Genomic DNA, 143,728 nt, shown 5'->3' on the forward strand with positions numbered 1-143,728 from the left:
TCCTTTCTGTCCACCTTCCACCTTTTCAATCCAGGGAATGAGAGAAGAAGTAGGAGCAGTGAAGGCAAGTAGGCGGACAGAGATGGGCACTCCCACTGCTTCAGTTGGCCTCGCAGATGGGCTGGCCCTGATGGGCATCCAGGCTACTAAAACATTTGTGAGCTCATTTGGAAGACTGGCCTGCTCCAGTCAATAAGTTATTCCTAGGTTGTATCCATTAGCAAAATAGAAAATACTTAGGCCTTCTTCATATGTGGGGAAGGGGGGGGGGTTGAACCAATATCTCATTATTCGAGCTTTGTAGTTTGAAGCAAGGTGCCATGCCATTGGTCAAATCCAAAGACATTATCTTGCCTTAATTTCCTGCCAATTTTTCAAAGATGCAATTAAAAAGCTAGATAACCTGAAACATTTCTGCTGTTTTTATGTGGAGATGGATTATAATCCTAATTTGAAAATGCTTCTTAATGGACCATTAGCCACCCTTGGCTTCTCCTCAGGTCAGCGAAACACCTCCCACCATTGTCAGGCGGTTGGCAGCAAAGAGATAACAGCCCTCACCTCATTAGATATTATTGCTTCAGCAGCAGTGTTTGGGAAGAAAGAAAATGGACAGAAAAATAAAATAAAATAAGGATGATAGACAACAACACTCCACTCTCATAAGGAAGTGGAAGTTTGATGATAGCAAATTCTTGGCCAGTTTCAGGATGTGTAGGTGGAGTGATGAGGTAAAGCAGGTGAGAGAGAGAGGTTCGGAGACCCAGGTTTGAAAATCAAGTTCTTCCCTGGATCCCAAGCGTCTTATTTCTGTACCATTGCAAGATTTTCAGTATTGGGGGGAAAAGTGGAAGTTTGTTCAAGGGGAAAATTGGTCTCCAGGATAAAATAAGTTCCATTGGAGGGTTGACAACATTTTTAGTAGCCTAAGGCTGCACATTTACTTAGGAGTAAGCCCCACTGACTATAAATGAACTTACTTCTGAGTAGATATGCATAGCTTTGGGCTCTTACTTCTGTACCTAAAAAGCAATTTGACAAGCAAAAATAAAATGGAATAGAGAAGGCGAAACTTTTCCTAATTTGCAGATCGGCCGTGGGAAACCATCACTTTCAATATTTCAGGATCAGGCTGCTGCTAAGAATGCAATAAGGGTCCTACTGATCAGGTCATCTCGTCCAGCATCCTCATTCTCAAATGTGGCCAACTAAATACAGTGAGCCCTCCTTCTCTGTGAGCTTGGCATCCATGGATTTGAACATCCACAGGTGCCAAGTCCATGCCACAGCCCTCAGAAGGCCTCGCTGAGCTTCAGAACACCTCCCAGACATGACTGGAAGTTGCCAGCACAAACTGAAAGCTTCTGGTCATGTCTGGGAGGCCTTCTGAGGAGGTTGGGTGATCGGCCAACCTCCGGAGGGCCAGACACAGCCTCAAGTTGAGTAACTGTTGCGCTGCACCCCCCACTGCAGATTCCAGTATCCATGGATTTTTGTATCCATGGGGGATCCTGAGATGGATCCCCCACAGATACTGAGTGCCTACTGTACTTCCCCAAAGCCTCTCGCTCTCCCTGAGTGGCTTCTTTGCAACTGGTCTTCAGATGCACACCACCTCTGAAGAGGGAAGCAGTCGTGACCAGTAGTCACTGATAAACCTGTCCTCTGTGTTTAATTCTCTTTTTCAAGCTAGTGGCCATCGCCACATCTTGCAGCAGCCATTTCCATAGATCAATAATGTGCTGTGTTAAAGGGACAGGAGGTGCAATAACAGAAAAAGTGAAAAAATCAGTTCCCAAAATACTAGACCTTGCGACCCAATCCTATGCTGGTGGACCCTGTCAACATATCACACAGTCCGCCATTGTGGCTGCCTTTCCAGTGGCCTGTGGAGTGCAGCCTCTGGTGCAAAGGCTGGGAGGCCACACACCAACAGCAGTGTTGTGTAGGCAGGGCATCAGCACGGTCATGATGGCGGTAAGGGGGGATTGGGGGCAGATAAGGGTGGGGATCAGTCCAGGGCATAGGCAAATCAGGGGCAGAAAAGGGCAGATCACAGTAGATCACACAACATTCACTAGATCCAGAGCCCCCATCTCAGGCCTGACATATTCCCTTCAACCTAACAGAACTTGCCAGCAAAGAAGCTGGCATAGGTCTGGGTAGGCCCATAAGGTGTTGTGGAGTGGCCAGAGAAGTAAATAACATTTTTTATTACCTCTCTCGGTTGTTCTGGTCCCCAGCCGGCCCACTGGATGTAGTGGAAAGATAGGACTGGGCTTTAAAAAAATGCAGACAAAAAGTGAACATTATATGTTAAAGGGGACATTATATGTCCCCCTGCCCCACATATAATGATTCTCCTTCCCAATATCTGTTTGTGCATATAGGAGGATGGGATGGGTTTTATGAATCCAAGTCCTGTTAATAGGTCATCTTTTCCCTTTTGGTGTTCCCCAAAAGGATTTCAAAAGAAAGGTCTGCTTAAATCGCAGTAGCTCCATCTGGCCCAATAGAAGATTTTAATTTTTTAAAAAGCCTTGTTATGAGACACAGAAATAAGAGGAAGGAAGAGAGTGGCAACAGACGGAGCGGGGGAGGAAGGACGAGTGGCCGCTTGTGGCCATTTCTATTCTGTCAGACTTGTGCAGGCTTGGAAAGAGAGAAGAGTGTTTATCAGCCACCATTCGTGACAACTGCGCCCTAGAAGTTTTGCAGCAGCAGCCTATGATGCCTAAGGCATGGATGCCAAGATCCCTTGCAACAGTGCAGATCAGGGGTGCAGCTGTTGTGCTCAGAAGACCAGAGGACAGTCAGATCAGTTGGCACCCTTTCTCTTCTCTGGACTTTGGGGATCCTATTTAAAAAACAACAACAAACCCTCATACTTGAAACGGCATCAACTATGCAACAAATTTAAAAGTCTACTTTCAAAGCAATTCCAGGGTAGGACAAATCACCAAACTGGGTTAGCTGCTGCTTCCTTTCTGGCCAGCAGTGTCCCAGGGCCTAATGGCATGTAGGGCAGGACAATGTGGTTCTCTCCTGCTTTTACACAGAGTATTGCCAGTGGTCTGATGCTTCTAAAAATTGAAGATTTCTGAGATCTTTAGGATTTCTGAGATCTGCTGGAGATGTCACAAGGTTGCCAACTCTTGAAAAACTGGGGAAGGTGAGAAATAAGGCCCTGGGGCTGTGTCCAGCAAAGGGGAAGCTTCAGTGGTAAATGGGTACATAAGAACATAAGAACAGCTCCCCTGGATCAGGCCAAAGGCCCATCTAGTCCAACTTCCTGTATCTCACAGCAGCCCACCAGATGCCTCAGGGAAAATGGTCGGCAACCTTCAGTCTTGAAAGATTATGGTATAAGCCTACAGCACCTGGTATTCCCAGGTGGTCGCCCATCCAAGTACTAACCAGGCCTGACCCTGCTTAGCTTCCGAGATCAGACAAGATCGGGCATGGAAAGACTATGGTATAAGCCTACAGCACCTGGTATTCCCAGGCGGTCTCCCATCCAAGTACTAACCAGGCCTGACCCTGCTTAGCTTCCGAGATCAGACAAGATCGGGCATGGAAAGACTATGGTATAAGCCTACAGCACCTGGTATTCCCAGGCGGTCTCCCATCCAAGTACTAACCAGGCCTGACCCTGCTTAGCTTCCGAGATCAGACAAGATCGGGCATGGAAAGACTATGGTATAAGCCTACAGCACCTGGTATTCCCAGGCGGTCTCCCATCCAAGTACTAACCAGGCCTGACCCTGCTTAGCTCCCAAGATCAGATGAGATCGGGCATGTACAGGGTAACTGTTGCTGCCAACAGGCATAGTGCTCTGAGCTATGCCTCAGGGAGCACACAGGACGACAAGAAGCCTGCATCCTGTCGCCACTCCCTTGCATCTGGCATTCTGAGGTAGCCGACTTCTAAAACCAGGAGATTGCACATACCCATCCTAGGTTACAAGCCATGAAATCTGTCCAATCTCCTTTGAAAGGCATCTAAGCCAGGCACCACCCTCACATCCTGTGGCAAGGAGTTCCACAGCTTAATTACCTGCTGAGAAAAAGAAATATTTTCATTCGTATGTTCTAATTCTGCTGACACTCAATTTTAGTGGATGTCCCGAACATTTCTCTATCCATTCCATCCACCCCCTGCGTAATTTTGTATGTCTCAATCATATCATCCCTCCGGCTTCTTTTTTCTTAGACTGAAGAACTCCAAATGCTGTAGCCTTTCCTCATAAGGAAGGTGCCCCAGCCTAGCAATCATTTGGGCTGCTCTCTTTTGCACCTTTCCCAGTTTCACTATATTCTTTTTGACATGTAGAATTTAGAACTTTAGAATTTAGCAGCAGCCTCAAATAGTCTGAGATCAGACTTTGCCAGCCCCCACCCCACCCCCAAACACAAAAGTCTGGAGAAACAGGGTCTGTTTGCCCAAACTGGCAGCGCTGACTGGCAATGCTTCTCTGGCCCTCTAATGCTGCTTCCTCCAAGATCTGGAAAGAGGCTTTAATTCAGAAATGCCATTCCAAGCAAGCTGAACTTTTCACTGTGGGCCTGCACTTTTCAAGTGAGCCTGAAGTTCAGTTACTTTTTTTTTTGCTGTCTCAGGCTTCTCATTGCTCGAAGGATTGAGCCTTAAATCAACTTTATGGGCGCCCACTGTCAATGATAGCTCCAAAGTGTCACGGCGTTTTTTTCTTTTCCTGGGCAAGTGCAATAAAGATATCGACCAATCTTTTAAAATTTGGGGGGAGGCTGTGCCTCTGGGCATCCGCCGAGTTTTGAGAATTACTAACTATAATAGAGTATGCGTCTCCGTTGGAGGGAGTCAAATAAAAGATATCGCAGGCGGAGAGAGGTGCTACCCATCAAATGGAGAGGCTTCTCTCTTTGAGATGATTCACAAGAGCAGGTCATTAATAATTTTGAACTGTTTCGTGGGGAGGACCAAAAATCCCACCCAGAGCTAATATGGTTAGCTGCAAGATTCTGCTGGTCGAAGGGAACACTTGGCTTGCGGATTCTGCAGCTGCAGGCATTTTTTGGTTTTTTTGTGGCATTTTGCACAAAGAAAAGATCAGTGACATAGCAGACCATAAGGGCAGAGCCCATCAGAAGGATGGGCTTCGGTTCAGTGCTAAAGGGTATGTGCAGGAGATTCTGTCCAGTCCCTGACATTGCCAGACCAAGTGGGAAAAGGACCCTAAACAGAGGAAGATGTTGTCTGCTGAGTCAGAGCCTAGCTCAGCACTCTCAACACAGACTGGAAGCAGCTCTCCAGGGTTGCAGGCAAGGGATCTTCTTGGCCCTACATAGAGATGCCCGGGATTGAAGGGGCAAAATTTTATAGGCAAAGCAGGTGCTCTGAGCTATGAGGACCCTTCCCAAGAGGTTCCAGCCCTGGAGAGCCACTACTGATCACCCTCAGACAATGTGTCCTTCAGTCTCAGAAGACTATGGTATCGCGCTCTGAATAGTGGTTCTGGAACAGAGTGTCCTCTCCAGTGCGCAAAGCCTGGGTAAAGTAGATATGGAGGATAGACTGTGTCCAATGCAGCAAATCCCCCCACTCCACGTCGCTGAAATGGTCCAATGGAAAGGCAGAAGCCAATACGGTTGGTTCCAGCGGCGTTGCAGGAGTTGCCATAACGTGACTGTGTTCAGCCATGTACTGCCTCAGGGACTCCGGCTCCAGATTTTGCCTCGAGGTTGACACCTGAAGCCTTTTCCAGAACTGGATGTAGCCACAAGGCAGTGGAGCTTTGGGATCAGAGTTTTCCTTCTCTCAGATGAGCTGCCTTCCCAGGCTAACGAGTCTCATCTGCCTCAGACAATACTGCAATGCAATACAATACTATAAAATGCAATATTTCCGCTAGTTGCCACAGACAGACCAATGATTTGTCTGTGCAAAAGGCAGTTTCCTGCATTTTGAGAAATTCTGTGGGCAACTCAAGTTGTAGTACAAAGTGTGATTTAGATTGACTAGAGAAGAGCCAGAGGTTTAGCTGGAATTTTGCTTTGCGGGATAGCCAAAGTTTGCATCATTAATGCCTTATTGTCTTTCTGAAATCTGAATTCCCCCACCAGTAATGCATTTGGCACTTCTGCGCCCTCTCAAATATTTTTTCTACTGATGCAGTTATTGAAGTTAAATGAGAAACAGCTGGCGCAGATCCAAGGAGCTCTTTAGGGCAGGTTGGGGCTTTACCTGGCGTAAGGGGAAATATATCCCCTTACCCCAAGTGGACCTCCAGCTTCTTCTTAACCAGCACTGGATACAGCGCAAACCATGCACCCTGGCTGTACCAGCACAGGTTAGGATTGGGCTGTTTTATTTTAACAGCTCTCTATTTTGGGTGTCTTTCATCCAAAGGCTTCCAAGATTGCTTAATGGTTTCCAAAAAAAAAAAAAAAATCCATTAAATAATACAAATCAACCCGAACACAACAGACAACTGCAATAAAAATGGTCAAAGAGTTGCCTTTCAATCACTTCTGGAAAGGTCCTGCCTCAGTTGCCCCTCTGCAATGGCAAGCATGACCCCCAATCAGGATCTGCGATCCTGATCTTAATGAATGGCCCGGTCAATATGAGAGCTCTCCACTGCTACATAATTCTTTTCCATTTCCAGTAATAATTATTTTTAAATCTCAGTTGAAATTACCATATTTATTTGTTTGCACCGTATTTGAACTTTAATTTGTGGGCAAAGTGGGAAGGAAAGTATGTCCTTCAGTAGCTGGTGGAGGAAATAGCGGTAGTCATTTTATATTAAGTGCAAGAGGGATTTGTTGTGTGATGGTAATTAAGTCCAAATACATTGCCCTACACTTCATAAAGCACACGTTGACATTTTAAAAGTATAGAAGTGTCTGGGTTTTTTTGCAACATAAAACCACACTCTCAAGCATTTAAATGTTCAGCATTCCAAAACTCAGGGCAGCCTAGCAGTCTTGTGAGATTTGGGCTGCAATTCCATCCACACTTATGTGGGAGTAAGCTCAATTGACTATAATTGGGCTTACTTCTGAGTAGACATGCACAGGCTTGGGCTCAGTTTCAGAAGCCCTGTGCAGATGTTTGAAATGTATGTACAGTCAACACAGGGTTGTTCTATACAGGATGCCCACTGAAGAAGTTGCACCTGTCTACATCCACCCTCCACCTACCTCTATCGCTCCTGCTCCCTGGATTCCAAGGGGAACAGAATGGAGGATGAATTGTGGAGAAGGAGAGTGGCAGGCCAGAGTGTCTCATCTCCTCCACACTTCCTCTCCCACTGCCTGCTCTCCTAACTCCCAACTGCCCTGTCATCCCTGGCCTCCAGGTTTATGTAGGGCAGACCCCTCCCCTTTGGCCCCTCCCCTTCCCTCACAGGGATGGTACAAAAAGGGCGTGCCTCTGGGACTGCCCTCCCCTGGGATGACCACAACTCCTCCCCTTCCTCTCTCTGTTTCCCTCCCACCTCCTCTCACCTGGAGCTGCCAGGGTTGTTCCTGAGATGGCTGGGAAGGCTGCTGCCTCTGCTCTGGTCTCTGCCTTTGGGGGGTGGGCTGGCCTGGCCCTGCCCACCTGGGTCCTGTAGCTCTGCAGACGACGTCGGGAGGTCCAGCTGTGGGCTCCCAATGTCATAGCCAGGTGCCCTGCCTGGCAAGGCAGGTCCCGGCTGGCTGGGCAAGGGAATGCTCCCCTTCTCCCCCGAGGCGGGGGAGGGGCGGCTGCCCAGCAGCCGAATGGCCTGCATCCTGTCTCCCCCCTCCCTCCTCCAAGGCAGAGGGAGAAGCAGGGGGTTCGGAGCGCAGTGTTCCTCTGCTGCGCTTTGCCACCCACAGGGGTGCCCTGGCAGCATATGGGGAGGTGGCCCTATGTTCCACCAGCTTCCTCCCTGATCCTCTGGCCCAGAAGTCTTCTCCCTGGTTAAGTTGGGGATCTGTGGGAGGAGGGGAACCCCTACAGATATATATATCCTCTTATCCGCCTTTCTGCTGACTACATAGATCAGCCTCTATGTAAAAGAGTAAATGGATACACATGTGACTTCAGGTACAACATCACTGAGAAACCAACAGGGGAATATTTCAGTCTCCCAGGGCATTCTCCCGCAGACCTTAATGTGACAATTCTTCAACCAAAAATCTTCAAAGGGAAATTCGACTGAGAAAAAGCTGAATTAAATTGATAATGAAACTGAGCACCATTGCAGAAGGAGGGTCTTAATCGAGACTGGGTGGTGGTTTTTTTTTTAATCACATTCCAGAATTAATTAAGTTAGCATCGCTAGGAGGTCGTTATTGCCGATTGTGAATTGTGACTGTGCTGATCTGTTTGCAATTAATTCTGCTGTCTTTTTAATAAAAGAATGCTACCCCCACATAAAATCTCCATGCCTGCCTCCCGAAGCTTTTACTTCCTGCCGCTGATGGACTGTAGACTGCACCGGCTGCTGCTGAAATAAATTGGTAAGTTTTCCAGGTGCTACAGGTCTCTTTGTCATTTTTCCATGCTAACACAAGGCACCCCTCCCCCAGAGAAGGCAAAAATAAAATTGGGACAGTGATTTTGACAGGGCTCCCCTAGACGTTTGGTGCATATGAGTTTGAATGTCTGGAACAGGTGTCCCCAGACCCTGGTCTGGAGGCCATTTGCAGCCCTCAGGGACCCCCAATCTGGCCTGCAGGGAGCCCCCAGTCTCCAACGAGCCTCTTTCCTGCCAGAGGCTTGCTGGAGCCCATGCTGGCCCAACTCGACTACTCTCAGCGTGAGTGCCAACTGTTTGACCTCTTGCGTGAGCTGTGGGCCAAGGTCTCCCTCCACTGCTTGTTGCTTCGTGTCTGTGAAACAGCAGTAGTAGCAAAAGAAAGGCCGGTCTTGTTTTGCGCAAGGTCTTTTACAGACCTTATAGACTTTGCACAAGACCTTCATTCATTCAGAAAAGTTCCATCTCTAATATATTGATTTATGTAAATTTATGTATATCTATTCAAATTTTAAATGTAAATTAATTATTTTTTCCTGGCCCCCAACACAGTGTCAGAGAGATGATGTGGCCCTTCTGCCAAAAAGTTTGGACACCCCTGATTTAGAGGGCAGTGTTACATAAAATCTGACCCCATGCACATGGTTGGGTGGCAGCAAGGCCGGCCAGCAGATGCTCGCAAGCTAACAAGGCTTCATCTTTCGCTGAGGGCTGTGAAGGAACAGGTCACTGAGTCCTGACACTGCAAATGCAAAGCTTTGACATCGCCTCCTTGATACTGCACCAAGTCTACCTCCTGTAAATCACAGGGATATTATTCAGCCAGTGAGACAGATGGAGAAGATTTTCTGAGCAAGACCTAGCCAGATTGCTATCAGTACAGCATGTCAGCCTGACAAATATCATCCAAGGAATAACTTGGAGAGACCCCTTTTCTCCCTCCCTAGTCAGGATGCCTTTTGAAGGGTTTTTTTTTGGGGGGGGGGAGGGGTAATGATTTATAATCATTCTCCTCTGAGCTGAGCTTGGAATATAGTGGAGAGCTCCATGTCTTGTAAATCAGAACAATAGGATGGTCCAAACATGCTCATTATTATTCTGCAAGAGCAAGGGAAGACAAGGAGCTATAAAACTGTCTTCCGTGCTAAGTTGTTTCAGCTGGATTTGGTACCAGACCAAAAGAAAATATATATATAGAAGGACTTTGGAGACTGTATAATTAGAATAGGATGGATCAGCATGAGCAAACATTAAACTTACATCTTGATGTCCGAGCCATATCATTCTCGGCGATGGAAAAGGAAAGGAGAGCGCAACATGATTTGAAATCAAAGCATGGCACAATCCCATTCTAGACTAGTACCAGTGCAGCAACCACTGCGCTAGCCAAAGCTGTTGCAAAAGTGCCATAATGTATTCTGAGACACCCAATGAGTAAGCAACACTAGCAGGAAGGCCTGTGCCATCCAGCCAGTGCAGGATCCAAAAGGAGAGCTCAGCAGAAGTGGTAAATTCCTGTTGGGCAGCACTGGGTGGGCGGAAGGCAGGGGAAGACAGAGGCAGGGTTTGATTGGGCCTAGGAGGGGAATGGGATCAGTGGCACAGTACATGCGGAATCCTAATCCCCTTCCCAGGCTTGAAAACCTTTTACGGGGCTTCTCAGACTTGCATCGGCCACTTGGCAGGCACATATCTGAGAAGCCCCATTGCACAGACAGGGGCTTAACCCAGAGTAAGGGGATGAATGTTGCCTTAGCTGGAGGAGATCTCCAGCCTGCTCCTTCCCAGCTGATCTGGTCCTACTGGTCTGGCATTGGTTAGGATTGGACTGGCAATGACGGAACGTTTTGCAGGACCCAAACATGACATGACAGCAGCATGGACTGGAAGTCCTGATCTTGCCTCTGAGATTCTGATCTGTCCTCGAGCAGCTGCCTTGGTGGAGAGGAGAGTCTGCAGAACTCTGGAGAGCTCTGAGTGCAAAAACTGAAGATCTTGGCCACCTTCAGGCCCAAACTACCCGGTCCAGTCTCCATCTCTCTATGCAGATAGTAGAGAGCTTTTAAAGGGGCAGCCCTGGTTGGTATCTTACATTCTGCCTTTCCTCCTGTCCCATTGCTGGTACTGATGCGCAGACACAAAGAAATGTGACATTCTGAGCATGAGGAGCTATGGTACTGGGTGTGCTGCTTCTGAGGTCTTCCATTCTGGGGTCTATAGCTCCAGTGTCTCTTGCTTGGAGTCTCTTGCAGGGGGGCAGGGGGAGGGAATGCAGGACCAAGCTCCAGGGTTGGGCTTGAGATCTAGGACAAGCTAGGAGAAGCTAGTCCTTCTCATCTCACTGCCCCCCCCCCACCCTGAGCTTGGCTTAGGAGGCCAGGGCACCTGATAAACTAAAAGCCCTTTCCTTGCAAACATTATTTGGAGCAAAGAAATCTCAAGCAGGGGGTCCTCCACCACACTCCTCCTAGTCACCCCTCTGGCTTCAGCAAAACCTTTTAATCTTGTGTAAAGAGCATGTTTGGGGGGGAGGGGTTCAAATTCGGACACAGCAGGAGGGATTAAGTTCCCTCCATCCTTTGCAACAATCCCTAATCCATATCAGGATACTCTAGTCTTCCTTGTCTACTCCAGTTTCCTCCTCCTTTTGAGATGTAAGGGAGTGTAGGAGGACATGAGAGAGAGAGAGAGAGAGAGAGAGAGAGAGAGAGAGAGAGTCTAGCCCAAGTCCCCCAAACACACGAAGTGGCATGCCCCCACTTACCCAATGATGTGCCATCTTCCATTCTTGCTCCCTGGATTGGAAAAGGAAGAAGGGGCTGGAGAGGAATAGGAAGTGGGGAGGAAAGGAGAAGAGATTGGTGGACTAGAGCGTCTCCCACCACTCTTCTCTCCTCCACACTTCATCCTTCCTCCCCTCTTCCTTTTCCGATCCAGAGACGAGGAGGAGAAGTGGGGGTGATGGGCAGAGTTGCTGCCTGATCGCCAACCTGTTGCCTGAAGCATCTGCCTCAGTTAGCCTCATTGGGTGGGCCAGCCCTGGTCATGGTCACCCACCAGCCTATAAGCTGCCATGTCCCCTCTCCCAGCACTCTGCCAAGTTGGGTCCCTCTCCCCAATAAGGGTTTAATTCTGAGAACACTTCTGTTTCTCCCGCCCTCTCTACACGAGAACACATTCCTGTGAAAATATAATTACCGTGCGCTAAGAATTCGTTATTGAAGGAACCGTTTAATAACTATCGTTGTGGCGACACAAAGAAGAAGGAAAAAAGTTTACCAGAAGTTTAATAAAATATTAAACACTCTACAAGGGAACTGGCACCTATAATTTGTAATATTTACACTTTTACATAACAGGCTTAAGGGAGAAAACAAATGACATAAAAATCCATTGAGTTTGATTGTAAAGTCATTTCACTACTTTTTTCCCCCCCATGAATAATTAAATCCTGTTTACAAGATGATATTATTGCTGGCGTGCAATTTCTCGACGAGAAGTTTGTCAGGTTGCAAGGGGAAATTAATGCTTACAGGTTTACGGGTATGCGGACAGAGAAAATCTTGTTAAATATACATAAGATTGAAGAGGGGTAAATTATTCAACAATATCTGCTGCAAACAGCACTGTTTTTCTCTGCTAGGGGTGTTGGTGCTGGGAGCCCTGCAAAGGACGAAAATCTGGATTTTGCACTTCCAATCAAAATAAGATTTTTATACCTATGAGTGAATTGACTCCATCAAACCTTGGATGTCTATGTGGTTCCTCGAGAGTAAGTTGCTTTTGGCTCATGGGCTGTGTTTCAGATCAAATTATTGGGAGGTCAACAGGAAATGAGGATGGGCTGCACTTACTTTTTGTTTCATTAAAACAGGTCATGTCAATGTGTAAGCACCCAAAGAATGATAAACTTATTCTTAATTCTGAAGCTTCTAAAAAAATGTGTGAAAGAAGAACTTCAGCTTTGTTGTCATAAAGCCGCCGCCCCCCCGCCCCCACCCCATCAAGGATAGTGGGCAGTTTTGTAACATTTTGAATCCTCTGGTTAATTCAGTTCTGTGATTTTTAGCAATCTGATCCTGTCACTAGCCTAAGGTAGATGACTGAAGGTCCAGTCCTAACCAACTTTCCAGCGCTGATGCAGCTGTGCCAATGGGGTGTGTGCTGCACCCAGTGTCATGGAAGCCTCCTCAAGGTAAGGGAATGTTTGTTGCATTGCTGTTGAAAAGTTGGATGGAATTGGGCCCTGAGGCTGCAATTATATACAAGTTTACCTGGGAGGAAATTCCATTACTCCGCCGCATCCCATCCTCCATGTCGGGCTGCAAAGCCTGACACTGAGGCTCTCAGGTCTGTACCGGCAAAATAACCAGCACAGACTTGAGAAGCCCCATAGCAGGACTTCTTTTTACTTCTGTAGTGGTCCATTTCTGGGCTGTATTTCCTCCTAATCAGAAAGCCTCTGTGGTACCAATGGTTGGCAACCTTCAGTCTCAAAAGACTATGGTATAAGCCTACAGCACCCGGTATTCCCAGGCGGTCTCCCATCCAAGTACTAACCAGGCCTGACCCTGCTTAGCTTCCAAGATCAGACAAGATCGGGAGATAGTGTTCAGTATAGGGAGATGGTTGGCAACCTTCAGTCTCAAAAGACTATGGTATAAGCCTACAGCACCTGGTATTCCCTGGCGGTCTCCCATCCAAGTACTAACCAGGCCTGACCCTGCTTAGCTTCCAAGATCAGACAAGATCAGGAGATAGTGTTCAGTATAGGGAGATGGTTGGCAACCTTCAGTCTCAAAAGACTATGGTATAAGCCTACAGCACCTGGTATTCCCTGGCGGTCTCCCATCCAAGTACTAACCATGCCTGACCCTGCTTAGCTTCCAAGATCAGACGAGCTCAGGCACGTGCAGGGTAACAGATGTTGCTTTAAATCCTCATTAGCATGATAGTTCCCTGGCTCAGAAAGCAAAGTTACACTCTTTAAAGGATGTCACCCTCAAAAGCAGAGGAAAAAAAAATTCATGGAGAGCAAACAGGAGTTGTGTGCCTGCAACCATTTATGTGAGACAGTTCACTTTCTAACTGTCAGTCAGGGATAAAAAAGCATCAAAATATTTAATTCTGTCTCTGGCAAGAAACAGAGTTTCCTGGTTATCAGCGTGAAAATTACGCTGCAGATAGATGCCCTTAAAGAAGGTTCTTCATAACAAGCCCTTAAAACAGCAGCATCCTTACCATTAAACATGAATTGTGGTCCGGAATATGGGGACCGCAACTGCTGATCCCCTTGTCGAAAAGAGGTGGACTAGCAGTGCACATTGCAAGCAGTTTCACTGAAAACGTCTCTTCAGATGGTCAAACGGATAGCCGTGGACAGGCTCCCATTTCCATGTCCAGAAATGCCATGTTATCTTGGGATTCTTTTACAGTAATATCTCCTATGATGTTGTGGATATGTTCCTGGAAACAGATCTGGCTTTAAGCCAATTGGACCAATTGCTCCTAGTTGGTCCTTGCGCCTAAGGGCCGCCTGCGCTACTACTTTAGTCTTGTACGCAATGTTATATTAAAATGCGCTTAGATCCATTTGGTCCATTAACTCACATGCACTTCTTAAGCACACGTTTTGATTGCTTTCCATTCTACCATAGAGATACAAAGTCTATCTAAGTGTCTACCGACCTTGACTGTGAACCTGGGCCCCTGCAAAAAAATGTTTCCAATTGGGCCCCACAGCTCTTATGGCCAGCCCTGCCTGGAACACAGAGCGCTGTGAGAAATGGATCTATAGGGGGCAATGAGAACACTGTTCTAACGTAGATGTGCTCACAGTATTGTACTCCTGTACTCGCAACGGTGTGAGGTCAGAGGCAGCTGCTCAATCATTCGCTCCTCGTACATGGCAGCTGTGGAAGGTGATGGGAGTAGCTGGGGGGGGCCCAAGATCTCCTGGAACCTGTAGCAGCATATACAGTGTTACACCCTCTTCCCTCCTGATGTGCCAGCCTCTTCTCCTCCCACTCCCTAGATTGCGAGAGGAAGAGAAGAATGGCTCAGAAGAGGAAGTGTGAATGAGAGGGTGGTGATGTCATGACACAGGACCTGGTGATGTCACAAGACCAGGACTGGCTTTAGGAGCTGCAGGGCCCAATTGGAAACATGTTTTTGTGAGGACCCAGGTTCACAGTCACGGTCTGTAGACTCATATATAAAGTTTTATTTATAGACTTCACATCTCTGTGGTAGAATGGAAAGCAATCAAAATGTGCACTTAAAAAGTTAATGGACCAAATGGATCTAAGTGCATTTTAATCTAAAACTGCATACAAGATTAGATGACCCTACCACAGGGTCCCTTAGGTGTGGGACCCAATTGGGAACAGTTAACCCAATTGGCTTAAAGCTGGCCCTGCACAAGTCTGCTACCAACGTTTTAAAAATGCATATGGGGAAAAGGTGGTATTCCTTTTTTGGAGAATATTGGAGAATGATGCAGTGGTAACAGGACAGGGCCTAGAAGTGGCCCCCAAATGACCCCTCATTGCCCATCCACCTGAGAGGAGAAAAAGAAGAAACCACATCATTTGGGGGCAGACTGGCATCCTGAGATGTGAACCAAAGAGCCAGTTCTTGGGCTTCAGACTTCTGGTATATAGCTGCAGCTCCTATAAATCTGATTAATTCTCCAGCAGTAAATGGCATTTGACTCCAGTTGAGTCAATATTTTTTCCCCATTGATTCTTCCATTCTCACAGTCACCCTTGGACCTTCTTGCAGAATGCTGCCCCCGTATAGCACCTGTTCAAAAGGTAATCAGGCAGGACTCCAAAGCCAAACGACCCGTCCTGCCTCCGATATAACTGGGAAGGCAGAAACCTAGAGGTGGTCACAACTCTTTAAAGATGCAAATTGAGAATCAGCCATCATAACAAGAGAGTTCTGTTAATTCTCTTATGAGTATGCAGATTTCGGGACTCACTTCTTCCTAGGCTTATTTGTTTTATTTAGCAATCAATTTAATACAGGCTCCCTGAAGCAAGGAGACAGATGGACTGTAAACTGTATTTTTAGGAGCTTTTGTAACTAGGTTAGTGGGAAAAAAAATTATCCTTGCTTAAATTATATCGATGCAAGTTTATAGTGACTGAAATCTGGCTCCTTATTTTTTAGAAGACTTCTGATGTGTACGATATATCCCTTTGCCTATGAATCAGGAGGAATTCATCTGATCATCTGCAATGATTTATCTGATAATTGCCCATCATTCTTGGCAGAGGTTGACTGGGTGCATGTAGTCAGGTGCTGTCTACCAAGTCAGACCATTGGTCCATCTTTCTCAGTATTGTCTGCACTGGTCGCAGCAGCTGTCTAAGATTCCACAGAGGAACCCAAATTTGTACACCACTCTGAACCCCTTGGCAGAAGAATTCACATAAAATGTGAATGTCAGGGAAAAGAACCCTAAAACAGAGCCCTAAAACCCTAAAACAGAGTCATGAGACCAGATAGGTTATAGTGAGGACCCTCAGTATCCATAGGGATCCATTCCAGGACCCCCCCACGGATACAGTTAAATCCGTGATGGGGCATTCCAAAGTGTGCCTCTCCAAAATGTCCAGGAGACCTTCTGAGGCACAAAGAGGCCGTGTGCGACCTCTTCACGCCTGAGAAGGTCTTCCGGATGCTTTTGGAAAGGCGCAGTTTTTTGGTAAACCAGAAGTGCCTTTCTGAAGTGTCCAGGAGGCCCTCTGAGGTGCAGGGAGGCTGTATGCAAACTCCCCGTGCTGCAGAATGCCACCTGGACAACACCAGAAAGCACATCTGGGAGGTTTTTGAGGCCCTCCAGGTGCTGGCTTGGCACCCGAGTCACCTCCGTGGGTGCTGAACCCACTGATAAGGAAGGCCCACTATACTGAATGCACAGAGTAGGACAGTAAAGACAGGACCTCTCTAGCCTACCACTCTCCTCTGTTCTTCCTTTTGGGATCCAGGAAGTGGAAGAAGTGGCAGTGGAGGCAGAGAACAGTTGACCCCTGGTCATCTGCTACCCGTTACACTTGCCTCTGTCACAGCAGGATCTTGAGCATGTCTGCTCAAAAGTAAGTCCCATTGTATTCAATGTAGCAATTCCCAGGAAAGGATTGTCACTTTTTGTCTCGCAGACAGGCCAGCCCCTGCTTTGGGGGGGGGGGGGCACACTCGCGTACGCTCTCTGCCTCCTGATCCAGTTCCTGAGCTTTATTACAAACGGACCTGGGGAACATAGCCAACTCTTTCCAATAAGTGGGCATTAGCTAATGCTGAACTGCAATAGAATTACTATGGATTAACATATTACAGGCCTATTAAAATCTAATGAGTACGTCGTGATTAATGTCATTATGAGGAATACCAAAGGAACTAATGATGATTACCCACTTTACAGTTAAGTATTTGAGTTTCATTATCAGCAACTGGATGGCTTCTTTTTGAAGCTCGGCATGGACGCCATCTGACGGCATTTGCCATGTGTTTGGGGCACGGTATTTGCTCCGCAGCCTGGAATATCTCTCTGCTTTATCATCGCCGTGGAAGTAAGAGAGAGAAAGAACATTTGCAACCCAGCTGTGTTGAAGCTGACTGAGCTTTGCCAGGAAAGAACATGGGCAGCAAAGATATTTGATGCTCCAATGTATTAAAAACAAAAAAAACATGCACAGTTCCCTGCACATAACCCACTTAATTTATGTCAATAGCCTTTAAGTGAGTGAAGTCATCGGGCCAGCCAGGTATTTATTTTTTATTGTCCACATTTTTATCTTCCTCCAAGGAGCTCAGGGTGGTGTACAGGGTTCCTTCCTTCCTTTTGTCCTCACAACAACCCTGTGAGGTAGGTGAGGCTGAGAGAAAGTGACTGGCCCAAGGTCACCCAGGAAGCTTTGTAGAAGAACCTGGATCTTCCAGGTCTAATACCAGATATTGCTTTTATGTATTCATCAGAGATTTTGATCCCACCTTTCCATTCCCAAAGATGGCTTACAACTTATCAAAGGAAAAAAAATATGCAAAATGTCTATAACAAATACATATGTTAAATGTGTATATAAAACAATATAACTGGTCCTGAGGCTAATTACAGGGTGATTATCTGTAAGGGGCAGGAGGTCTGGTCTAGAGGGTTTATTATCAGGGCAGGAGGTCTGGTTTAGAGGGTAGAGCCTCCATTTGCCTGAAGATAATATCCACAAGGTCACCAGTTCAAGGCCACCGGCACCGTGCAACCTTGAAGCAGCTGACAAGCTGAGCCGAGTTATTCCATCTGCTCTGAGCGTGGGAGGACAGAGGCCAGAACGTGAAACCAGATCAAGAAAGAAACGTCTTGAATGTTGTGGTTCTTGAAAGATAGAACCTTCTTTCAATTGTAAAAATCCCTATGGGGATTTAAATCGCCTGCCTATGTAAACCGCCTTGAATAAAGTCTTGAACAAAGACCACGAAAGGCGGTATATAAATACTTGTATTATTATTATTATTATTATTATTATTATTATTATATCCTCTGCTCTTTATACAAGGCATGTCTGATTCAGGGAGGTAGCAGTAAGGGCTGCGGAGATCTAGTCTCATTGGAGTGTTGTCCTGAAGATGGCTCCAGGGCGAGGCAACCATAAGGACCATGGTAAGTGTCTTGCTCCCACAAAACTCAATACTTAACTCAGTCCTTTAGTGTCTGGAGGTCTAGTTCCCCCTCCCAGGCTCCACCTCTGCTGTCTGGAAGGAGAAGTGTTTGAAAGGGGAAGCCCTGTGACCTGATGCTCTCCTTCTTTTCCAGGAAATCCCTTCTGGCTCACTGCTGATTTTGGCAAGCAGACACAAGGGAGTGGAACATTCCTGGCATGGATGGGGCTAGTCCTCCAGAGGATTTGGTGGTTCTAAAACTAATCTGGGCCAGGACGCCCCCACAGTCTCTTCTTCCTGGCTCAGGTGGGTGCCGCTATCTTGGATCTCAGAAAATATCACAAGATCCAAGGTGGCAGTGCCCAAATTTCATGAGATTTTGTGAGATCCAAGATGGTGGCACCAAAATCTTGTGAGATTTGGGTGCTGTCATCTTGGATGTTACAGGATTTCATGAGATCCAAGATGGGAGCACCTGGGAGAACAGGTAGGACGGGACACTGCAGACATCCCATGGCACCCCTGTGAGTACACTACAATACCTTAAGTCATTGCGACACACATTTGGGAACCCTACTTGAGGACGGTAGAATCTGTGGGTTCTTGTTCCTTAGGTTGTTGGCTGACAGGCCCTATTTTCAGCCCAGTGTCAGTGCTTGGGTTCTGGTTCATCACCGGTCCAAGTGCCCTTCCTCCTTGGGTTCTGAATCCAAGCTCCTGCTTGGAGCATGTGCGTATCTGTCTTTGTTTGTATCCATGTGTTATTTCATGATGAGTATTCTGGACTGAATTTTCAACTGCTATTTTTAAAAGCAAATCTTCAGGCCCTTTTCTCTGGCAAGTTGCAAGGACAAGCATTTAGGTAGCATTTTATCCACTTCCTCACAAAGGAATGCAATTAACTCACTTTCAGCAAATTAGGCTATCTGCATTTATGCCCGGGCTCTTCTGCACTGATTCCTCAAGCCCTTAGGCCTTTTCACCCTGACATTTCCGGGTGACATGCACTCTCCCCGTGTACCAGGAGGCTGGTACAATAAAAACCAGCAGGCATAAGTAAAGTACCTCTGCTTAAGAACAGGCAGCAAATAGGAGAGTGGTACCTGCTTCCACTGCTCCTTCTGCTCCCTGGATCCCCAGATTCAGCACAAAAAGGGGGAAAGGAGTGAAAGAGGAAGTTTGGAGGAGAGTGGTGGGCTAGAGATGCCCATGGGTACTGGTGAGCGGTAGAGTGCTCTAGCCCACTACTTTCCTTTTCCCCATGTGTCAAGTTCTGCTCCATTCCTCTCTGAATCCAGGGCGCAGCATGAAGAGGAGGATGGAAGTGGTAGATGGTGCACCAAGATAAGGCTGGTGACGGTATCAGGCACATTGCTTCAGGTTTCAGAGGGTCTTGTCCCAGCCCTGCCTACTTGTAACTGGGTGGTCCCAAAGAAAGATACTCCATCTCTACCATGTGGAGGTTATGGGAACAAAGGCAGCATTAGGGATTAGCAGTTGGCCCTCCAAGGGTTCTGGACCCTTGTCAGTCACCCATTTGATGTTAATGTCTGGTGCCAACCTTGTTGAGGATTCTATTTTCCAGGGAAAGTTCCCACTCACTGTGTTTCAGAGTCTCATGAGCCAGCATTTTAAGACCCAGATTTGGAAATGAATGAACCACAATATTCAGCCCCCCACCCACCAAATCTTTTCTTTTATAGCAACCTTAATTTGAAAAATTTGCCATGTTTGTCTTGTACGACTGGCAAGAGGACTCCAAAATGCCAAACAGTGGGTCTAGTTATATTTCTTGATAGATGTAGATGAAGATATATTTTCCCCACAATGGAGAATTATTGTCTGCACGATACAACAAAGCCTCCAATTTACATTTGCCACCTTCAACTTCACCTTTCTTCATATTTTTAGCTGTGTGCTGTTTAAGTATATAAAATTCTCACTAAGCTGTTAGAGCGACTTTTAACACATTAGGCAAAGGGGTGTTTGGATCTTTCTAGAAAGTTGTTCGCTTGAAAAGACCAGATTTTTTTAAACCTTAAAAATGACTTCATATCTCATTTTATTATTTCTGAACCTTGCAGGATTTGTTATATTTGAAGTTTTACATCCTCATTTCCTGTCAGTTCTATTAAAATTGATTTCCGCCATGAGCTAGAGGAAGATAATACAAAATGGGTTCTGTGAGGGGGAAAAAAATAGATATCCCACAGGAGCCATTACAACCCCTTATATTATTTGAACTTTGTTTTCCTTGTTGTTCTCCTCAGAAGAAGGCAAGTTAGCCTTTGCTGATTACAGAACAAACATATCTCTCAAGGAAACCAGTGAGAACTGCTTAGCGCCTTGGCCATTTCCACTGCAGAAAACAAATATGGTGGGATCTCTGTCCGTCGTGACGAGGAACAGAGAACCAATGTTATGTTGTTTACATTACATACCACATTTGAGCCTTAGCAGGGCATGGGTTGTGGGGTTATTTGTGGGGTTTAACAAAATTGAAGAACAACTGTGCAGCTGTGGCACCAGTTCTTTGGAAGCACTAGAAGTCACCAAGGCAACTTTATGATCTCTGAAGTAATTTCTGTGGTAAGTAATTCTCCTGTGAGCAGGCATGGGCGTGGGTTTGTGGCAAAGCCCTCTGGAAGTTGTGGCAAAACATGGCAGCCACTGTGAGCTCTGGGTCACCTTCAATTTTAAAATTCTTTGCTATGCTCTTGGAGGACCAGCTCCTCCTGCAGTTTCTCCAGCAATGTTCTGAAGGCCATTCTTAAGAACCTCACAGCGCAATCCTAACTCGCACTGGGACAGGGAGGCTGGCAGGCCTGCCCCATATTCAACACAAGTTTCGGGCTGAAAGCAGCTTGGCCTGGGGTAAGGGGAATTGCTGCCCTTACCCCGGGGAGAGCTGCTGCAGCCCCAGTGGGTCTACTTAGATCTGTGCCACCTAAAGAGGTGGCACAGATTGGAGCAGCCCGGAGCTGGCCTGGGCTGCCTGGGAACGGGGTCAGGATCTGGCACCATTGCCAGGTTCTGGGCCCTGCCTCCAGCTTCCCTGCCCACCCGTCCACAGGCCCAGCTGCCACTCTCCCTCTCCTCACCCCAAAATGCCTCCCTTCTGCCCTTCCCACACACCCCCTAGACCCCCACACCAACCTAGAAAGGCATACTTGCCCACCCACCAGTGCAGTGGGTCCTGATTCAGGCTCCAGATGGTGGTGCATGTCCACGTGCCAGCCTTCCTCTGGCAGCACTATGATGAACTGGCGCAAGGGATTTGCATCGGCCCAGGGCACCTTTTGAATTGCACCTTCAATGTTCTGAAGGTTCACAGAGTACTGTAATTCTGAAGGATGGGCAAATAGTACAGAGTTTGTTGGGCATTCCTCCATAAAGGCCAATCTAGGACCTCTTGAAGCCTGAGGTGGTGTGTCGGATGCCCCTATGGAGAAAAGAGAGGGGTGGGCTAGTATCTCTACCCTTCCTGTTCTACTCTTCCTTTCTGAATCCAGGGGGGGAGGGGAGCAGGAGCAGATTGGTGGATGAAGACACTCACACACCCACAACCAATTCATCGCCTGAATCAACTGCCTCAGTCAACCTCCTGGATGGGCCGGCCCTGCTCTCAATGAGCATGAAGATTGGCAGATGCACTCTGGAAAAGGCAGGGGGTAAACTGGGGAAAATATAGGGAAAATAGAGGAGATTCGTGTTTATAATTCATGCCTGATTAAAGACTTCATTTGCAGAAAGAGATCTCCAGCTTGCCCTCTATCAGAGCCATTCCCTTCCAAGGCAGGTGCCAGGTACACAGCAAGAGTCTGGCTTGAAGACAGCTCCCTGCCACCTAGCGGCATCTCGTGGTGACAAAGTTTTGTTTGCCTTTTGCAAGAGAATAATTTAACGCTACTTCCCACTTAAGCACTATATCTACAGGGCGTGAAATTAGTTCCAGCAAGCAGCTAATAAAAATATTTAGCAATTCACTAGTCTTTAAATCGACAGCGGAGTAGTTCTCTACTTGCCTCAGTGCTTGTTTCTTCCTGTTCTGATATTGGATCATCAAGCCAGAGTTGGCTCTGCTAAACCTATGAAACTCCCAGTTCTGTTCCTGGGCAGAAAAGTTTACAGTGGCTTTCCACGGCCACCATGCATTTCGACTCCATGACGTTGGTGAAATGCCAGGCCAGGTCCAAACAGGCTGATTGTTTCGAATTATCTTTTGCAGTGACATGCAGTGAGGTCCAAAGACTGGAGAGGCAGACCTGGAAGTACGGGGGTGATGTGATGATGTCACAGTAGATTCGGGGGCTACCTAGTGCTTATGCAATCACAACAGAGGCTGAGCTCCGGGCAGGAGGTCTGGTCTAGAGGGTTGAGCCTCCATTTGCCTGAAGATAACATCCGAAGGTTGCCAGTTCGAGGCCACTGGCACCGTGCGACCTTGAAGCAGCTGACAAGCTGAGCCGAGCTATTCCATCTGCTCTGAGTGTGGGACGATGGAGGCCAGATCAAGAAAGAAACATCTGAATGTTGTGGTTTCTTGAAAGATAGAAACCTTCTTTCAAATTGTAAAAATCCCTACGGGGATTTAAATTTGCCTGCCTATGTAAACCGCCTTGAATAAAGTCTAAGGAGAAATCTGAGGGCCAAGAATACCTGTATTATTATTATTATTATTATTATTATTATTATTATTATTATTATTATTATTATTATATTGAGCTGTCATTGCAACAAGCTCTATTCTCTCCCTGTATGTGAGGTTATTTTCTTTGGATGCACGTGAGTCTCTGAGGGTCATCCAACTTTCCAGCACCTGTGCAACAGCAATGCAGCCCCAAGGTAAGGGAACAAATGTTCCTACAAATACCTCTGTGACTGCCTCTCCAACACAGGTAGCAGTGCATACCCCATTGGCATAGCAGCACTGGCACTGAAAGATTGGATAGGATTGGGCCTTCAGGCTATTTTCATTGGAGCAGGACAGGATTGGGGAGGCTCTGCCTCTCCTGTCTCCCTGACTACGCATCCCTGTCTTTTGCCAGGGACAGTCCCAGTTTTCTGTTACTGGTCTCTGGCTGCTGGGTCATATGCCTTCAAACGAGGGGTGATGTTAGGGATCATAGGTTCACAGAACGTTAGAGCTGGAAGGGATCTTGGAGGTCATCTAGTCCAACCCTCTGCTCAGTGCAAGCATCCCTATAATTGATAACAGTATTTATATTCCACTTTTCAACAAAAATTTCACAAGAGGTTTACAGAGAAAATCAGATATCTAATGGCTCCCTGTCCCAAAACGGCTCACTATGTAAACAGTTGCAAAAGAACGCCAGCAGACAGCCACTAGAAAAGACACTGTTGAGGTGAGGAGGCCCAGTGAGGAGGCCCTGCTAAATAAAAGAGGAGCACCTACTTGAAAAAGTGCCTCTTGCCCAGTTAGGAAGGGTGATAGGTGGCCATCTAGCCTCTGCTTGAAAGTCACCAGCAAGGGACAGCCTTTAACTACATAAGCAGATATCTTCCACGACTCCAATACATCTGCTTACTAATGCTGGGTGGCAGGTACGGTCAAGAAATTCTCACGCCTAGTCTAAATCTATGTCCCTGTAGTTTCAACCCACTGGTTCTAGTCTTGCCCTCAGGAGACACTGAGAGTAAGAACTCTCCTTCTTCTGAGTGATGGCCCTTCAGATACTTGAAAGTGGCTAACATAATCCTCTTCTACTCTCTCCCTCTTGTTTGAATCTGAGGAGTGGAAAGAGCTAACTCATCACCAGGTAATGTGTAAGAGAGCCAGGATAGTGTAGTAGTTCAGGAGTTAGATCTGGAAGATCAAGGTTCAAATCCCTGCTCAGTCATGAAGCTTTCTGGGTGACCTTGGCCCAGTCACTCTCTCTCAGGCTCACCTACCTCACAGGGAGGTTGTGAGGGACAAAAGGAAGGGAGGAACTATGTATACAACTCTGAGCTTCTTAGAGGTAGTGTAAAAAATAAATAAGGGGAGCAACATATGGTGTGCTGCCAAGGTGCTGGAAACCAGCTCTCACTGGATGCCCTATAAAGTACACTGGAACCCTGAAATGTCAGTTGGATCTTAAGAACTAGCCATCCTATATCTGCCATGTGCTTGATTAACCCCATTTGGTATTATTTCTTCACTGCCTCAGGCTAACTGGTAGAAACAAAGGGTTTTGCGAGACCTGGTAGGTGATAATACAGGTTACCATACTATGGATGACCTGGAGGCTGCAAACTATCCAGGTCTGATCTAGAAAGTTCTTTGGAGCTTGATTTGTCCTTCTAAGCTTTGCTGCCAAGCACATGAAAACCCAGACAATATTTCTCTTCCAACTTAATGTTTTTGTCAGTCTTCAAGATCTACCCATAGCTGGCAAGAACAAAGCAAAGTAGACTTGGAGGAGTAGCAAAGAACTTTTTTTGCTGGACTTCAAAGTCTCCCAACGGCCCCTCCCTTCCCAATATTAAGATTGTGGAGACAGGGCAGCTTTCATAAAACACAATGAGAGCGGAGGGAAGGTTCGGTGGTTTGATTTCCGGCCACTTTGCTTCATTTTCTCAGCCACACATCACGGAAAACTCCCAATTCTGGAAAAAAAAAGAAAAGGTTGATTAAAATGAAAAGGCACAAGAATGGAGACTTCCAGCTTCATACAATGGCATTTTCTCCCCCTTCACCTTCCTGTTGCTGCATCAAAAGCAGCTCCCCCGAATGCACCAGCCACTCAGACAGTAACAATGCAATTTGCTATTTTTGTCTGCCTTACTTTCTCGGTATACAATCCCCATTAATTAAAGCATCCTTCACAGGGTATGAAACCAGCACTCTGATCTCCTTGCACTGATTGTGATTATATGTTTGCACAGCACCACCACCGAGTGGGAGCAGAAACAAAAGGTAGGCAGGTGAGTGTTCAGGATTCTGCAAAGGAGATTCTCCTCGAGCTCACAAATTGCCATTCCAAGACCTTTTGCTGTCCTTTGATGTGTGGGTGGAGAAAATACACAGCGCCTGGGTGGGTCAGCCTAAGGAGGTGGCAACATGTCCTGCCTTCTTCCTTGTTTTCCTCTGTCCTTTCACAGTGCTGTTGTCAGGTTGCCATCCACTTACGGTATACACTGTAGTTTCACAGCAATGGAAGGTGCAGTGCTGGCCCATCCACGAGGCCAACTGAAGCCATCGCCTGGGCAAAGAGGCACTTTTAAAAGTTGTGCCCCTCGTATCTTTAGCAACGGGAGAGCAACTGTTCCAATAAACCCCAGTGTAGAATATTTTCTATTGGCTGTCGGCCAGTAATTTTTCCGTAAATGTTTTGGATTATGAGCTCTTTGGTGACAGAGAACCATTTATTAATTTATTTGGCTGTGTAAACTTTGTGAATGTGTTTACTCATTATTGTTCTGAATAAGAATATTTATATATGTTCTTATCAATAACAATAATGTACACCTTTAAAGGTGTTGACCTTTAAAGCCCTATACTGCTCTGGACCAGGGTATCTTAGAGATCGCCTGCTCCCGTACAATCCGGCTCGTCCTCTTAGGTCATCAGAGAAGGCCTTTTTACAAGTGCCGCCGCCTAGGGAGGTACGTGGGGCGGCTGCAAGAAATAGGGCCTTCTCAGTAGTGGCACCAACGCTATGGAACTCCCTTCCCCTTGACTTAAGAATGGCTCCCTCTCTTGAGACCTTTCGGCGAGGCCTGAAGACCCTTCTGTTTAAACAGGCCTTCTGAGTTCTCGGCCTTTTAACATCTTTTTAACATCTTTTAATATTTTTACAGGCCGGATTCTTTTATGACTTGCTGCTGCTCTATGCTCTTTTTACCTATTTTTTACTCTGACTGCTGTTTTTTATGATGTGTTAATATGTTTTTATTTGTTTTTAAATTATGTTTTTATATGTTGTAAGCCGCCTTGAGTCCCTTTGGGGAGAAAGGCGGGATAAAAATAAAGTTATTATTATTATTATTATTATTACACCGATTATGATAACTATGCAGAGGGAAAATAATATAAATGTTGAGAATTCTTCACTGCTGGAAAACAAACCCTATGAGGAAAGGTTAAGGGAACTTTGAATGTTTAGCATAGAGAAGACGGCATATAAGGGGATAAGGGGAGGGGATATAATAGCACTCTTCAAATACCTGAAGGGCTGTCATATGCAAGAAGGAACTAGATCCAATGGGCACAAAGTGCAAGAGAAGAGATTTTGAATGGACATCAGGAAGACATTCTTAATGGTAGGGATGGTTTAGCTGTGGAGCAGATTGCAAAGGCAGCTGGAGGATTCTCCCTCCCTGGATTTCTTCAAGCAGAGGCTTGACACCCGCTTGACACCCCAGAGGCACCCGCTAGAGATGCTGCTACAGGCAGGGGGTTGAACTAGATGATGATGATGATGATGATATAGGTATTTCTATACCGCCTTTCTTGGTCCTCAGATTTCTCCTTAGACTTTATTCAAGGCGGTTTACATAGGCAGGCAAATTTAAATCCCCGTAGGGATTTTTACAATTTGAAAGAAGGTTTCTATCTTTCAAGAAACCACAACATTCAGATGTTTCTTTCTTGATCTGGCCTCCATCGTCCCACACTCAGAGCAGATGGAATAGCTCGGCTCAGCTTGTCAGCTGCTTCAAGGTCGCACGGTGCCGGTGGCCTCGCTGGCGACCTTCGGATGTTATCTTCAGGCAAATGGAGGCTCTACCCTCTAGACCAGACGACCAGATGACCTTGTGGGTGCCTTCCAGCTCTATGATCCTACTCTTTAATAGGTAAATTACTGTGCAATTTAGCTGGGAAGATTCTATGGGGGGAAAGTAGGCCTCGATCACAGTTCAATAGAAATAAATGCAATGTTATTTCATTGGTCCCAGGGTTACTGACCATTCAGAGTCTCAGAAAACACCAGAAAAGACGTAACGTTAGGCAATCAAAGATGCTTCATTTAAGAACTCATCTTAAACGGAAAAAAAAGTGAGGAGGTGTCCAATAGGAAAATTCACTGCCTGTGTCAACTTGAAAAAGGTCAAAATAATCTTTCATTTCCACAAAGTAAAGCCTTATTCTAGAAGCTGTCGTAATGTTAGCATTTACTGAGAATGAGATACCTCCGGGCATTTCTTATGAAGTCCTGGTAGATCCACCCAGCAGGGACTATAAATTGTTCCCAGCTAATGGATGCTTGGCAGTTGAAATGGATTTCATAGAGCTGGAAGGAACCTGCTCCAGCTCCAGTGCACTGAAGCAAAATCCAGAGTCTGATGGCATGTGGGGTAAGCTAAGCCTTCCTGGGCCTAATCAGTGCTTCCACAGAACGCTTCCTAGAAAGTACTATACATAGAACCTTATGTATATTGTTTTGGCTCTCTGGTGCAAAGGTAGGTTATGAATGTAATTAGCATTGTGTCTGGACCACAAACAGAGGGCAATGTAGATGAGACTGAGCAGTTGCATATGGGGAAGGAAGAATGTCAATACCTTGGACAGCTCCATGGGAAGATGTTGCTCTGAGAAAGTTCTGGGGTAGGCTGACGACATGACTATGGTTGATAGCCTATGCATTGCTGTTCAATGGAGCTTACTCCCAGAAAAGTGTGAGACTGCAGTCTGCAGCCTTAAATTTTTCCTTGCAGACTCCTAGATTCTGCTTTCCTACTTGGGAAGTGGAGACCTCAAAGGGGCATCCTTCTGATTTAATACCTTGCATTTCACCTCCTCTCAGTCAAGTCCTGCCTTGCTTTGGTATGCAGAAAAATGCATAGTTGGTTTTGTTTTTTAATTAACTAGGGATCTAATCATGAGAAGGCAGAGATGCTGGGTAGAGTTGATCAGCCTACAATCCTCTGAGTAGCCAATAATCCTGATCACATAAACTAATATTGGGGAAAGAACATTCTGGGGAAAGAGCCTTATTTCTCAATGGTCAACTGGGAACTGTGACTGATTCTTTCCCATCCTCGGCTGAGATGTTCTCCCAAATGTCTGAGATGCTATTCTTCTCAATGCCCTGCTTTATTGTTATTTGGTAAAAAGGGCAACTGTTTGACCTTTTTTTTAACCATTTGGGTCATGGCAAAGTCAGGATGAGGCTGGGTTTCAAGGTTTGATTAAATTTTCTCCCACTATATTCCCTGTCGTACTGGGGAATGGACTGCACATACCCCTCCCTTCTTGTGCTACGCTTGCTGGCGCACTGGGTTGCATTCATTGATTTATAGACAGGGAGGCTATGAGTCTATTATTCAAGTTCCCTGCCTTCCATCTCTGGGCTTTCATGACCTTTCCCATATGTATGCTATCAGACAAGTTATTGGTGTTTCGGAAAGGTCAGGCAGCTGTAATTTGCCCTAGCCAATTTCTTCACTTTGGTTTCATTACCTCCTCCTCCTCCAATCCCCTATCCTCCAAACCCTGTTTAAATCTAGAAAACCGAACACACAAAATTTATTTTCCTGGTTTGGAAAATCTGCCACTATGGAATCCTAGGCAATGTTGGATTTTAGAGGGGCATAAATTGAATCTCCCCATATGTCACAGGACAGTTTACCTGAAATTACCGTTTCATCCCATTTTTTTCCAGGTGGGATGGGTGGCAATAGGTAATTTCAGGACATTTGGGGGTTGCTGTACCAGATTCCCCCACCACACTTTCAAGGGTCGGCAGCTCTGTGACATCACTAGACCCATCTGACATCACTGGGTCCCATCTTGTGACATTACTAAACCCTGCACCCCAGGAATCTCAGATTTGGGGCTGCTTCCAACCTGGCAACCTTATCTCACAACTTGGCTTCCTTCTGAACACATATGGTCTCTATTTACCAGAGATGGTCCTTATTGTCTTATAAATCACTGATCTTAATTTTGTCCCTATTTTTGCATTTTGGGAGTGCTCTGCTCAAATGTTGCCAGTATGTGTTGCTAGAGCTGTCATTCTTCAGGGTTCTGCTCCCTCTCTGAGCTTTGTAGAAATGGGCAGCCCAATCCAATGTTGGATTTAGGTGGCAGATTGTGAGATCCACTGCTGTAAATCCTGGTCTCCCCACAACAATAGTACCATGCTTCTAGTTGCTGAACTCCAAACTGCATGAAGCTTAACTTCAGTACATCAGTACAAAATACATGCAGGCAGAAACAGCCTTTAAAATAAGTTTACTTAAGTTTTCTTGAGATTACTTAAAGGTGATATAAAGGTATATCATGTATAAAATTAAAGAATAGTCTTTGTACTTGACTAGGCGTAGCTTTATTTAACTAAGCTCAGCTTTGCTCTCTTCTCTAAACTTAGAGAATCAGCTTGGGTCCTGACATGACGTAACTTCAAAGTAACAATTATGCAAAATACAAGTAAACGGTACCATCAACTTGTTAAACAAGACTTGACATGGGTTGACATAGTGACTCTTAACATAGGTTGACATAACTTCACATAGCAAATCTTAATATAGCTTGACATAGCAACTCTTGACATAGTTTGACAAGTCTTGACATAGCATCTGTTGATATAGCTTCACATAGCAACTGTTATCATAGCTTGACATCAGTAGATCAGCACAAAATACACACAGGCAGAAATGGGCTTAAAAATACTAAGTTCACTTAAGTTTACTTAAGGGTGCTATATAGGCTCATCCTGTATAAAATTAGGGTGCAATCCTAACCCCTTATGTCAGTGCTTTCTGGCACTGACATAAGGGCAGTGCAGCTCTGAGGTAAGGGAACAAACATTCCCTTACTTTGAAGAGGCCTCCGTGAGTGACACCCAACTGCAGGATGCAGCACACATCCCATTGGCACCGCTATGCCAGTGATGGAAAGCACTGACATCAGGGGTTAGGACTGCGCCCCTAGAGAATAAACTTTGTACTTGACTAGGCTTAGCTTTAATTGTCTAAGTTCAGTTTTGCTTTCTTCTTTAAACTTAGGGAATCAACTTGGGACTTGACTTGAGTTGATGTGACCCCATGGTAACAATTATAGAAATTACATGCAAAATTTAGCCATCAGTTGGCTTGACATGGCTTGACTTGGCTTGACAGTGACACTCTAAGTAACAATTATACAAAATACAAGCAAACTGTACGATCAAGTGGATCAATACCACTGTTAACATAGGTTGACGTAACTTGACGTAGCTTGACAAAGCAGCAGTTAGCATAGCTTAACTTCAGTACAAAATACATGCAGGCAGAAACTGGCTGAAGCTATACCATCAACAGGCTAAACAAAACTTGCCATAGCTTTCCTTAGCAAGTGTGAACATAGTTTGACATAGCTTGACAAGGCAGCTGTTAACATAGCTTAACTTCAGGACATCAGAACATTAAAAAAAACATGCATGCAGAAATGGTCTTAACAAAGCTAAGTTTACACAAGGGTTCTGTATAGGTATATCATGTATAAAATTTGACAATAAACATTGTACTTGAAAAGCCTTAGTTTTATGTGTCTAAGCTCAACTTTGCTTTTCACATCTGTCCTATATTTTGACCTTCACTCCCCACATTCGTTCCTACGTTGCTGCCTGAATGCACTAAAGATCAACAGATTGTGCCGCGGTTTAAAGGAATGTAGCACCCAAGGAAACTTTAGGACATCCACAAAGATACGTGGGACAAGATGAGGACAGTCAAGGGAAAATTTCGGACAGCTGTGTAAAATGGAAGAAAAACCGATGACCCCAGGGTCATCAGATATCGAGCAAATTTTGTTCTCCAGAGCCACATCTGGCACATGCAGGAGAAGTGAGGAACACCCAAGGAAACTGTAGCACTCCTCCTACATGTCCCAGAAGTGCCTCGGGAGAACAAAATATTTTCAACATCTGCTGCCCACGGGGTCATCGATTACCACCCCTATACTACATTTTTCCTCCATCGCCTTGATCCTGTCCCATGAATCTCTGTGGATGCTCTACAGTTTCCATGTGTGACCTGCACGTCTCCTGCAAGCCAAAAATGAGCATCGGGGGGAAAAAATTTTTTGACCTATTATTTTCAATGATTCCGGGATCAATCGTGTTTCAGGCCTCAACCCCATTTTTCCTCAATTGCCCCCATCCATTCCCAAGCATCTCTGTGGATGTTCCACACTTATCTTGCATGTCCCAGATGTGCCTCGGGGAAAAATTTGGTTTCGAAGACCCCGGGTTCATCATTTTTCAGGCCTGATCCCTATTTTTCCTCGATCACCCTCATCCTGTTGCAAGCATCTCTGTGGATACTCTATAGTTTCCCTGGGTGACCGCAGTTTTCTTGCATGTCCCAGAGGGGTTTTGGGAAAAAATTTATTTCGACCTATATTTTTCTATGACCCCAGGGTCATCATTTTTCCGGCCTGAAACCCATTTTTCCTTGATTGCCCTCATCCTGTCCCAATCATCTCTGGGACAATGCTCTACATTTTCCTTGGGTGACCCACACTTCCCCTGGAAGTTGCACAGGGGCTCTGTGAAAATTTTTTTTTCAACTTATTTTATTCTATGACCCCGGGGTCATCGATTTTCAGGCCTGACCCCCATTATTCTTCGATTGCCCTCATCCTGTCCCAAGCATCTTTGTGGATGCTCTATGGTTTCCTTGGGTGACCTGCAGTTCTCCTGAATGTCCCAGAGGGGTTTTGGGTTAAAATATTTTTTGACCTATTTTTTCTATGACCCCGGGGTCATCGTTTTTCAGGCCTGACCCCCATTATTCCTCGATCGCACTCATCCTGTCCCAGGCATCTCTGTGGTTGCTCTACAGTTTCCTTGGGTGGCCTGCAGTTCTCCTGGATGTCCCACAGGTACCTCTGGAAAAATTTTTATTCTACCTATTTTTTTGATGATTTTTTTGGTCATCGTTTTTCAGGCCTGACCCCCATTTTTCCTCGATCACCCTCATCCTGTCCCAAGCATCTCTGTGGATGCTCTACAGTTTCCTTGGGTGACCTACACTTCTCCTGGATGTCCCACAGGGGCTTCAGGAAAAACTTGTTTTGACCTATTTTTTTCGATGACCCCAGTGTCATCGTTTTTCAGGTCTGACCCCCAGTTTAACTCGATTGCCTTCACCCTATCCCAAGCATCTCGCTGGATGCTCAATAGTTTCCTTGGGTGAACCACACTTCTCCTGCATGTCCCACAGGTGCCTTGGGAAAAACATTTTTTCGACCTATTTTTTTCAGTGACTCCGGGGTCATCATTTTTCAGGCTGGATCCCCATTTGTCCTTGATCGCCCTCATCTTGTCCCATGTTTTTCTGCAGATGCTCTATATTTTCCTTGGGTCTCCCACACTTCTGCTTTTCCCACATGTACCTTGGGAGGTCTAGAATTTTTTGACCTATTTTTTCGATGACCCCTGGGTCATCAATTTCCACCCCTGAACTACATTTTTCCTCCATTTCCCTCATTTTACCCCAGGTATCTCTATGTATTTCCTACAGTTTCCTTGGGTGTCCTGCACTTCTCCTGCATGTTGCACATGTGCCTTGGGAGAACAAAATTTTTTTGACTTCTGCTGACCCCTGGGTCATCATTTTCCACCCCGTAGTTCATTTTTCCTCAATCTCCCTCATTTTGTCCCATGTATCTCTGTGAATGCGCTACAGTTACTTTGGATGTCCTGCAGTTCTCCTGCATGTTCCCCTTGTTCCTTGGGAGAAAAATTCAGTAGAGGTGTGGAAAACAATGCCCTGGGGTCATCAAATGCTGAAAAAATTTTGTTGTTTGGAGGCACATGTGGGACGTGCAGCAGAAGTGCGGGACACCCAAGGAAACTGTAAGATGCACAGAGAGATACGTGGGACAAGATGAGGGCGATTGTGGAAAAATGTAGGACATGCCCCTAAAATGTAGGACAAAATGTAGGGCAGCTCTGAGCGTGATGGGGCATGCCTGAAAATGTGGCACAACGTATTAAACTTTAGTGCATTCAGGGAGAAACAGGATTGGATTGGGGCGTCAGTGGAAAAATGTAGGACAAGCTGCACTGATGGCATCTGGTCATCTGCTTGTTTATTGGCTGAATCATTTTCAATTTTTTTTTTTTTTTTAAAACAGCTTGGCCCCATAGCTGGGTTAGAATTGACAGCCTGAAATTTGCATACATTTAAATGAATTCACAGAGGCTTTTTTGTTTTTTACTTTTCCCTGGCAAGAGGTGCTAAAGCTGCTGAGTAGGGCAAAGCAAGGTGCCTTTGCTTGTACACAAAATCCTTTGCAAAAGGATCAGAAGAAGTAACTCCATTGGCTTGCATGGAGCTTACAGAAGAACCCCTTTGCAGCCCATCCTGCAACAAGAGCCAAGGCAGGAGAGGGGAAGAGGAGGGGAACCTAGCAACTGATGACACACTCCTGGGACGCATGCGATTGGTTCGGGGCAGCAACCTATCCGAGGTCCCCTTCCCCGAAGAGGCTGTGCTTGCACTCTTTCTGCGTTGCTGACAGTGACTTCCAATCCAGCGTAGGAAAGGCTGTGAAAGAGCAGCTCCTATTGGTCACGACGCAGCGTGCCTCACCAGCACCTGTGCTGTGATTGGTCGTGACGCTTGCTGCTGAGACCAGGTTACAACTTTCCAGGGACCTGCTAGAGAGGTGGGTTTGCAGCTTTTGGGGGGCTTCCCTGCCTGACTGCAGGCAGTGCTGCAGAGCAGGCTGGCAGCCCCCCTGCTCTCCTGCCATTGCCACCAGTGGGCAGCGAAATGTTAGCTGCATTTTGACTGGCAAAGTTTCCTGACATTCCTTTGTTTGGAGGGCTCTCAGCTTTTTCTCCCCAAGACTTGGCAGGGTCACTGTGCCTTGAAGAGCTTCAGCCAAGGTAGCAATTCCACAGGTGCAGTTGTGCACACCTCCCACCACACACCAAGGGGTTGTCCTTGTTGGGACAAGCTGCAACTGAATCTTTTTCCCTCCCTCTCTCTCTTGCAGCTGTGGAAGCAGCTCACAAGCACTGCCTTGGGGGGGGGGGGCTTGTTTTTTTGCCTCCAGTGTGACCTGTGCCTTGAAGAGCTGCAGGCAAGGTAGCAATTCCACAGGTACAGTTGTGCACCCCTCCACCATGCAACTTTTTGTTGGGAGAAACTTCGATTGCATCTCTCTTGCTGTCTCTCTCCTGCAGCTGTAAAAGCACTTAACAAGCATTGCCTTTTTTGGTCTTGTTTTTGTCTCCAGTGTGACCTGTGCCTTGAAGAGCTGCATTCAAGGTAGAAATTCCACAGGTGAAATTGTGCACCCCTCTTCATCATGCATCTCCTTGCTGGGAGAAGCTGTAGTTGCATGTCTCTCTCTCATGCAACTGTAAAAGCATTTAGCAAGCATTGTCTTTTGTGTGTGTGTTGTTTTCTGCCTCCAGTGTGCCAAGAATACTGTGCCTTTAAGAGCTGCATGCAATTTAGAAATTCCACAGGTGCAGTTGTGCACCCCCCAGCATGCATGTCCTTGTTGGAGAAGCTGCAGTTGCATGTCTCTCTCTCTCTCTCTCTCTCTCTCTCATCAGCTGTGAAAGCACCTAACAAGCATTGTCCTTTTTTATTGTCTTGTTTTCTTCTTCCAGTGTTGTGAGTGATGTAGCTTCATCTGTTGAATGTCTTCATTGTCTTGTCAGGCAGCTCTGAAGCGTGCGGGCAGGAGAACAGTGGCAAGACTACTGAGAGGTAAGTTGGTGTTAGTCTTGTTTTAAAGTCATGCAACCATACCTTTAAAACAAATGAAGAGATGTGGATCAAACATATCAGTTTGCATCCTGTAGATCAGTATTCTTCAATCTTGGGGTAGAAACCCCACTAGGGTCACGAAGCTTCAGTTGTGTGTTCATAGCAACTTACAGGAATGAAAAAGGTTGACTACCACTGGACTAGAGCACCTCAAGGTAAAGGGAAAAGCTTCTGATGTTCCCCTTCAGGTGCCAGGAGATTGTGTCCCAGTCCTGCTGGAGTTCTTAGCAATTGTGCTAAAACCGCTTTCACTGGTGCCAAGCTTCAAGATAACTTTTTTTGTTCTCTCTAATAAGAATATTTGGTTAGAGTCAACAGTGCTGGGAGGGTGTTATGGGGGAGAGCAGTGGGCAGCAACTGGGATGGGGTGGACAGATTGGCTTCTGGGAAAGGGCCGGGATCTATGGTGTGGTCCCCATTCTCATACTTTTTAGACATATAGGGCTTGTGCTATGGAAAAGATTGAAGACCACTGCTGTAGATTTTATAGACAATTTTTGTGTACTGCTTCTCTAGCTTCAGAAAGGTAATCAAGGAGGTTTACAACAAAGCCAGCAGAAGAAGAGGCATTGTAGTAAATATAGAATGTGCAGGCGCTGAGCTTTGAGATGTCTTTGCATATTTGGCAACCTGGCAGGCACACCTGCAACTGCGCAAACACTTTGTTATCTGTGTTTAGTGTTGAAAAGCCAGTGCCCTGGAAAATAGTAGAAAGTAGTAGAAAGAGCTAGCCTTGAAGATGTTATGAAGAATCATATCTATGGAATGTGTTTGCGGTTAAGCTTTAGAGCCGGCTGGTTACAGCCAGTATGACTCTCTACATCCTCTTGGAAATTTCCCTATTACGTAGCCTTATATAATGTGTTTTGAGACTTAATAAAAAGCTGGGTCAGGAGCTGGGAGACACTTCACTTCTCCCTTGATTTCATTCCTGCTCCTGCTTCCAGCACTTTCAACCTCTCTGAAACCTGTGTCTGTTGTCTAATTCTTGCCATGGCTTCTCTGCCACACCAAAGCAGCATCTTAAGCCGCTCCTCATGTAGCACTGAATTGCTACAAGGCATGTTGGATCAGGCCAAAGGCCCATCTAGTGCAGGGTCCTGTGTCCCACAGTGACTTGCCCACTGCCTTGTGGGTAGCCCACAAACAGGATGTGAAGACTTACCCAGCTCCCACTGTTGATCCGCTGCAGCTGGTGCCAGGAGTAGCACATAGCCACGGATAGACTTATTGTTTATCCCCTTTTAAATGGGTCACCATGTTAAAATCACAGAAGAAACTTAGATAAAATCGGCCTAGCAAATGCTTGCCAGGTGCTTTGTAGATTTGCATACATCTCTCCTGCATTTGCCCCCAGCAGCTGGTATTCCAAAACATACTCCCTTGGGACATGCTTTGTCCTCTCATACTTCATTTTAGGACTCTTGCAGACCACAGACTTGGGGATTTCACATAGCGTCCTTCCCCCTTTGCTTATTCTCCACGTTGAGTTCTGTGGAACTTTGAAAGCTTGCTGCAGATTTTGTCTTTATTTGGTTGGTTCCAATCAAACTATTTCCGAATTGTGACTTTTGTGAACTTGAAGGATCCACCTAGCTATCCTGGCCTAGCTATCCTTTGATCCTAGGATAGATCCCTAGGATCCACCTAGCTATCCTTTGATGGATGATCAGTCTAATCCTGTGCTTGTCTAATCCTGTTGCAAAGCCAACTAAACCAATGGCTATTGCCCACTGCATTTTGTGGCAGTGAAGTCCTTTAGTTTTCTTATTTAAAAGTTTGCCCAAGATGCCCATTTCTGTCATTTCTGGGGCAATGTTGCTTGTTGGAGAGGTATCTGCAAAGGTGGTACATGCAAAAATAAAAGTTCTAAAATGCTGGATTTGGATGGAAGAGGTCATCCTGTGCCAATGAAATTGATTCTTTTGTTTGTCTTTGCAGAATGCCTGGGACATTGCTTGGAGTGGGGCCAGGAGTCTTCATCTTAGCCCTCCTCTGGGTACTCACCTTGCTGCTCTGTGTATTGTTATCCAGAGCTTCTGGACTCGCTAGGTAAGGTGATCTCTCCTGCTGGGAAATAATTGGAAGAGAAACCGCTTGCTTGTTTTAGTCATGTGGGTCTCTGCACTTCTGAGTAGTAAGTAGTGCACTTTTAAGTAGTAGTCCATTGAAAAAGGCACTTAATCTTTCCAACATTTCAATAGTTGGGCAGCCGAATCCTGAGCTACTCGGCGCACAGGGCTGCAACGGCGCTGAAAATGGCTGCCGCCGCACCCTGCTCACTCCAGACAGCCGCCGCCACCTCCTCAGGGGAAGGGGACTTTCGTCCCCTTCCTCTGGGTAAAGCAAGTAGCCCTGCAATGGGGCCTACTCAATTCTACGGTGACCCAAAGGTCTGCGTAGACTCAAGAGCCTCTCTGTTGGGCTGCCGATTTGACTTGGAGGCTCTGGATCCGGTGGAGCTAGGCTCCACTGATCCTGCCCTCTTCCTGCCCTCTTCCTGCCCTTCCTCTGCCTCGCCCCGCCCTGGAACGCTTCCTCCCCGCCTCCCCCATGCTTCCGCCGACCTCTCCGCTGCTTGGTGGTCTGCGTGACCGTCAGGTGGTCGACCTCCAGCGCTCCACCGGCGCTGGGCCAGCACTGGTGCTGGAGCCCGCAAATGTGCCTTGTGACACTTTTGCCACAGTGCATGCCAGCGGTGAGCCAGCACGCACTCCATAGAATTGAGCCCTGAGTCTTTTAGCTACGATACGGACGCATAGAGTCCATTTCCATTGTCCTTAAAATAAATAATAACAGCGCAGGTCAGATTGTGCAAATGCTTTTAGGATTTTAGTTTTCCAGTAAGCAATATTGTCAAGTCTTTCTTCCTTTTGCTGTACTTTTTTATTTGGCGAAGGTAGCAAATAATAAACGGTATCAAATGAAAATTGGCAGAGATGTGTCCTCTATTTAATCTAATAAGACCTTTAAATGCATTCTCTGGCTTCTCTGCATATTTTGATGGTTATTAAGCAGCTTTTGGCTATTTTATTTGAAAAAAAAATTGACCTGGCATCAAATTAATGCAGATTGCGGAATGCATTTACTCTTCCGCCACTACTTGCCATTTCCTTTCAAGCCTCAGTCCTTCAGTAGGAAGGGACAACCGCGACTGTAAATTGACAGAGCTCTTTTGTTGGTGTACGCACCTTGATTTCGGAAAAGTGCATCTTGCCGTTGCAGTTGTCACACGCTTTTGTGACAGGGTAGTCCACATGCAGTCTATGGTAGGCTGCCTAGGTACCAAGAGGCTTTCTGACACCAGAGGTTGGCATTCTTGCAGCCTTAGCCCAATGCATGTGCAGGACTCCCGCTTGCAACACAATGCTCAGCAGTGGTGCCACTAGGGTTTGTGTCACCTGGTGCAGAAGGCCAGCTCATCATCCTGTGATGGACCTCCTCCCATGCAGTGGGTGGGGCAATGTCGCAGGCAGTGGGTGTAATGCACCATTGCCTTGCCCCGCATTTTTTGGCTATAACATTTGATAGAATAGAGATATTTCACCATGGTTAGTTTCATTGCACTCTGCATAAAATTACGCATTGAATGACATATAACATGATGGTATTATTCCTGTTTGCCCACGCTTTCCATGGCACACCTGGATTCCTGCTTGCCGCAGGGGTTGAGGATGTGATCAGGGAGAGAACGGGGGAGTTGCCAGGAGTGTCTTTTCAAGGATGAGTCCATAGCTCAGTGGCAGAGCATCTGTTTTGGATGGAGATGGTCCCAGGTTCAATCCCGGGCATTTCCAGGTACGGCAGGGTAAAAACCCTTGTCCGAAACCCTGGAGAGTGGCAGCTGAGCTCTCCAGCTAAGGAGTCGGAGATGGTGGTGAGCTAGTAGCATGATTCATTATAAGGTAGCTTACCAATGAGTTTGGGAGATTTGTGTCTGAAAAGTGTGGCCAGAATTGCAGCTGTAGTGTTTGTCCCTGTGATTCTACCTCTCCAGGTTTTCTGTCATTCTGGTTTTCCTGGCTGCTGTAATCATCACACTGGTGCTGTGGCTTTTCCCTCGGGCCAGTGAGTTCCCAGGACCTGCTGCAGAAATTAAGGTAAACTGGGATGCCTTAAGGTGCCCTGAGTTGTTGGCATCCTTCAGTCTCGGAAGACTATGGTATTGCGCTCTGAATGGTGGTTCTGGGACAGACTGTCCTCTCCAGTGCGCGAAGCCTGGGTAGGGTAGATATGGAGGATAGACTGTTATCCATGCAGCAAATCCCCCCTCTCCACGTCGCTGAAATGGTCCAATGGAAAGGCAGAGGCCAATACAGTTGGTTCCAGTGGTGTCACAGGAGTTGCCAGAACATGACTGTGTTCAGCCATGAACTGCCTCGGGGACTCTGGCTCCAGATTTTGCCTTGAGGTTGACTCCTGAAGCCTCTTCCATAACTGGATGTAGCCACAAGGCAGTGGAATTTTGGGATCAGAGTTTTCCTTCTCTCAGATGAGCTGCCTTCCAAGGCTAACGAGTCCCATCTACCCCGTGGCTGTTTAGTCACCTCAAGTACAGCCAAACTGAAGGCCTATTCTTATCCCTCAGCCCCCAGGGTATAAAGGTAAAAGGTGTAAAGTTTCTATAATGTGTATAGTTTATATCTGTTGCCCAAGCCTGGGGTTTCTGGTCGCAGATTTGAAGTCTTTTGCTCCTTAGTAGAAATCCCTCAGTAGAAAGCAACACAGCTAACCAAATGAAAATGAAAGCTCACCCCTGGCCAAGCAAGAACCTGCCCCCCCATCACTAGGCCACATTAGTGTCAGAGTGCCTTGAAAGGGTGCCCTGAGTAATGTCCCTGTAAGACAATGTGATGGCTTTCAAGGCATAGCCTCTTTTACCTTGACCACCACCTCTCACCTTGCTGTTTTATGACATAATGATATTGCAAAGCAGTGGGAGAGGGGTCTCCAGCCTGGTAAGCATGATGTAACCAAGGATGCACAGTGTACCCCTTCCCTCCTCCTGGCTGATGCCACTAGGTAGTTGGGAGGGGTGAGGGACCAAATTATTTCTGGTATTGCTTCTCACTGCCCGACCATCCCTTGGTAGGAAGGCAGACTGTACGTACAGCAAGGCACATGCTTAACATGTGTAGAACAGTGTTGGCATGTATAGAACATTGTGAACAACACAGCAGGAAAACACAGAGGAGGTAGCTGCGCAGAAGTAATTGCGGTGACGATGACGTCACTGCAGTGACTTCTGGGTCAGTGGCAGGGGGGCGGAGAAGAGGGTGGGGGCACAAACAGGGGATGAGGGGCGGAAAGCAGGGCGTTGCCCCGGGTGCGGGGACCCCCCAGGAGTGCCACTGGAGCTGGAAAGGAAAGGACTGAAAAGAATGCTTTATTAACCTGCAAAAGTCACCCTGCTAGGTGTGTAGTAGCAACCGCAGAGGTGAAATGCTTTTACACTGAGGACCGTTTGCAAAGGGATTCTGCCTCCGCACTAAGCCATTCGTAAGGGAAAAAATTTGTTCCCTTAGAACTTAGTTTCCTTAGTTGGGAAAACGTATTTCTTTATCACAAGGTTCCCCCACCTTCTCCAAGTAGTTCAAGTTGGCATTAATGGTTCTCCCTCCCCATCTTATCCCCCCAAAAACCATGTGAGGTAGGTTATGGTGTGTCTGGCCCAAAGTCACAAATCAGACTTCAGGACTGAGAAGAAATTTGAACCTGGCTCTTCCCAGTCCTAGTTTGGCAGTCTAACCACTATGCCACTCTCTACACTATCGTGCAGCATACAGAAGTCCAGACCCTTTGATCTGAATGGTTTCTAGATTCTTCCTCTGCCTTTTTTTTCATAAAAATAAAATAAATGCACCCCTTTTAATCCATTGCTCTCTTCACTTTTTGAAAAGAGCTGTGGGTGTTCCTTTGCACACTGTGGGGTTTTTTCATAGACTCCAGTTCAGGTCTTTGGGAGCTGGGAACATCTCCTGCAGTCTCTCAAGAGTACTGCATAAATGGCTGGTAATAAAGATATGAATGTTAATTGCAATGATCACATCTCCTTTGATCCTGGGACCCTGTTTATATTTCTCTCCATGCTGACGCTTGGCTGCTATTACTGTATGACAGCACTCCTTTCCTCCTTCCTGCCCAGTTCCTCCCACCTGCCCTCCCTCCAGGGGCAACTGTAATCCTATCCCCCCTTCCAGAAAAGACAGTTTCACTAACACATCTGCTGCCTCCAGCAGATTTAACTGATAATCAAACGTTCCTCCTCAAGTCTTCTCCCTGCTGCTAGATTAACCCTCCAAAACAGGGCTGAATTTCAATTACTAGCAGCTTGGCTCCCTTGTAGATCAGGTTCACAGGAAATTTGCTCTCTTCCCAGAGGTTTCCCAGTCCTAATTATTTAAACTTCCCATTCATTACACAATCTGTCTCCCATCTCTCCCCGTTGTCGGCTGTCCTGGCCCCCTGAAACTTCAGGCCCTCTGGCGCAAGGCGTCTTCCTGATTCTGGTCATCCTCCCCTCCCCTCCACTCTACTGTCACCGCAGCACCAGCAGCAAGAGAAATAACATCAGGCTTTTTAGGACAGCTGTGCCTCTCTTCCAAAAAACTTCCTTTGGATCCATCGAACCAGTCATGTGCATCTGCTTTGCATGCAGAAGGACCACTCTGGCTTCTCCAGGGGGCAGGTTAGGAAAGATCCATGTGTGAAATCCTGGAGAACCACTGCCAGTCTGTGTGGACAGACCAACCATTTCAACTTGGCACTTGCCAGCTTCCTAAGTACCCAAGAAGGCTGCAGGACTTAATGGACAAAAAGGAGTTTTTAATGAGTGCTACTGATTATCTGCTGGGGTTGGGTTCCTGGAAAACCCAGAGGATTCTGAATCAGCAAATACTGATTCATTGATCCTATGGGAAAATGAGGTTAGGGGAAAAATTAAACTGACCCCCCTTTTTGTCATGATGGCCGCAGCCTCAGGAAATGATCAGGACTCTGATGCTGTACAGGGGGAGGGGTAGCTAAACTGACCAGGAGTTGCCAGCAGCAGATAGCTTCATAATGGCCACCACAGGTAGCTTCAAGATGTCAGCAGATCCTGTGGATAGCATTGGAATGCCCTTGGATAGCTGAGAACGGTCAAGGGGCCGACGTAAGTTACACTTTTATTCCTGCAGATAAGCAAATCCACAAGAGCAAAGTGCACAGTTTCCAATGATTTACTGTATTCCCAGTAAATGAATGGTTGGCAACCTTCAGTCTCGAAAGACTATGGTATAAGCCTACAGCACCCAGCATTCCCAGGCGGTCTCCCATCCAAGTACTAACCAGGCCTGGCCCTGCTTAGCGTCTGAGATCAGATGAGATCAGGCATGTGCAGGGTAACAGTTGCTACTAGGTCAGTAAATGAATACAGCCCCCTCTTCTGGGGGAATCCAGAAGTGACTGCCTTGTGCCACAAGTGGTGCCAATTACTTCCGGCTTCTCCTTGGAAGAGGGGGCGCTAGCGGCTTCGTGCCCCCTATTTCTTCTCCCGTGGAGGCTCCCAGTCTCCATGGGAGAAGGAATGGGAGTACCTGAAGCAGCTGCAACGCGCACCCCCTCCTCCGGGGAGAATCCGAAAGTGATGTCACAACATCATGGGACTTCATGACGTCACTGCCCTGAGCAACAGGGCAGTATGTTGCAGTTCTGCTTTTGGACTAGAAGTGTAGTTAAATTCCCTGGTTCAAGTCCTCATGCCCCTGAAGTTTGGATTCGGGTTATGTTTTTCTCTTGCTCCGTCTCTGCCTCCCTGCCATTTGTCTTCCCGTCACAGAATCCAACACCACAGAAACAGGGCCAAGGTTTGGCGTGCAGACGTGCGGCTTTGAGAGGCAAGGCCTGCAGAACAGCAGAGTTCATTCTGTGGCTCTCGAGCACTCGCCCCAGCGAGCAGCCAGGCACCACCCAGTATCAATAATACATGCCCTGAGCATTTGGCACCCAACGCCTGCTAATTAGCTAATTAAAAAGTGCAGCGTGTTGAACGAGCAAACATGTTGCCCACAGGAGGCTTGTTCTGCGGCGCAGCGGAGGTCAAGCTTGTGTTAGCGTCGTTTCAAGAAGCTCACCTCTGCTGTAAGATGAGTGTCGGGTGATCCCAGGAGTCGGAAAGATGGGTTTGGAATCCAAGTCTTATTGTCGGGGTCAGGGCAGATGGGACGTCTTGCTATCGCATTCTTCTGTTTTTAAAAATGTTCCTTGTTTATCCCCATCTGGCTGTTCTGAGCTTGTATTTCCTTGTAATCATGCAGAAGTTTCACTCCACCTCATGATCCCCATATGCATCTCTGTACATATCCACCTGCAGGATGCTTCTAGAGCTGACTCTTCACCTTCAGGGCCTGGTACAGCTGCAGGGCATTCAAAGCACAAACCTTTCGACCCACAACCAGACCCGAGGCTTTTTGCACACAATTCAAGCCTTAATGAGCATGGAAGGAAAGTCTGAAAAATTAAATTGTTAATAGGTATTAATTCTGGGAGCCTTTATGACAAGCGAGAACTGGAGATCCCTTTGCGGGAGAACAAATGTGGTACGGATTGCTCTTGGGTAATTCATTCAATCAGAGTCTAAAACCATATGGCTTCCTTGGGTCCCATGAGTAATGCCAGTTGGGCCCCCAGAGCAAAAGCTTTCAGGTTCAGATCCTGGTTTGTTTTGAAACCATGGTTAGAATAAACCAGAATCAGTTGATTCAAATGAGCAGCCAGTACTTGCTTCTTCTAAACCAGGAGTCTCCAAACCTTTTGGTCCCAGGGCTGTATCGTATATCATAACATGATGTTGGGGGCGAATGTGGCCTAAGGACAGGGGTTGGAGACCCCTGTTCTAAAGCGCAATCAAAAGTATAATTATTCCCCACCCTGCATAGATAGAAGGGGGAGTGCACATTCTTCAGCACAAAGTAGGGCTTTGAATGACACGTCAACCAGCTCATAGATCCATACCCCTCTCCTGCTATTACTTCTCAGCAACAGGTATTCAGAGACATGATGCTTTGAACTTAGAGGTAGCATATAGCATGACTACTAGCCACTGATAGATCTATCTTCCATAAATTGGTCTAATCCCCTTCTGAACCCATTACCACACCTTGTGGCAGTGAATTCCACAGTCTAATTATAGACTATGTGGACAAGTATATCCTGTTGTTCATCTTAATTCTCTGACCAATTGGCTAAATTTGATGATCCCTGATTCCAGTGTTGAGAGATCAGGAATGTGCTTTCTGTTCACCAGGTGTAATTTTGTACATTTCTCATGTTCCATCCTTCCTATTCAGTCATCTTTTTTCCCATCTAAATGAAAAAAAACTCAAATGCTGTAGCCTTTCCTAACAAAGAGGCCGCTTTAGGCACCTCATAATTTTTGGTTGCCCTCTCCTACACCTTTTCTAGCTCCACTGTGTGCTGATGTGTCCACCAGAACTGCACAAAGAATTCCAAATGTGGCTGCATGGTAAATGGGGCATTGAATAGATTAAATCAGTGGTTCCCAAACTGTCCGTCGGGACCCACTGGTGGGTCACAACATAATTTTTGGTGGTTTGCCAAAAGGTGATGGAAAGACCAGATAACTAATTGCCTCAAGCCCTGAGGCTATTCAAAAATCAGATACTGTAGCTGCTACCCTACTAGGAGCTGAGCTCTTGCAGTTTGTAAGCACGTGCAAATATAGGGAGAGAAATGTTTGAGGGTCTTTTCCTGGTTGTCGTTACTTGTAAATAAATAAAAAAATTATTTCTTTCTAGATCTCTTTTTTAAAAAGTCTGGTAAACCTAGATGGGTCCCGAGAGAGTGTCATTTTAGAAAGTGGATCCTGATACTACAAAGTTTGGGAACCACTGAATTAAATAGTAGATAGGGCTTTAAAATATTGGCAGTTTTGCTTCTTGATCTGTTTCTTAATGATCCCTTAGCATGGAATTTGCCTTCTGTACACCTCCCTCACAGGGCCGATGTTTCATTGTTTCATCACGACCTCAAGATCTCTCTTCTGGGGTTAATGCTTGCCAGTTTCAACACCATCTCTCCTTGTTTCTGTCCTAAACAGTGTTGTTTTTTTTTCCTTCCTGCATTAAAGCTACTATTTCTTGGTTGGTGAAGTTGCCTCCTCCAGAACTGTAGATCCTTCACCGTGTGCCTTGCAACACTGTTAGTGAATGAAGCCCGACATCATTGGGAGAGACCTTTTGCCACCTATAACATGAACATTTCTCTTTTTCAGATAGTGGACACGTTTTTCATCGGCCGTTACGTTCTCCTCTCCATTTCTAGTGTGATTTTCCTGGGATGTTTATTCCTCATTTTGGTGCACCATCTCCTGCAGCCGGTGTACGCCAAACCAATAAGAGTGAACTCCTGAGCGAACCGGATACCAACTGCTGGAGCATCTCTGGCACAGAGACAGTGTTTGCCCACGAAAATGGGGGGGGAAATGAATGTTTGTTCAAATCAAGATGTATTTTTTGAAAATCTCATCTTTTGATTGTGTCTCCTATCATGCTGTTTCTGCAACAATTTTCAGGATAAACAGGGTTACAAATGCTACTAAACTAATACCATCCAAGAGGAGTTTGACTGTTGCTTTGTGGGTTCTGTTCTCCTTTCCTCTCCTTGAAAGAGATGTCAGTAGGAGAGTGTGTTTGTGTTGCCGCAGGCTTAGGTTTGTATTTTCAGGTGCCAAGTTCACTGTTTGTGTTGGTCTTATGACCACAGCCTTATGACCACAGTGTTTTCACTTTGCTAAATTAAACAGGTTTTCACACATTAAAAAGGCCGATTTGATTTGTAACTCATTTCTGTTTTCCTCCCCTCGCCACCAAAGAGAATAGCCTGTGTATTTCTTTGTCGTGCCTTCTGTATTTAGTCGATGTAATTTAATGGATCCCCAAGGGCTTATTTATTGTCTCCTCCTCTTCCCCAACACAGGTGAGAGATGCTAATGAGTCCCACTGAGAAGTCACTTGGCTGACTTGTTCTGAGAGGACAAAACAGAAACCAGAGATAATTTTTCTTAGTCACCGGACGATTGTTGTCCACTCTTAAAAGTAGAGAACAGCTCCTCTATGACTTAATTTTTCTCTTGGGACCCAATGTCATGATGCATTTGCGCAGCTTTCCAAATCAATATTGTATCTGTGTGCATAGGAGATAATGTAATGTCTGAAGGGGCAAGACACAGATTTGACCTGTAGCCATGAGGTCTGGAACTCCAAATTGAATTTTGGATTTCACTGGTCTGTCCATGGATATGATGATGGTGGTGGTGGTGATAAATTCTTTAGCATTTATGTCATAGTTTTTGAGCATGCGAAGTGTTGGCTTTGAGCTTCACATACGTTGGCTTCAATGTAACCCGTAGGACAAACCTGTAAGGTAATTATCCCCATTTTATAGGTGAGGAAAACTGAAGTTGAGAGGAAATGGCTTACCTAAGGCCACCTAGAGCCCAATCCTGAGCACTTACCGCTGGTCCTCCACTGGCACCGAGTGTCACAAACGTGCCGTAAGGCACGTCTTCAGCCCTCAGTGCCAATCCAGTGCCAGTTCTAGCTCAACGCAGGTGAACCACCGCTACTCTGCCGTTTCACAGCTGCCCAAACCACCCAAAGGCAGAGAGGTAAGTGGAGGTGTGGGGGGAGGTGGGGAGGAGGTGTTCCAGGGCTGGGGGAGGCAGGAGAGGGCAGGGAGCAGGTGTGCCAGTGGCCGGGAGCGGGGCAGGAGGGAGGCAGGACTGGAGGAGCTGTGCTCCTCCACATCGAGAGCCTTTGTGTCAGGCCACGGGCCCAACATGGAGGCTCTTGATTCTACGGCAACCCAAGGGCGCATGCCATGCCCACAGAAGATAAGGCCTCAGTTGAGAACCGGAGTGTATGGCAGGGCACACAAATTCCTTGGTTGCCCGGTGCAGTCTAAAATGCGCAATCCTCATAGTCCATGGCATAGTAATTCCATTATGATAACTAACAAAGCAAGGCAAGTTGGAAAACTATCCCAACTGTCTTGCAGAGGATGCCTCCGTGCTAATGCCGACGTCTACCTTTCTGTGTGATGTGACTATTGCTAGGACTAAGTCCTGCAAAAAGCAGATTCTTTTATCCCATCCCTTTTACTTACATTTTTTTGGGGTCAGTGGTTCTTTAATTTCTGCCTATTATTCTTTGCTTTTGACTTATCCTCCAGGTTCCAGCTCAGTCGTCTTCCTCGGGTGATTCTAATTTTCCCTGGACTGAGGTCTTCCATTTTGCTAGCAGAATAATTTTTTCATTTGGCCTAAAAATTTAACTTGAAATGGGAGAACGGCCCCTTTTTTTTCCTAACGAAAGAGTTGTAGGAAGTAGCAAAGGGCTCTTTCTAACAAGCTCCGAGATTCATTTTCTAACTTCATTAAAGTTACTTGCCCTGAGTGAATATGTTAAAAAAAAAAAAAAAAGATTCCATGGAATCATTCTAAAATAGCAGAAGCTCCTTTTCCACAAGAGGAATAAGTAGGAAGGTAATTGGCCGGCTAAGGAATTCTAAAGCATCTTGAAATGGGTTGTCACTGTTGCCGTATCACATATCCATTGGCAGCAGCCATTTAGAAAGCCGTTAAGAAAAAAAACAAAAGTCCCAGGACAGTGGCAGAAATGAACCAACTGCAGAGTTTGCACTCTAGTTATAGACTGAAATCATGAGACGTCAACAAGAGCATGATTTCATGTTGGCAAAGGTGGAAGTGTATGCGTTTGGTGCAGAAAAAAACCAACGAACCAGCAGCAGCACTAAACAACCTGTTTGTTAAAGTCCATTAGTCGCTATTTGGCATCAAGGTTGTTGTGATTTCAACACACTGAGATCTGAACCAGCCCTTTGAAATGGGAAATGAGGGGGTGATGAGCTAGAGCAGTATTTTTCAAACTGTGAGCATGAGCCAATTTCATGTGGGTCCCAGGAGCGTAGCACCCAGCTCAGCCATTTTTGAAAAAAATAAAAATGGTTGGCAACCTTCAGTCTCGAAAGACTATGGTAGAAGCCTACAGCACCCAGTATTCCCAGGCAGTCTCCCATCCAAGTACTAACCAGGCCTGACCCTGCTTAGCTTCTGAGAGTAGGCATGTGCAGGGTAACAGCTCAAAATACAGGGCTGCTGGACAGGGTGGTCTACCGTTGGGAAAGAGGCCTGGTGCTTTGTCCTGAATAGGTGGGAAGATGGGATGCTGGAAAGGGGGGGGGAGAGGGCTGTGTGGTTAGAGAAGGGTCCAAGTCTGCATTCTGCTTTGACTTCCTAGCTGGAATATTTGAATTCAGAGCTCTGCAAAATATCAGCATGACACATTGTGTAATGGGACCTTTGGTCGATCTTGGCTTAAGTTTGAAACCTAAAGTGATTGCGTCACTTCTGGCCAGGACGTCACTTCCAGCTTAATGACCACTTCCGGTGGGCCCTGACAGATTATCATCCTAAAAAGTGGGTCCTAGTGCTAAAATGTTTGAGAACCACTGAGCTAGAGCATCCAAAGTCTTTCCCAGCTCTAACCAGGATTGAACCTGGAACCTTTCACATGTAAAACAGGTGCTGAATCTCTGAGCTGTAACTCCTGCTCTTTAGACCATGGGCTATCTCTCAGCCTAACCTACAACCACACAAGGTTCTTGTGAGGTTAAATTGCAGAAAGGAAAACCATATCGCTTCCTCATCTCCTTAAGGCTAAAAACCAAAGTGGAATAAATAAAATGATGTGGCGGAGCAGGAGAAAACCGAGAAAAGAGGTTGAAAATACTGGGAATGGGTAGCATTAAAATCCACCTGGGCACCCTCCCGCTACATATTCCCAGGACTGGTGCAGATGTTTCTCCATATGCTAGATTGAGAACAGGGACCTCCATCTTTCTTTTCCCCTTTGCTCAAAGGGCCAAGGTCCCACATTCCTGATTTCTAGCTGTCCAGCTGTTTCTATGTTTAATAAAACTGCAGTCTCTTTCCACCATCCACGTCAGCTCCCTTTTTCTCCCTCCCCATTTTAACTGCAGGCGCAAGTGTGAGAACCACATACAATTCTCGTGTGAGCCCCCGAGAGACTTAATTAAACGTGTTAATTCTGCAACCTCCCGCTGTAATTTGTCAAGTAGCTCTGTTTAAGTCTCACAACCCCAAGGTCAGAGACGGAGTGCCCAGGGGGACCAAAATGCTCTCTTGCCTTGATTTCTGGAGCTTTCCACCTGATTTGTTTGTCTCGGTTTTCTTATCCGGGGCTGGCCCACTAGGCCAATGTGAAGTACAACTGGGTCATTATTGGAAAGAGGTGGCATATGCCAGGAGGGGTCAAGAACCAGGATGGTTTGGGAGTTGAACTTAGACCTGGAAAAACCAGGTTCAAATCCCCGCTCAGCCATGAAGCTTCCTGGGTGACAGTCACTCTGGGCTTCTCCTACCTCCGAAGGTTGTAGTGTAGACAAAAGGAGGGAAGGAACCATGTAAGGTTCCTTCATGGTCCTGAACTCCTTGGAGGAACAGTGATCTAAAAATGTGATAAACAAGCAAGTCAACAACTACTACTACTACTACATCTGCCACACCAGATGGATCTGCTCAGAGCCTGCAGGTTCCTGACCCACTGCATCTAAATTTAAAGAAAGCAATTGTTTAGAAGTTTCCCACGTGACCTTTATTTTACCTTTCCCCACCCTGAGAGATTTTGGAAAGATGATGGGGAGCAGAGATCCAGACCAGTGGGAGCCCTGCTAGAACAGAAAGGGAATTATGTTTGTTAAAGTCACTTCTCTGGCTCCACCTAGTGGCAGATTCAAGGGGAAGCTCACAACAGTGTATTTGCTGGGCCTCTCCGGAATACACGTCTAAGGGCGCAACCAACTTCCCAGTGCTGGCATAGCTGTGCCAATGTGGTGTGCGCTGTGTCCTGCAGTGGGGAGGCAGTCGAGGGGGCCTCTCCAAGGTAAGGGCATTCTTTGTTACCTTGCGGCTGCATTGCGGCTAGGTCAGTGCTGGAAAGTTGGTTAGGATTGCTTGACAAGGAGGAACAGGCAGTAGTGTAGCAAGCGAAGGATGGAGGGCGATTTGCCCCGGATGACATGCCCTGGGGAGGTGATGAGCATTCCCGTGCCACATTTGGCCCCTCCTGCCCTTCCCAAGGATCCAAAGGGCCAGAAATGTCCATTCAGCAGACTCAATGATGTCATCACCATCACTGCCCAAACTCTTCCAGGTGCCCTGCAGCGCTCGGGTATGTACAGGGCGGGGGGGGGGGAGTGTCATGCAACATAAGGGGGTGACAGCCACCCCGGGCAGTACCTGCTCTGGTGACACCGCTGGGAATAGGTGCTGTTGGAGACTGGCACAAGGCTGTTGAGTGAAGCCCTGCTGGTTTTCCCCCACTCCTAGTGCTGAGTCAAGCACAGCAGCCCAGTTTGGTCAAGGGAGTGGTAGGGACCATGCATCTCTAGGTTAAAAGAGAAGATGTTTCAGACCTCATTGATAAATTAAAGATCAATAAGTCACCGGGCCCTGATGGCATCCACCCAAGAGTTATTAAGGAATTGAAGAATGAAGTTGCAGATCTCTTGACTAAGGTATGCAACTTGTCCCTCAAAACGGCCACGGTGCCAGAAGACTGGAGGATAGCAAATGTCACGCCTATTTTTAAAAAGGGAAAGAGGGGGGACCCGGGAAACTATAGGCCGGTCAGCCTAACATCCATACCGGGTAAGATGGTGGAATGCCTCATCAAAGATAGGATCTCAAAACACATAGACGAACAGGCCTTGCTGAGGGAAAGTCAGCATGGCTTCTGTAAGGGTAAGTCTTGCCTCAGGAACCTTATAGAATTCTTTGAAAAGGTCAACAGGCATGTGGATGTGGGAGAACCCCTGGACATTATATATCTGGACTTTCAGAAGGCGTTTGACACGGTCCCTCACCAAAGGCTACTGAAAAAACTCCACATTCAGGGAATTAGAGGACAGGTCCTCTCATGGATTGAGAACTGGTTGGAGGCCAGGAAGCAGAGAGTGGGTGTCAATGGGCAATTTTCACAATGGAGAGAGGTGAAAAGCGGTGTGCCCCAAGGATCTGTCCTGGGACCGGTGCTTTTCAACCTCTTCATAAATGACCTGGAGACAGGGTTGAGCAGTGAGGTTGCAAAGTTTGCGGATGACACCAAACTTTTCCGAGTGGTGAAGACCAGAAGTGATTGTGAGGAGCTCCAGAAGGATCTCTCCAGATTGGCAGAATGGGCAGCAAAATGGCAGATGCGCTTCAATGTCAGTACGTGTAAAGTCATGCACATTGGGGCAAAAAATCAAAACTTTAGATATAGGCTGATGGGTTCTGAGCTGTCTGTGACAGATCAGGAGAGAGATCTTGGGGTGGTGGTGGACAGGTCGATGAAAGTGTCGACCCAATGTGTGGCGGCGGTGAAGAAGGCCAATTCTATGCTTGGGATCATTAGGAAGGGTACTGAGAACAAAACGGCTAATATTATAATGCCGTTGTACAAATCTATGGTAAGGCCACACCTGGAGTATTGTGTCCAGTTCTGGTCGCCGCATCTCAAAAAAGACATAGTGGAAATGGAAAAGGTGCAAAAGAGAGCGACTAAGATGATTACGGGGCTGGGGCACCTTCCTTATGAAGAAAGGCTATGGAGTTTGGGCCTCTTCAGCCTAGAAAAGAGATGCCTGAGGGGAGACATGATTGAGACATACAAAATTATGCAGGGGATGGACAGAGTGGATAGGGAGATGCTCTTTACACTCTCACATAACACCAGAACCAGGGGACATCCACTAAAATTGAGTGTTGGGAGAGTTAGAACAGACAAAAGAAAATATTTCTTTACTCAGCGTGTGGTCGGTCTGTGGAACTCCTTGCCACAGGATGTGGTGATGGCGTCTAGCCTGGACGCCTTTAAAGGGGGATTGGACAAGTTTCTGGAGGAAAAATCCATTATGGGGTACAAGCCATGTTGTGTATGCGCAACCTCCTGATTTTAGAAATGGGCTATGTCAGAATGCCAGATGCAAGGGAGGGCACCAGGCTGAGGTCTTTTGTTATCTGGTGTGCTCCCTGGGGCATTTGGTGGGCCGCTGTGAGATACAGGAAGCTGGACTAGATGGGCCTATGGCCTGATCCAGTGGGGCTGTTCTTATGTTCTTATGACTGGACAAGGCCACGATCCTCAAGCGCTTTTCACCTAGCTCTCGTTTGTAGGTTGTCTTCCTCCTAAAGTGGCACTCAAAAGCTGGATCAATGATGCGACTCCGGATAAGGCCACTTCAATATGTTGATGCTGAGAAAAGCTTTGCCAGTTGAATTTCTGTCTGTCCTGCAATGGTCAATGATACAGGAACCTGACTGGGGAAAAAAAGAAGCAACCTTATTGACAAAGCTTGACTTTTTTCCTCTCCTAGAGTCCTGATTCTGTCCCCCTTGGTCTAGAAGTGTAAGTGTGTGTTGGGGGGGGGGGTAATATCAGCTGCTGGAAGAGACACAACAGCAGCCCCAGATTTTCACTGGCAGCCTTCACCTTTGGCTTTAAAGAATGGGCTGTTCTGTTTTCCTACAGCCCTGAGCGGAGGTGGGGCTGATGGGGGGGGATTAACTTGTACAGGAAACCCTGGCTCAAAAGAAGCCCATGAGCTAGTAGTGCACAAAGCACCTGAAGTCATTAGTGCTAAAGTCAGCCAGGTCTCCAAAATGCCAGACCGAGGTGTTAATCTGCCTGAGCCCTTTCCTGCCCTTCAACAGGGCTGTGCTTGCAAGGTTAACCTGGGAGGCAGGGCATTTTCACTGGAAAGGAACCATGCGCGACCCGTTACTGCAAAAGAGCCGCTAGCAAAGGGGCCAAGTGACTGCGGGGAGTCAGCCAGTCACTACAGGATTGTGACCTCCCCTTTGAAACAGCTTTGTGGTTCCTTCCAGTGAGATGCAGGGGAATGGCAGCCTGCTGGAAGCACTGCTAGCATACAGGTTGAACCTGGAGGTGGAGATTTTTCACCTTGACACATGTGCAGGGTCCACTGCCCACGCTGAACCAGTGAGCCATCATATCATCATGCAACTTGGGCATGTGAATTGGCCCTTCAGTTTTCAGTGAACAGGAGTGTAAAGATTTGGGCTTGATCCAGAGATAGCAATTTGCAAAAGGGTGCATGTCAAGAGCCGCCTTGAGTGTCCTCATGGGATAGAAAGGCGGGGTATAAATCTTTTAAAGAAATAAATTAAATTAAATGCATTATTTGCAGCGACTAGGCTACAGATTGGGATGTTCCCTGGTTTGAATCTTGTCTCTGCTATGAACTCACAAGGAGGTTAAAGGCAAGCCACTCCCTCTCAGCCTCAGTCTTTCCCATCTGCAATATGGGAATAATACTTACAGCTCAATCCTGGGCTGTTCGGTCCATGTTGCATCCAGCACAGGAAAGGAGCAGGATGGAGGTCTTCTTGTAGTAAGGGGATTTTCTCTTCTTACCCCAAGTAACGCTCCAGCCTGCCCAATGGGGCTACTTCGATCTGCACTACCTAAATAACTGGCGCAAGTCTGAGCAGCTCCATGTAGGGCTTTCAGGCCCGGGAGGGAGGATAGGATGCAGTGGAGACCTCCTCCACCAACCCCGCCCCTCCTGGGCCTGATTCGCCCCATTTCAATCTCCCCTGCCCCAAAACACTTCCTTTCTGCCCTCCCCAAGCCCCTGCACCACTCAGTGCTTTTCTTACCTCTACCGGCAATGTTATTCCTGTTGTCCAGTGTTCAAAGCACATTATCATGATGTGATCTGAATAACCACATGCATCTCTTTCCCATAAGACAGTGGTTCTCAAATGAAAATGAAACCCGGGACTCACTTTTTAGAATGACAATCTGTTGGGACCCACCAGAAGTGATGTCAGGAACCTTGAAGTGATGTCATGGCCAGAAGTGACATCATCAAGCAGGAGATTTTTTAACATCCCCATATGACAAAATCAAATCTAATTGATTTAGTAAATTGGAAGTTTACAGTTATAAGTTTAAAAATTTATTTAAAATAAAGAACCCTCCTAAGCCTCCCAAAAAGTTGCTGATCTTTTTTAAAAAAAAATCCCAAACATCTCAAAAGCTGCAATCCTATTCACACTTACCTGGGAGTAAGCCCCATTGACTATCATTGTTAAAAGCATCGTCATAGGAGGCTGTTCAAAGTACAGATCTGAAACATTTCCCCAAATGCAGTCACGTACCATGGTAGCATTAAGTCTAATATGTTGAAAGTAAAACAGACATTGAAATGAATGGGGACCTATCTGAAATAGGCTTGCGACCCACCTAGTGGGTTCTGACCCACAGTTTGAGAAACACTGCCATAGGAATATGGTTAGAAGCAAGTAAATTCACTACATACAGAGAAACATGGGACCTCAGCATAGTAACGTATTTGATGTTTGCGCAGATATTACCCTACAGAAACTGGGATTGGAGAGGCATCTGCTCCTGGACATGTCCAGTTGGAAATAAGTCCAGAGTCCCAGTCCTGTGATCCCAACTGCTGCTCAAGATTTCTGCCCATCCAGGAAATGCCATCTGACAAGATATGGATGCTGGAGCTGGTAAGAGCACTGAAGAAGCCAGCAAAAATGAAAACAAACTTCCTGCTGGTCAGGAATAGTCCTAAGGAGGGCAAAGTCAAGGGGAAAAGGATATGAACCGTCCACGTTGAAGGATCTGAGCTGCTGCACACACGAGCAGCTGAGAGCTGAGCATCGCCATTTACCTGGCAAGCTTAATCTGCAAAGATTTTAATTAAAGATTTTAAGAAATTGGTTTTATGCAAATGAGAGTATGGAAGCTTCACCACCACTCACTTTGAAGAGAGATCTGGAACTCCTGAGAGGAGGAAGCCTGGAGGGGCCTCCAGCTTGATGCAGGCGACATTAACGATTTTATCACAAGTCTCATGATATTCGGTGGTATTTTTAAGCTGCTGCTGCTGCTGGGGACAAGTGATTAGATGAAAAAAATGCAACTTTCTGTCTTTTAAAAAAGGGGGAAGAATTTAGCACTTTTTTTTAAACAAAAAAATGAAGAGACTCAGCTCAAAATTCAAAATGGTTGGCAACCTTCAGTCTCGAAAGACCATGGTATAAGCCTACAGCACCTGGTATTCCCAGGCAGTCTCCCATCCAAGTACTAACCAGGCTTGGCCTTGCTTAGCTTCCAAGATCAGATGAGATCAGGCATGTGCAGGGTAACAAGCAAAACAATGAAAAAGGAATCACAAACATTACAGGGTTCTGTGGCATCTAGTGGATAGCTTGACTTTTGGTCTTGGGGTGACCCAACAATGCGGCCAACTGAGCTGGATGCCTAAGGGAGGCAAATTAGTGAGAGTGCCCACTTTCCCCAGCCTCTGTCCTTCTCTTCCTCCTCCCAGAAAGGAAGAGGGGAATGGAAGGGAAGAAGTACAGAGGAGAGGAGAATGATGGATGCGTGCATTAAGAACCACGATTCTCTTCTCCTTCCTTCACTCCATTCCCCTCTTTTGGAATTTGGGGAGCAGGAAGGAGGTGTTGGAGTGGCAGAGGCTGTAGTTGACTTGCCACCGGTAGCAGAGCATGGCTAGTGTGACATGTCTTCTCAGGTGCCAGAAGGCCTTGGAACAGTCCTGATCTTTGGGTATCCTTGGGCTGGTCTCCATTACTTTTGCTTGTCTTTGTTCACCCATCTGTGAAATGGGCAATACTCCAACAGACTTCACAAGGCTATTTTGAAGATGCAATGAATAGTTAAATTCAGGGAAGATGCATGCAAAGTAGGAAATTCACAATGATGTTGTGGAAAATATGCTGGGCTTAGATCTAAGAGATGCTGGATTAATGCTCCTATTCACTTGGGTGGTTTAAATAGTCATAATAAACTGGTTTCCTATCAAGAAGAAAGGAAATAATCGAGTTACCACTTTGTTCTTCTGCTATCTACCGTAGTTTGCTTCTGCTTTTCCTTCACCTGGTAGTAAACACATTTCCTATTACTCAACGATTTGGCGTTTAATTGGTGATGTGGCTTCTCTTTGTCAAAGGCTATATTGCAATAGATCTGGAGTCATAGCTACCTGCCAGTGTGGGATCTGCACTGAGTTTTTGCCTGGACTAAGAGAAGGCAAAGGATACCTGTGAGAAATCCTCAATTTGGATCAAAGGGAAGGGTTTTGTTTTTTTAAAAACATCTAGAACGGGGTGCCCAAACCCCGGCCCTGGGGCCACTTGCGGCCCTTGAGGACTCCCAATGCAGCCCTCAGGGAGCCCCCAGTCTCCAATGAGCCTCTGGCCCTCAGGAGATTTGTTGGAGCCCGCACTGGCCCGACACAACTGCTTTCAGCATGAGGAAAACTGTTTGACCTCTCGCGTTAGCTGTGGGATGAGAGCACCCTCCACTGCTTGCTGTTTCATGTCTGTGATGCAGCAGTGGCAGCAAAGGAAAGGCTGGCTTTGCTTTGTGCCAGGCCGTTTATAGGCCTTGAGCTATTGCAAGACCTTCATTCATTCATATAAGTTCATCTTTAATATATTCATTTATGTAAACTTATGTAAATTTATTCAAATTTTAAATGTAAATTAATTCTTTTTATCCCCAGCCCCCGACACAGTGTCAGAGAGATGACGTGGCCCTCCTGCCAAAAACTTTGGACACCCCTGCTCTAGAAGAAGGATTCACAATGCAAAATGGATGGGGGTGTGTGGGTCAGTGGATGGAAAGGAAGTCACCTTGTGGTGACCTCAGCATTTAACCATTCAGCATTTATCACATTTAAATAGGAACATTGTTGGGTTTCTTGTCATTTCGTGTCAGTCACTGCAGTTCAGAATTCACAGATCTCCTGGGATCCACTCCCAGCCACCTCTGTGAGTTTGTGGGAAATGGACCAAGCTGCCTCCTGTTTAACCAGGTCAGGTTCCAACCAGCTCAGTGTTGTCTCCCCTGGCTGGTATGGGTTCCCCCTAAGCAGGTATAGGAGGACTTGAATCTGGGACCTTCGGCATGGTTAGTAGGTGATGCACCACTGGGCTGCGGCCCCAACATGTGCACAACATTGAAACTTTTTCCAGTGCAGAGAAACAGTGCAGTGTGTGGGAGTTCCGTGCCCATTGCGCATTGCCTCCAACAGGAATGGTTCAGGTAGCTGTCAATATAACTGAAAATCCACACTGGGGAATCCAGAGGAGACACCTCTACTGTACAGTGAGATGAAGAGGACAAACAGCCCAGAGGAAGAGCCCAACAGGCCAAAAGGCCAAGGTGCAAATGCGCATGAAATGCAGCTAACAACATAAGGGATTGTGCAGAAGCTGTCATAAGCCGCCCGTAAAGAATAGCAGACGAAGACAAAGAGCCCTTTGATGACTTTAACAGGCAGCTGCATTCCTGCTTGCAGGAAAATCTCGCTCCTCTGAGGATGCACCCGCTTCAGTGTCTTCAGAATGTAAAGGCTCATCCGGAGAGCCTGTAAATCAAATCTGGAAAATGATTCCAGAGCCCCAGCGTGGCACTCTGGGAGATTTGGCAGCCTTGCCGAAGGAAAGAACCAGTCACTGCATACTGTTGGCAACCTTCAGTCTCGAGAGACTTTGCTATCGTGCTCTGAATGGTGATTCTGGAACAGCGTCTAGTGAGGCTGAAAAGGCCAATTCGGGAGTGACAATCCCTTCCACACCGGGAGCAAGTGCAGTCTGTCCCTGGTCTGTCTCCCTGGCCAAGGGCCTTCCTTCTTTGCCTCTTAGCCTCAGACTGTTGGCCAAGTGTCTCTTCAAACTGGGAAAGGCCATGCTGCACAGCCTGCCTCCAAGCGGGCCGCTCAGAGGCCAGGGTTTCCCACTTGTTGAGGTCCATCCCTAAGGCCTTCAGATCCCTCTTGCAGATGTCCTTGTATCACAGCTGTCGTCTACCTGTAGGGCGCTTTCCCTGCACAAGTTCTCCATAGAGGAGATCCTTTGGGATCCACCCATCATCCATTCTCACAACATGACCGAGCCAACGCAGGCGTCTCTGTTTCAGCAGTGCATACATGCTAGGGATTCCAGCTTGTTCCAGGACTGTGTTGTTTGGAACTTTGTCCTGCCAGGTGATGCCGAGGATGCGCCGGAGGCAGCGCATGTGGAAAGTGTTCAGTTTCCTCTCCTGTTGTGAGCGAAGAGTCCATGACTTGCTGCAGTACAGAAGTGTACTCAGGACGCAAGCTCTGTAGACCTGGATCTTGGTATGTTCCGTCAGCTTCTTGTTGGACCAGAATCTCTTTGTGAGTCTGGAAAACGTGGTAGCTGCTTTACCGATGCGTTTGTTTAGCTCGGTATCGAGAGAAAGAGTGTCGGAGATCGTTGAGCCCTGGATAGAGCCCTGCCAAAAAGAGGAGACCAATTTGCCAAACTAGAATTCCACAGACTGTAGCCTTGCTCTGCAGTCTCCTCACTTTCTGTGAACCTGGAGGGAAGGGCAGTGGGGTTGTGCTGGCTGGCCATGTCCTCCGCATTGGCACACTCACTGGCCATGCCCCTGGACTTCTGTGCATGCAGCACTTGTCTGCAAAGGTAAGAATCAGATACAGGGAAGGTTCTTCCTTCCTGATGTGGGACAGGTGATGGTGAACTGAAAGACAATATGCTTCTCAGTGTATACAGAGGGGTTCCCTTCACCATCAGGGAAGCCTCCTTCCCTCCTCATCTGCTTCTTAATCACTGGAAGTTGGCCAGAGGAGAGGAAGGGGAAGCAGTGGTGGCTGCTGATGGACTGGGGAAAGGAGCAGGGTGGTGGTGGTGCCATTGGAGGCAGATCAGGGTGAACCTGGGGCCCAGGTAAGTGCTGCTTTCCATCAATCCACCACCTGACATGGCCATTTGACCTTGCCTTATCAGCAGGCCAGCTGTGAGTCTCCCTTTTCCACCATCACATTTTACAGAGAATCTAGCTCGGCGATTTTCAACCGGTGCGCCACACCACATTGGTATTCCACAAACGGTCCACATTTACACTGCGGGAGTTTAGGGAAGGGTCATTTATTAGTAAGTCCATTGGGGGATGTGAAACCCCCTCCCACTGGCAGTGCAGTGTGCCTTGTCAATTGGCAAAAAACCAAAAGTGTAATTTTAGCTCCTTTTCAATGTGCCATGAGATGAGGCGTTTCCTAAAATGTGCAATGAAACACAATAGCAACACCTGAGTTCAGTGCACGGTGTGCTCCTACCGCTTCACATGTGTTCTGAGTTAATGGCTCCCAGTCATTCAGGTGACACATTCATTTGGCAGGGGCCAGAACCCACAATATTGTTTGTTCCACTCTGACCGTGGCCATGTCATGAAGGTCAATCCTCAGAGTTCCACGGCTTGTTAGGAATTTCATGGATACCTCCAGAACTAATAAAACAGGATTGCCCTGGTTACCACACACAATGAGATCTCCAGCAAGGGAGCCCTAAAGAACTCCATTAATGTTTATAGGTGCTGAATTAAAAGCACAGATTCAATTAGGAGACACAGCTATGAAGTTGTAGTGGTTGGTCAACAGCACAAGACAGGAGGGGTCTGACATTTCTGCTGTTTATTTATTTAGCGTATGGCAAATAATGCATGGACTTATACATCAATTAGACCAGATCAAATGGCAATGTCCAGTTCATCCAACCGTTCAAGGACAAGGGTTACCATTTTTGAAAAAGTCAGACCATGGGCCAGTATACGCCCTCAGTTTGCAGCCGGACACAATGTGGTATATGGTTTGGCGGGAGAACCCGCAATCACACTGAGGGGTAGATACTAGCCCCCATTTAAACATTGAGTCCTGGCAAACACCATGTAGGGTATGGATCCTGTTCAAAGTTCTCCAGTGCTGGTGAGGTAAGTTGAAACCTGGCACCTTAAGTGTAGGATCGTCTGTATATCTACCCATTTCTGGGCATTCGACTGCCCATTTAACTTTCCATTGGGCATTGATGTTAAAATTGCGATGTACTAAGGGAGGATGGGAGGATCCTGTTCTGTAGGGATCACATCCATACAGGCCATGCCACACACCACCGGATTTAAGTCTGATTTTATTTAAAATTTGTAACTCACTTTCCACTCCCAATGAAGACCTAAAGAGGCTAGAAATAAGGGCAGTAACAAACAGTAATCAAGATAACAAAAACACAATGCAAACATCACAGAAGCCCTGCTGGACCAAACCTAGGTCCCAAGATAAGGCCCAAACAGTAATCAAGATAACAAAAACACAATGCAAACATCACAGAAGCCCTGCTGGACCAAACCTAGGTCCCAAGATAAGGCCCAAACAGTAATCAAGATAACAAAAACACAATGTAAACATCACAGAAGCCCTGCTGGACTAAGCCTAAGGCCCATCGAATCCAGCCAGTGGCATCCCTAGGTTTGGTGTCACCCAGTGTGCCAATGATGTCACCCCAATGCCACACCCCTTCTGGTCTTGCTCCAGCCCTTTCCTCTCATGAGAGTGTGGCCTGCTTTGCAGACCAATCGCTCACCGTGATGCCTCCAGAGTGGCCAGCTCGGTGCAAACCAGCCACCCTCTGCAACTCTTCCGGTGTCACCCCTTCTGGAGGTGTCAACCGGTGAAGTTTGCACCCTCCACACTCAACTAGGGATGCCACTGAGTCCAGCACCCTGTTTTCCAAGATGGCCACCCGCCAGGCACTTCTGGGCAGCCCATGAGCAGCTAGTAAAGGCTGATCCCTCTTGCCTGCAAAGGATCCCCTGCAACTGATATGTAGGGAAATTACTGCCTCTGAACCCAGATAGTTATCAGGTGTTTCAGAAATAGAAAGATGTGTTCTCCATGAATCTGTCTAATCCCTAAAGTAGGTTTTGTCATCACATCTTGTGGCAGCCAATTCCATAGAATCCCAAACTTTGGTAATTGTATGATAAGCCATCTTGGGCTGCCTTAAAGGCGAAGAATTCGGGGTAGAAGAGTTGCTGAAGAAAAGAAGTACATTTATGGTGGTGTAGTGGTTAGGGAGTTGGAAGTAGACCTAGAAGATCTGGGTTCAAATCCCTGCTCAGCCTATTTTCTTTTAATCAGAATGTATAATGGCTAAATTTCCAGCTATTTTCAAGAAGAACAAATGTGACTAAGGACACAGCAAGCAGAAATTCTAAGGCTGTGACACCGCATGGGCGCTCAGACCTAACCCAGAGGTTTTTAGACATCTTGCAACTTCTGTTATAGAAAGTGAGGAATGGAAACAGCAAGGCACGCCCCCTGCTGCGTCCAGAACCACAGAGGTTGTTCAGCTAAATTAAAAGTTGTTCACGGTCATGATTAAGGTCAGGGAACAGATGAAATGGTCTGACCATCACCAGGTATTTCATCAGGGGCTAGAAGCTGCAGCAGAAGACAAGAGGTGCAAATCGAATCCTTTATAAGAGGGTTGTGAATTGCATTTTTTTTTAATGAAATCTTATTTCATTTTGTTTTATTGTTCTTAAGAATATTCCTTGGGGGTTTAAAAGAGGGTATAGAAGTGGTGCTCAGTGATCGCATCTCCTCTGCGCACTTTTTTCCCTGCTTCCTTGATTTCTGCGACTTTCAAATGACGGACAGGTGGAGGCAGAAGGAGACAGAAGGTTGGGATAAAGTGCCTGAGCCCAAGAAATCCTAGCATCGTGACTGAGAAGGTACAAAGTCCTGTTTTTCAGGAGTGTCGGTCACATTGAAAACATTTCACCTGACAATGCAGAGGACCCTAGAGACGTTATCAAGAGGTTTCATATAGCAGCAGTGCCACCTGCTGAATCCAAATGATTCCGTACCCTTTGGTACACCACTTTTTCAATCACATGGGAAATCACAAATGTAAATGTGGGAATAACAAATAGCTTTTGCAGTAATTGACCAACAAAGGTCAAACAAAATGTTCATTGCGGGTTTCATACCATATGCACCACTTTGGAAATGTATGTTGGAAGGCAGTGTTTTTTGTTTTTTTAAACATCTCTTAAAGGAGCAAATAGCACTTTAAAAATCCACATCTTGTTTCCCCCAAAATCAAATGCTCTCTCCCTTAAAGGATGTTGGCTGTCCATGTAGTGCTACTCCATCCCCACACAGATCCCTTTTTTATTTTTCTGTGTTATAGCACAACCCTATGCATATCTAATTAGAACTAACTCCTGTTGAATTCAATGGGACTTACTCCCAGGAAAGTGTGCATAGGATAGCAGCCATAGTGGAGGACATGAGTGGAACGGGAAACTGATAACATAATCTGGCTGAAGTTTGTGGGGGAAATATGCTAAACTCAGCACACTTTGGTCAACATGTAAATGGCAGTTACAATCCACACCTATGTGTGGCTACTCTGAAGTAAGTCCCAATTTCTTTGATAAGGCTGACTGCCAAGTCAATGTGCATAGGACTGCTGTTTGACTGAGCATTGTGGTATTCATATACTCACGCATTAGATCCTCCAAAGGTCCATGGGACTTACTCTTGAGGAAATGCGCATAGGAGTGTAGCACATCATGCAGCATCCAGAATCATACATAGCTGTGGTTCCTTTCTGCAATCTTTATTAGTGGAATCAGTACTTAATAAAATAACTTCAAGCACAGATGTTCTTTGGTGTGTAAAGTTCCAAGGAGTTGAAGTCAATTAGACTTCAGGTTTATACTGTACATAAACACCACATTTGGCACCAATGTATTAATACCAATGGAAAGATCTGCTGGAGAATTAATCCAACCGCCACCTTTGCACGCGTGTTTTTTTTCTCCCTGATGGAGAAAAAAATGGACTTGTTTTCAGCTGAAAGGACCCCTTAAAAGATTAATTTATTTCCAGTGACCATCACTTTTTTGAGAGGGGGTGTGTGGACAATGTTGTGGCTCACATATGGAGAACAGTTTGGCTATTGCACATCTGGTTACAATGTACCTACTAATTAACAGCCATGGCTCTGCTGCTCTCTTAACCATGTAACGCGATCCCTTCCAAGGCCTCCGTTGTAGCCAGTTGAGAAGGTGAATTTGCTTGGGATCCAGATTCTGTTGAACAAGGACCTCTCCAAACAGAGAGGCTGCCTGGCGAGTGGATCCAGTTCTTGCACTACAGTCATACACCTTGGGGGTGAGGGGGGACTCATGGGGTGTTCTCAGACCCTCCCTCGGTTGGAAACTACCATGCAGAAACCATGAGTCAACCTTAGGGTACTGACTGGATTGTGTGATTGGTCCCCTAACACCTGCTGTTATGTTGTTGTTGTTGTTGTTTGTTATTATTATTAACAGTATTTATATACCGCTTTTCAACTAAAGTTCACAAAGTGGTTTACAGAGAAAAATCAAATAACTAAATGGCTCCCTGTCCCAAAAGGGCTCACAATCTAAAAAGATGCAAAAGAATACCAGCAGACAGCCACTAGAACAGACAGTGCTGGGGTGAGGTGGGCCAGTTACTCTCCCCCTGCTAAAAGAAGGAGCACCCACTTGAAAAAGTGCCTCTTACCCAGTCAGCAGGGGTTATACAATATGTAGTGTGTGCAGGAAACTTTCAACACTTTCTAGGGTATTCCCCTGGTGGTTATATCTTATACTACGAGTCCAGGATTCAGAGTGAAAGAAAGTCAGGAGGGGAAGGAACAATAATTATAAAGGAATACATTAGTGGTAATTACGCCCCTGTTAATTAAAGATAATATTTTCTGGAAGAAATGATATTTGTTGAGAAAGGGGGGTGTCTTCACCATGAACGCTGCTCCTGTGATGAGTGGGGATCCAGGCTGTTCTCATATCATACTGTAGATCAGAGGTGTCCAAACCCCGGCCCGGGGGCCACTTGCGGCCCTCGAGGACTCCCAATGTGGCCCTCAGGAAGTCCTCAGTCTCCAATGAGCCTCTGGCCCTCCAGAGACTTGCTGGAGCCCATACTGGCCCAACGCAACTGCTCTCAGTGTGAGGGCGACTGTTTGACCTCTTGAGTGAGCTGTGGGATGAGGGCTCCCTCCACTGCTTGCTGTTTCACATCTGTGATGCAGCAGCGGCAGCAAAGGAAAGGCCAGCCTTGCTTTGTGCAAGGCCTTTTATAGGCCTTGAGCTATTGCAAGACCTTCATGCATTCATATAAGTTCATCTTTAATATATTCATTTAGGTAAACTTATGTAAATTTATTCAAATTTTAAATGTAAATTAATTCTTTTTTTCCCCCGGCCCCCGACACAGTGTCAGAGAGATGATGTGGCCCTCCTGCCAAAAACTTTGGACACCCCTGCTGTAGATATATGACCGTGAGATAGCCATTTTTCTTCCTCCATTTCTCCTTGCTTCCCCTTCCTTGGCTATCTCCCGAAAGGCATATCTAGGGAAAATAGTGCCCATGGCAAGCACTGAAATTGTGCCCCTGTCCAAACAGAGAAGGGGAGATCATGGGGCAGGAAGCCAGCTCTGTGCATCCCACTAAGTGAATTTATTCAGCAGCCTACACAGATGTCCCCACTTGCCACACTGTAGATAGTCCATTTCCGACGGACTAAGGCAAGTTTGCCTACTTGCGAGTAAACGCGGCCACATGGCTTCATTTCAATAGACTTGCAGCTGGGAGGGAGGCAGGGACCTCCTTCTTGTGTTAATGGGGGCTGCCTTCATTGGATCGGAACCATTCTGGTGTCGTTGGATTCCTCTCAGCCTGCCCTTTCCGATGGACTATGGCAAGTACACCTACTTGCGAGTAAACGCATGATATGACTCACTTTCACTTTCCATAGGGCTCCATGCATTTTTTATTTCCTTTTTTTGGCCATAACTTTTGAAGGAAAGGAGCTATTTCACTCGGTTTTTTCGCCTTGCATTCCGCTGGACATTCCACATCCAACGGTGTATGGCATGATGGGGTAGCTCCTAATGCCGCAATTTTAGCACGTCATCCCCCCTGGGTGCGTCACACACCCCCTGCGCGTCACATCCCCCTGCGCATCACATCCCCCTGCGCGTCACCCAGTGTGGCCCGCACCCCCGCACCCTCCTAGCGATGCCACTGGGGAAGGGGGAGAAACCAATTGCCAAGGGCTTCAGGGGTTAGTTCATGAGCCCCTAAGTGGCCGTGGACCCTTGGCTGTTGCCCACCCTGGCAGGCCACGTACCACCTCAGCCAGTGAACATCTGAGTCTTTCCATAGTGGCATTCTGCCAGAAGCAAGTCCCTTGGAATGGCCTTCTGATCAATGAATGACTATTTCAATGGCTTAGGCAAGGCAAGGCATGCCCCCAGGGCTGAATCTATGGGCTGAACTGGGCTCCAGGATGGCTTATGAGAGTATTGAGTCAAGCTGCAAAGTTTTACGGCATTAATCGGTTACATGACTCTATTAAAAATGTTCTATTAATTGCACTGAAATAAATTTAATCTTGACCCCCCTGTCTGCCTGAGGAGAAAGAAAAAGTTGAAGAAACAGGGGCCAACTGATAGGGTTCCCAGCCCTCCCATTGTTCTCATGGGCGATGTCTTGCTTGGAAATTATCCTCCCCCACTCCGTGCCACATGCACATGAAATTGGTGCTAGAACACAAGCTGCTTGCCTCAAGACAAATGGAAGGGGGGGGGAAGAGAGTGACATTATCTGGGCTTATTGCATTTGTTGAAAAGCGACACCGTCCCGTTTTGTGAGCTGCGAAGGAAAGAGCTGAAACGGGCAGTTCGGGCCTGGCGCTTTGACGGTGGGTGGCTTGTACTCCCACTTGCCTGAATGAGATCCCAGTGCACAAAGAGCTCTTCACTAGAGCTGTAATTGCAAGCAGGTGACTGTGCCGCTTTCATGTTTCTTTTTATTCCCCCCCCCCCCAACTTTTCACCAGGAAGAAATAGCTGAGTGTGCCTCACAGGGCTCTAGTTTCCCTGTGGACACACCTTCCTGCTGGAGACATTTCAGAGGATGTGCTAGGCAGGGAGGCATGCAAGGGGAATGCCCCTGGGCCCTGAAATGGTCTTTTTGCTGGCACAACCCTGGGGTGGATCAGTGGCGTAGTTAGAAGGGGTGCAAAGCACTATGTTTCACAGGTAGCCTCGCTGTGGCATGCAAGGGCCCCCTGTAATGGAAGATCAGAAGATCATCAGGTGGATGATGTGGTGTTGACAGCGATTCCATGTTTTGACAGCTGGTTGACAGCTCTGGGAAGGGCAGGGCTGGCTCCACAGCTGTAATCAATCAAGGCCAATCTCCATTGTAATCAATCCAGGCCAATCAAGGTGACCTGGATGGACACCTGAGCTTCATTTGACCTTGATGGGACTTTGAATGGACATGGACTGAAGAGATGGCTCAGCTGAGCCTAATTTGGACTTAACAAGGTAGCTCACAGCTGAGCTGCATTTTGGATTATGAGACATCCAAGGATAAAAGGCAGCTTCAGAAGGACCAAAGGCTACCCTGACCCAGAGGAGACCTGACCTGACCTGACCTGACCTGACCTGACCTGACCTGGCTTACCTGGACTTTGACCTTGGACTGTGACCTGGCATATTGACTTTGAACTGTGAGTTGGCAATCTGCATTTATTGGACTGGGACCTGACTCTGACTTTTGCTTGCTGCACTTGTGAGTTTAACAAGGGAAACTAATCAGCCTTAAGCGGGCACAAGGCCCAGTGGGGAGGAGCTGTGGCACAACACCCCCGCCTCTGCAAGGGCTTACACCTCTGTTTTGCTCCCCCTGCCTGGAATGGCTCCGAAGGGGAGAGGGAAGGACTACGTGCACACTGTGGTGAGGCTCCCTGCAAAACTTAGTGCTTTGACCCCCTCTGGCTACACCACTGGGATGGATAGATGTAGGCAGGCTCAGCCCACCTAGCCGTTCTCACCTTGGGGGCTCCATATTTAACTTTTGGTTTAGGTTCGGTCTGCTGAAAACAACCGAACCATTTAGAAAAATAAATAATTGCATTTTTTAAAAAAAGATTATATGGCTCAAAAGACAAGTGGGCATGTATAGTATCATGTAGTGTCGTGCTGTTAGTCAGGGTTGGCAACCTTCAGTCTCAAAAGACTATGGTATAAGCCTGCAGCACCCGGTATTCCCTAGCAGTCTCCCATCCAAGTACTAACCAGGCCTGACCCTGCTTAGCTTCAGAGATCAGACAAGATCAGGAGATAGTGTTCAGTACAGAGAGATGGCTGACAACCTTCAGTCTCGAAAGACTATGGTATAAGCCTACAGCACCCGGTATTCCCAGGCGGTCTCCCATCCAAGTACTAACCAGGCCTGACCCTGCTTAGCTTCCAAGGTCATACGAGATCAGGAATGTGCAGGGTAACAGTTGCTATGATAAAGATGAGCAGATGAATGGATGTCTCCAAATGCAAAATATTGCCTGGCCAGCTTCCTGTATGCAGTGGGCTGGCTGGAAGCTCAAGAAATCACAGATTTTACGGGTGCAGTTCCAAGTAGTCCCACAGCAGCAGCTGGGGCTATCCCTGGGCAAGGGGACCAATGTGCCCTTACCTTGAGGAGACCACTAGCGTGCTACTTGCCAGCACTGGATACAGAATGGCTCATTGCCGACGTTAGGTTTGGGCTGCCCATCACAAAAGGATCCAAACAAAACTATAGACAAGTGGATCCCTGAATAATACTACTGAATAGGTTGGGATAGAAATGACCCACACTGCACCGGTTTGGCACCATTTTTAATAACAATAAAAAAGAGCATCAACACCAACAGAAACGCAACTAGCAATCGATACAAAACAGAGGCCTTGAGATGTGGCACGGATCCCAAATGCGCCACTTCCTTTTGTCCCGGGTCCTACTGTATCATTCCCACTGGTCTCTTTCAACAGTTTTTTCTTCCTTTGTCTTTGAATGCAGTGGATTCCAAGCTGGGCTGTTTGCCTGTTCTATTTTTTGAGAGTCCTACTTGTTTCTGGAGCACATTCCGGTTTTCCACGCCAGCTTCATTAATTCCTCCCTCTGTGAACCGGGGGGTGGGGGAGGGCGATGAAACCGACCCTCTCTGCAAAGCTCATCCCCATCGGAGTCCTCTGAATATGTGAGTCACATCAGAATTCTTTGAAGCTGCAAGGCCAAAGAGAATGGTTAGAAGGAAGATCACTGAGCACCATATACATCGATGATTGAAGCCAAGGTCTATAGATGCAGAGGTCTGAAAATCTTGCAAGCTGAGTTAGGGCACAATCCTATCCCAGCCACAATGCAGCCCCAACGTAAGGGAACAAATGTTCCCATACCTTGAGGAGGCTCTGTGTGACTGCCTCCCCACCATAGAATGCAGTACAGACCCTATTAGCACAGCTGCATCAGTGCTGGAAAATTGGATAGGATTGGGGCCTTAGAGCCCAATCCTAAGCATGTCTACTCAGAAGTAAGTCCTGTTGTAGTCAATGGGCTTACTCCCAGGAAAGTGTGGATAGGATTGTAGCCACAGTCACTTAATATTTGCACATCGATTTTTGAGAATGCAAAGCATTTTTCATGTATTATATTCGTTTAAGCCTTACACCAACTCTGTAAGGTAAGGAAATTTTCAAATCTCCCTATTGCAGCTGTAGCTGAGAAGGAACAATTTGTTTAAGGTCAGTTATTGGGTTCATAGCAGAGGAGAGATTCAAACCAGGACAGTCCTGACTCCTGACTCTCAGCTATCAGCTTAGAGTTGCTTCCTACAAATCTCAGATAAAGCTTTGAGCACATTTGCAAGTGACTTGCAAGTGTTTGTCACTCAAATAAAAGAGCCAGTATAATGTCCTTGACCAGCGGTTCCCAAAATTTTTTGACTGGCGGCTCCCTTGACCTACTGGCCCATCGGCCACAGCTGCCCATTAGGGCTACAATCCTATACATTGTATAGAATGGCATGTTTTTGCGAGGATTCTGCAGCTCCCCTGGCTGGTTTCCATGGCTCTCTGGGGAGCCACAGCTCAGTTTGGGAACCACTGTCCTAGATGCTTATGCATCCCTGAACAGGAGCAGTGGCGTCACTAGGATTTGCATCACCCGGTGCGGGAGGCCTGCGCGTCACCCCATGTAGTGGGTGGGGCAGCGCCCCAGGTGGTGGGCATGGAGATGTACCATCGCCCTGCCCCCACTGGTTTTTTGGCTGTACCTTTTGATAGAACACAGATATTTCAATCTGGTTTGTTTCATTGCATTCTACATGAAATTACGCATTGATTGATATATAACATAATGATATTATTCTTCCAAATTCTGATTTTCATGGTTTTGATAACTTGTAGAGTCACACACACCCACCCACCCACCCACACACCTGTGTCAACTTACTAACAACTTATTGCAGCAGTTCTCAAACTTTTAGTACTGGGATCCACTTTTTAGAATGACAGTCTTTCGGGGACACATTGGAAGTGATGTCATGGGCAGAAGTGACATCATCAAGCAAATTAAAATAATTATAAATAATTAAATTAAAATAAAAGAAATAATTAAATAAGGGGGAGCCAGTCCTGTTCCACCAAGTGAATCTACTCTGAAGTAAGTCCTATTGTGGTCAATGGGGCTTACTCTCAGGAAAGTGTGGGTAGGATTGCAGCCTGTGAGCCCAATCCTAGGCATGTCTACTCTGAAGTAAGTCACATAGTGGTCAATCGGGCTTACTCTATGGAAAGTGTTGGTAGGATTGCAGCCTGTGAGCCCAATCCTAGGCATGTCTACTCAGGAGTAAGTCCCATAGTGGTCAATGGAGCTTACTCTGTAGCCTGCCTGCAATAACAACCCCCCAAAAAAGAACCAATGAGATTTCCAGCCCTCCCCAGTGCCCAGTTTAAAGTTCTTCTATTTCAAGCATATCAAGATCAAGACCCTCCTGGCTTTGCAAGTGCAAAATAGAAAACATTCCCCTTACCAGTTCAAGCCTCTTTTTTTTGTCCTTTTTAGTGGGGGGGGGGGGGGAAGGCTGCCTTCTGGAGCATTTGTTGCACTCCAGCTCCATTGGATCAGGACCATTCTGGTGTCCTCTTATTCCCCTTTGCCTGGCCTGACCACAAGCCAAGGAATGTCTGCCTACTTGTGAGTAATCGTGGCCATGTGGCTTTCTATGTTTTGGGCTCAATAGACTCGAGGGAGGGACCTTCTCAGGTGTTTTTTGGGGGGGCTGCATTCATTGGATCAGGACCATTCTGGTGTCAGTGGATTCCTCTCAGCCTGCCCTTTCCAATGGACTATGGCAAGTACACCTACTTGCGAGTAAACGCGTGATACGGCTCACTTTCCATAGGGCTCTATGCATTTTTTATTTCCTTTTTTTGGCCATAACTTTTGAAGGAAAGGAGCTACTTCACTCCGTTTTTTCGCATTGCATTCCGCTGGACATTCCGCATCCAACGGTGTATGGCATGATGGAGTAGCTCCTAATGCCGCAATTTTAGCACGTCATCCCCCAGGGTGCGTCACCCCCCTCCGCACGTTGTGCGGCCCACACCCCCCACATCTCCTAGCAATGCCACTGAACAGGAGTCTTTCCCATCCTTACCTGGGGATACCAGGGATTGATTACTGCATCTTCTCATGGAAAGCAGGTACTCTTAAAAGCTTGGGAATGGGGTAAACAAGACTGAAATCCCTGTTTGACCAGGAAGCTTGTTTGAAATGTGAATCTAGAAGTCTTGGGTTGCAATCCTTGGTGGTCTTAACAGAGGCTGAATGGTACTGCCCCATCCTCCCTGCTCTAGAGGAACCCCTATATTGCAAGGTAAGAATTCAAGAAGGCAGGAGGAGAAATTGGTGAGCTGCTTAGATGCCCCTGAGCTGACCATGGAAATGCAGATGTACAAATGACCAAGCAACAGAAAAGTCCAAACCGGCCAAACTCTCCAATACTAACTTCGCCACCAGAGATTCAAGCACAATCCAACTTTTTCCACCCAGGCTTATAGAGGACCGAGAAAGAAAGATGACGCCTTTGACCATGAGTACCAAAGACACCCCAAAAGCAGGAAACCTCTCAAGTGGCACCAGGGGGCAGAGATGTGGACTTACCGTGACTTATGGCCCAGAACGTGCCTACTCAAGAGAGATGTTAAACCTGCAAATACAATCAACATACGGTGTACCGGGATTCTTGGGGTGTCTGTGATGGGAGGGTTTAGGTGAAAATGCCTTTCCTTTAAAAGTGCAGCCTTTTAAAACAGTGGTTCTCAAGGTCCAATGAGACATTCTGGGGGACAACAGCCCCCTTGTGCCTCCCCAGGAATGCCCAGTTTAAAAAGCATGATGTGATAGCAATGTTCTCTTGCTTCTTACTCCAAATCATTAGCTGATGACTGCAGGGAGCACTCAGCCCATAAATGAGGAGGTGGTCTATCCAATGCAGAAGAGCTCAATGGAGTCAATAGCCTTATGGGCAGTATTAACGGGATGGTTTCACATTCAGTTTGTCATTCTAAGTCCTAATCCAATCAGGAATAAATCATGCAGAAGTGAATGTCTCCCCCAAAGACTCTCTTGGGTGAACCATTTTGAGAACCACTGCTTCAAAACAAATTTGTAAGGTACTTACAGCCCAATCCTATGCATGTCTACTCAGAAGTAAATCCCATTATAGTCAATGGTGTTTGCTCCCAGGAAAGTGAGGATAGGATTGGGTTGTTAATCACAAAAATCAAAATGCTTAGCAGATGATTTGTTAAGCTTTCAAACTGGTTATAATCTTCCAGATCAGGACCACTGATGTACAGGGTAAGATTATAGAGGTAAATATTCCACAACTCAACTGATTCATCCCCAAGATATGATTGCCATGTCATTTCTTCAATTGGGAAGGATTTTGGATTGGTTGATTTTCATGTATTTATTCCATGGCTGCCAGCATGAAGTCACAGAATCACAGAATGTTGGAAGGGACCTCAGAGATCATCTAGATGAACACCTTGCACAATGCAGGCAGCAGGGAGTATCTATAGGAGAGGACACCTGGGGGGTGCTGTAACACAACTGAGGTGAGGAGAAACTTTGGGATCTATTTCAGCCAGGGCTTGCAAAATATCTACTAATTTCACTAATGGTTTTGAAAGTTGTGCTTAGGACGCAGACAATGAAATCATTGAAAAAAGGCTCATGTTGTTGAACATCCACATTGCTTCAGTGTGATATTCAACATCCTTTCACTTCCTTGTCTACTGCTGCTTTATAGTTTCATGTATTGTTTTCCTTCGCCCCACTGCAGTGTAATCCAAATGGCCGGGACGATCCACACGATTTTATTTACAGGCATTTTGACATCATTATAATGTCATCATAAGGACTGTCACATCCCCAATAAAAAACAAGTGTGTTTGGCTCACTCCCTGCTCTAGAGGGAAGCAGCTTATGGCTCCTGAACCCTAAACACAGCCATGCAATGAACATGACTAATTCAAATGGACTCTGATGTATCTATTTCTCATTTTCCTTCCACTGAGAGCCTTTTCTTCACAAGAACTTAGTGTCATGCTATGAGCCTCTCCCAGGCTCCTTCAACAACCTCAAAGATGTCATGGGGGAGGAAAATCAGGAAACAAAAAATCACACAGAAAATTTGAATATTGGAAAGGGGGAAAGGTAAGTCACAGACATACTCACAACGCAAACTATTTTGTATCCAACACTACTGGTTCTGTTAATGCCATACAACAGCTAGGAAGGCACATGGAGGAGAAGTTTGCTGTTAGTACTGGTTAAGGAGACACTGCGGGGTTTGAGTGTGATGGTGAGGCTGGAGATATAAGCTCTTGTTTGGATGTTGGCTAACTGTGGAGAGTTTGTTAAAATGTGTATCCTCTTTGATAAACCCAGTGGGACTCTTAAGGTATATCACAAAATATTCACATTTCAATACTATGCATTCTAAAAACTTAGAAAAACAGTAAGGTATAGTGGTTAGAGGGTTGGAGATGCACTGGAAGAGTAAGAAACATTCCAAGACTGAATTGGCAATTTAAAGCTTGAGCAAGATTGCCTTGTAAGTCCCTGGTTTATATGACCATAATTTGCTAACTACAGTTTGCTAAGCACAAACTTGGGGAATTGTAGGTTGTTAACTAACTAGAGCTAGAACAAACCAGGATTAAACCACTATTCAAACGTGGTTTGCTATCCTTGATTGTTCTAACCTTAGTTAGTGAACAACCCTCAGTTCCTTGAGTTTTGTATACAGTGAGGTACCGTGGTTTGTTCTAAGAGCATAAGGAGAAGTTTTCACTCTCCATCTGGTGTATGAGATGGGAGGGAGGGCTGTGAGACCCTGTGGCTTCTTTAACCTTGTTCACAAAGTGCTAAATGATTGAGGTTATGTCTGAAGCAGGGCAGGGAACCTCGGTGTAGATGGTGTTGTCATTTTGAGATGAGTTCTGTCATCTTGCTTTTCTGGACGCGTGGTTGGTAAGGAGACCAAGGACACCGCAGGTGGCAGCACCCACCCCGGGGAGTCTGACAAGGACTTGTTGACAGACTGATAAACTTGGGATCCTGGGGCATTTGAGGCTCACAGCTATTCAATCTTAAAGCACAGGTTGCAAACAATACCTAGAACTCTACAGGCAAATGCAATGGATTCTACGAATACATACCCCCTCTTTCTTGTGTAGCGGCCACACCATCCTCGCATTTCTTTGTACACCACCCGTGAAAGGAGCTGGAAGAGGGAGACGCATTCCGAATTAGCCTTCGTGGTAGCTGTGTGTGTGTGGTTACGTCAGGATAATTGAATGCCATCTTCAGATGCAATCTCCTTGTCACTTGCAAGGGAGAGGCATCAGGATACAAGCAGGGGTTCCCAATGGGACGCTGCAGGATGTCCCTGGTTGTTCCTCCTACTTGTTCCTTCCATTCATGAGATTTGGGTTCTACTATCTTGGATCTCGCAAGATTTGGTGAGATTCAATATGGCGGCACCAAATCTCACAAGACTGGGGTGCTTCCATCTTTGGTCTCACCAAATCTCAAGAGGTTGGGGGGGCACCAATTTGGATCTTGTGAGATTTCATGAGATCCAAGATAGCAGTGCCTGGCTCAACCAGGAAAAAGAGTCTGCAGGGGTTTCATGTCCCAGGTAAGTTTGGGAACCATGGGGATACAGGTATCTTGTGAGCTCCCAGAGGCATCTGGAGGGCTTCTGTGAGATATAGGAAGCTGGAATTAGGCCAGCCATCAACCTGGGACCTTAAGCTTGCAAAGCACCCACTGTTTCATGCAGCATGGACCTTCCCCAGGTTCTGTCAGGGCTAGAGTAGATTTTAACCTCTCTCTAGAATCTACCTTCCCAATTTAACTGGGCTGGGATTTCTCTTTTAGTTTGCAAAGTCAAAGGCTACCACAGACACAATCCACCAGAAGGCGAAAACCACCTGCCATTGTACACAAACCGTTTTTAAAGCAGATTTGGAATACAGAATGTTCTGCAGGAGAAACTCACCAGGCAAGCCAATATGTCAGCTGTTATCAACATGTAGAAGACGTTGGTCCAGCTGCTGCTAGAGATCAGACCGGCTAGCAAGGGCCCAAGAGCAGCACCTTCAGGAGGAAAAGAATGGGGTCAAAAGGTTGCCACCAAGGGTATGGTCCAGCTCAAGGCAGTTTGTAGGCAGTTCCAGCCTTCCTACACAAATGGAAAAGGGGGTCCATGCTCCCAAATCCTTCATGCCTATGTGTGCCCAGCTATGGGATGTGATCTGGCTATTTGGTCCTTAGTGTCTACTTTGGGAAGTGAACTCTGATCCCCAAACTGACCAATTGGCACTAGCTGGGTTTGGACTGGATGTGAATCTCAGGTATGGGACCAGCTCTTTTCATATCCCCTGAAGTCCTCTTTTGGGGACAGGAAGAACCTCTGACCCATTGAGATCACACAGATTTCCTCCAAATTAAACAATGCATTCGCCCAACAGGAGCTCCAAGGAGTTCTAGCTACTCACCGATAGATCCAGTTCCATCGATGATTGCTGTAACAGTGGAAAGAGCCTTTGCATTTCCTTTGAGACTCTCGTGAGTGCCCTGTAGCAGAAGAAAAGCAAACAGGGCAATTTAATAAAATGGAAATAACGTTATTTTTCCATTTATAAGGTGCTTATTACTCCACACTGATGGAGCTTGGAGGAAAACATTTCCAGAATGCCTCGTGGATGTGTAACTGCTTTGTGCCAGAGGATAGAAAAGACTTTCCAAGTTGTCAATGCCTTGTGTTCTAGCCCTCACTCTCTCACAGCCAAGGTGTCACATCTACACTTCACAGAAAGAACGCATTTCCTAAATGTGCCTAATGAAAGCAAACCATTGTGCTGTGGGTATGTGCACAATCCCATTCCAGGAATTAGCTCAAGTCCCAGAGAGGAAGAGAGTTGGGAAAGGAAACCACTGACATCACAGGAGGTGTGTTCATCAGTGAAAATGCAAGGGCTGCAGGAAGCGACTCCGAGAAGAGACATTCTCTTGTTATCTGGTGTGCTGCCTGGGGCATTTGGTGGGCCGCTGTGAGATACAGGAAGCTGGACTAGATGGGCCTATGGCCTGATCCAGTGGGGCTGTTCTTATGTTCTTATTGAACTATCTCTGTACCCATTTTAGGCTGCCTGTAAAAAAAAAAAAAGCCCCAGAAATGCATCTGTCAAATGCCAGGGGTGCAATTCTTACCAAGTCAGCTGACACTGCCGTTGTGATGAGAGCATAAGGCCCGTTCACCAGGGCTCCGCAGATAAGTAACATGACTGTAGAGCAAAAGAGAAGACATCAGCGATGCAATGGGACCTGCTGCTTGATAGCCCACATGCACAGGGAGGAGCTGCATCTAAGTGGAGGTTCATGTGCTTCATATGCAGAAAGCACAAAGTTCAATCCATGGCATCTCCGGCTGGGATTAGGGAAGACACCCCCCCTCCTGAAACCCTGGAGAACTGCTGCTAGTCATGGAAGATGGGACTGAACTGGACGCACCGTGGGCCTGACTCAGTAAAAGGTAGCTTTTCACACTATCAGGAATTGTGCTTCAAGGAGGCAGGTGACCAGAACAGGTTGAATATCCCTTATCCAGAATTCCAAAATACAGAATATTTTGAGCAGCAACATAACTTTTTTTTTTTACTTTTTTTGCCTAAAGCAATAAAATCATGAACTGTGCTTCATGCACAAGCCTTGTTTCATGCACAAAATTATTAAAAAAAAAAATTATAAAATTACCTTCAGGCTATGTGTATAAGGAGTCTTTGAAACATACGTGAATATGTATGGATGTGTAACTGCCTTTGTGCCAGAGGACAGAATAGCCTTTCCAAGTTGTCAATGCCTTGTGTTCTAGCCTCCTATTCAAGTTTAGATTTGGGCCCCATCACCAAGATCTCTCACTATGTATATACAAGTATATAAGATCTCTCACTATGTATATACTCGTACAAGTATTCCGAAATACAGAAAAATCCAAAACGGTTCTTATCCCAAGTACTTTGGAAAAGGGATGCCCAACCTGTACTACTAATAGTTTTATCAAGAGGACACCTTGGCAGCTGTCACTTTTCATGAGGAAGGCAGAGATGCGACTCGCTAATCAGGGCCAAATTAAGCCATGCTGGGTCCATAAAAGAAATCAAGCCTGAGAGAGTCCGTCCTATAACATTACCCCCCAAAAGGATACTATTCTTTTATTTTACCAGATAAATGGCTTTGGGAATGACTCTTGTTGAAAAGTATTCTTCATAATACTATTCCACCAGAAAAAGATGGACTAGTAGTAGTGGAGGGCTGTTACATTAGCTGTGACATGTTGCCTTCTAAAGACCTACTTGGCAGGTTTAGAAATGCCCCGAAGGAAGAACGAGTCTGTAACTCTGGCCTTAAAGAGGTAGACTATCTTTTACACATTGTTTTGCACTGTGTTAGCAATCAAGTGCCCAGAGACCCGTACCTTCTCCCATGATTAAGAACTAAAAAAGGTCTTCCTGAGAATGTTTTCCTACAATTTTTGTTGGCGGGAGATTCTGAACTCGTGACCCTTCCAGTTGCGAAATTTTTACACCTGAGTAACTTGAAGAGGGCTAATCTCTTGGTCCTAAGCAACCTGGAGTTACCTCGCAAGTAAATTGTTGTGTTTTAACCTTTATCTTTATTTTTCTTTTTAACATATATTTATATATTGGATTGTTTAGAGATATTATGTGTTAATTTTTTATGCCTAATAAAGGTTTGATTGATTGATTGACTAGAAATAGTAATGCTATATATTTGCATATATTCCTAGGTCAGGATGCAATGAAAAACACATTGCACGTAAATATTTTGTACTATGTCTTGTGAAGTGCCTTCAAATTAAAATATTCCTGAATATAATATAAAATTGGGGCCTGTCCATGACAGCAATTGAAACAACGGCCTCACAGCCCAATTCGAAAGCTCCAGGTGGCTAGTGGCCTTCGTTGGGTTCAGCACAGACGCACTGGACAAGGGCTGACTGGGCACATGGTGTCACAGGTGTGTCTTACAGCATGTTTGTGTCACTCAGCACTGACGCTGACCCAACTCAAGATTGGGACCTCAGGCAGCAGATTTGTGGGCAGTGCCCATCTCTGTCATAAGTACATAAGAACATAAGAACAACCCCACTGGATCAGGCCATAGGCCCATCTAGTCCAGCTTCCTGTATCTCACAGCAGCCCCACCAAATGCCCCAGGGAGCACACCTGATAACAAGAGACCTGCATCCTGGTGCCCTCCCTTGCATCTGACATAGCCCATTTCTAAAATCAGGAGGTTGCACATACACATCATGGCTTGTAACCCGTAATGGATTTTTCCTCCGGAAACATTTCCAATCCCCTTTTAAAGGCATCTAAGCCAGATGCCGCCACCACATCCTGTGGCAAGGAGTTCCACAGACCAACCACACGCTGAGTGAAGAAATATTTTCTTTTGTCTGTCCTAACTCTCCCAATACTCAATTTTAGTGGATGTCCCCTGGTTCTGGTGTTATGTGAGAGTGTAAAGAGCATCTCTCTATCCACTTTATCCTTCCCACTTTGTCCTCCCTCTTGCCTCAACTGCTCCTCCATCTGCTTCCAATCCCTGGAGTGGAAAAGGAAGAGGGGGAGAGAGAGGAAGAGGAAGTGTAGAGGGGAAACGACTGCTGAGCCAGTACATTGGAGAGTGGGAGAAGCAGAGAGCTGGCACAACGCCAGGAAAGCAGGCAGCATTTGGCATGCCGTTTCAGGCATCCGGAGATCTTGGGCCCAGCCCTGGCGAGACTTGCATTCTGCACCATTGCTGGAAAGTTCCCAGGAGGGATGCATATTTAACAGACTTCTGACTTTTTGTATTTTATGTCTTTTATGATCTTTTGTAAGTTGCTTTGGATCCCCAGATGGGGAGAAAAGCAGGACAAAAATACAGTGAATGAATGAATTGAATGAATGAATGAATAAATACCTATTGTAATGCCTAGTCCACTGTGGCCCACAGAGTTGTAGATGAACAACTGAAAGGGAAAGCAACACAATAAATTAGAACTTCCAACTCTGAACAATTCCTTCTTCCATGAAGCAAAGTCTCTTAATTTTTTTCTGTTATGACATATACTGCCCTTCGTCCATGGAGGTCAGGGTGGTCGAAAATTGGTTAGGATTTGGGCCTCCTAATAATGTGGTAAAATAATGTGGTAAAAGCCCATATCTTGCTTAAGGCCTCCTTTTGCAGCTGTGTTGAGTCTCGTTAAACATTCTGTCCCAGCTGGTTATCATTCTAATTTCCCTTTTATAATAATAATAATAATAATAATAATAATAATAATAATAATAATAATACAGGTATTTATATACCGCCTTTCTTGGTCGTCAGATTTTTCCTCAGACTTTAATTCGAGGCGGTTTACATAGGCAGGCAATACTAAATCCCAATAGGGATTTTTACAATTGAAGAAGGTTCTGTCTTTCAAGAACCACAACATTTCAGATGGATCTTTAATGATCTGGTATCACATTCTGGCCTCCATTTCCTTCCACGCAGGCTGACAGCGGCCAAAGAGCAGGTGGAATAACTCAGCATAGCTCGGCTTGTCAGCTGCTTCAAGGTCTCGCCATTCACGATGCCGGTGGCCTCGAACTGGCGACCTTCGAATGTTATCTTCAGGCAAACGGAGGCTCCAGACCTCCTGCCTTTTGTGTTTGAAATGGTCACTTTAGGTATGCAGCGGAATGTGCAAAGAACTGAGACATTTGTGTTCTGTTCAGGAGAGGCTGGGATGAGAGCCAGGATGGTGCAGTGGTTCACCACTGGAAGTGGAGTCTGACCTGGAAGATCTAGTCTCAAATCCCCATTCAACCACAAAACTTCCTGGGTGACCTTGAGTCAGTCCTTATGTCTCAGCCTCTCCTACCTTACAAGGTTGTTGTGAGGACAAAAGGAGGGAAGGAACATACACCACCCCGAGTTTCTTGGAGGGAGGGTGGTATATAACGGTGTGAAAAATAAAAAAATGCATTTTCCTTCTACCAGGTCCTCCCATGGAAGGAGACATATGCAGAAGGGGGAGGATGTGTGGGGAAAATTGAGTTGCTTTCCAACTGGGGGCCCATTTTGTCCTCTCCATTATCTGAGCTGTTTGTACTCCAGTCTGCTTCAGATCCTTCCATATCTAGACATAGGTTGGGCATCTCTTATCTGAAGTGCTTGGGACCAGAAGAATTTTGGATATTGTATTTTTCCACATTTTGGAATACTTGTATATACATAATGAGAGATCTTGCAGATGGGTTCCAAGTCTAAACACAAAATTCATGTATGTTTCATAGACCCCTTGTATACATAGCCTGAAGGCAATTTTATACAATTTTTAAAAAATAATTTTGTGCATGAAACAAGGTTTGTGCATGAAACAGTTTGTGAGTTTAATTTCTTTAGGCATTTTTTTTAAAAGTTATGTTGGCACTGAAACAAGTTCTGTATTTTGGAATACTTCGTATTTCAGAATTCCAGATGAGGGATGCCCAACTTGTACAGGCTGTCAGTCATGCCAGATCTGACAGACAAAAAAAAAGCCAGTCTCTGAATATTTGGAACAGACCCAAGAGAAGTTCAGCACAGTCATAATGGAGATGGATTGGGGAGGGGCGCTATGAGTGGAAAAGCACAAGAGAGAGCTCCCATTTCGATTGGGTGAATCTGGGATATGGAACACTCTGCAAGGAGAAGACTCACCATGGGGGCAGCCAAAATCAGCATCACACAGCAGGTCGTGCCTCGGCCGCCAGAGTAGTCGGAGACGAGACCGGCTGTGATGCCTCCTACACGACAAAAGTCCTAGTTTACAATCAGACATTAGGTAAAATCAACCAAGATCATAAGACCTGCCTTGCTCAACCAGGTCAAAGTCTAAAAAGCCTAGTATCCTGTTTCCGCTGGTGGACAGTCACTGATTTCCCCAAAGTCTGGTTCAGACAATCACCTGTGCTCACTTGTTAGCAGAATTCAGGAGAAACCCAAGTATACTGCCTTAATCCAGCCCTGAGTCAGTTTGTTTCTGGCTCTGTTGGGTCTGAAAAAAGATCCACATGGATCCCACAAGCCTGAAGCCTGCCCAGCCCTGTTCTAGCCTGTCCACACAGACTCCCCCCAGGTAGCCACTTCTGCATTCCAGACAGAGTTTGCTCTTGCCTCTTGGGGTCTGGCAGTCACACGCAAGGAAAGGACCAATCAAAATGACCGCAACTAACCGATGATGCCGCCAACGTCAAAGAGAGTGGATATGTCTCCGGCCTTCTGGGGGCTGAAATGAGCTGCAAAGGAAAAGCAGAAGGGGTGACTGAGGTGGTCTCGCTGTCACTCAATGCCGAAGCAGGTGTTTCCTGTGCAAAAGGTCCCATGTTCAATCCCTGGCATTTCTCATGAAAAGGATTTAAGGGGGCAGGGATAGAACCAATGGAATCATTGGAAAGGCCCAGCCAGGAGAATTGGGATAGACTCAGTGGCGTCACTAGTGGGGGGTGCAGACCACAACAGTGACACCCTCAGAGTGAGACTGATTGTTCCAAGAGCCAATGAAGTGTTATTACGACACAGCAGGGAACCAATAAGTTGTTAGTATGAGCCAGTTCTCATTTCTATGTATCGCAGCTCTTACTAGAACTGTTATTCAGTTGTGCGAGTGTCATCAAGTTGGCCACTGGGTTTTTGTTGGTTGCTGATTTGTTGGGTGACCTTTCCTGTGATATATTAAAATTAAATAAATCAATAAAGTTAATGGGGATTACACCAACCCTAGGGATGCCTCTCTATTTAGCTGTGCGTACGATATTGCCATTTATTCTGCATGGTCTGGTCAGAGCTTCTTGACTCACAGATCAAGTTCTAAGTACTCACCCACATTCATGATATAGAGGGGGAGCCAGAAGAGGAACGTGTAACTGACAAGTTTGGCGAAGAGAAGGCAAAAGGAAAACTCTAGCACTCCCTGCAGAGATGAGAGAGAGAGAATGAAATCCCATCAGGTGTACGCAAAACCATTTCAAATATAACAAGGGTCTGGTCCATGATCACATCTGTAATCAGTCTTCACTTATCTAAATCGCATCCATCCCCACCACACTTATCTGCTGCTAAACCCACAGTGCTAAAAAAACAACAAGCATCTTTCAGCAAAAAAGGAATTCGGTGACATCCCTACTGAGACTCCTATTAGACATCTCAGCAGGGAGGTTGCCGAACTCTTGTTGATATTGAGCATAACATTCCCCTTTTGCTCCCAGCAGATCAGATTTTATAAGATGGTATCTACAGATTCAATGCATTTTCTACATTTGTGGAAAAATATATATTTAAATATGCAGCATCTTATCACACTAGCCATTTGGGTAGCAAGTACATGCAAATACTTTTGCAGTTAAGTATGTATTTAAATAGAAGTTTGTTTTTTTCAGCGATGGGAAAAAATCTGGGGATTTTTAGTAGAAAGGGCTGGAGTGGAAAAAAAGGCAGCTGCACAAATTTTTGATGGAATGGAAATGGGGAGAGCTGTCAGAGGATGTTACAGTTGAACAGGACCTTAGAGGTCATCTAGTCCAACCTCCTGTTCAGTGCAGTTTTTAAGTTTAAAACAATCGGTCGTCCTGCATCACATCTGTTTGTTCTTCAGTAAACCATTTATGACAGCTGCCACTCACAGGTATCCTGAGGGCAGCAAGGAAACTGATGGCTTCCCGTTCCTCTGTCGGTTCTTTGACGCTTTCGGCTACATCAATGATGTTTTCTTGGCTGTTGCTGGAAACGTTGAGGCTTCCGTCGCCGATGGAAAGTCCCCCATCAAGATCTTTCTCCTCTGAGCCAGTCTGAGAGAAAAACAAATAAGGTTTAGATTTGGCCCATTGACAGGCCCACTGCATCCTGGATAACTGTATCCCTTCCCAGTACTGGACATTTGCATCCGTTCCTTTTGCATCCCAGACATTTGTGTCTCAATATATGCATATTTATATTAGATGTATTTTTTATTTTTAAAGTGCAAAGGTAGGGTTATCTTAAGGCTTTGGATATATAACATAGGGTTTGTTGCCCTGTTATAGTGGGATGCAATTGACAGGGACACCCCCCCCCCCCCAAAAAAAAACAAAAAAAAACCTGATGTGAATGTCCAGGGTTGTCAATGACTGGGAAGCATTTGACCAGGACACGATTGTCCAGGACACAAATACCCTTGTACTATTTGGCCCCTCTGGGATTAGAGGGCCACCTTGGGCTGTCCCTACATCCTGGAAGGAGTCTGATGCTACTCCAAAAACTGAAACCTCCTTCATCACTCCCTCTCTCTTTTCCACCTAGTGCTGACTTCAGGTGGGTGTCTCTGCCAACCTGCCACAGGAGGTGACCAGTCAGTCTCACAGATTGACTGGCCCCCCCTCTGTGTGCCAGTAGATCTGTCATACATCTATTTGCCCCCTTCTCCCACTTTCCCTTGTAAGGAGCAACCCTCGTTTTCAGGCCACATGTGCAGGGAAATGCACAAGGGAGGTGAAGTGGTTGATGGGTACATCAACATTCCTGCAGAACTGAAACTGGACCCAGGGCTGTGTAAGATACTAGTCCACAGGGGGGAAAAAAAGTTGGACAAGTTGCACAATGAAAGGAAGGGGGGAAAATACCAGAGTTAAGGAGGGGTAGAACCTAAGGAAAAAAGATGTCAAGCTTACATGATGCTGAGGTGGACTGCAGTCAACATCTTCTGGATCTGAGAGAGAGAAAGAGAGAGAGAGAAAGAGACTGTGTTAAGAAAGGATAACTAACCCACTGTCTGAGATGTTGGTAGTCAGAGTGAGTATTTTACACTCTATGACTCAGGAATAAGAACATAAGAACATAAGAACAGCCCCACTGGATCAGGCCATAGGCCCATCTAGTCCAGCTTCCTGTATCTCACAGCAGCCCACCAAATGCCCCAGGGAGCACACCAGATAACAAGAGACCTCATCCTGGTGCCCTCCCTTGCATCTGGCATTCTGACATAACCCATTTCTAAAATCAGGAGGTTGCGCATACACATCATGGCTTGTACCCCATAATGGATTTTTCCTCCAGAAACCTGTCCAATCCCCTTTTAAAGGCGTCTAGGCTAGACGCCAGCACCACATCCTGTGGCAAGGAGTTCCACAGACCGATCACACGCTGAGTAAAGAAATATTTTCTTTTGTCTGTCCTAACCTGCCCAACACTCAATTTTAGTGGATGTCCCCTGGTTCTGGTATTATGTGAGAGTGTAAAGAGCATCTCTCTATCCACTCTGTCCATCCCCTGCATAATTTTGTATGTCTCAATCATGTCCCTCCTCAGACATCCCTTTTCTAGGCGGAAGAGGCCCAAATGCCGTAGCCTTTCCTCATAAGGAAGGTGCCCCAGCCCCATAATCATCTTAGTCGCTCTCTTTTGCACCTTTTCCATTTCCACTATGTCTTTTTTGAGATGCGGCAACCAGAACTGGACACAATACTCCAGGTGTGGCCTTACCATCGATTTGTACAACGGCATTATAATACTAGCCGTTTTGTTCTCAATACCCTTCCTAATGATCCCAAGCATAGAATTGGCCTTCTTCACTGCCGCCGCACATTGGGTCGACACTTTCATCAACCTGTCCACCACCACCCCAAGATCTCTCTCCTGATCTGTCACAGACAGCTCAGAACCCATCAGCCTAAATCTAAAGTTTTGATTTTTTGCCCCAATGTGCATGACTTTACACTTACTGACATTGAAGCGCATCTGCCGTTTTGCTGCCCATTCTGCCAGTCTGGAGAGATCCTTCTGGAGCTCCTCACAATCACTTCTGGTCTTTACCACTCGGAAAAGTTTGGTGTCGTCTGCAAACTTAGCCACTTCACTGCTCAACCCTGTCTCCAGGTCATTTATGAAGAGGTTGAAAAGCACCGGTCCCAGGACAGATCCTTGGGGCACACCGCTTTTCACCTCTCTCCATTGTGAAAATTGCCCATTGACACCCACTCTCTGCTTCCTGGCCTCCAACCAGTTCTCAATCCATGAGAGGACCTGTCCTCTAATTCCCTGACTGTGGAGTTTTTTCAGTAGCCTTTGGTGAGGGACCGTGTCAAACGCCTTCTGAAAGTCCAGATATATAATGTTCACGGGTTCTCCCGCATCCACATGCCTGTTGACCTTTTCAAAGAATTCTATAAGGTTCGTGAGACAAGACTTACCCTTACAGAAGCCATGCTGACTCTCCCTCAGCAAGGCCTGTTCGTCTATGTGTTTTGAGACCCTATCTTGGATGAGGCATTCCACCATCTTAGCCGGTATGGATGTTAGGCTGACCGGCCTATAGTTTCCCGGGTCCCCCCCTCTTTCCCTTTTTAAAAATAGGCGTGACATTTGCTATTCTCCAATCTTCTGGCACCATGGCCGTTTTGAGGGACAAGTTGCATACCTTAGTCAAGAGATCTGCAACTTCATTCTTCAATTCCTTAATAACTCTTGGGCGTATGCCATCAGGGCCCGGTGACTTATTGATCTTTAATTTATCAATGAGGTCTGAAACATCTTCTCTTTTAACCTCTATCTGACTTAACTCCTCGGTCAGGAGGGGCCGTTCGGGCAGCGGTATCTGCCCGAGATCTTCTGCCGTGAAGACAGATGCAAAGAACTCATTTAATTTCTCTGCCATCTCTAAGTCTCCTTTTATCTCCCCTTTCCCTCCCTCACCATCCAGTGAATGGTGAAGGTCAGTACCCACAGCGATGACAAGGAGCTTATGAGAATACAAAATTGCAGTAAGGAAAGGAGCCCAGCTGAGAAGATTTTTGCTGGCAGCTGCAGGTGGAAGGCCACTCACTGTCTATGCTCCACCAATGCTATGAAAAAGTTTCTGATGCTTGGGAATATGTGCTATGCACAGGGGGATCTCCAGGGACTGGGAAGGTGTGTTCCTGGACTTGAACAAGTGTGCAAAATAAGGTAAATCCTTATAAAATTCCCTGTTAGAAAGGGAATTTTGACAGATGCAGCTTTTCCCTTACCCTCTAGCACTGTGAAATAACAGGGTAAGGGAAAAGCTGCATTTGTCAAAATTCCCTTTTTAACACAGCTTCCAAAAGCACAAAAGAACTCTGGTGCATATGATCAACCCTAAGGGTACATCATTATGCTTGTTCCTGCCCCTAGATGGCAACATCCGTAGGTCTGATATGTTCCTTGTCCTGAAATGAATAGAGGCTCAGGGGTTCCTTGTTGCTAAAAAGGCTGAAAGAGGTCTTCTATACATTTAGAAAGCATCACTTTGTTCTCTGGATAACACCCTGATCCTAAATATAATATGTTTTAGATGTCCCACTGGTATCAGTAGGATTTACTTGCAAGGCAAAGGGTGCTTGGGATTATAGCCAGGGAGCCTCAAAATGGAGCAGGCAGCCCCCCCAACACACACACACACACACACACACACACACACACACACACACACACACACACACACGAGGCAGGCAGTCCCATGTTCTTGGCACTTACATTCAATGATGAACAAGAAGCAGATAACCCCCATGCAGGCAATGATGATTCCAGGCACAATGAAGGACAGCCCCCATGCCTTTGAAACCCAGACGCCTGCAATTAAGGACCCCAGGATGTTTCCGACGGACGTGTGTGAATTCCAGATGCCCATGATGAAGCCTCGTCTGGCGAGAGAAAGCAGAGAGAAACCATGAGCTCAGTCTTCTCTAGGAACTGCTAGATCAGCCAGATAGATCAACTGGTGATAGATCAACTAGTGATTTGCTAGACCTGGAAGCTTATATGACTCCTGCCCTGAGTAATAACTCAAAACCTGATGAGGTGGGATGAGCTGTGGACCCAATCCTGGGCCCTGATGCTGGGCCAGACGCTGTAGAGACCCCAGAACAGGAGTCCTCAGAAACAGCACTCTCAGAGCTTCAACCCTCCCATTCCATGAAGCTTGCCCTATCAATGAAATGCACCTGCTTTGCGTGAAAGAGGTTTGTGGCTCAGTTGCTGGCATCTCTAAATAGGCCGTGAAGGACCCCTCTCTCAAGCCCTGGAGACACTGCCAGTCAGTGTTGACAATACTGAACTAGTTGAACCAACAGCCTGACTGAGGGCCCAATCCTATCCAACTTTTGAGCTACGGTGTCGCCACAATGCAGCCCCATGGTAAGGCAACACATGTTCCCATACCTTCAGGAGGCCCCAGTGACTGCCTCTTTGCCACAGGATGCAGTGCACACCCCACTGGCACAATAACAACAACAACAACAACAACAACAACAGGTATTTATATACCGCCTTTCTTGGTCTTTATTCAAGACTTTATTCAAGGCGGTTTACATAGGCAGGCTTATTTAAATCCCTTAATAAATAGGGATTTTTACCATTTGAAAGAAGGTTCTTTCTTTCAAGAACCACTACATTCAGGTGTTTCATTCCGATCTGGCTTCACATTCTGGCCTCCATCCTCCCACGCTCAGAGCAGATGGAAATAGCTCGGCTTCAGCTTGTCAGCTGCTTCAAGCACAACTATACCAGCACTGGAAAACTGGATAGGATTGGGCCCTCAGTAGGCAGCCGCTTTCTAGGGTCAAGTTTGGGCTCCAGCCTGATAAGACTCCATTATCAGGCTCATATCGTATGTCCTCACGAAGGTGCCTTACAAATCACCTCAGACATTATATTAGTCATGGCAATATTTTCTGTTCCAGCATGGGAGTAAGTCAGGGACTTCCTCTAGAAAGACGGGGATGAAGCAACTAATATTTGAGGGGAAAAATGCATGTCATGAGGAAATCAGACTCACTTCCCCTTTCCAAACCAGTTGCCGACACATGACACCACCGAGGGCCATCCAGTTGTCTGCACCAAGCCATTCAAGATCTAACCACGGGTGAGAGAGAAAAGGAACAATACAGTTAGTGAGACTGAAATGCACACTCTGCAAAGTATTTGTTTGTGATTATGTTTACGATGCCCATCCTCCAAGGACCTCAATACATGAATAATGGAGCCCCATAACTACCATGGGAAATAGGGCTGAGAGAGAGCAAGTGGTTGTCTCACAGACCCCCAGTGAACTTCATGGGGATTTGAACTCAAGCCTTCTTAGTGTAAGGTGACCACCCTAACCACTACAACACGCTGGCTCTCCCAGGGCTATGGCTTTACATTGGCTACACACTCCCAGTTTTTTGCATCAAGGTAAGTAAGTCTAACAAGGCTGGTTCCCATGCTGCTTCAGCACAACCTGTTCCCACATTTCCTCATGGGCAAAACTGGATCAACCTACTGCACAAACCAGTTGGGAGGCCAAAGGAGTGAATGAGTGGGAGGAGAGCCGGCTAGGGCTTTTGGAGGAGCTTCAGGTGGCGTAAAGAGGAACAACGAGACTCTTTACACAATCGGGGACCAAAATAGAACCAGGTCTGACAACAATAAAGCGTCCACATCTGATGGGAGACTCATCACCCCAAGCCACAAGAAGCCCTCAAAAGTGGATGTCCCAACTGCACTGCTATTTCAGGGCTGATGAGAGTGACTAATCCTCATATGTATATTTCCACTCCCCTGTCGCTCTATGACAGGGGTGTCCAAAGTTTTTGGCAGGAGGGCCACATCGTCTCTCTGACAGTGTCAGGGGGAAAAAAAGAATTAATTTACATTTGAAATTTGAATAAATTTACATAAGTTTACATAAATGAATATATTAAAAATGAACTTCTATGAATGAATGAAGGTCTTGCAATAGCTCAAGGCCGATAAAAGGCCTTGCAGAAAGCAAGGCTGGCCTTTCCTTTGCTGGCACTGCTGCATCACAGACGTGAAACAAGCAGTGGAGGGAGCCCTCATCCCACAGCTCATGTGAGAGGAAACAGTTGCCCTCACGCTGAGAGCAGTTGCATCGGGCTTCAACAAATTTCCGGAGCACCAGAGGCTCATTGGAGACTGGGGGTTCGCTGAGGGCAACACTGAGAGGTCTCAAGGGCCGCAAGTGGCCCCAGGGCTGGGATTTGGGCACCCCTGTAATAGATGTTTTGTTTTAAAAAAAAAACCCTTCCCTTTGATCCAAATTGAGGATTTCTCACATCTCCCTGGGCCTCAGGGAAACCAGAAGTTGCATTTCTGGTTCTGGTTTCCCCTAAGGAAACCGTAAGTTGTGTTTTTTTTTTTTAACCAAAATGGCCATTCTGAAGCCCACAGAGGCTGTGGGTGGACACTGTGGCCTCTGTGGGCTTCAGAAAGCCTTCTGGAGGTGACAGGAACGCAGCTCAGGTTGGGCTGAATCTGGCCAGGGGATCCAGCATTGAGCCAGATCCATGGATACAGAATCTGTGGATATAGAGGCCCCACCTGTACACATCTCCACAGCGGAGTAAAGCTCATCACAGAACACATACACAAACCACCATCTGCTCCTGTTTTCAGGTATGTCTCTACACACCCAAGGGGATTTGGGGTTGGCAACCTTCAGTCTAGAAAGACTATGGCATAAGCCTACAGCACCCAGTATTCCCAAGCGGTCTCCCATCCAAGTACTAACCAGGCCTGCCCTGCTTAGCTTCCGAGATCAGACAAGATCAGGAATGTGCAGGCTCGAGGCAGGCTTCTGCTGCAAGTCCAATGTTAACATGCAACAAGGCAAGGCCCACACCCACAGACAGAAAACAATGTAAAGGAGGCTCATTATGAGATGATTCACTGGAGTTACACAAGGACACAGGTCTCTGCAGCTTCAGCAGCAGCTTGCTGGGAATCCAAGCACTTTGTCCTCTGTTGTAAAAAAAATGACTGGCTTGGGCTTCAGGCTTGCATGGGCTTTACCAGTAGATCAATCAAGTAAAATGCTCATTAATTCCTCAGAGAACAAAGTGTGATCAGAGATGCTGACACTGAATGGTTCACTTGCTTATTTTTTTGAAGCCATTCCATTGTGGAAAACCTCAAAGTAAAAGGACATTCGGACAGTGGTCCAGCACTCCCTTACTAAGAATTCAGAGGAAAAAGACATATGCTCACTGAATCACAGTTTTTCAGCAATTCATGAGCACGAGTTTAGGGCACTCAGACCCCTAACAGAAACATCTTGCATTAGACCTGATAAACACTCATTTGACCAGCTTGTCTCATTTGGACAGACACAGCTGGGATGGAAATACTGAATGCATCCTTCTACCAGTGGCTAATTATATCTGGCTTTCTGTTTGCCCAGACTGTGGAGTAGGTGACAACGAAAATCCATAGTGGCAAACAATGGAAACAGTTTCACCCTGAGCAGGCAGATGGCACAAGGAAACAACACCCACTCAGAAGGAGATAGAGCAAATCAAAGACACAGGTCAGATAAGGGAGGCTTGGCAACTCCGGTGTAATATACGAGGGCTGAGTATGTCAGGGACAAGTCCTTGATGACAATGGTGATACAGTATTATTTATACAGCCCCGTCATTGCTCATGGCACTTTACAAAGCAGTCTAAACAAAAAGGGACAGGTCTCTGTCCCAAACAGCTTGCAGTTTGCATTTTGGCACACCCTGTAAGCTTTGTGGTGCTTTGTATTCAGGCCTTCCCCATCCAAAATTAGCACTGACTCTACACTAGAGTTGCAGACTCTTGACAGTCATCTCCATACCTGAACAAGCACGAAGTACCAAAGCTCGTGGATATTCCAGTAGAATCCCAGGCCAAATAAGGCAGTGAACAAGCCACTCAGCACCATTCCTCCGGAAAGATAGTAGCGGATCGGGAGGCGTTCGCCAAAAATTCCACTGCAGGAGATGGGAGCAAACACAGTCAAACTGTTGCAGTCTTCTGATCCTTTTCAACCTTTTTTCACCTCAGGACATACCCATCAGGTTTTTTGACAACTGACAAGATACACCAAACTGCTGGCTGGGGGCTCACCAACCCAAATGACCCTACTAATAAATGACCCTCCCCAAACTCTGGCGGAACACTTGTGGACCATTTGCGGAGCACCAGTGTACTGGGGTCCAATGGTTGAAAATCACTGCACTATAATATGGATCCTTTCCATGGACTCACAGGAAACCCAAAGTCTTGTTGGGGGAGCTGATAATGCAATTACTTCCCAGGCCTTTGCCCCAGCATGACTTGAGGGGCAGAACTCCTGTATTATATAGGAAGAAGCCACTCTGAACCAGCTCTCACGTCATAGGGGCAATGTCAGAATGGGACCTTTGCATTTGGGAAAGGACTAGTGTTCAGAAAGCCTATGCTGCCCCACAACCCCAGATCTGTCCCGTCATCATGTATTGCCCTGAAACTCCTCCATGCATCTTTAACCCTTTTCAGAGTCATTTAAGTCAACAAATATCCCATACTTCTAGTAGGAAATGCAACAATTAATTTTCTGGAGTGTGAAGATCCTGTCTTTTGTCTGCCCTGCCAATCAATTTCCCTAGGTGACCTCTGAGGTCTAGAATTAGGACAGAGGGAGGCATCCTGCTTCTCAGGTTGGGCTGTATTATTATTAACAGTATTTATATACCGCTTTTCAACTAAAAGTTCACAAAGCGGTTTACAGAGAAAAATCAAATAACTAAATGGCTCCCTGTCCCAAAAGGGCTCACAATCTAAAAAGATGCAAATGAATACCAGCAGACAGCCACTAGAACAGACAGTGCTGGGGTGAGGTGGGCCAGTTACTCTCCCCCTGCTAAAAAAAGGAGCACCCACTTGAAAAAGTGCCTCTTACCCAATTAGCAGGGGTTGTTCTGCTTCTCAGGCACAACAAAAAAGAAGAGAAATATTTGGGGGCATAAAGACACTTTATTCGAAGTGAAGAGGAAAATATAGCACAATGATTATCATCCAATGAATTGAATACTCACATGATTTATAAAATTAATCAATTTATCCAGTAATTAATAATTCCCAAATACTGAAGCAATCTAATTCTAGAGCTGTTCTAAAAGAGAACATTTTAGGGGCAGGAGGTCTGGTCTAGAGGGTAGAGCCTCCATTTCCCTGAAGATAACATCCGCAGGTTGCCAGTTCGAGGCCACCGGCACCGTGCGACCTTGAAGCAGCTGACAAGCTGAGCCGAGTTATTCCATCTGCTCTGAGCGTGGGAGGATGGAGGCCAGAATGCAATACCAGATCAGAGTGAAACATCTGGACTGTTGTGGTTCTTGAAAGATAGAACCTTCTTTCAATTGTAAAAATCCCTACAGGGATTTAAATAGCCTGCCTATGTAAACCGCCTTGAATAAAGTCTGAGGAGAAATCTGATGACCAAGAAAGGCGGTATATAAATACCTGTATTATTATTATTATTATTATTATTATTATTATTATTATTATAGCTCAGGCATTTTGCAGACATGTGCTACATATGAAGCAGCTCCCCACTGGTCCATCTGTGTTAACAGGGTCAACTGAGATTGGCAGAGGCTCTCCAGGGTTCTTCCCAGCTCAAGCTGGAGATGCCAGGGATTGAACCTGGGAACTCTCTGAAGGCACAGCAAGGAGCCTGCTATTCAGCCAAGGTCTTCTGCACACAGCAGGCAGAGCTGCTTATATACAAAGCTCTGTGAAGCTCTTTAATCAGTATTTAGGTGACAAAAGAGTTTTCTCATTCCCTAAGCAAATAAAATCCATCATTTGGGCAAGGATCTTGTTGACATCCTACCTTAGCAAATTTCTTATCCCCCAACTGTAATCGCTCTCATTATGGGGTTTCTATATCTCTAACTAGTTCCTGAATGGCTTTGAAATGGGCAGATTGCTGTCGGTCTGCCTCTTGATATGTGGAGCCAAAGTAAACAAACATTATGGATTTGTCCTAAGAGCACCTGTGAGATTGTTTGAGATCGTTTGGTGTTTTAACAGCCTGGGTCTACCAAGTGCTCTGTGACAAATTGTAGCCTTGGCTGAAGATGGAGAAGGCTTTTAGTGAAGGTAAACCAACTTAAATGGCTATCACTACCAAAGGTACCAGTAACATTACTGGAAGGTAATTAAGAAAATTACCTTGCTAAGTCTGACTAAAGTTCACCCCTCCCTAAAACGTCAGCCAAGTGCTCTGGGAAACCTCAAGCAAGCAAGTGTGCAGATGCTCCATGATCCCTGAACTCTGGATCAGATGAGAGCTGAATCAGACAATCAACAAAATCCGGTAGGACCGGATTGCACCCAGGGCCAGACAACTGATGAGGCCCAGAGGAGAAGCGACTGCAGGTAGTGGGGGCGATAACGAGGAAATGCACGGACAGATGAGATAACGGCCTAGAGCAGTGTTTCTCAACCAGTGGTACAGGTACCACCGTTGGTACTTGAGGTGGTGTCTGGTGGTACTCGCAGGGCCCCTGGAGCCCTGCCGCCCGGCAGCAAGATCAGGAACATGATGCAACAGATAGCAGTAGGAGGCTTGGCTCAGCGGGCAGAGCTCCATAGCATTCTTTCCTGCGCTTGAAAAAGCCCTCCCATCCACCCTGAGCTGGTGTTTGTTGCATCACATCTGGCCTCCCAAACCAGAAGTAACAGGTGATGATATCATTGCCATTCAGCTGGTAATTTGAATAGGTGGACCATGTGAAACGACGCAGTGTGGAACAACCCTTGAGAAACACTGGTGTAGAGGGCTCTGGGAGACACTCTGGGAGAGTTTGAGAGCCTGTAAGTCTTTGCTTAAGGGACGGGGGGGGCGGGGGGAAGGCAGCGATACGACGCCCAACATCGCGCTGCTGTGGAGGGCCACAGAGGCCGCTTCCACTCACCTCCGATTGCAGCAGCCTCCTGGCAGTTGGAGGAGCCTGGCACCTGCCTCAGCAAGGCTCTCCACGCAGCGCAGGCCCCTGCAGAATGCGACTGTGACTGCTTCCTGTTTCTCTAGCGGGTCTCTGCCTTCCCCCCTTCCCCGCCCCTTAAGGGGGCAGAGCCCAGGGCCCTCAGGTTGGGGCATTGCAATGCCCCACTGCTCTAGCCCACCACTCTACTGTGCACTCAAACACTTCCACTACCTTTTCAAATGTAGGACACAGTAGGAGGATGTACTACCAAGGGGCAGATGGGGGGAAGCAAGTCCCAGCGTGGTATTTTGCCACGGGGCTTCCAGGACATGGCTCTGGCATCGATGATACCACCCGACTTTGCTGAGTGGGTAGCTTGACTCTGAATGCGCTGCAATTGTGATCTGGTTCTGCAGGAAATGTCGACACACCTTGCCGCAGGAGGAGCACATCACAAAACAAAAACAGGAGCAGAAAGCCCTACACTTTTCTTCTTCCTGCATTGTAAGGACATACCTGATAAACATTCCTATGGCGTAGGCAACCAGGAAGGCATTATCGAGGGCCCCAAAGAGTTCCTTATAATTTGCCTGATCTGGAAGAAGAAACAGTTTTAGCTCCCAAACAGCATCCCGCCAAACAGCTGGAATACCAAAGTCACAGAAGCATCAACCCCAAAGCAACTGGCAACTGGAGAAAAAAAAAATATCATAAATCCCTGCATGTAAAAGACGAGCACATCAGCAGAAACCCCCTGAGGGCTGATCAGTCACAGCCAAAAGCACTTCTTGAGTCTGGTGTTGCACACTAGCCTCATGCAGCATTTTTCAGTTTTTTCTATCTTCAGGAACCTATTCCACATCAACTGATTTGTTCCTGTGCAGTCCTCCCCACCCTGTCCACCTTCCGGCACCCTGAAGTGGTACAGTCTTAGCAGGGCTGTGCCATAGCTTTCTGTCTGAATAGATTTTTCTTTGACATATTGGGAGCCTGGCTCACACAGAGCTGTTGTGAGGATAAAAGGGAGAAAGACATAAAGCATAATTGTGGGCGAATAATCAAAGACTCAAAGAGTTGGAAGGGACTCACAAGGTCATTTAGTCCAACTCCTGCCTGTAGCAGGAAAGGTGTTATTATATGAATAAGTATATCATTCTCCTTTGTTGTTCATGGAGTTGGGTGAAGGGTTGGCCAAGTCAGGCAGTGACTGTTAGAAGGTCCACCTAGCTGCTGAGCCCTGAGCACTGGTGGCAGTAATGGTTGGCAACCTTCAGTCTCGAAAGACTATGGTATAAGCCTACAGCACCCGGTATTCCCAGGCGGTCTCCCATCCAAGTACTAACCAGGCCTGACCCTGCTTAGCTTCCGAGATCAGACAAGATCGGTGGTAGTTTGCTATTAGAGGGAAGATGGAGGCACTGTAGGGATATCAGTACAGGGCTCTGACTCACAGCAAACTGACACTGGCATTGGCTACCCATTTTCCCTTCCTGCCCCCTCTTCGTGGCATTTCCTACCTGAACATGTACAGAGTGCATCCTCTTTCCCTTTCCCTACTGTAATCACAAATGACTGCATTTGCTTCCCATTCCTGCCTTCCTTCCTTCCCCATACTGTTTTTCCCATTGTCCGTTTCAGCTTGCATGTGCCTTGAGGCAGGCAACCCTCTACAACTGCCTACAGAACCTTGCAAATTGCCATGAATATGGATGGCACGGTACAGAAAATAATAATTCCCCAAAATTCAAACAGGCCAGTGAAATAAACTTCCCATTAGTAGTTATACTGGAAACCAAGCTGCGGTCATTCTGCTAATGAGACTCACGACGACAGTGTAAACAAGTGAGAGAAAGATACGTAGGGCAGTTAATCGTGTCAGAATCAACTGTTGGCCTCTAAGCCATGCCATTTTGGCTATTAAATATGACTCAGTAGGGGATCACAGCCTCCAATGAAGATAAAAGCTGTTCAGCTTCCTGGAACTTCTAGGAAGGGTCACAGCCCTCAACGGAGAATTCCTGGAAGGTGGGGAGATCAAGGAACACCCCAGAAGATTTGTCATCTTCCCAATGGAAGAAGACATTGCTTCGACAGCCACATGGAAGCTGTCCAGAAGACTCTAAATGCTTCAAAGTGGATGGATGGGTCAGTGGTCTTTGACCACTCAAAAGCAAAAAGTAGAATGGCAAACAGATAGAAACGTCTCAACAAATTGTCCCCAAATACTTAATGTTTGTGTAGCAGTTTCCGGGTGTAAAAAGCTTTCTATATGTATTTATCTTGAAGAAATCTCTATAGCGGTTTTGTTTAACTTGCTTTCTATATGTATTTATCTTGAAGAAATCTCTATAGCGGTTTTGTTTAACTTGTGGGTTGGGACTCCAATGGAGTATCAAAGCCTCATTTGGGGGTCATGGCAACCTTTTCAAGCCTGTTCAAGAGAGGGCTTGAATCCAATCCAATCATGGGACTGCCTTATCAAAACTGAGTTCATGAACTAATCCTGCACAGCCTCTTCTTGCTGTCTTGCCCCGCAGCTCCTAAGGTTGGCCCTCTTTAGGCTGCTACCTTGCAGGACTGTTGTGAAAACACAAGAAGTAGGTGGAAATGGGGTAAGCTGGGGGTGGTGGATTGGGTCCTGGGAGGATCAGTGGTGGGTCTCCAGTCTTAAACTTTAATTTATTAATTGGGGTCATGGTGTGAAAAAGGTTGAAGATCGCTGCCCTACCGCATTGATCCTTACAGCTGAAATCCCTATACACACCTGGGGTAAATCAATGGGACTTGCTTCTGAGCCAACATGCATAGGATTGTCAGTATTGTAAACACTGTAAGAATTATTAGCCCTTTAGCAACTGTTACCCGGCACATACCTGATCTTGTCTGATCTCAGAAGCTAAGCAGGGTCAGGCCTGGTTAGTACTTGGATGGGAGACCGCCTGGGAATACCTGGTGGTGTAGGCTTATACCATAGTCTTTTGAGACTGAAGGTTGCCAACCATTTTGGAAGATGGGTAATATTGAGACCAAGTAGCTTGCCTAAGGCTGCCTAGGGAGTTTGTGGCAGAGGAGAGAGTTGACTCTGGTGAGATTGACTGAAAATTCAATCTCTTTAGTCACTGCCTAACACTAGCTCTTCTGAAACGGCTTGTTGTCACTCGCACAAGACTCCAAGAGGTCTCGACGACATAGCAGAGGACCGAGAGCGACAGCTTACCAAAGGGCTTCCAATCACACCACGTGGTGCTGTTGGAATGGTTGCGTGGCCCGCTGGAGGAACAGTTGTGATGCAGTTCACTCTGAGGAAAGAGCACAGGACAGCATAAGAATCCGGGGATCTCTCGTGATCCCTGAGAAACAGGACAGCGATCTTCCTTCCCAGGCTCTCTGCAGGCTGAATAGAGATAGTACACAGTCCAACTAGACCCGAGTCCTGCCAAATCCCTACCAAGCATTTTGGTTTAATGTGCAGCCACTCTCCCCCCCCCCCCCGTCCACTTACCCAGGGAGGAATACTGGGGCATGGGGGTGCGTATTTAAACAAGATAATACTTACAAGGCCAGAAAATCTTTCAAATCAGTTATGGATTTAATTTTTTTCCCATTGTTTATCCCTAGAAGATCCAAGGTGGCCAATAACAAAATACAAAAGCGGGGAAACGATTTAAAAAACTAATGAATAAAATTAATCAGAGGTAGCAAAATGACCACAAAAAAAAAAATCTTCAACAAGAGACACAAGCAATGCTCCCAGGCCACCTTCACCCTGACCAGCTCTCCCCAAGATCTGGTGAAACAAGTGGGTGTCTTGCTAGACGATAGAAGAGAGGGTACACCATGAACCTCTTGAGGCAGGGAGTATCGCACCTGGCAAGGGGCTATCCCAGAGCAGGCTCTGTCTCACATGTTGGTCAATTACAGTATATAGAGGGTGAAGCCGCTGCCTCAGGTAGTGAATTTCTGGCCGGGGAGGCACCTGCTGCCTGCCTCTGCCTGGCTCCACAGTCCTTCCCCCTCCCACTTCTTGGATTGGAAAAGAAAGAGGGAATGAGCAGCAAAGTGGAGGAGAGGACAGTGGATGATCTAGAGTGGCTACAGTGCTCTAGCCCAGGGGTGTCCAAAGTTTTTGGCAGGAGGGCCACATCATCTCTCTGACACTGTGTCAGGGGCCGGGTGGGAAAAAAGAATTAATTTACATTTAAAATTTGAATAAATTTACATAAGTTTACATAAATGAATATATTAAAGATGAACTTATATGAATGCACGAAGGTCTTGCAATAGCTCAAGGCCTATAAAAGGCCTTGCACAAAGCAAGGCTGGCCTTTCCTTTGCTGCCGCTGCTGCATCACAGATGTGAAACAGCAAGCAGTGGAGGGAGCCCTCATCCCACAGCTCCTGTGACAGGTCAAACAGTTGCCCTCACACCGAAAGCAGTTGTGTTGGGCCAGTGCGGGCTCCAGCAAGTCTCTGGAGGGCCAGAGACTCATTGGAGACTGAGGACTTCCTGAGGGCCACATTGGGAGTCCTCGAGGGCCGCAAGTGGCCCCCGGGCTGGGGTTTGGGCACCCCTGTTCCAGCCCAACACTCTCCTTTCTTCCACACTTCCTCCTCTGCTCCATTCTGTTCTTCTTTTTCAATACCAACAGCAGGGCTAGCAGCAGTGGAGGTCAGAGGTGTGCTGCCAGGTATGGGAGAGGAGCAGCATTTATTCTGCTTCCTCATACCCCGGGAGGTCTTAGGCCAGCTCTGAACATAGGCATGCCTGCTCTAAACAGAGCCAAACTGAAAGTCTCTCGTTTGCGACACGTGCCCAATAAGAGTCCTCCCCCCAGTGGGACTCTCAATACCTTCACGATGCTGATGGGTTTCCGTGAGAGATGGTAGGTGGTGTAGCACAGGAAAGTCAGAACGAGGATGAACCCCCGATACCTGGAAGAGGGAGGCAAAGGAGATCTGTAAGAAAAATGATCCATGCCACTATGGAATATGGAGGAGCTAAGAATTAGAAGGCATTACCCTAAGCCTGCAATCACCCCTGCCATTTGGGCAAAGAGGCACCTTTCAAAGTGGTGTCCTCTTATATTTAGCAAGGGGGCAGCAACTGTCCCACTTCATCCCAGCAGGGTGTCTTTACCAGCAGCTGTTGCTGATGTCTCTTCTGTCATTTTTTTTAGATTGTAAGTTCTTTGGGGACAGGGAACCATTGCTTGGTTTGTTTTACTATGTAAACCGCTTTGAGAACTACTCTTGTTGAAAAGCGATATATAAGTATTCATCATCATCATCATCATCATCATCATCATCATCATCCTATATGCACTTGGGAGTAAGCCCCACTGAACTTTCGGAGTGCTGAAAGACAGCCAGCAAAGATTCGTGACTCAACTCTTGGGTATCTGCCTCTGCTGGGAGGCATTCAGGGAAGGTAAACAAGATCACACTTGCCTCTTCATTATATGAGTGAATGAATCAATCAAGACAGAGTTTTCATACCCCCCTCAAACACAATGCTTTTTAATCATGCAGTACATTCATTAGTTGTGAGCACATCAACCTATTATATGTTGAGATTGGCACACTGACCAATCTAGCACCAAATAGCCTACTTTGACCACTACTGGCTTTCCGGGAATCTTACAAAATGGTCTACAACAGAGCCAAGCCCTTCTCTTTCCTGTTGTGAGTGCTATGTGCCAAGATATTCCTGCATGCATGGTGAACTAGTGATCTTTCGCATGGGGTCAAGAAAGGTACAAGCCATATCCCCTGAGCTGAACCAAACAGCCTTTACTGAGCCTACCCAAGGATCCTTGTATTGATCACCTGACAGCTTGTATTGATCACCAGTCAAGGTTGTTTTCACCAGCTGGTTCTCACCCGTTGCAACAATGACTCTGCCCTGGGTGGGTGCGTTTCTCCTCTAGAGTACTTTGACCTACCTCCTTGGGGATTTTTCTTTCGGCTTCCAGGATGTAGGAATCTGGGGCACCTGGTATCAACCACCCTCTTGGAATGGCCCCAATTTGCCTCTCATGTCCTGGCAGAATAATGTTTCCTAAAGCACTCCCTGGCATCTGGCCTGTCAGTGGTGGTTCTGCAGAACCGTCAGTATCAGTGGCTCTCAGACATTTAGCACCGGGACCCACTTTTTTAGAATGAGAATCTGTCAGGACCCACCGGAAGTGATGTCATTACCAGAAGTGACATCATCAAGCAGGAAATTTTTTTAACAACCCTAGGCTGCAATCCTACCCACACTTACCCAGGAGTAAGTCCCATAGACTATCATTGTTAAAAGAATATACAATAGTAGCTTGTTAAAAGTACAGAGCTGTAACATTTCCCCAAATGTAGTCACATACCATGGTACCATCAAGTCTAATATAATAAAAATAAAATATTGAAATGAATGGGGACCCACCTGAAATTGGCTTGTGACCCTCCTAGTGGGTTCCAACTCACTGTTTGAGAAACACCGCTCAGTATTAACACTCACAGACTCTCCCTGTCATCCCGGAATCACTCAAGGCTGGAGAATATCAAGAGGAAATGTACGACGAAGAGGCAGACCGCATTCTCATTTTACACTCCCAAGCAGACCCACAGCCAGCAAATTTATATTTGCTGAGAAGATCTATGGAGCAGCAGAAGCTGATTGGACCATCAAGCTACACGGACTGACCATAGTTCTCCAGGATTTCAAAGAGAAATCTTCCCAACTCCTGAGATATTCCGGCTCAGTCCTGGTGCTTTCAGAATTTCCTCTGCCATTGAGCTACAACCGCTACGCAGTCTGGTACTCAGACATATTTAGAAGCAATGTTGCAGAAGAGGATCCTGTTTTGTTTGGAAATGTGGTGCCCTGAACATCCCTTAGGAAAGCGCAGGATGGAGACCCAGCACACATGATCCTAAGCAGGCTTACCCAGGTGTAAATCATCTTGAGTGCAGTGGGGTTTTCTTCCAGGTTACTGTGTGCTGTTTTGCAGCTGAATTAAACTACTAAGGGCCCAGTTCTATCCAATTTTCCAGCACCAGTGCAGCCACAATGCAGCCCTGAGGTAAGGAAACAAATGTTCCCATACCTTAAGGAGGCCTCTGGGACTACCTCCCCAACACAGGATGCAGTGCTTGCCCCATTGGCAAGGCTGCACTGGCACTGGAAAATTGGATAGGATTGAGCCCTGAGAGACCCGTGGCATGGAGAAGGGCTACAGATCGGTGGACAGCACACCCAGAGATGCCTAGATTCAGTCCCTGCTATCTTCTAGGAAGGGTTAGATTCTCTGACCAGTCTCTGAAACCCTGGAAAGCTGCAGATAGACTGTGGCAATAGTTGATGAAGGTATCTGATTCAGCAGATGGCTGCATTGCATGAATAATTTTAGCCCTGACTATAAACCAAGGCACTGGGGTCAAGAAATGCTGTGGGTTCCTCTTTTCTCAGGGGAATTCTGGTGGAAAGAGCATCAGCATCTTTCCATCTGCACAGCAAGTGAGCCACACAGAGAGTAGGCATGAGAATCACATGGGGAGCACAGTGGAAACTAAACCTGCTGAGCAGGACTCAGCCTCACCCGTTCCATCTGTCTAGGAAAGATGGATCTCATCACCGCACGAGATCCAGTGTGTCAACATGAAACTAGATCATGGAGTGCAGAGCTCCAGCAAGTGAAGGTCAGGTTCAGGCAAACTACCCAGTTACCTTCCCAAAGCCACCTGCAGGAATAGTGAGTTGGGTTTGTTCCTGCTTTGCCAAATACATTTAAGGGAGATTTTGAAACAGGCTCAGCCAACATCAGTGCTGATCATGGCTCAGAACTCTCTGATTCTGGTTAGAGCAGCCGTGCCGGGGTTGGGCAACTCTTCGCCCTCAGGTGATTTAAACTGATCTATTTTTCTGATCTAAATTGCCCCCCCCCCACTAATACTACTACGTAACATTTGCATAGTGCTTTCTAAGTCTTATCCGGATGCTCTTCTTACATCTACTAGGTAACTCTTATTATCCCTATACGGCGGATGAGGAAGACTGAGTCCGAGAAGGAGTGGGTTGCTGAAGAACGATTGCATTCCTAGCAAAGGGGGGATTCAAAACAGGGAATGAACAGGGGACATTCAAACTAGGGAATTCAACTTTGGAAATGACTTAGAACAGGAAAGTAGTTGGGGTAGAAAGATTCCCCCTCCCCATGCCCCCATTCCTGTGTCTTCTTTTTCGGCAAAAATATTGGATTTCTCCCATTTAAAATAAGCTGCTCTGAGCCAGTGTTTCTCAACCAGTGGTACTTGTACCACTGGTGGTGGTACTTGAGGTGATATCTGATGGTACTCATGGGACCCCCAGACAGTGGCATCATTAAAGTTTGTATCACCCTGTGCAGGAAGTCCATTATGATCCACCTTCTCCCATGCAGTGGGCAGGACCCCTGCTGGTTTTTTTGCTATAACTTTTGATAGAATAGAGATATTTAAACTAGGTTTTTTTGTTGCCTTATGCATGAAATTACGCATCAATTGATGTATAACATGAAGGCATTATTTGAAAATACCAAGGTATAAAAATTTTGGCCAATAGTGGTGTCACCCCCCCATGTGCGTCACCCGGTGTGGCCTGCACCCCCCACCACCTAGTGATTCCACTTCCCCCAGACCCACACCACCTGACAGCAAGACCAGCAATGATACATGACAAGCAGTAGTAGGAGACTTGGTTTTGTGGGCAGAGCTCCAGCATATGCTTTTCACATGTTCAAAAAAGCCCTTCCATCTGCCCTGAGCCTCTTACTGGTATTTGTCATGCTGCATCTGGTCTCCCAACCCAGAGTAACAGATGATGAAATCACCGCCAGTTACTTCTGGTGTTACTTCCAATAGGAGAACCATGCAAAGTGGTACGGTGGGGGAAAAACGTTGAGAAATACTGCTCTAAGCTATATGCAAATGTTGGGATGTGGTTCCTATATTTGGGCCACCTCTAATTCAGACAAATGTTCCACATGGCTCTGGCTCTTTAAAAAAACACACGTGAAGACTGTTTACATTCAGATACAGACACTAAATCAGGCTGGAGGATTGTGGATGACAGCATAGGACACCGAGCCATAAATCTGTTCAGATTTCTCCGGAAATAACTAAACTGCTTCTATTTTTCATGGTCAGTTTCACTTCTGCTTTAAAACTGAACTGTGAGTGTACAAGAGGCACAGAGCAGGAATGTCTTTGTGTGTGTGTGAATGTGTGTGTGTGTGAGAGAGAGGGGGGGAACAACACAAGGATAGGATAGACAATTCCTAATTACATGAATTACAGCACAATCTGGTACATATCTACTCAGAAGTAAGTCTCATTTTATTCAGTGGAACTTACTCTCAGGAAAGCAAGAAGAGAATTATAGCCTTAGGGCCCAAACCTATCCAACTTTCCAGCACTGGTACAACGGCACTGCAGCTCTGAGATAAGGGAACAAACGTTCCCATGCATTGAGGAGGCCTCTGGGAACTGCCTTCCCATCACAGGAGGCAGTGCACACTGCACTGGCACAGCTGCACTGGCACTGGAAAACTGGATAGGATTGGGCCATTTATGGTGTGCTTAATATATTCATTATGTCTGCCTCTGGTCATTCCTGCCTGTTTAGATTACAGTCAGCAACTGGAACTCCTTAAATCCAATCCAATCACCAGAAATGTGTGTTTTTCGACTCAAGTCCTAATCACAGCACATCCCTGGCCGACCTAAAGATAAAAGCAAAATTGCCCGCTAAAGCTGGGCTACGTCACTTTACTGGTGGGTTTCACCCCAGCCCTGATCCCCACATTTTGAAAGTGTTGGCAGTCTTGTGATATCACCAGTGTCCGCCCCAGTGACATCATCAGGTCCCTGCTTTGTGACATCATCAGGTCCTGACTTAGAAATCTCAGATATTGTGACCCAGCGACCTGATACAGAAGCCCTTGTCCTCCTTAGCATCTCACTGCAGTATCAGGGTGTAGGAGGATGAATGGGCCATTTCAGAGTCATAATAACTGCATGTCCCTAGAGGTTTTCTTCCCCCTAACTGGGTCAGTTGACACATGTTGGGTGTGCCTGTTATCTAGAGCCACAGCCCAGGGTGATTTAGAGGGCTTTCACTGCAACAGAAGCTATGCCTGATCTTTACAATGGTCATCAGATAATGGGGTTGAATAAGAGTCTAGGAAGGCAAGAGTCTAGGAAGCTTCTCCATGAGAAGCTGGGCCTCTTGACTTTAATGATGGAATGAGCTAGGAGCCAAATGAACAGTCACAAACTCTACTAGAGATTCCCTACAGAGAAGATCATACCAGCTGAGATGCAATAAGCCCAGCAGGAATATGCTGAGATGCCTCAGTCTTTCACTTCCTATCCGAGCCTTCCCAAGGGCATGGAGCAGATAATAAGTGTTAAAAATAAAACCAAAGCACTCCACTGAATTAAAGTCACTGCACTCCTGAAAGAGCTGGCTTAGGTTTTCTGAAGACCTCTGGCTGGCCAATGGAACTTGTGCTGAACTGGCTTTCCTTGCTAACTACTTTGCCACTAAAATTCCCCGCAGCTCTTTTTCCACTAGTGAAGGAAAAAGTACGGGGGCCCTGCATCTTTTCACACTCAAGATGAAAAGCAACTGGGGTGATGATTGTAAGAGGCACTTTTTCAAGTGGGTGCTCCTTTTTTTAGCAGGGGGAGAGTAACTGGCCCACCTCACCCCAGCACTGTCTGTTCTAGTGGCTGTCTGCTGGTATTAATTTTGGGACAGGGAGCCATTTAGTTATTTGATTTTTCTCTGTAAACCACTTTGTGAACTTTTAGTTGAAAAGCGGTATATTAATAATAATAATAATAATAATAATAATAATTGTGAACAGTTGGCAAGGAAAGGGTTAAATAGTTCTCCTTTTTTCATTGCCTATCTCCTCCCTGAACTGAACCCAAACCAACTCTCAGATGCTTTGCATGAAACAATACAGGGAGCCCTCTGCATTTGCAGGGGATTCATTCCAGGACCTCCTGCACATAATGAAATCCATGGCTGGAGGGCCTCAGAGGAACTCCCAGACTTGACTAGAAGTGCTGGTAATGTCCAGGAGGCCTTCTAAGGCCCTCCAGCCATGAACTCAGCATTTGTGAATACTGAATTCTGCAGGTGCCAAGTCTGCCATAAGGAGGACCCACTGCACAGAAAGAGACTTGCACAGTGACCATTAGATGCTCCCAGAAAGCTGGAGAGACAGGCATACTTCTCTCCCATTTCTGTAGTCCTGCAACTGGCATTCAAAGGTACACTGTTGGTGAACCCAGGGCTGGAGCAGAGCCATCATGCTGACCAGTAGCCATTAATGGATCTGTCCTCCATGAATTCATCGAATCCTGTTTCAGGCCATCCAAGTTAGACACCTTCAGAGCATCTTGTGGCAGGGAATCCCATAGATTAAAAATGTGCTGCAAGAAGGTGTTTTTTTTTTTATACTAAAATCTTCTGCCAATCTGTGTCAATGGACGATTTCAGGTCCTGGTGCTGAGAGAAGGAGAGAAACTTCTCTGGCGGCACACAATGCATCGTTTCACAACTTCGACAAGGTCCCTCAGTCACCTATTCTCTAAAGCAGTGTTACTCAAACTGTGCGGCGCGGCTCTTTAGGGAGGCGCCAGGAACTCAAAGGGGAGGCGTGGGGTGTCCTCTCGCAGCGATACAGTCACTCCCCTGGGCAGAATACGAGCCCATCTTCTGCACTTTTTTTAAAGCAGAAGAAACGGGAGTTGCTCAGCTGCGAGAGTGGCTGCTGCCGCCCCGCCCTCTTCTCCCTTCACTCCGAGGCTGCCGCCTTCTGTGTTCGCTGCAGGTGGTTTCCAAAGCTCTTCCACTCCATCCCCCATCTGGCAAGTATGCTCAGCTTGCAGTCTTTAACCCTCGCTGATCCTCCTCTGGTTGGTTCCTAGTTCCCAGCCTGGGATTGCTTCTCATCAAAGTGAAATCTCTCTTTTCAATCCCCTCCCTCTTCCACTTCCCCCTTTCCATCTCCAAACCTTCCCACTTTCCTCCCCTTCCCCAAAAATTTCACCAGTCACCAGGGGTCTTAAAGTTGCTTCCATGCAGTTGGCAAAGGGGGAGGGTAGAGACAAGCACCCACTTTACTTGGCCAGGAGCAGAAAAAGGGAACTGTTTTTAAATGATTTATTAATCTTGTTGCTTGACTGAAGAGGAGAGGCTGTATTTTTAAAATGATGAATCTTGCTATTTGAAGGGAATACTTATCAGCCATTGATGAAGTGATTGTCAGCCCAATCCTATCCACACTTTCCTGGGAGTAAGCCCCATTGGAACTTACTCTAATGACTCTAATGGGACTTACTTCTGAATAGACATGCATAGGCTTGAGCTGTGCATCTCCTAGTATAGGAGACAAATCAGCTTCCTAACCAAACCCTTATCAGCTCTGATATATTTTTATGGTCTATTTTTGCTTTCCCCACCAGCTGCTGGAAAAATTTAATTTCATTAAATTAATAAAGGATTCAGTCCTATCCAAGGAGAATGGGAGAAATGACTAGTTGGATTGGGTGTGTGTGTGTGTGATGTTGGTCAGATTGGTTGTTCACAAAGTTCATTTGATAAAACAATTCTATTGGTATGCTTCAAAGTTAAAAAAAAAAAAAGAGTCTTCCTGGACCAGACAAAATCTACCTACTCCAGCATCCTGTCTCCAACAGTGATCAGCAGATGATCATTTATAAAACAGGTATATTGCTGTGTATTAATAATATATTTTTAAGATCTGCATTTAATTAATGATATGATTAATATAATTAATATTAATATAGTTAATATATATTTAACATTATATTATAATAAATATAATATTATAATATTATATTTAATATAGTTAATATAGTTAATATTTCTGGCCACTTCCTGTTTAATGATGTCACTTCCAGCCCTCAGGAACATAATGGAGAGTCATGGCCAACAGCCACGGGGGTCAAGGGAGCCACTGGCCGGAAACGTTTGAGTACCACTGCTCTAAAGTCACAAGCTTCTTGTAGGCATTCTTCAGTCTCGGAAGACTATGGTATCGCACTCTGAATAGTGTTCTGGAACAGAGTGTCCTCTCATAAGAACATAAGAACATAAGAACAGCCCCACTGGATCAGGCCATAGGCCCATCTAGTCCAGCTTCCTGTATCTCACAGCGGCCCACCAAATGCCCCAGGGAGCACACCAGATAACAAGAGACCTCGTCCTGGTGCTCTCCCCTACATCTGGCATTCTGACTTAACCCATTCCTAAAATCAGGAGGTTGCGCATACACATCATGGCTTGTACCCCATAATGGATTTTTCCTCCAGAAACTCGTCCAATCCCCTTTTAAAGGCATCTAGGCTAGACGCCAGCACCACATCCTGTGGCAAGGAGTTCCACAGACCGACCACGCGCTGAGTAAAGAAATATTTTCTTTTGTCTGTCCTAACCCGCCCAACACTCAATTTTAGTGGATGTCCCCTGGTTCTGGTATTATGTGAGAGTGTAGCGAAGTGCGCGAAGCCTGGGTAAAGTAGATACGGAGGATAGACTGTTACCCATGCAGCAAATCCCCCCTCTCCACGACGCTGAAATAGTCCAAAGGAAAGGCAGAAGCCAATACGGTTGGTTCCAGCGGCGTTGCAGGAGTTGCCAGAACGTGACTGTGTTCAGCCATGAACTGCCTCAGGGACTCCGGCTCTGGATTTTGCCTCGAGGTTGACTCCTGAAGCCTTTTCCATAACTGGATGTAGCCCCAAGGCAGTGGAGGTTTGGGATCAGAGTTTTCCTTCTCTCAGATGAGCTGCCTTCCCAGGCTGACGAGTCCCATCTACCCGGTGGCTGTTCAGTCGCCTCTTATGACAAGTACAGCCAAACTGAGGGCCTATTCTTATCCCCAGCCCTCAGGGGAAGCTGAGTCACAAGCTTACTGGTGCAGTAATGAGACATGGAAAATCCAGGTTTGAATTGCAGCTCAGCCATGAAGCTACCTGGTTCAGGCTCACCTACCTTGCAGGGTTGTTATGAGAACAAAAGCGATAAACTATGTATACTACCCTGGGCACCTTGGAGGAAAGGTGGTAAAAAAAATGTGAAAAATAAAATAAAAACAAAATGAATTTAGTTGCCTTCTTCTGCACCTTTTAAACCACACTTAACCTGCAGCTTGGCTCAGAGTTGGCCAAGGAGCCAGATGCGAAACCAAGTCAGTCCCATTCAAGGAACTGAATGATGATCCATTATTTCCTCCTAAACATCAGAAACGTCTAAAGCCCTCTCACGAAGCCCGAGACTTAATGTGCGCAATTACTGTATGATGTGCTAATGTCAAAAATAACCCAAATAAGAGCCCTTATTCTTCCATTCCAAAGTTGTTCCTTGTTCATAATGAGTAACTGAGTGATCTTCTTAAGTAGCCCGCACCCATTCTAAGAATCCTGCAACGCACCACTAAAGGAGCCCCCTTTTTCCCAGGTCATTTGAGCACAAAAAGGATTCCAGCGTTCTTGAATGATGCAGCTGGAGCCAGTGGGAATCTTGAGTGGGCAGACCTGAGTGAGTCAAGTGGGAGCAGCTTGGAGTACCAGAAGCTGAGGAGTGGCAGGAGTGGCCACCACTGATCCTTTGAAAACCATAAAAATTTCCTTTTTGAAAAGTTCCCATTCTCCAAGTAAGCGTGCAATCCTAAGATCGCACTGCGCCGGTGCAGGCCCCCTGTGCCGACTCCCGAGTATCGCAGATGTGTCATAAAGCACATTTGGGCCGACTTGGAAGTAGTCCATTTTGGCACAAAGACGTGCATCGGCCTGCCATCGCCAGATCCTATCCCTGTGTTGGCTGAGGCAGATGGGTTTGTATCGGGAGGCAGTGGGAGAGGGTAGGGGGAAGGCGTTCCAGGGGTGGGGACGGGTGTTTCTGGGTTTGGGAAAGAGCAGAATGGGAGACAGAGTGGGCCCAGGAGCAGGGTGGGATGCCGTATTCTAACCCCCGGCTCCAACCCAGGCAGCCCTACGTGGGCTGCTCGGTTTTGCACCAGCTAAATAGGGCAGGCTGGGGCTCGACACAGGGTAAGGGGAAAAACATCCCCTTACCCTGAGGTGATCTCTAGCCTGCACTTCACCTGCATAGGATACACTGCAGGTCATGTGACCTGACTGTACCAGCGCAGTTTAGGATTGGGCTGCCCATTGCATAGGAAGCTGCTGTATATGGAGTCAGTCATTGTTTCATCATACCAACATGAACTGGCAGCAACTCTCTAGGGTTTTTTCCAGTCTTACTCGGCAGTGGCAAGAACTGAAGCCAGGACCTTCTGCAGGTGAAGCTGGTGCTCTGTCTGGAGCTGAGGTCCCTCCTTTGAGCAACAAATTTGGCACGTCACATGCCACAAATTCAAACACCTGGGTTTTTTGCTTATTTGTTTTGGAAAAAGAAAAAAATCTTCTAGGGTGAATAAATCATCACACTAACATAGGTGCCACACTCATCGACCCAGCCTTGGCAATAGACTTGGCAGGCAGCCAAGGAGTTCAGAGTCCTCACTCAGTACTGATTGGGAACCGGCTTGGTAGCAGAACCAATGCTCGTGTGTAATGCGTGATTCAGAAGTCCACATGGATGTGCCTGAAAGGGAGTTTAAACCTGCACTCAGCGTCGGTGCCAAACTGGCACAAGGTCCTGAACTCCCCACACCCCCACATACACACACACTCAAGCTGATTGGAGGCAATGGCAAGTGGTGGGAGTGATACCTTCAGCTAGGGGACTCTGAAGTTATTCTCCTGCTTGCACATGGCTGCTGGCTACAGCAACAGCATGAGTCCTTTGGTTGACTCACATCCCTGCTGCTGCCAACACTAAAGAGTTCAGGGACTGGCCCAGCTGGGCGGACCCTCTGATGAGCACTGCCTGGCCGAGCTCCGATGCCCTCTGACTGCACTCTGGACAACTTCTGAAACCAAGAAGGACGTCAGTCCAAGCCCTGTGACTCTCCTCTGCTGTACTATATTCTGTTCTTCATTTCTGGATTCCAAATCTAAGCAACAATTCCCCATCAGTCAGATGTTTCTTTGGCCTTTGCTACGACATGACCCCTTTGAGTATCAAGAGACAGGGGGCCCTGGTAGAGAGTGCTCAGCAATGGAAAGAAATCCGAGACACCCAGTCATGTGCGCAAAAGACGCCAGGTGCATGCTCTAGAATTCAGGCTATCTGAACGGAGGTTGTCTTGGAAACCACTGATAGGAGAAGTTGCCAGCGGAAGTAGTTAATCTGTGCAGCATGAATTCTGCATGTAAAGCAGTGGCAAAAAGATGTCTAGATGCACATGAATAAATATGCATTTGGATACATTGCACTAGGCAAAGGGTGTAGCTCAGGGCAGGAGGACCTGCTGAAGGTTTGCATGCCAAGATTTAATCCCTGCAGGGCCAGGAATAACTCCTGTGAAACCTTGGGGAGATATTGTCAGTCAATGCTGACAGGACTGCTGATGGTCCAACTCAATAGATGACCACTTCATACACTGCTGCACCTGTATAGGTGTATAGCTACACCCTCAGTTTGGCTGTACTTGTCGTAAGAGGCGACTAAACAGCCACCGGGTAGATGGGACTCGTCAGCCTGGGAAGGCAGCTCATCTGAGAGAAGGAAAACTCTGATCCCAAACCTCCACTGCCTTGTGGCTACATCCAGTTATGGAAAAGGCTTCAGGAGTCAACCTCGAGGCAAAATCCGGAGCCGGAGTCCCTGAGGCAGTTCATGGCTGAACACAGTCACGTTCTGGCAACTCCTGCGACGCCACTGGAACCAACCATATTGGCTTCTGCCTTTCCATTGGACCATTTCAGTGGAGAGGGGGGATTTGCTGCATGGGTAACAGCCTATCCTCCATACCTACTTTACCCAGGCTTCGCGCACTGGAGAGGACACTCTGTTCCAGAACCACCATTCAGAGCGTGACACCATAGTCTTCCGAGACTGAAGGATGCCAACAAACACCTGTATAATATTATCAGTGCTGGAAAGTTATGTATCTCCAGCTATAGGGCTTGCATTTCAAAGAGGACAGCTGAGAAGGTGCTGAAAAGAATTTAGAGAAAGATCATTCCATAATTGTCAAATAAATCTCAGTGTATGAGACAAACCTAAAACAAGGGTTACGGACTGATGACCCAACCACTGTCTGGAGATAATGGCAAGCAGGGCCACCTTCTGTATGGGATTGTACATGTTTAATGGTGGAATGTGTTCCAGCCACGTGGTATTGGGGGGTCCAGCATTTGCCCTCTTTTATTTATTTATTTATTTATTTATTTATTTGCTTTTCTTGCCATCCAGCCCAACGAATGATTCCTATTTAATTAAAAGCTAGCTGTTTAAGATATTGTGTCATGTGGGTCTTAATAAAAATGATGTAATAGAATGTGGTCTTTGGATTTTTTCCTGATAGTTACCTATGATTACCTTCCTTTTAGTCACCTATAATTTTTTTTCCTATAGGTACCTATAATATATTATATTGATTTAGTAATTGAATTACTAAATTAATTTAATATATATTAAATATGATTAATATATTTTCCTGAGAGTTAGCTATAATTACTATAGTTACCTATAATTACAAATATTTACCTATCAAAGTTATGAGCAGTGCCAGGCAAGAAATGATTCTTCTGTCTTGATAACACACAACCCCAAAGCTTGAAGCATTTGGATAATTAAGTGCAACAGTTCGAAGTGTCATTTTTAGAATCAGGAACTCCTGTAAATGCTTCCCCAGGGAGCCAGTATTATCACGGTGGTTTGGAATCATTAAACTGAGATTAGGTATCTCCCTGAAGGTAGTGTGATATCCTCTTCAGATAAGATTAAGAAAGTCAGCCTAGATAAGCCTCTAGCCCCTTCCAGTCCAGGACTCTGCATCTAGAATGCATTTTCCTGGTGACGCCAAAATGGGCTAGATAATAAATCCATAGCTGATCCAATAGTTTCCACATGCGCTGCCTCCGACGCATCCTCGACATCACCTGGTAGGACAAAGTTCCAAACAACACAGTCCTGGAACGTGCTGGAATCCCTAGCATGTATTCACTGCTGAAACAGAGACGCCTGCGTTAGCTCGGTCATGTTGTGAGAATGGATGATGGCCGGATCCCAAAGGATCTCCTCTATGGAGAACTCGTGCAAGGAAAGCGCCTTACAGGTAGACGACAGCTGCGATACAAGGACATCTGCAAGAGGGATCTGAAGGCCTTAGGAGTGGACCTCAACAGGTGGGAAACCCTGGCCTCTGAGCGGCCCGCTTGGAGGCAGGCTGTGCAGCATGGCCTTTCCCAGTTTGAAGAGACACTTGGCCAACAGTCTGAGGCTAAGAGGCAAAGAAGGAAGGCCCATAGCCAGGGAGACAGACCAGGGACAGACTGCACTTGCTCCCAGTGTGGAAGGGATTGTCACTCCCGAATCGGCCTTTTCAGCCACACTAGACGCTGTTCCAGAACCACCATTCAGAGCGCGATACCATAGTCTTTCGAGACTGAAGGTTGCCAACAACAAGCTGACCCAAGTACTGTGGGCAAAGTTTACTTGATGTAAGTTACAGGCACTCCACAGAAAGTAGCAGGGAAGGGGTTATGGGTAAGTCTGTTTGCTAGTGAAGAATACTGGTATGAAATTAAAGGCAAGTTGTGGGAGTTAAAGATCAAACTGTACCTTTACTGCTCATATACTATTATGTTCGCTTGTTTGCATGCTCTGCAGTTGGGACTCTCACAGGCAACCTGTAAATATACTTGGGAGAACTGGAGGTCAGAAGTGAGACCAAACCAGGAAGATCCATTCTGAAATGTTGTTGGTTCTTGAAAGAGAGAACCTCTATGATTGTAAAAATCCCCTTGAGAGATTTAGAAACGCCTGCCTATGTAAACCGCCTTGAATAAAGTCAGAGGAGTAATCCAATGACCAGAAAGTCGGTATATAAATACCTAGTTGTTGTTGTTGTTGTTGTTGTTGTTGTTGTTGTTGTTGTTGTTGTTGTTGTTGTTGTTGTTATTATTATTATTATTATTATTATTATTATTATTATGGATGAACAACTTTTGTAAATAACAACAAGCCCAGGAATAAAAGTAACAACTATTGACCGGGTGATAGTGGGCCCAGTTGTCTTTTAAGATATAAATTAATGGAGGAACAATGCCTATGGATGCTTCGTCACCAAACTCCAAACTCATATCACTCTGTCTTAAAGCTGATATGAATTCAGGCACATAATTTCATATTGAACGCAGGCAAGTGCCAGGATGGTGCTGCAGTTTGGAAGTTGGATTTAGACCTAGAAGATCCCGGTTGAAATTCCCGTTCAGCCATGAAGCTTCCTGGATGAACTTGGGCCAATCACTATATCTCAGTCTCACCAAAACTCACAGGGCTGTTGTGAGGACAAAAGGAGGGGAGAAACTATTTACACCACCCTGAGCTCCTTGAAGGAAGGGTAATATAAAAATAAGAAATAAATGAGGCAATACTGAGTCAGTCCTCCGGATCAACTCGCTTAGAACTGTACTGACAGCTGCTCTATGCAAGATTTTAGAGCTAAGGGCTTTTACCTGAGCTACTCGGAGATTGAACTTGGGGCCATCTCTGGGTAAAGGAGGCACTGCCTAGAGGAAGCTCATCCTCTAAAGCAGCAGTTTTCAACCAGTTTGCCTGGGTACATTGGTGAGCTGTGAATGATCAGCAGGTGTGCCACGGGAATTTGGGGTAGGATAATTTATTAATAGGGCCATTAAGGATGTGTTTCCCCCACCAGCAGGGTGGTGTGCCTTGTCAATTGTCAAAAAACTGCTGGTGTGCCTTGCCAATTTTAGCACCTTGTCAGTGTGCCATGAGATGAAAAAGATTGAAAATTGCTGCTCGAAAGCACGAAAGATTTCGATTTAGAAAATAATACTTTACATTGCTGAGCGTGCAAAGTGGTTCACATGCATTGATCTTGATGCAGTTCTGACAATAGCCTGATCAGGGTGAGCAAGGATTACTCCCATTCTGCAGCTGGGGAACTGAGGCTGACCTAAGGCCACCTGATGTGATCAGGGCAAAGGTTGAAAATCACTCATCCAGAGATTAATTTTAATGCAATATTTTTCCTCTGCTGGTGAACACCCACAAGAATAGTTTCCCCCTGCAAACTGGAGCAAAAGGGCACCATTTAAAGCGGTGTCTCTCATACATTTAACAAGGGAGACCAACTGTCCCTCTTCACCCTAGCATAGTGTTGCTTCCAGCTGCTGCTATCTTGCTTGTATTTTTTTTTCTTATAGATTTTGGACTTGGGAACCATCTTCTTATTCCTTCCGTGATCTAAATTGCTGTGGGAATGTTGCCTTTTGGCAAAAAGCTGTAAATGATCTCTGCATCTCATTCAAAAGCAGTGGAAGAATGCAAACTCCATGGGGATTTTGCAGCCAAAGAAACCCTCCTTTTCCCCCTATAAGCAAGATGTGGGTTTTTAGACATTGTTTGTGAACATGTGATTAGATAGATAGATAGATAGATAGATAGATAGATAGATAGATAGATAGATAGATAGATAGATAGATAGATAAGACCTTTATTGGCATACATAACAAACACAAACGCAACAACACAACAAAGTAGTGAGTACAAGCCTATGATATATAATACACATCAACTGAATAAGTTAGGTGTATTTGTCCCATATAAAACACAGTGGCCTAACATATAAAATATACTGGATAGCCTCTCTTGGGTCTACTTGCCACCATCAGCTGCAGATAGACTGCCACCCTCTCAGTGATAGGATTGAAAACATCATTTAGCAGTTACGGGTTATCACCGCCATCAAGAATTTTGAAACCTTTTTCAACTCTTGAGGGTGAACAATCATTTAATAATAGCTTAATTTTTTCCATATCTGGAAGACCCACACTATTAACCAGGATGGGCATTAGACAGGTGGAGCGGGCACTATTATGCCAACGACAGTAGAAAAATATATGTGGAAGAGTTTCAACCGACCCCGTGTTACAAGGGCAGAGACGGTCTTATGATACCTCCCAACTGTCACCCTTGAGGGAATAACAGTGAACCTTGCCAGGGTTATGGCATGATGTTCTGTGGGGTCTGTCAGTGAGGAGAGACAGATTGCCATTTTCCCAAACTGGTTGTGAACATGTGGTTTGCTGGTGGTTAACCCAAAAAGAGGTATTTCCTGAATTCTAGCTGTTGTAGGGTTTCTACCGGAATTACAGACCTGGGTGATGTGGAATCCAGTTTCGGCATCTTAGGGCGTGATCCTAACCCCTTATGTCAGTGCTTTCTAGCACTGAAATAAGGGCAATGCAGCTCTGAGGTAAGGGAACAAACATTCCCTTCCTTTGAGGAGGCCTCCGTGAGTGACACCCAACTGCAGGATGCAGCACACGTCCCATTGGCACCGCTATGCTAGTGCTGGAAAGTACTGACATAAGGGGTTAGGATTGTGCCCCTAGATTATTAGTGGTACACAGATCTTTCTGGTTGAACTCATGCAGATGTGCCATGATACTATGGTTATTCAAATATTTCTATACCTCTCAAAGCCACTGAGAAGAATTTTACCAGGGGGTTCAAAGTTTCTGTGGGGCCCCTTTCCTTCTCCCTTCAAATGTGAATTTGGCTAACAGGACTCCTTTTAGGCTCCCTTGGACTCCTATGTCCCCTTTTTGACCCCAAGCCCAGGTACAATGTACCCCCTGCCCCCCATACCTCTTTTCAACCCACCACACAAGTTCACAAAGCAGTCTACACTACGAGGTAAACACAAAGGGGGTTCCTGACTCAAAGGGGCTTAACAGAATTTAAAAGGAAACACAAAGGGGAGCACCAGCAACAGCCACTGGGATGGATGTTAGGGTGAAGCTCAGTTGCTCCCTCTTGCTAAATCAAAGATCATTTATGACTTAAAAGATGCCTCTTTTCCCAGTTAGTGGGGCCTTATCCAGGTACACAGCACAGGCCTCTGTCCCAAATGCTTTAAAAGCCCTCTAGATCAGGCCAAAGGCCCATCTAGCCCAGCTTCCTGTCTCTCACAGTGGCCACCAGATGCATCAGAGAGCACCACAAGAGACCTGCATCCTGCTGCCACTCTCTTGCACCGGGCATTCTGAGGTAGCCTACTTCCAGAACCAGGAGGTATACCCATCTTATAACCTGGTTTATAACCTGCAATGGACTTTTCTTCCATAAATCCGTCCAATTGCCTTCTAAAGGTATCTAGGCCAGGTGCCATCACCACACCCTGTGGCAAGGAGTTCCACAGATTAATAGCATGCTGTCTAACAAAATATTTCTTTTTGTCTATTCTAACTCTCATGACACTCAATTTTAGTGGACGTCCCCTGGTTCCTCTGCCTTGTGTGAGAGGGAAAATAACATCCCTCCATCCACTCAATCCATCCCCTGCATAGTTTTATATGTCTCAGTCATGTCTCCCGCTCCATGCCTTTTTTCAAGACTGAAGAGCCCCAAACGCTGTCACCTTTCCTCATAAGGGATGTGACAAAGCCCAGTGTGAGTGCGTATGTTTCTGCGCCTGTTTTAAGCACTGGTTCCCAGTCCATAGTCCGTGGACCTCAGGTGGTCTGCAATACTCTGAGAAGTGGTCCGTGAGGTCTCACCCAAAAAAAAAAAAAAGATTGCCTTTGATCTCTTTCAGCATCTTGCTGAACAGGTGACCCTTGGACCACCAGAGAGGGCGGAGAACAGACCACTTACAGCTGCAGCTGTCAACAAAGCAGCACCCATCAAATCTTCTCTAGAAATAATAAATCTAAAAAATCTCAAATAACTCTTCTGTAATTATTACCAATTTAATTGTATTCTGAGTGCGCAGGGGGTGAGGGGTTGCATTGGTTCATGACAACTCCCATTTTTGCCTCAGTGGTCTGTGGGCTCCTAAAAGTTGGGAACCCCTAAGAACTTATGTTCTTAGGGGTCCTGCTCTCCAAGAACCCCTATGTTCTTAGGGGTCCTCCTGTCCTGCTGGATCAGGCCAAAGGCCCATCTGGTCCAACATATGAATATAAGAACAGCCCCACTGGATCAGGTCATAGGCCCATCTAGTCCAGCTTCCTGTATCTCACAGTGGCCCACCAAATGCCCCAGGGAGCACACCACATAACAAGAGACCTCATCCTGGTGCCCTCCCCTGCATCTGGCATTCTGAAATAGCCCATTTCTGAAATCAGGACTCTGTCCAGCTCCCTGTATCTCAGAGGGGCCCACCAGATGCTTCTGGAAGTTCACAGGACCACAAGAGCCCTGCATCCTGGCGCCCTCCCTTGCACCTGGCATTCTGAAGCAGCCTACTTCTAAAATCAGGAGGTTACACGCACCCATCACGGCTGGGAATCTGTGATGGGCTTTTCCTCCAGAAATGTGTCCTGTCCCCTTCTCAAGGCATCGAGGCCAGACTCCACCCCCAGCTCAGGCCAGGTGCCATCACCACATCCTGTGGCAAGGATGGTTTAAAGGAAGGTCTTCTTCCCCCCCCCCCCCCGAAAGACACACAAACCCCCAACCTCAGTGAGAGAAAGGCACTGTCAGCATGTGGTCTGGGGAGTCCTGCGGGGGGGGGGGTGGCCGGGCTGGGCAGCATGACCTCCAGCATCTCTGCGCTTGCTGCCTGCGCTCCCGGTGGCAGGCAGGGATGCCACCCAGAACAAAGCCCTGCTTCAGCCAGAGGGAGCCAGAAGGGCCTCGTCGTGCGCTCCTCCCTGCCTTCCCCCCTCCCCGGTCCGGATCTCCGGATTTCCCGTGCAGGACCTTCCCCCAGACAAAACCCCGGGCAGGACCACCACAGGCCCCTCTGGCTGGCGGAGGGAGACGGGAGGGCCGGCGGGATGCGCCCTGGGCGCGCTCGGCGTCTCCAAGGGAGCCCTCGGGGCGCCGCGCGGTGGCGGGAGCGCCTTCGCCCCCCCAGGCGATCGGGGACCCCCCACCCCTCCCTTGGGGGTCTGCAGGCGAGCGGAGCCTCCCTCTGCCTTACCAGCTGTCCCTGGAGAAGGAGCGGAGGAAGCGGACCGCCGGCGCGGGGATGGATCTCATGGTGCCCGGCCCGGGAGGGAGCGCGCAGCCCGGCGGCGGAGGCGAAGCGGGGCCCGGAGGAGGCTGGCAGGTGGGCGCAGCGGGGGCGCGGAGGAGCGGGCCGATCGGGCCGGGCACCGCTTCGCTCCGGCGAGGGTGTCTTCGGGGGCCGGCGCTGCTCCCAGCTGGGCACCGGCTGGCATTTAAATGCCCCGCTGGAGCGGGCACACTCCCGGCCGATGCAGCCCGGCCCCCCGCCCCGGGGCAGGGCAGAGCCCAGGCCGGGGGAAGCGCCTCCCCGGCCGCCCCTCCCAGCAGCCTGGGCTGGCCGGGCTGCGGAGGAGTCACGTGCTGCGCCCGGCCGGCTGCCAGGGAGCCGGAGAGGGGCAGGCGCTTTCTCGGGGGTGCCCCGGCTGGGGGAGGCGCCTTCCAGGACCTGCAGGCTGTGGGGGGCGGGGGCGGGTCCCGATCCCACGGGCTAGAGGGTGGGGATCGTCGGAAGCCGCTGGGTCACGCGTGTCAACTGAGTGCCAGCGTTGGCCACCTCTTTGGTACCATCCTGGACTCCCAAAGTGGGTCACAGTCACAAAACTCGGGCTCACAAGCGGATCCGGTTGGTCTCTCGGTGATGGACCGAGTGGTAGCGATGAGATGAGATCGTGTGATCCTGGCTGTGTTGCCCTGAATGGTGGCAACAATCACAAGGGGGGGGGGGAGGAATCTTGGGGAAGCGGACATTTTTTCATAGTCATCCTCCAAGTTCAACCTGCTGATGCTGCTTTATCCTGGGTGCAAAACAAAGTCCCAGACAGGTCCAGCAGCCGGGGTCAGCATCCCTGGCGGTTGCCAAGGACCCCACACCTTCAGGGGGGGCCCAGTGCCTCTACCTGAGACCACCTCTGTGCCCATCGCCTTTGGGTGGTGGTCCTGGTAAAATGACTTTTCCAGGGCCACCCATACAGGAGGGTCCCACAGAGGGCAGTTTACCAAGGGCCCCGTAAAATCTGGAGCCTTTCAATTGAAAGGCTTGATCCTGACAGGAGGCTCCGAGGACTTTATCACCGCTCCATCAGATGCAGGAGGTGTTATCCTCAGCTCTGGGGTTATCTCAAGGGCTCCCTCCAAGTTAACGTCAACAGTGGGGCTGAAAGGCCACTGGATACCAGAAGTACAGTCTGTACCCTTCTTTTTTTTTTCTTTTTGCAAAGCATCAATGTTTGCAAGATTAGTCAAAAGATCATCACAGTCTGTCAGAAACGTAATCACACAACAGATTGCTGCTGTTGTGAATGGTCACAGCTCCTCTTATACGCAATGACCGCCGGGCATAGAAACGCCGCAAGCTGGGCAGCTCACATTGCCTGGCCTTTTGGCCCCAACTTTTCACCATTTGTTTCTCTGTCTGTACTCAGGTGCCTATCAGATGAGGACAACATTTCATGCATCCAAGTCAGTGTTTTTACCACCCTTCCTCCAAGGAGCTCAGGAGGCGTACATAGTTCCTTCTGTCTTCACAACAACCCTGTGAGGTAGAGGAGGCTAAGAGAGAGAGAGAGAGAGAGTAACTGGCCCAAGGTCACCCAGGAAGCTTCATGGCTGAGCAGGGATTCGAACCTGGATCTTCCAGGTCTAAGTCCAACTCCAGAACCAAGTCCTGAACGGCAGCGGGACTCTTGTCTCTGAAAGCTTGATGCCAGAATAAACCCATCTGTTGGTTTTTAAACTGTTAGGAGACTTTGCATGTTGGCAGTAACAGAATATTTTAACAACTGTTTTAGATTGTGAGCCCTTTGGGGACAGGGAACCATTGATTGATTGATTGATTGATTGATTGATTGATTGATTGATTGATTGATTGATTGATTTTGATTGATTGTACTGTATAAACCTATTCTGTGAACATGTGTTGAAAAGCAGTAACAACAGACTGAGAGCCCAATCCCAAGCTCGACGCCAGCACTGGGTGTAACAAACATGCCATAAGGCATGCCCCTGACACTCTGTGCCAAGTCGGCGCTGGTGCCTGCCCAGTGCCAGTCAGTGCTGAGCCCAGTACCAGCCGCACTCCCACTGCACACCGTATGGAGCAAGGGAAGAGCTCTGGGTGGCAGAGAGATTTGTCGTGGCAGGGGGGAGGCATTCCAGGGCAGAGGAGGGTGGGGCAGGGGGAGGAAGTGGGGCAGGAAGGGAGTGGGACCAGCAGAGCAGAGCTCCTTCTGGCCTGACGTGGAGACTCTCAACTCTGTGCCAGCAAAATAGACGACGCAGACCTGAGAAGCCTCATTGCAGGGCCTATGCCCTTACTTGGGGGAAGGAAATAAATGCCCCTTTCCCCAAGGAGACTCTAGCAGCTGCCATGGCACCAATAGGATGCAGCAGTAGCCATTTTGGTGCTGCTGCTCCTCTGGGCACCGGGCAGTTTAGGATTAGGCTGTGAGTCAGCTACCTCCCTGAAATTTGGTACTTCCCAGAAATCATTACTGAATGCCATGTGCCAAAATTTAATTGCACATACAATTATATATGGGAAGGTCTATATCGTAATGGTAAATGAGATCTCCAATTCCTTGGAGACGCTAGGAATTGTATGCAAAGCAGGAAATCTATCACTGAGATTGCACAAAAAGAGCCTTAGCAGAAACCCTGGAGAAACGCCTGGCTGTTGGTATTGATCATACCAAACTGGATGGACAAATCCATCATTTAGAACCATAGTTCCAAACTGTGTGCCACAACACCTGAGAGCGTCATGGTGAACTCACAGGGGGTGCCACAGGATGTCTCCGGCAGTCTGTTCTTCTCGGCTGTCTTGGGTGCCCATCTTGGATCATGCAAAATCTCTCATAATCTCGTGTGATCCAAGATGGCAGCACCCAGGAAGAAGAATGACCAGGAATGACCACCAAGCCAACAGGGAATACTACCAGAGGTCATCCAACAGCATCTGAGACCTTTTGCACTTGGCACAAGTTAGTAGTTGGCAACCTTCAGTCTCGAAAGACTCTGGTATCGCGCTCTGAAAGGTGGTTCTGGAACAGCGTCTAGTGTGGCTGAAAAGGCCGATTCGGGAGTGACAATCCCTTCCACACTGGGAGCAAGTGCAGTCTGTCACTGGTCTGTCTCCCTGGCTAGGGGCCTTCCTTCTTTGCCTCTTAGACCGTTGGCCAAGTGTCTCTTCAAACTGGGAAAGGCCATGTTGCACAGCCTGCCTCCAAGCGGGCCGCTCAGAGGCCAGGGTTTCCCACTTGTTGAGGTCCATTCCTAAGGCCTTCAGATCCCTCTTGCAGATGTCCTTGTATCGCAGCTGTGGTCTACCTGTAGGGCGCTTTCCTTGCACGAGTTCTCCATAGAGGAGATCCTTTGGGATCCGGCCATCATCCATTCTCACGACATGACCGAGCCAACGCAGGCGTCTCTGTTTCAGTAGTGCATACATGCTAGGGATTCCAGCACGTTCCAGGACTGTGTTGTTTGGAACTTTGTCCTGCCAGGTGATGCCGAGAATACGTCGGAGGCAGCGCATGTGGAAAGCATTCAGTTTCCTCTCCTGTTGTGAGTGAAGAGTCCATGACTCGCTGCAGTACAGAAGCGTACTCAGGACGCAAGCTCTGTAGACCTGGATCTTGGTATGTTCCGTCAGCTTCTTGTTGGACCAGACTCTCTTTGTGAGTCTGGAAAACGTGGTAGCTGCTTTACCGATGCGTTTGTTTAGCTCGGTATCGAGAGAAAGAGTGTCGGAGATCGTTGAGCCAAGGTACACAAAGTCATGGACAACCTCCAGTTCATGTGCAGAGATTGTAATGCAGGGAGGTGAGTCCACATCCTGAACCATGACCTGTGTTTTCTTCAGGCTGATTGTCAGTCCAAAATCTTGGCAGGCCTTGCTAAAACGATCCATGAGCTGCTGGAGATCTTTGGCAGAGTGGGTAGTGATAGCTGCATCGTCGGCAAAGAGGAAGTCACGCAGACATTTCAGCTGGACTTTGGACTTTGCTCTCAGTCTGGAGAAGTTGAAGAGCTTTCCATCTGATCTGGTCCAGAGATAGATGCCTTCTGTTGTAGTTCCAAAGGCCTGCTTCAGCAGGACAGCGAAGAAGATCCCAAACAAGGTTGGTGCAAGAACACAGCCCTGCTTCACGCCGCTTCGGATGTCAAAGGGGTCTGATGTGGAGCACAAGTTAAAGAATCTGCAAAATGCTTCCTGATCCATTTTCTTAAGCCTTTCACATCTTGCAGGAACATATCTGTCTTCTGCAGCCTCCCTCTTGTATTCCCCCCCCCTTTCCAACATATTCAGTTTAAGGTTTAGCCTGAGGAAGACGTCTCTGGAACTTAAAAGTTGGCTCACCTTTTGGGGAGTTCCAGCTGGTCCTGATCTGTTGCTGCTATTGTTTAACCCCACCCCCAGTATGCATAAGTGATGCCTGGCTGCACGTTTTAGTATTTTGTCTGAAACAAATCAGACCAAGCCCATTAGAACAAGCAGGAAAGCAAGTGGACCCTGAAGTGCTGTTTATGAAATAACTTTAAATAATTACACACAACAGTGAAAAAAAGAAAAGGTACAATCAGGCAGATTATTGTTTGTTTTTTAATGCTGCAAATAATATAATTATTACACACACACAACACTGTGTGTTGTGTAGCACCTTGAAGAGTAGCCAGTTTATCTCAGCTTAAGTGACAGTCCACTTTGTCAGCTGTACGGAGTAAAGTCATCAGAGAGCAGTCAGATGAAACTGATAGGAAGGAGATTTAAGATCCCAACTGGATCAGGCCAAAGGGGGCCCATCTGGCCCAGCTTCTTGTCTTCCACGGTGGCCCACCAAGTATCTCTGGGAAGCCTGAGAGCAGCAGAAAAACACACACTCGAACAGCTCCAGTTTCCAACTTCTTATCAGATGCATTAAACGGATAAAGAATCTGCAGGTGAAAAGTGGATGCACTTCAGATTTGATAAGTATCTGCAAATATTTGTCCCCTTATACGGGAACAGGAGTGCCCGTAGAGTTATGGAAAAGGCATTTCCCCACACCCTGAAGCCTGAACATTCTATTCCAATAAAATCAAGACCATTTCTTATATCTACAGGAAATCCGGCTTGGACGATATACCCTCCGAAGAGTAGAAGAATAATAATAATCTTTTATTACAGTCACTGACCAGTACATAAAATATAAAACTATGCACTTAAAAATATCAGTGCACAAGGAATGAAATTTAACAATTATACAATTAAAACATTGAACTAAACAATCACTGTCTTCAAAAGACCCAAACCCGTCACCCATTCTCAACTTTCCAACAAAGGCGGCAACTCTACTGAGTTTAGTCCACTTTCAGTATCAGTGTCCTGATGCGTATCGCCAAAGCAAAGAATCTCGCAACACTAAAAGTAATAGCTGGACTTGTGTCAGAAAGCAACATGTTCATATATTGTTGTTGTGTGTGTCCCAAAAAATGGATCAGCAAAGGAGTGATAAAGGTGGCACGAATGTTCCTGTAAAAGGAACAGTGAAAAAAGCACATGTTCGGTTGTTTCGATATCTTCTGATCCACAGGGACATAGACGTTGGGACCAAGGTATCTTTTGTAACGCCCCTCTGACACTGCTGAGGGGAGTCCTCGGAGGCGGGCCAGTGTAAAAGCTCCGAAGAGTATAATTGGACTGTTTCAGGAAATTCTGCTACAGAATGACTGGGGGCCCAATCCGATCCAATTTTCCAGCTCTGGTGTAGCCACACTGCAGCCCCAAGGTAAGGGAACAAATGTTCCCATACTTTAAGGAGGCCTCTGTGACTGCCTTTCCCACCACAGGATGCAGTATACCCCCCATTGGCACGGCTGCACCCGCACTGGAAAACTGGACAGGATTGGGCCCTGAGACAGCAGTTGGTTTTGAATCATATTCCTCACTTGGTGTGCAGCCTCTTTGCTCCCCCCCCTCCCAACATATTTGGAGATCTGTGTCTTTGGGCTGTGACGAGCCGCATCTTTATGTGAAGGAGACTAAATTGCAATGCAGAAAACAGTGGCAAGAGAAGAAAACAAAGACATTTACAGTTGATTTGGGGGTTATTAGTGGGGCAGAGCCATGGAGGGGTGTCGGGATGTGCTCCTGCATTTTTGAATTGACCACAACATCACTGGAGTGCATGGTAAAAGAAAAACGAAATTGGCACACTGCACGCAAGTTTTGCTCATGCGTTAGCAACAGGAATAAAGCTCACCTGTGAAAACTGCCCAGGAGACAGAACTCCCAACTGCATCTGGAGACAGGGAGAGCATTGATCCATGAAACAGCATTGCACGTGCCCCCTAGGTGTGGTGTTCCATTCGCGTGTGTGTGTGTTGCATCTCAACATATCCATGGGTGTAGCCATATTGCCGGTCCTGCCTGATGTTTTTGCTAAATAGAATGAAATTATGAGAAAATGTAGACACCTATAATTAAATCCAGTAAGTTCAAACTAGCAGAGGAAGTTCACTGGTCAAGTGTCTTCCGGATGGGTGAAGCTCTCATGGCTCCATTGCCCATGCTCCCATGCCAATTATTGGGAATTTGGCCAGATCTGTGGGCATCTCTCTGGTGAAAGGAGAACAGGGTCTGGAATTGGATGTGCGGGTGAGAGCAAGGGAGGGTTTGACATCAGGTAAGAACTAGAGTGGTGCCAAAGAACCAAAGAAGAGTCCTGGTGGATGACACCCAAGGCCCCTACAGTCCAGCACCCCATTTCCCACCAAAGTGGCCCACCAAATGCTTCAGCGAATGCCTTTCTCCCAAGCAGCAGCAGATCCCACCTCATTGGCCAGCAGGAAAGAGAGTGAGGTCCACCATCACACTTCCTTCTTCCTCCCTCCCTTCTCCATTGGTTCATTAATTGGTGCTTGCCTTGCCTTGAAATTTTTGTGACAGTGTTGGGCCTGATGACATCACAAGACTGCCAATTAGAGGTGGGGTTTTTTTTGGGTGATAACAAAATAGAAACACCTAACACTGCATTCTGCGCTTCTCATTTTGGTAAAGAAAATAGAAAAAGCCCAAAATCTGTGAAAAAAAATAAAAACGTTTTCTAACACTTCTACATGCACCTGGCTACACAATACCACCGATATCACCTACCAGCTACACTTTTAAGGAGATTATAATTCATAAAAATTATACACATTCTAAGATTATAATGTATAAAAATGTACCGTTGCAATAAAAACAATAAGAACACCACTTTCTGCACCTCTAATTTTGGAAAACACTGAAAAAATAAAATAAAATTGTTTTCATCCACCCCTACTATCAATTCTTGAAAAACGGGGGGAGAGAAGTAGCAGGGCTGAAGTCCAGTGGAAGAGGGATAGAGCTCAGTGGTGGTGCTCCAAAAATACCTTGAGATCAATCTTCGCCACCCATCTGGCTGGATAAAAAAGCTGAACAGTGGAGGAACAGGGTCATTTGGGGGCAAACTGGCCACTCCTTGAGCCTACAGAGTTAAGGCAAAGCTGACTGCACACTGCGATGATGGAATAATTGGAAAGCTCCTTTGCCGTCCCTAGCTTGTGGCTGATGGGCTTAATAAATATTTGGAAGTGGGCACCCTCAAAGCTCCTGCAACATGGGAGATTTCCTAGTCTCCCTCCTGGCAAGAGGTCTGCAAGAGATTATTCCCTCCCACACGAGCTATTGCGGCTTTAAACACACACACTCACACATCTCGAAGTAGTCAAAGGTGAGCCTACTGCCCACAGTTTACTTGCCTCTCCAAAAACCTTTTGATAAGGATACTCATAAAAGATGATTAAGAGAGTTAAATAACTGCGGGGCGAAGGGCAGAGTTCCCTTGCAGAACAAATGGTTCTTAAGCAACAGGGACTGAAACGTTGCAGACCCACAAGAGGCCTGTGTCAGACGCACGCCTGGTCTGACACGAAGATGCCTCGTGTCTTTCAGCAAGTACTCTCCATGTGTGTTTGAGACAGGAGGACAAGGAGGTGACACCAGAAGCTGCCCCTTGCTGGGCGGACTCAGGCTCTTCTTTGGGAAGGCCTAAGGAAATATCATCCAACAATATTAGAACAGTAATAGTTAACATTTGTATTGTGCTTTCAGAGCTGGCAAAGTGCATCATGTGTATTATCTTGATCAGGGGTGTCCAAAGTTGTTGGCAGGAGGGCCACATCAGCTCTCTGACACTATGTCAGGGGCCAGGGGAAAAAAAATTAATTTACACTTAAAATTTGAATAAATTTACATAGGTTTACATAAGTGAATATATTAAAGATGAACTTGAATGAATGAAGGTCTTGCAATAGCTCAAGGCCTGTAAAAGGCCTTACACAAAGCAAGGCTGGCCTTTCCTTTGCTGCCGCTACTGCATCACAGACGTGAAACAGCAAGCAGTGGAGGAAGACCTCATCCCACAGCTCAAGCGAGAGGTCAAGCAGTTGCCCTCACGCTGAGAGCAGTTGCGTCGGGCCAGTGCGGGCTCCAACAAATCTCCGGAGGGCCAGAGGCTCATTGGAGACTGGGGACTCCCTGAGGGCCGCATTGAGAGGACTCGAGGGCCGCAAGTGGCCCCAGGGCCAGGGTTTGGGCACCCCTGATCTTGATGAAATAATCCTCGCAACAACAACTGCGATGTCAGTTACATTTTATTACCCCCATATTGCAGATGGGGAAGACGGAGGCTGAGAGACAGCTGCTTGCAGTGGCCTGCCAAGCCATTGCATGGCAGAGGTAAGATCTGGAACAGGGAAGTCCTGAAAAGAGACTGACACCCTAATCCCAACTCACTTTCGGTGCTGTGCTATAGTGGCACTGGAAAGGCCTCTGCTGCTGTATCCAGTGTGGGAAGAGAGACTGCTTGAGGTCTCCCCGAGGTAAGGGGACATTTCTTCCCTTCCCCCAGGGTAAGCCCCAGCAGCTGCTATAGGGTTACTTGGGACCGTACCAGCAAAATCTCTGGCAGAAGTCCAAGCAGCCTCTGCCTGGAAAGCAGGCCTGGGAAGGGGGATAAGGTGCTGAGCTGCTTCTTCTTCCTTAGAATCCTCTTTTATTATTATTTAATAATGATAAATTACTTTCTCTCAGCCTCACCTACCTCACAGGGTTGTTGTGAGGAAAAAAGGAGGGAAGCAGCCATGTACACCGCCCTGAGCTCTTTAGAGGAAGGGTGGCATAAAAATGTAATAAATAAATAAATAATAAATTCAAAGCCCAGCGTCTTCCCACTGGTCTCCATCTATCTGATACAGTGCCTCTGTTGAGCTGTTTGTAGCCTTGGAACAAGACAGGGTGGCCAATGTGGGCAAAGACTCCCCCTGTGTTCAGCATTTGTTATTGCAGACAAATGCTGACTGTGAAAAAGGGGGAAGCAGAGGTTTGAGAGTGCATCCCTGGCACTCCCACCACCGCGACCCATGCGCTCAGTCTATATGTAAGTAACAACCGAATAAGGTGAAAAATAGCTGTTATAGACCATTGTAGCCCACCAAATGCACAGAAGGTGTCTGAGGGGGGACAAGATTGAGATATACAAAATTATTCAGAGCAGTGGTTCTCACACATTTAGCACCGGGACCCACTTTTTAGAATGAGGACCTGTCAGGACCCACCGGAAGTGATGTCATGACCAGAAGTGACATCATCAAACAGGAACACTTTTAACAATCCTAGGCTGCAATCCTAACCACACTTACCCAGGTGTAAGTCCCTTTGACTATAATTGTTAAAAGAATATATATATATAGTATATTACTATATATAACTGGAAACTTTTTTCTCTAAACTTGGCTTCACTACATTGGATATTTCTCAACAACAAATTTTATCAGCCCCAGTGGAAATGGAGGAAATTAAGTGTGCAATTCACAAAATGAAAAATGGCAAAGCTGCTGGACCTGATGGGTTTAGCGTTGAATGGTATAAAACTTTTTCAGAATTTTTGATTCCTAAATTATATCAGATATATAATGAAATGTTTGAGACAATGACTCTCCCTCCTACAATATATGATGCTTATATAACATTAATTCCCAAACCAAACAAAGATCACTCCAAATGTGTTAACTACCGACCCATTTCTTTAATGAATGTGGATGCTAAAATATTAACTAATGTTCTAGCCATATGCCTCCAAACGGTTATCAAGATATTGGTCAAGGCGGACCAAGTGAGAACATAAGAACAGCCCCACTGGATCAGGCCATAGGCCCATCTAGTCCAGCTTCCCGCATCCCACAGCGGCCCACCAAATGCCCCAGGGAGCACACCAGATAACAAGAGACCTCGTCCTGGAACGTGCTGGAATCCCTAGCATGTATGCACTACTGAAACAGAGACGCCTGCGTTGGCTCGGTCATGTCGTGAGAATGGATGATGGCCGGATCCCAAAGGATCTCCTCTATGGAGAACTCGTGCAAGGAAAGCGCCCTACAGGTAGACCACAGCTACGATACAAGGACATCTGCAAGAGGGATCTGAAGGCCTTAGGAGTGGACCTCAACAAGTGGGAAACCCTGGCCTCTGAGCGGCCCGCTTGGAGGCAGGCTGTGCAACATGGCCTTTCCCAGTTTGAAGAGACACTTGGCCAACAGTCTGAGGCTAAGAGGCAAAGAAGGAAGGCCCATAGCCAGGGAGACAGGCCAGGGACAGACTGCACTTGCTCCCAGTGTGGAAGGGATTGTCACTCCCGAATCGGCCTTTTCAGCCACACTAGACGCTGTTCCAGAACCACCTTTCAGAGCGCGATACCATAGTCTTTCGAGACTGAAGGTTGCCAACTAACATCCTGGTGCCCTCCCAGTATCTGGCATTCTGACATAGCCCATTTTTAAAATCAGGAGGTTGCACATACACATCATGGCTTGTAACCCGTAATGGATTTTTCCTCCAGAAACCTGTCCAATCCCCTTTTAAAGGCGTCCAGGCCAGACACCATCACCACATCCTGTGGCAAGGAGTTCCACAGACCAACCACACGCTGAGTAAAGGAATATTTTCTTTTGTCTGTTCTAACTCTCCCAACACTCAATTTTAGTGGATGTGCCCTGGTTCTGGTGTTATGTGAGAGTGTAAAGAGAGTGTAAAGTGGGATTTATACATGTTAGACAAGGTGCTGATAATTTAAGATCGGTGTCTGATCTAGTTGCCTTGGAAAGTAAGGAACATATCCATCAGTTATTTTGTCTCTTGATGCGGAAAAGGCCTTTGACATGGTACGATGGCAATTTATTTTTACTGCATTGAACAAATTAGGGCTCCCCTCAAATTTTGTCAAGTGGATTTCTATTTTATATTCTTGTCCAAAATCAAGAGTGGTGAGGTGACTAATGGTTATATTTCTTCAAGTTTTTTTTAGAAAGGGGAACAAGACAGGGATGCCCACTTTTGCCATTGATATTCAATTTGTGTTTAGAAGTTTTAGCATGTGCTATCAGGCAGAACAGAAATATTTGTGGTTTTATAAATAATTTCAAAGAATTCAAGATTATTTTATATGCTGATGACATCTTATGATTTATTTCAAATCCACAATCCTCCATAGCAGAACTGATGAAGGTAATTAATGGCTTCGGAAAATTATCTGGCTATTCAATTAACTGGACCAAGTCTGAAATTATGCCACTTGGTGATAATAATCTTCGTAGCATGTACAGTGAGTGGCAATTCCAATGGTGTCCGAATGTTATTAAGTATTTAGGTATACAAATTCCTAGCGATATAACACAGATTACAGCACTAAACATTAACAAACTCATAAATGAAATATCACTTGATTTGGACAGATGGGCCTCCTTGAATTTGTTGTTATGGGGTACAGTAAATACTATAAAAATGAATATTATTCCACACATTTTGTATGTGCTATGAGCAATCCCCTTTTATACACCCCATAAATATATTTCTATGTATTATTTAGAAAATTTATTTGGGGTTCTTCTCAACTGCGGATTTCATTAAAGAGAATGCAGCTTCCCTATATCGATTTGGATTTCCAGATCTTGATTTATACCATCAAGCATATCTTCTCTCGTCCACTAATTATTGGAACCATTCTATAAATTTTGACAAGCCTTCATGGGCCATATTAGAAGCCTCATATATAACCCCTCTGACTAGGTGGACAGTCTTAGGTTCCTCATGGGTTAAGATAGATGGGAGTCCCACCTACAATCTTATCAATTAGACATTTATGGTCCAGTATGGCCAGGAAATATAGATTTGATCCATTCACTCATGCTTGAACTACACTTTGGGATAACCCTGAATTAAAAATTGGAGGAAAGTCTTTCTTTTGGAAGAGTTGGGTCGACAGAGGAATTCTTACTCTGGATGAGCTTGTCAACGATGATCAGGAGTTTTTCTCCTTTGACAAATTAAAGCGTAAATACAAACTGCCACCCTCAGCAGAATGGCAACTCTTGCAATTGCAGCATTTGTTAGTAAGTAGGTTTGGCCCAGCTGCAATATCAGCATCTCAGACACCTTCAATTTTAGTAACATTAGCTGAATCCAATAAGAAAATAAAGCCTACAATAGTGTTATATAAGCATTTAATGTCATTGAACAAATACAATCTTAATAATCTTCAGGGTATGTGGAATGAAGAGTTGGAAAACCCCGTTTTAGATGAGCAATGGAAAATTGTAACAGCAAATATAGCTAAAATATATATGGACCTTAAGCTACGCTTGATCCAACAAAAAATTCTTTTTAGAGTTTATTGGACTCCTAAACATCTGTTCAATAAGGGATTTATCAAGGAATCAACTTGCTGGCGATGTGGTGAGCATAATGCATCATTCCATCATATGTTTTGGTCTTGTGTTATTATACAAGGTTTTTGGATAGAGGTCGTTACTAATATTAATCAGGTTTTGGAGAAATCTTTTTTTTTTTTTTTAAAGATATGTATATTCTATTGAATTATATTCCAACCTTATGGAAACTTTCTGAAGGACAACAAAGATGGACTCTCTGTGCCCTGACTATTGCAAAAAGACTTATACTTAAATACTGGAAGGACAAATGCCCACCTACTGTCACCCAATGGAGGGAAGATCTCCTGGCGCTATCTATATTTGAATCAGTTACATATAAAAGACAGTTTTGTGTTGATAAATTTTTGGATATTTGGAAACCTTTTTTAGATATTTTTGTATAGCTCTGTCACTTTTCTTATTTTTTTCACTTTTTCTTTTTTCCTTCTTTATGGGTATTATTATGCTCTAAAATTGCATTTCTTGTATTATGTTATTTATGAATAAAAATTTTTTAAAAAAGAATATATATAGTAGCTTGTTAAAAGTACAGGTCTGTAACAGTTCCCCAAATGCAGTCACATACCATAGTAGCATGAAGTCTAATATATTAAAAATAAAATATTGAAATGAATGGGGACCTACCTGAAATTGGCTCACAATCCACCTAGTGGATCGCGACCCACAGTTTGAGAAACACTGATACAGAGGATGCATAGGGGGATGTTTTTCCCTCTCACACAACACCAGAACCAGGGGATATCCATTAAAATTGAGTGTTGGGAGAGTATGAAGAGACAAAAGAAAATACTTCTTTACTCAGTGGGTAATTAATCTGTGGATCTCCTTGCCACAGGATGTGGTGACGGTGTCTTGCCTAGGTTGCCTTTAAAAAGGGGATTGGACAGATTTCTGCAAGAAAAGTCAATTACAGGTTACATGCCATGATGGGTTTATAGAAGTAGGTTTTAGAAATAGGCTACCTCAGAATATAAGGTGCAAAGGAGGTATCTTGTTGTCTTGTGTGCTCCCTGAGGCATCTCAGTGGTGTATCTGTATCAATGGTGTGATACAGGAAGCTGGACGATGGGCCTTTGGAATGTCTTCTTTACCCTTTCTCTTCTGCTCCAACCTCCTCTTCCTTTTACAATTCAGGGACTAAGAGGAGGTGGAGGAGCAGTGGAGGTGAGTGGGTGAATAGAGATGGACACCCCTGTCAGTCTGCTGCCTGAGGCAGCTCCCTCAACTGGCTTCACATGTGGGCCAGACGTGCATAGATCGATTGTCTCTTACTACACAATGTTGTTGGCAACCTTCAGTCTCGAAAGACTATGGTATTGCGCTCTGAATGGTGGTTCTGGAACAGCGTCTAGTGTGGCTGAAAAGGCCAATTCGGGAGTGACAATCCCTTCCACACTGGGAGCAAGTGCAGTCTGTCCCTGGTCTGTCTCCCTGGCTGTGGGCCTTCCTTCTTTGCCCCTTAGCCTCAGACTGTTGGCCAAGTGTCTCTTCAAACTGGGAAAGGCCATGCTGCACAGCCTGCCTCCAAGCGGGCCGCTCAGAGGCCAGGGTTTCCCACTTGTTGAGGTCCACTCCTAAGGCCTTCAGATCCCTCTTGCAGATGTCCTTGTATCGCAACTGTGGTCTACCCGTAGGGCGCTTTCCTTGCACAAGTTCTCCATAGTGGAGATCCTTTGGGATCCAGCCATCATCCATTCTCACGACATGACCAAGCCAACGCAGGCGTCTCTGTTTCAGCAGTGCATACATGCTAGGGATTCCAGCTCGTTCCAGGACTGTGTTGTTTGGAACTTTGTTCTGCCAGGTGATGCTGAGGATGCGTCGGAGGCAGCGCATGTGGAATGCGTTCAGTCTCCTCTCCTGTTGTGAGCGAAGAGTCCATGACTTGCTGCAGTACAGAAGTGTATTCAGGAGGCAAGCTCTGTAGACCTGGATCTTGGTATGTTCCGTCAGCTTCTTGTTGGACCAGACTCTCTTTGTGAGCCTGGAAAACGTGGTAGCTGCTTTACTGATGCGTTTGTTTAGCTCGGTATCGAGAGAAAGAGTGTCGGAGATCGTTGAGCCACGGTACACAAAGTCATGGACAACCTCCAGTTCATGCGCAGAGATTGTAATGCAGGGAGGTGAGTCCACATCCTGAACCTTTATCACAGACCAAACACATATGTACTTTATTTAGAAATAATTTTGTGAAACTGAATTCTTTGTGTTGGAGATCCTCTGATCTTGAATGGTCATACTATGATATTGGGGTGGTAATACTCAAAAGCTTACCAGTGCTTCAGGTTTGGTCTGGAGTCTCAAGGGATCAGCATCAATCTCCAGGTGACTACCTAAAGTAAGCCTGAAGATTTTAACAGGATCTCCTTGGCTTAATGGCATTCCATCACATGGGGGGACGGGACTCCAAGAATAGCTTCAGGTAGAGCTGGCAATTCAAAATACTGGGATGTTATAGTGTACCAGGATAGCATTACTGAGACATTAATGATCATTTTAGAATGAGTATGTCTCTTCACATCCTGTGCACCATCCTGGTAAATGTCTCTTTAGTATGAAAAGAACACCTTTAAATGGCAATTAAAAACTAAAACAAAAACAAGCCAGCCATATACTTTTATTGTAGCTTTATCAAAAGTGTCTGAATATTCTCAATGACACAGAGATATGGAATGAAATTCTTTTCTATAAAAATCCAAGGCTGCGGTTGGGCACATTGCGTAAGTGTGTCTCGCCGAAACACCAGAGTCGAGTTCATTGCTGTGTGACGTTCCCAATGGTTCCACAGGGAGAAGACTACCCCCTTGCGCATGCTGGGATTTATGCAGAAGATTTATGTAAATGTAAGCTGATGCTGAGCTCCTCGGCTTTGGGAACATGAGGGTACATGTGTCCCGGTCAAGCACTGCACATGAAGAATCCTGATACAATTCTGTGCGTTATCATTTAGGATATTTATGGGCCGGGTAGATGGGACTCCTTAGTCTAGGAAGGCAGCTCATCTGAGAGAAGGAAAACTCTGATCCCAAACCTCCACTGCCTTGTGGCTACATCCAGTTTTGAAAAAGGCTTCAGGAGTCAACCTCGAGGCAAAATCCGGAGCCGGAGTCCCTGAGGCAGTTCATGGCTGAACACAGTCATGTTCTGGCAACTCCTGCGATGCCGCTGGAACCAACCGTATTGGCCTCTGCCTTTCCATTGGACCATTCCAGTGACATGGAGAGGGGGGATTTGCTGCATGGGTAACAGCCTATCCTCCATACCTACTTTACCCAGGCTTCGCGCACTGGAGAGGACACTCTGTTCCAGAACCACCATTCAGAGTGCGATACCATAGTCTTCCGAGACTGAAGGCTGCCAACAACAACATTTATGGGCCAGTTTGCAGCAACAAAACTTTTGCACATCAAAAGGACCGAGAGAAGTTGATTGCGAAGGTGACTCACAAGCTCAACAGGAGCAGGAGGGAGACACCAGCATTGTCAGCTGGGAGGGATGCTATGCTGGGTTGAGGATGGGCAGTTACTATAAGGGCTGGCCTTAAGAACGATGGGACCCAATGCAAACATTTTTGATGGCCACCCACCCGTGGTCTCTCCTGCTCACCAGGATGAGCAGTAGTGGGAAGGCATGCAGCAGCGGCACTGCCGCCAACTGCTTTGGGGGGAGGGGGTCAATTTCAAGTCAATCAAATCCAGGGGAGGGAGGGCTTCCAGCAGCAATGCTCCACACGCTACACTTCCCTTCCTATGTCTTGAAATAGAAGATTCCATGCTGGACCATCAACTACAGAGTAAAGTGCAGGCCGTGGCCGTGGCCGTGGTCGCTCCGCTCACCACCCCTGTGCGAGGCCCCTCCAGGCAAATTGGTCAAATTGCCCTAAGGCCATCCCTTAGGGCAGGGGTCTCCAAACTTTTTGGCCAGAGGGCCGCATCAAATATCTGGCGTGGTGTGGAGGGCCAGAAAAAAAATTTAAATATAAAATTTAAATAAATAAATTAGAGATGGAACTTAGATGAGTGACTAAATGAATGAATCGGCTCATTCGTTCAACCTCTCTGACCCTCAGAACACCCTGCAGACACAATCAGAGCACAGTTCTGTTCATGTTCAGTTGAGTGGACCAGAGGCTTTCAGGGGACAAGAGGTTGGCCGTGGGCTGGAAAGAGGCTTGCTGTGGGCCGCATCTGGCCCGTGGGCCGGTGTTTGGAGACCCCTGTCTTAGGGCACTATCCTTCTGCTAAATGTAAGGGAGACACTGCTTTAAAACAAGGACAGAGAGGAGGTAGAGGATAAACTCAGGTAGCAAGAAATGCATAGATGCTAGCAGCTCAATCAGTGTGAGATAAGGGAGGATTCTGCATTGCGATAAGAAAACCAAACAGTCAAATATTGCTTCCTGGGTTTTTTGCTAAGTGGCATCATGCATTGGGGATATTGCACTTTACAAGGCCAATTGCTCAAAGTGGTTGAAAAATTCACCATTGAGCAGGTGGCAAAGATCAAAGCCTGGTTGCCATGTAATGCAAAAGAATAAAAAAGGTGGGGAAAATATTTCCTAAATAGTGATCAGGAAGTTTGTATAAGGAAAAAGTTCTGCATTGACATCTATTAAGGGAGTTCTAGTACAATTGCAAAAGTTTTAATTTTGATATCCAATTATATTGCTAGAAATAAAACAAAAGTCTAGGTAGCCACGTTGGTTCATCAGAACAAAATCAAGAATCCACATCTCAAAATCCCTTCAGTAGGACCAACCAAAAGACAATCTTAAGTGAGCTGTCCATTCTCCAGAACTCTCCCTCAGAAGACACTCTAGCCCACTACTCGCTTCTCTCCTCCTCTCCTCCACAATTTCTCTTCTGCTCTCTCTCCCCCTCTTCCTTTTCCAATCCAGAAAATTGAAGGAGGAGGAGCAGTAGAGGTGAGTGAGTGAATGGAGTTGAACATTCTTCTACTAATCTGCTGCCTGAGGCGGGATGATGTAATGGTGCTGGTGCTGGTCTTCGGATGCAATCCCAACCCTCGGATGGGCTGGTACCCTTGTGCTGGCCCAGAGTTGTCGCAAAAGTGCTGTAAAGCACTTTTGTGCCACTGTTCAAAGAGGGAGGCCAGCGCGAGGCCTAAAATGCCAGCGGACCAGTAAGCCTGCCCTAGCTGTGGCCTCTGGACAGGCTGTGGTTGAGCAGGGGGTGGGAACAGAATCCGGCACTTGTACCAATTCCTAATCCTGGTCCTGGGCAGCCTGGAGCAGCTCTGGATGGATCTGCACCATCTCTTGAGGTAGCAGCCAAGTAGCCCATTGGAGCTGCTGCAGTGTTATGTGGGGTAAGGGGAATGCATTCCCCTTGCCCCGGGCTGAGCTGCGGGCTGCCCCAATCCCAAGTTAAATACAGGGCAGGCCAGTCGGCCTCCCCATTCCAGCGTGGGTTAGGATTGGGCTGATAGACCGGGGTGCCCAAACCCCGGCCCTGGGGCCGCCTGCAGCCCTCGAGGCCTCTCAATGCGGTCCTCAGGGAGCCCCCAGTCTCCAATGAGCCTCTGGCCCTCCAGAGATTTGTTGGAGCCCGCACTGGCCTGACGCAACTGCTCTCAGCATGAGGGTGACTGTTTGACCTCTCACGTGAGCTGTGGGATGAGGGCTTCCTGCACTGCTTGCTGTTTCACATCTGCGATGCAGTAGAGGCAGCAAAGGAAAGGCCAGCCTTGCTTTGTGCAAGGCCTTTTATAGGACTTGAGCTATTGCAAGACCTTCATTCATTCATATAAGTTCCACCTCTAGTATATTAATTTAGGTAAACTTATGTAAATTTATTCAAATTTTAAATGTAAATTAATTCTTTTTCCCCCCGGCCCCCAACACAGTGTCAGAGAGTTGATATGACCCTCCTGCCAACAACTTTGGACATCCCTGTGTTAGACCTACAAGATCCAGGATCAAATCCCCTTTCAATCATGAAGATTCCTGGGTGGCCTTGGGCCAGTCACTATTTCCAGGCTTATCTACCTCACAGATAAGGGGAGGGAAAGTTGTGGGGAAAGAAAGAGGGAAGGAACCATAAACACCACTCTGAGCTCCTTGGAGGAAGGGTGGTATAAAAATGTGAAAAATAAATAAAAAAAATGAAACTCAGAAGCATCACTAGGTTTGCATCAACCGGGACGAGAGCTCATTGTGTCACTACCGTGACTGACCTCCTCCCAGACTAGATTGTACAGAATGAATTATAATATCATATGCCCAACCTAAATGCAGTGGCATCACTAGTGATGGTGAAGTCCCATTAACTTTATTTATTTATTTATTTATTTATTTATTTATTTATTTAAAACTATAGCAGCAGAGGTCACCCAACAAATCAGTAAATATTTGATGGCCACAAAAAAACCAGTGGCCAACTTGATGATGTTCACATAACTGGATAAGAGTTCTGATTCGTGGAAATGACAGCTGACTCATATGAACACATTATAGATTCCCTGCTTTATCATAATAACACCTCATTGGCTCTCGGAAAAATCAATCTCATTGGTCAGTTTTGAGTTATAGAAATCCACTTTTCATTACTTAAGGCATTTGTGTTTTTCTTTCTGGTTTTTCAGCTACAACTTTTGTTAGAATGCAAACATTTCAGGGTGGTTTGTTTCATTGTATTCTGCATTAAATCACACATCGAATTATATATAACATGATGGTATTATTTGAAACTACCAAGACTTTCACAATTTTGGCCAGTAGTGGTATCACACACACACACACCCCAGCGCATCACCCAGTGATGCTAAACTGCTTCAGGTGGCATCGTGGATGTTAAGAAAAGCAAAAAGTGAGAGAATTGCCTCTGAACACAGAGTCAAGGTGTAATCGCCCCTAAAACCTGTTTACAACAGGATTGGTTATCACCCAGCAAACCCAGCAAACCCCCTCCCTCTTTTTGCTTTGCTTAACATTCAACCTGATGACGATTGCTGGAGAATTCAAAAGCTTGCTTAAGAACCATGTGCCTTTTTGGGGGTTGATTCTAAAAACGCATTACTAGGTCGTGCCTTTTAAATACGTGATTACAGGATATCTCACAATGTGGATATATATTACTGGATGCTGTGTAGTCTGAAGGCCTTAGGAGTGGACCTCAACAGGTGGGAAACCCTGGCCTCTGAGTGGCCTGCTTGGAGGCAGGCTGTGCAACATGGCCTTTCCCAGTTTGAAGAGACACTTGGCCAACAGTCTGAGGCTAAGAGGCAAAGAAGGAAGGCCTACAGCCAGGGAGACAGACCAGGGACACACTACACTTGCTCCCAGTGTGGAAGGGATTGTCACTCCCAAATCGGCCTTTTCAGCCACACTAGACGCTGTTCCAGAACCACCATCCAGAGCGCGATACCATAGTCTTTTGAATTCTTTGCTACATATAATCTCTCTCTCTCTCTCTCACACACACACACACACACTCCTGCCTGTAGTGACAGCATCTAACATAGGGCCTAATTCTATCCAACTTGCCAGTGCTGATGCAGCTTCCATGCAACCCCAAGGTGAGGGAACGAATGTTCCCATAACTTGAGGAGGCCTCTGAGATTGCCCCCCTCCAACAGCAAGATGCAACACAAGGTCCACTGCAACAGCTGCATCAGCACTGGAAAGTTGGATAGGATTGGGTCCCTAAATGTCTTTACAAGTGGATTGGACTGACTGCTGGAGTAAAAACCCATCACAGGTTACGATGACTGTATGCAACCTCTGGGTTTTAGAGGTAGCCTCTCTGTGAATGCCAGGCGCAAGACAGCGGCAATTGGGTACAGGTATTTTGTCTGTGAGCTCCTTGAGGCATCTGGTGGGCAACTGTGAGATACAGGAAACCGAACTAGATGGGCCCTGGGCCTGATCCAGCAGGGCTCTTATTATGTTCCTCAAGGAGGGGGTGGGTAGTTACTAAAAGAAGAATGAAGGCCCCTCCAAAATTCTTTGGCAGTTTGAAATTAGTCTCTTGGCATGATGGAAATGAAATGGTTGGCACATGCACAGTTCAAAGAAACCAGAAGATCAAGGGCCTCACTGCTGTTTTTGAGGACACTCAATCAAAGAGCCATGAAATTGCTCGTTAAAACTAGAATGGGTGGTTGGACAATGTGATTTGGCAGTTTGTCAGATTCCTTTGTTTTCCTCTGTTTCCTCTGTGCTCACGTGTGTGTGTTTTGTCAGACTGAGACATGGGATGGAAAGTTACTTTTATGATCTGGCAGGTCATAAATTATATGGGGAGATTTTACAACCCTCTCATTCCAAATTGTGCCTGTTATGATCCTTTGCAGGAAGATTCACCCAAATATCACCTGAGGACAAAAGTAGCTTATGTGATATGAAGGTCAGAGAAGACCCAGCTCCCTATCTTTCACATTTCCCACCAGGGATATACAATTTTGGGGAGGGGAGAAAGTCATCTGCAGCAGTAGCAGCTCCTCCCCTCTCACCCTTGGAGGCCAGAAGAAAGTTGAGTTACCACTATGCCCCACGTCCATTCACTGATGGGGACAGAGAATGGGAAAATGAGGAGAGCCATGACGCAGGGACCTCTGGAGGATGCTTCCATAAGAACATAAGAAGAGCCTCACTGGATCAGGCAAAAGGCCCATCTAGTTCAGCTTCCTGTCTCTCACGATGGCCCACCAGGTTCCTCAGGGAGCACACAAGAGAGCAAGGGACCTGCACTCTAGTGCCACTCCCTTGCACCTGGCATTCTGAGGTAGCCTACTTCTAAAACCAGGAGGTTGCACAAACCATCATGGCTTGTAACCTGTGATGGACTTCTAGAAATCTGTCCAATCCCCTTTTGAAATCATCTAGGCTAGACACCATCACCACATACTGTGGCAAGGTGTTCAACAGATTAATTATGTGAAGGAAGGGAGGCTGACCCAAGTGTTGTAAACAATTGATCACTTCTGTGTCAGCTGGATCATGGCTTCTTTTTTCCTTATTGGTAGTCTTAGGGCACAATGGACCTCAACAAGTGGGAAACCCTGGCCTCTGAGCGGCCTGCTTGGAGGCAGGCTGTGCAGCATGGCCTTTCCCAGTTTGAAGAGACACTTGGCCAACAGTCTGACGCAAAGAGGCAAAGAAGGAAGGCCCATAGCCAGGGAGACAGACCAGGGACAGACTGCACTTGCTCCTGGGGTGGAAGGGATTGTCACTCCCGGATTGGCCTTTTCAGCCACACTAGACGCTGTTCCAGAACCACCTTTCAGAGCGCGATACCATAGTCTATCGAGACTGAAGGTTGCCAATATAGGGCACAATCCAATCCAACCTTCCAGCAGCAAGGTAAGGGCAATGGAGCTCCGAGGTAAGGGAACAAACATTCCTTTACCTTGAGGAGGCACCTGTGACTACCATGCAACTGCAGGATGCAGCACATGCCCCACTGGCACAGGTGTGTCAGTGCTGGAAAGTTGGTTAGGATTTGGGCCTTAATGTGCTTGCTACATTTTGGTTTGTTTTCATTTCAAAAGGATCGGTATAACGGTTTGTTTTTGTCGTCATGTGTAAGGATGGTTCCTTTAAGATCTCTTTTTTTCCATCTGAACAATATCCAGCTGCCACCTTCATGTCCTTTCAGGATAATCAGGATTGGAAACCATTTCTTGTTCACAAGTGTATGTCCAGGGGGAAGATGATGGTGCAGAACAAAGAGAAGAGGACAAGATATCCAAATCGGATTCAGTGAGGAAGATCAAAAAATCATTCCAGTTGGTATTCCCCAGGCAGAGGCCTTCAAACAGCTGGTGGAGCATCTAAACTTACCACCATAATAACAATTATTCCAGAAAATAAAGTACTTCTGTATAATTGTAATGATTCCTTCCTCTACACTGTGGACTTTGATAACTCTTTGCAAGCCTTCTCAGTGGCAAAAAAGTTGCATAACCTAACTTTATTGTTGTCCAACACCTCTGCAACTATGCTAAACTGCTGCTATAAAAAAGCGCTACAAAATATTTATTGAGCAATCAAAATGCCATTTCCAGGGCTCTGGAAGTGATCTGGATAAGCATCTTTCTCAGTTACCTTAGATCGGGGTGGGCAAACTTTCAAGTTTAGGGATCCTGGACCTTTAACAACTGTGTAGGAGAATGAATTTTAGCAGGTGCAACTTGTCAGCTGTGAGATGATCAGCTGGACCTGTTGAAATTCCCTCTTCTATACAATTGTTAAAAGTCCAGGATAACAGGGATCTAAGGTCCCCTACCTTAGATACCCAGAAGAAATCTCTCTCTTTCTCACACACACACACCTTTAAAAAAAGTCAAGAACCATCCATTGCCTTCCATGTCTCTTTTCAGCACCTGTGCTAGTTCATGTGTTCTTAACACAGACTGGGAAGGAAATGCAGCTGAACAAGGTTTTATGAGGCCGTTCCTTTTTTGTATTTTTATATATGTCTGTATTTTTCCGTGAAACGTGCAGGAAGACAGCCAACTGTGTAAAACAAGGCAAGAGAAATTCTTATGTACACAACAGGAGGAAAGAACCATCACTTGGCAGTTTAGTACAATCTCTTATACAGTGGATCCTTGGTGTCAGCAGGTCCCATATCCACGGATTCAGCCAATCGCGGATCATGGGGTGTGTGTGTGTGGGGAGGCCTGGCAGATGGGAAAACTTGGTGCGTATACTGCTACTGTGGAAAAGGCAGTGCCTGTGGCTGCAGCACTCCTGTCTTGTTTGTCTCTCTACCCCAGCTAAAGGAGTTTTTGTGGGCAGTGCTGCCGCTCTTTGATGGTATTATTGAAGCTCTGCTGTGGAGCCTTCGATGCCAGTGACCTGTACTAGAGGTTGGTAGTGAGCTGCAAGGCTTCATCCAATGAGATTCACTACTTCAACCACAAGATCTCCCTGTGGTGCAGCCAGATGGTGCCACCCCAGCTGAGGAGGAGACCACCGCTTGGCACTTTCAGGTAAGAATTAACATCCATGGATGTTGGTGTCGGTGGAGAATCCCAGAACTAATCTCTGTGGATATGGCGAGCCCACTGTATAGTGTTGATGGGCATAGCGGAGCTCTGCTTAAGCTAAGAAACCAAGGGTCAGCTGGGTGGCAACTCCCCCCCATCCTCTCCATTGGCGAACAAGGGGAATCTGTGATAGCTGACCCATATTAAGGGGCTCAGGGAGTCAGCCTGGTTGGATGCCCTCTTTGAAGCCTGCTTTCAGGAGAGCAATGGTGGGGGAGGAGCATCTTTTTCTCTCCTGCCTGTGGGATCCCCAGACTGTTGGTGGGCCACGGTGGGAAAGAAACTGGATGCTGGAATTGACGGGCTTTCAGCCTGGTCCAACAGGGCTATCCTTATGCTCTTCTATTGTGATCACCCCCATCTCTTATTATTAGAAGTTATAGAGGGAGTCTGGTGGCATTCAAACAGTTTCCATCTTGCTCAGCATTACATAGACAAGCCCTACTGTATCAACCTGCATTTAAAAAAAGAAAACATGCAGTCCGCAGATAACAACACTTAGGTAACTGCAAAACTCTGTTTAATTATTATGCAAAGCAACCGATGTCACGAGAGACTTCGAGAAAGCTAAGCAGATAGTCTCCATAGCTTATGCTTCCATAGATTACCATTCCATGCAGGACATGATAAAATTGCTGTAGCATTAATTTTAGGATGAGAAAGCAAAGGACTGGGTTCATCGGGTTTTGCTAGCAGGGTTCAGTGGAAACAAACAAACAAACAAACAAACAAACATGGTCAGAAAATAAAATAAATTGGGCCTAAAATTCATAGCGTTCTAAAATATAATCAGTTCCAAATTATTATAGGGCCTTCCCTAATTAATGAGCTCATGCCCCTAGCCCAACTGGTCACATTCAATGAAGAGTGCTTGAGCCATTTCTGCCCAATGCTGCATACATTCAACAGGAATAAAACGCGTACACCCGGGTTTTATATATTTTTAATCTGAAATGGTTTATTATCCAGAAGCAGGCATCCCAGGAACCTCAATCCATCAAGTTTAGCCGAACTTAAATGTTCACACTTTAAGACAAGTCCACCCAGTGGCACATTTTGAAGTGCACAAGTGCATCATGACATTCCTCCCATAGCCATGCACCCAGAGCCACGTGTTCAGTACATAAGAAGAGCCTTGCTGGATCAGGTTAAGGGCCCACCTAGTCCAGTAGGACTTGCTTTCAGATAAATTTGCCTAGGATTATAGTGTTAGTGTAGCATGAGCTGTATCTTATCTCTCAGGCAGTCCTTGGGAAAGGCAATAGACATTAACTTCTGCCCCTATGCAAATTTCTCAGTTTGGCTCCTGCTGAGCCTCCTGTTTCTTCTCAGCTCAGTCCTTTGACAAATGTTTAAAGGCAGCCTCCGAGTGCTCCAACTGATCATATTACCACAATACAGACTCCATATACCATGCAATACAGGACAGCAGTTTTGGCATGTGACGACAACCAGTTGCATGGACAAAGCACATTAATGCCCTATGGACATTCCTTAGATAACTCATGTGAATAAGAGTTCGACCACCCTCTGCCAATTCATTCTGGCATATGGTAAATGTTAATTCCCGACCTGGCAGTGCAACTAGAAATTCCATTGCTTTCATGGTTGGCAACTTCAGTCTTGAAAGACTATGGTATAAGCCTACAGCACCCGGTATTCCCAGGCGGTCTCCCATCCAAGTACTAACCAGGCCTGACCCTGCTTAGCTTCCGAGATCAAACGAGATCAGGCATGTTGCTTTCATGAAGATACAGTTATTGTGAGAAGGCAAAAAAGAGAATGGGCTGGAGGTCAGTAGAAGAGCATTTGCTTTATATGCATAAAAGTACCAAGTCCCAATCCTTAGCATCTCCTAATGGGGCAGAGAAAAATCCCTGGCTGAAACCCTGGAGAGCTGCTGCTGATCAGGGTTGTCAGTACTAAGCGAGACGTGGGCCAATGGACTGACTCAATGGAAGCAGCATCCTCCAACAAAGTTAAGGCTTGGAGATTTAACAAAAGTTTGTTTTGAACCCCATGTGGTCAGAACCACCTGCTGTTGCTCCCTGAAGCCATGGCATTCTCAACAAATTCCACTTCACATCTTTCTGCTGAAGTTACACAGTTTTAGAAGAGCTGCAATACAGCTTATGGCTAAGTTACGCATCCATTACTCTGGACAGCAGGCTCATCTATTTTTGGGAGGTTTTTTCTTAAAGGACACAGCCTGCTGTTGACTTGATGAGTAAAGTACACATTTTATCATGGAGGCTGCAATCCTATCCACACTTTCCTGGGAGTAAGCCCCATTGGCTACAATGGGACTTACTTCTGAGTAGACATGCATAGGATTGGGCTCTAAGAGAAGCAAACAAAAAAGCTGTTATGTTTCACAATGGTCCTCGAGTACCTGGTCAATTTTGGTGACCATCAACACAGAGCAAAGCAAGAGGAGGGACTTTTGAAGATGAAATTGTGTCACCATTTCATAATGGTGTTGTGTTATTGTTGTAATACAATTGTGTTTTGTCAGATTCATCCCAAACAAGTGATTTTAGATTTGTTCCACAAATGCATTCACCACTGTTTCTTTCCCCCCTTTTCTTTAAAACATGACTCTGTATTTCAGCTTGCACTAAAGTCCATTTCTTTGTTATCAGGGGAGGGGAGGAGGTGTTTGTAGCAAAAAACAAGCGAA

General features: G+C 46.4%; 2 protein-coding genes and 4 pseudogenes across 8 annotated transcripts; 2 read left to right on the forward strand and 4 right to left on the reverse strand.

Annotated features, from left to right (window-relative positions):
* Positions 1-3,704: 3,704 nt before the first annotated feature.
* LOC136662845 (5S ribosomal RNA) lies at positions 3,705-3,824 on the reverse strand (annotated as a pseudogene).
* Positions 3,825-33,708: 29,884 nt separating this feature from the next.
* Positions 33,709-45,714, forward strand: TMEM218 (transmembrane protein 218). 6 transcript variants are annotated; one of them, XM_066639499.1, is made up of 6 exons: positions 33,709-33,756; positions 34,333-34,364; positions 34,715-34,814; positions 36,816-36,926; positions 38,872-38,974; positions 45,148-45,714. In XM_066639499.1, the coding sequence occupies exons 4-6, from the start codon at positions 36,817-36,819 to the stop codon at positions 45,283-45,285; spliced, it is 351 nt and encodes a 116-aa protein (XP_066495596.1). In that variant the 5' UTR covers positions 33,709-33,756; positions 34,333-34,364; positions 34,715-34,814; position 36,816; the 3' UTR covers positions 45,286-45,714. The 6 variants fall into 6 exon arrangements, with proteins under 6 accessions (XP_066495596.1, XP_066495598.1, XP_066495595.1 ...); XM_066639501.1 differs by having other exon boundaries at positions 33,715-33,756; positions 34,766-34,814; XM_066639498.1 differs by lacking the exon at positions 33,709-33,756 and adding an exon at positions 33,763-34,196 and having other exon boundaries at positions 34,333-34,379.
* LOC136662807 (5S ribosomal RNA) lies at positions 42,155-42,274 on the reverse strand (annotated as a pseudogene).
* Positions 45,715-67,563: 21,849 nt separating the features above from the next.
* On the reverse strand, positions 67,564-117,585 carry SLC37A2 (solute carrier family 37 member 2). 2 transcript variants are annotated; one of them, XM_066639321.1, is made up of 18 exons: positions 117,221-117,585; positions 97,982-98,063; positions 96,349-96,430; positions 93,648-93,726; positions 90,011-90,146; positions 87,185-87,261; positions 85,885-86,051; positions 83,064-83,101; positions 82,041-82,205; positions 81,241-81,331; positions 80,595-80,657; positions 80,080-80,165; positions 78,313-78,361; positions 75,535-75,608; positions 74,820-74,898; positions 74,321-74,418; positions 73,476-73,540; positions 67,564-67,968 (listed from the first exon to the last, which is right to left on the reverse strand). In XM_066639321.1, the coding sequence occupies exons 1-18, from the start codon at positions 117,277-117,279 to the stop codon at positions 67,953-67,955; spliced, it is 1,506 nt and encodes a 501-aa protein (XP_066495418.1). In that variant the 5' UTR covers positions 117,280-117,585; the 3' UTR covers positions 67,564-67,952. The 2 variants fall into 2 exon arrangements, 1 of the variants encoding a protein (XP_066495418.1); XR_010794975.1 differs by lacking the exons at positions 67,564-67,968; positions 75,535-75,608.
* On the forward strand, positions 95,979-96,095 carry LOC136662781 (5S ribosomal RNA; annotated as a pseudogene).
* A 25,104-nt stretch (positions 117,586-142,689) lies between the features above and the next one.
* LOC136662947 (5S ribosomal RNA) lies at positions 142,690-142,813 on the reverse strand (annotated as a pseudogene).
* Between the last annotated feature and the right edge of the window lie 915 nt (positions 142,814-143,728).

Source organism: Tiliqua scincoides, chromosome 11 (assembly GCF_035046505.1).
Source record: "Tiliqua scincoides isolate rTilSci1 chromosome 11, rTilSci1.hap2, whole genome shotgun sequence".
NCBI lineage: Eukaryota > Metazoa > Chordata > Lepidosauria > Squamata > Scincidae > Tiliqua > Tiliqua scincoides.

Excerpts from the sequence above, each read along its gene's own strand:
- TMEM218 (XM_066639499.1), top strand. The coding sequence starts at position 36,817 with ATGCCTGGGACATTGCTTGGAGTGGGGCCAGGAGTCTTCATCTTAGCC. Across the intron at positions 36,927-38,871 it reads AGAGCTTCTGGACTCGCTAG|GTTTTCTGTCATTCTGGTTT; the intron begins GTAAGGTGATCT and ends CTACCTCTCCAG. Across the intron at positions 38,975-45,147 it reads GACCTGCTGCAGAAATTAAG|ATAGTGGACACGTTTTTCAT; the intron begins GTAAACTGGGAT and ends TCTCTTTTTCAG.
- SLC37A2 (XM_066639321.1), bottom strand. The coding sequence starts at position 117,279 with ATGAGATCCATCCCCGCGCCGGCGGTCCGCTTCCTCCGCTCCTTCTCC. Across the intron at positions 90,147-93,647 it reads GCCATAGGAATGTTTATCAG|TGGAATTTTTGGCGAACGCC; the intron begins GTATGTCCTTAC and ends CATCTCCTGCAG. Across the intron at positions 83,102-85,884 it reads CTTCTTGTTCATCATTGAAT|ATCCAGAAGATGTTGACTGC; the intron begins GTAAGTGCCAAG and ends TCTCTCTCTCAG.